The 144,179-nt window shown below is 47.1% G+C and overlaps 1 long non-coding RNA gene across 2 annotated transcripts; it reads right to left on the reverse strand.

The window, feature by feature from the left end:
- Nucleotides 1-379: 379 nt before the first annotated feature.
- LOC119951136 lies at nucleotides 380-62,420 on the reverse strand. 2 transcript variants are annotated; one of them, XR_005457509.1, is made up of 4 exons: nucleotides 62,234-62,420; nucleotides 11,821-12,023; nucleotides 11,024-11,678; nucleotides 380-905 (listed from the first exon to the last, which is right to left on the reverse strand). It is a non-coding gene; the product is annotated as an uncharacterized LOC119951136 (long non-coding RNA). The 2 variants fall into 2 exon arrangements; XR_005457508.1 differs by having other exon boundaries at nucleotides 62,216-62,420.
- Nucleotides 62,421-144,179: the final 81,759 nt, after the last annotated feature.

The raw sequence follows: 144,179 nt of genomic DNA on the forward strand, positions 1-144,179 counted from the left end.
TTGCTGCTTTAAGGTGACATATAATTTTGGAGATTAGGAAGCAAAATGTCAAAGATAATTCAGGAAAGTTGTTCACTATGATACAAGATCCCTGAACCTTGGGATCAAAGTTAGATATTGGGATGAGAGGAGCAAGAAGGAAAATTGGATGGATTGGAGGGTGGCACAGTGCTTAGCACTGCTATCTCACAGCGGCAGGGACCTGGGTTCAATTCCAGCCTTAGGTGACTGTCTTTGTTGGAGTTTTCACTTTCTCCCCGTGTCTGTGTGGGTTTCCCCTGGGTTTTCCAGTTTCCTTCCATAGCCCAAAGATGTGCAGGTTAGGTGGATTGGCCATGATAAAATTGGCCCTTTGTGTCCAGTGATCTGCAGGTTAGGTGGGATTGTGGATATAGGGAGGGGGAGTGGGCCCAGGGAGGGTGCTCTTTCAGAGGGTCAGTTCAGATTCAATGGACCTAATAGCCTCCTTCTGCACTGTAGGAATTTTATGGATTCTTTTATCCAAAGTATAACAGAGTTGTGGAATAAGCAATCAGCATAATTGAATTCTAAATGCATGTCTGTTTATTTCTTTAAAGAGAAGGAATTGAGGTAAGAATTGAGATGGGATTAAGATCCAAAATCAACAGTCTTGTTTGGCCTAATGGTCTTTTTCTGTTGCTAATTATTATTTAATTGTACAATAGAGCGAATGAAAGATTGGTGATCCGATGGCTGCACAGTTGTTACTTGAAAGTCGAATGAATCTGGCTGCTAGTTTCTTTGCTATAAATATAATTTGCCGAGATGGAAAAGCACTCATTGCTTCACCACTCAGGTGTTATTTAACCAGGCACTCATTGTTAAGATGATTATTCTGTCTCACTGCTGGCCACAACTAGCTTGCCATTTTGAACTGGATTGTCCTGTGAATTCCAAGAACAAAACATTTTAGAACTTCACATCAAAGTAGGGTGGTTTCAAAGAAAAGTAAATATTGAAATGTCTCAGCAGAAGCACACAGCATAACACATCTCGCAGAAAACTTGAGTAGAAAACAATGACAAGATACAAGGCTGCCATGACAACTCATAAATCTCCACAAGACCCTTACTTGAAAAGAATCTATATTACCGCGATAACAGGTAAAAGGCTTCAAGCTGCAATGAAAAAGCAGCTCATTCCGTGTGACAACATGGGTGAAAATGGAAACAGCAGCAATAGATTAATTCTGACACTGTAATCATGCCAGTTGCGCCCATGATCAAATGCAAATGTCACCACAGTACCAGAGGGCCATAGGTTGCTCTCCTCTTTGAGAGTTGACTGGTGGTGATTTAACACCTCAGACGAGGGGCGGAATTCTCCGCAGGGGGCTGAATTTGTGGAGGCCATCGTGAACTCGGCCGAGGTTCACGACGGCCTCGGAGCCCGCTCCCCGCACCTAATTCACCCCCACCCGGGGGGCTAGGAGCGGGCCTCCGTCTTTCTCGGCAGCGACCTCGTCACGCCAAGAATGTGAAGTCATCCGCGCATGTGCGGGTTGCCGGTTCCAACCCGCGCATGCGCGGATGACTTCATTGCGCAGACGGCACGAACCTGAGCATGCGCGGTGGCCATCTTTCTCCTCAGCCGCCCGGCAAGACGTGGCGGCTTGACCTTGCCGGGCGGCGGAGGGGAAAGAGTGCGTCCGTTTTGGATGCTGGCCCGACGATCGGTGGGTACCGATCGCGGGCCTGTCCTCTCCCGAGCACAGTCGTGGTGCTCCCGTCCCAATCGGGCCCCTAGCTGCCCCAAACCGGCATCTGGCGCCCGTTTCACGAATGCAACAACCAGGTACGGTTGCTGCCGTGGTGAAACAGGCGTGAAGGGCCGGCCGCTCGGCCCATCGGGCTCGGAGAATCGCCGTTCGCCGTGAAAAACGGTGAGCGCCGATTTTTCCGGGGGGGGGGGGGGGAGAAGAATCGCTGGGGGCGCCGGGGGGCGTAAAAAATGTCGGGAGGCCCTCCCACAATTCTCCCACGCCATGTGGGGAGCGGAGAATTCCGCCCAATATCTTCATGGATATCCTCAGCTGGTACGGGGATTGGACCCGTGCTGTTGCCATCACTCCGCTTCGTTAACCAGTTGTCCAGTCAATTGAGCTAACCGACCGCCCCCTCCTGTCCTCCTACCCCCCTCCCCAATAAAGATGATGCACTGTGCAATGCATGCATTTTTTGGAGTAGCAAAACAGCTGTTGTACTGTGAGCATGCACTGTAACAGCTGATTTACTGCCCCAAGGGTTATGACTGGGAAATAGTGACCATTCTGCTCCCCGCGTCTCCTTACTTCCAATCCCAGCTTCAGTTCTGATTTAATATTCTTAATCTGATCCAGAGATAGACATTGTGGCACATACTGTGAGTCGGAGTGCCTGATCTAGTTTTGTAGGAAATAAATTCTCATCAGCCATCTGGGACATGGGCTATAGGTTTCACTAGACTGAAGCAGCATTGTCAAATAGAAATTGAAGCATCAATCAAGGAGAACAATTGCATATTAATTACTGAGCCAGGAGAGTAATTCTATCAACAGAGACGGGGTTTGAATCAATGTGAAACAACTGTGGGTATTGTTATGGCACCTTGGGCTACTGCATGGTCAATTCTAGCCCCGTTTGACCCAGAGTCAAGTATCACCTATATCCCTGAAAATAGTTCTGGGGGGTTTGGCTACCACAGTTGATGAAAATGGGGTGATCTTCCCCTTTGACAAAAACCCTACCTCATTCATCACACCTGGCTCCCTCAACAGTGTTTACCTCAGGTCTCCTAATTGCAGTTAAAGCTACAGTCTGGCCTGTCGTATTCTCCACTTATGAACTCCAACCAGTCCCATGGCCTTTCCTTGCAATTTCCAACATGCTGAATGAATATGACCCAGCTGGTTACAATGGTAACCTAGGCTTCTGAGACTCACCTCTATCTTCAGTACCTTCCTTCCGGGTCTGAGGAGGAGATCTCGGGGCTTTCTAACTACCTTTATCTTGGCTACCTGCCTTCCTTTCATTCTTCCACTTCCTATCCTTTTCAAAATTATGGGGGTAAAGGATCTAAGCTTTAGATTTATGGATTAGCTCATAACCGTCAGCCATAATTGCTGTTTGTCTAGCAGTCTTGACTCTCTGGTCTTCAACATGGGTTCTTATTATATAAGGTCAGTGATGAGCCATCAATTGCACGAGAGACGAGTTGCTATACAAAAGTTAGCCTTTAATAAGCTGGAACTTAGCCCTGCGGTTGACTACAATAAAATGGACGACCGCCGGGCGTTCCAACTATTTATACCTCGGTATGGAGGCATGGTTAACTCAGCCTCTCGACCAATCGGAGAGCTGTCACATGACTGGTCTCAACCAATCGGTCAAGAGGCACATGACCGACCAGGGCCAATGGTAAGCCGGTATTCTGCACCAATGGCAGACAGCTATGCAAATCATATCACCTCATTCACCCCTTGCGGAGAAAGAAGCCGGGGGGGGGGGGGGGGGGTATCAACTAGAGCCTGGGGGGGGAGGGGGAGAGAACTGGTGATATGAGTAGCAGCCGGGAGAACAAAAATTTTCTCTCCTTTTCTTTTATTACATTTTTGGCTTCCCACTGGCCCAGACAATTAGCAATATTACACAAAGTCCCAACAAAGTCCATGGGGCTGTTGAAATTTAGATCGATTCGATCAGTCTTTTCATGGCCCGTGACGTTCTGGCAGACCGCCGCAGTGGAATACGTGACGTCGGTTCCGCCGATGGTGGTGGTTCCACTGACGTCCTGGAGTCCGGGAGCGATGGTCCTTGAATAGTCTCCGTCACCCGAGCTGGCTGTGGAGACGCCATGGATGGGGAAGGGGTGACCTGAGTGGGGCGCTGGGGGGAATAAAACAGGGGGGTGTCTGTGGTGAAGGGGGGGAAGGTCGCACACCGGCGGGTGCCAGGTCCCGGAGGGAGATCGTGTCCTGCCGACCGTTGGGGTACTCCACGTACGCATACAGCGGGTTAGCGTGGAGTAACTGGACTTGTTCTACCAACGGGTCGGACTTGTGCACCCGCACATGCTTCCGGAGCAAGATTGGTCCGGGGGTGGCCAGCCACGTCGAGAGAGGGGATCCGGAGGACGACTTCCTTGGGAAGACAAGAAGACGTTCATGAGGTGTCTGATTTGTTGCGGTACAGAGGAGTGAGCGGATAGAATGTAGGGCATCGGGGATAACCTCTTGCCATCGGGAAATAGTGAGATCTCTGGACCGGAGGGCCAGTAGTATGGTCTTCCAGATGGTACCATTCTCCCGCTCGACCTGTCCGTTACCCCGGGGGTTATAGCTGGTCGTCCTGCCAGAGGCAATGCCCCTGTTGAGCAGGAATTGATGCAGCTCATCGCTCATAAAGGAGGACCCCCGATCGCTGTGTATGTACGTGGGGTAGCCGAACAGGGAGAAGATGGAGAGGAGGGCCTTAATGACGGTCGATGTGGTCATGTCGGGGCAGGGAATGGCGAAGGGGAAGCGGGAGAATTTGTCGATTATTGGCAGGAAGTAAATGTTGCGGTTGTTAGAGGGAAGGGGCCCCTTGAAGTCAATGCTGAGACGTTCGAAGGGGCGGGATGCTTTGATCAGGTGTGCGCGCTCGGGGCGGTAGAAGTGCGGTTTGCACTCTGCGCAGATGGGGCAGTCACAGGTTACTGAACTGACTTCCGCAATGGAGAAAGGCAGGTTGCGGGCCTTAATGAAGTGGTAGAGACGGGTCACCCCTGGATGGCAGAGGTCCACGTAGAGGGAGCGGAGGCGGTCTATCTGCGCGCTGGCGCAGGTACCGCAGGACAGGGCATCAGGAGGCTCATTGAGCTTCCCAGGATGATACAAGATATCGTAGTTGTACGTGGACAACTTGATCCGCCACCGTAAGATTTTGTCGTTCTTAATCTTGCCCCTTTGTGCATTATCAAACATGAAGGCTACTGACCGTTGGTCTGTGAGGAGGGTAAACCTCCTGCCGGCCAAATAGTGCCTCCAATATCGCACGGCTTCGACTATGGCCTGGGCTTCCTTTTCCACAGAGAGGTGGCGGAGTTCGGAAGCCTGGAGAGTTCTGGAGAAGAAGGCCACAGGCCTGCCCGCTTGGTTCAGGGTGGCTGCCAGAGCAACTTCTGATGCGTCGCTCTCGACCTGGAGGGGGAGGGACTCGTCGATGGCACGCATCGTGGCCTTTGCGATGTCCGCTTTGATGCGGCTAAAGGCCTGGCAGGCCTCTGTCGACGGTGGGAAGGTCGCGGTTTGAATGAGTGGACGGGCCTTGTCAGCGTAGTTGGGAACCCATTGGGCGTAGTATGCGAAGATACCCAGGCAGCGTTTGAGGGATTTGAGGGTATTGGGGAGAGGGAGTTCCATCAGGGGGCGCATGCGTTCGGAGTCGGGGCCTATCACTCCTTTACGCACTACGTAGCCGAGGATGGCTAGACGGTCGGTGCTAAACACGCACTTATCCTTATTGTATGTGAGGTTAAGGAGTTTTGCGCTTTGGAGGAATTTCTGGAGGTTGGCGTCATGGTCCTGCTGATCGTGGCCGCAGATGGTGACATTATCAAGATACGGGAAGGTAGCCCGTAATCCGTACTTGTCGACCATTCGGTCCATCTCCTGTTGGAAGACCGAGACCCGATTTGTGACACCAAATGGAACCCTAAGGAAGTGGTAGAGGCGCCCACCTGCCTCAAACGCGGTGTATTTGCGGTCACTCGAGCGGAGGGGGAGCTGGTGGTAAGCGGACTTAAGGTCCACAGTGGAGAAGACCTTGTATTTCGCGATATCGTTTACCATGGCGGAAATATGGGGGAGAGGATACGCGTCCAGTTGCATAAACCGGTTGATGGTCTGGCTATAGTCGATGACCATCCGGTTTTTCTCCCCAGTCCGGACCACCAGCACTTGGGCTCGTCAGGGACTGTTGCTGCCCTCAATGACCCCTTCCGTCAGCAGCCTCTGGTCCTCGGACCTGATGAAGGACCGGTCCTGGGCGCTGTACCGTCTGCTCCGTGTCGCAACGGGTTTGCAATCGGGGGTGAGATTAGCAAACAAGGAGGGGGGGTCCACTTTGAGGGAGGCGAGGCTGCAGACAGTGAGGGGGGTATAGGGCCGCCGAATTGGAAGGTCAAGCTCTGCAGGTTGCACTGGAAGTCCAGTCCTAGGACTGCCGGTGCGCAAAGGTCAGGGAGGACAAGGAGTTTATAATTTTTAAAAACCTTCCCTTGGACCGTGACGTCAGCGATGCAGCACCCGGTGATGCGGATGAAGTGCGATTTTGTGTTTTACATGATGGACAGGGAGCGCGCAGCGTCTTACCGTGGCAGGGTGAACGAAGCTTTCCGTGCTCCCGGAGTCCAGCAGGCAGCCCGTGGCCGTTGAGGTAGATGAGCGTCGTCGTTTTGGCGAGCGTGCGTGGACGTGACTGGTCGAGCTGAATGGCCGCGAGCCGTGGAAAAAATCCGTATTCGTCGTCGTCGTCCGAGTAGATGCTGGAAGAACCTTGCGTGCCAGTCCCGGAAGGTGGTGCCCAGGATCCGCACGTGGAGTCGGGATCTCAAGATGGCGGCGTCCAGGACCCGCACGTGGATTCGGGGCCCCAAGATGGCGGCACCCAGGACCCGCACGTGGGGTCGGCGCCCCAAGATGGCGGCGCCCAGGACCCGCACGTGGGGTCGGCGCTCCAAGATGGCGGCGCCAAGTGCCCGCACGTGGAGTCAGCGCCCCAAGATGGCGGTGCCCGTGGGGCCCTCGTGGTTGCTGGGTGCGGGGTTAGCGGTGCCAGCGGGCCGATCGGAGCGGCTGGGAGCGGGGGCAGAGAGGCGCGCAGGCCAGGCGCAGGGGCCCGGGGGCGTGGGGGAGAGAGTTGCGCGGCGTCTAGGAGGGGACCAGGAGGGCCCGGAGGAGAGAGAGAGGCGCGCAGGCCAGGCGCGGGGCCCGGGGGCCCGGGGGCGGGGGGGGGGGGAGAGAGTTGCACGGCGTCTAGGAGGGGACCAGGAGGGCCCGGAGGAGAGAGAGAGGCGCGCAGGTCGGGCGCAGGGGCCCGGGGTCGGGGGGGGGGGGGGAAGAGTGTTGCGCGGCGTCCAGGAGGGGCCAGCAGGGGCCCGGAGGTGGGATCCCTGGTCGCTGCGCGGAACCGCAGCAACCGTTTTGGCCTGGCAGACGGAGAAGTGGCCCTTCTTCCCGCAGCTCTTACAGAGGGCGGAGCGGGCTGGGCAGCGTGGGCGAGGGTGTTTCGCGAACCCGCAAAAGTAGCAGCGGGGCCCCGTGGACTTGTCGGGGCGTCCCGCGGCACCGGCCTGAGGGAGGTCAGGAGAGGCGGATGGCGGTGGGGAAGCGTGCCAGGAGGCCCAGGATGTTGCGGCTGGGGACATAGGCGTGGGCGTTCAGATCAGCGACCTCCAGGGAGGTGGAGAGAGTCCGTGCCTCAGTTAAGCTGAGGTCGTCTCTCTCCAGCATCCGCTGGGGGATAGCGGGGGACTGCATCCCAGCCAGGTAAGCATCTCTGATCAGCAGTTCCATGTGTTCCGTAGCTGAAACTGCGAGGCAGGAGCAGTTCCTCCCCAGGACGGCGAGGGCCTGGTAAAATTGGTCTAATGACTCACCGGGGAGCTGTTGTCTGGTGGCCAGCAGATGTCGGGCGAATACTCTGTTGACTGGTTTAAGGAATTGTCCATTCAGCTTTAGCATGGCTGCATCGTAATCTTTCTCCCCCTTGATTATCGCGTAGGCTGCTATACCCACGCTGGGGTGGAGGACGTGAAGCTTCTGTGCCATGGTGGGGGGGGGGGCTGGTTGCAGATTCCAGGTATCCTTCGAGACATGCCAGCCAATGTTGAAAAAGTTCTGCAGAGTTCGGAGTTTGCGGGCTGATGCGGAGGCATTCGGGCTTGATCCGGAACTCCATCGTCAAAAATCTAGCTTATTAAATTAATGAGCCATTAATTGCACGAGAGACAAGTTGCTATACAAAAGTTAGGCTTTAATAAGCTAGAACTTAGCCCTGCGGTGGACTACAATAAAATGGACGACCGCCGGGCGTTCCGACAATTTATACCTTGGTATGGAGTCGTGGTTAACTCAGCCTCTCGACCAATTGGAGAGCTGTCACATGACTGGTCTCAACCAATCGGTCGAGAGGCACATGACCGACCAGGGCCAATGGTAAGCTGGTGTTCTGCCCCAATGGCAGACAGCTATGCAAATCATATCACCACAGTCAGGAATTCTTAAATTTCTCTAAGTGAAGTACCTCTCTCAGCGCCTCATAGGTTGCTGGAACTCCCAATGTCTGTTAGCATCTATTAAAATTGTTCAGGATTAACCCTTTTGAATTTGGCAAATGTTAATCATGGCTGTCTCCTTAAATTATGAAACTTTTTCTGGAGTGCTTCGGGAACCAATTCATATGCACCTATTTTACCTCATCATAATTCTTAGACACCTACTCTGACAGGGAAACATCAGCTTTCTGTGCCAGCCCCATCATTTATTTTGCGTGGATAATGTCCACTTTTCTCTTGACCACTCCATTTGGGTTGGTATATTCTATCTCCTTCTCTTTGAGTTTCGGAAGGGCCTGTATAAATCAAACATATCGCCATTGAGTTCCATTTTCAGAATAATCTCCCCTCTAGTTCCTGGCAGCTCCCCTCTCATATCCTCTCAGTGCCTTAAGCTGGAACTCTCTTCTCTTTTTCTTTTTCTTCTCGCTCTAATTCCAACCTCCTCATTTCCATCTCCATTTCTCTTTGCTGCATCTTCCTTTTTCTTTTTCTTTTTGCTTCATCTCCATTTTATTTTTGCTTTACCTCCATTTATTTTTGTTGCATCTGTATTTCTTTTTTTATTTTTTAAATTCCCGTTCCTGCTCAAACTGCAACCGAATTCTCTCCAGCTCAATTTCCCCAACAGAAATTGGCCTTGATACTAAACTATCTCATGGGCTCTCCTGTGTTTTTAGCATCTCTTTTAAATTTGGATGCTGAGCAATCACATCAATCATCTTCCCCTTCCTAACTCTAGTTGGTACTTCTATTTCTAATTTTCTAATTTTCCTGTCAATTCGACTAGCTTGTCTCTTTGGAGCTCTTTTAAATAAACAAGAGACAAGTCATCCACCTTCCAGAGGAAATCTTCCAGAGCCACCTTGTCATATCACTACAAACCTGGTTTCCCTTTTTAAAACATTTATACGGTAACCCAGTTCGCTGTCTATCATTCCAAACATCCCGGGCCCCAGCCTCCAAATTATGTTACGTCACCCTGGGCTAGTGTGCGGCCACTTCCTGTCCCACTTGTCCCAGAGTCACAACACAAATTAAATTAACCAATAATTCTTAGAAAAATACCCAAAGTCTTTGGCCCTTGGCTGCACAATAAGTACAGTCACCAGGTTTGTAAATGTAAACACAATTACTGTTTACTTAAAACAAAAACTATCATGAAATAGGCAGCAAATACAACTGGTTCCTATCTAATTCCTAATTCCCCACTTTAAGTTACCCAACACCCTCTGCAGACACATACAAGTCAAACAAACATAGAGAGAAAGAAAGGGGGGAAAACATAAGTAAAAGTGAAAAAGAATATGTTTCAAATTGGTGTGCCCAGTACTTTACTCATCTTTAGACATTGCTTTCAGTTTAAGATTTTTCAGGAATACGGCACTCACAGCCTTTCTGGCGAGAGGGAGAGAGAGAGTCCTGGGACGGGATTCTCCGACCCCCCCACCGGGTCGGAGAATCCCCTGGGGGCGGCGTGAATCCCATCCCGCCACTGCAATTCCGGCTGCCATATTCCCCGGCACCGGGTTTCGGACAGGGGCGGGATTTACACCGCGCTGGTCGGGGGCCATTGGCAGCAGGCCCCCCCCCCCGGCATTTGTCCAAGCGTCGATGGGCCGAGTGGCCGTCGTTTCCTGGCCAGTCCCGCCGGCGTGAAATTGACATGGTCCATCAAGGCGGGACCTGGCTTGTAGGCTGGCTAGATAAGTTATCGGGGAGGTGTGGGGGATCCAGCTCCAAGGGGGAGCCCCCACGGTGGCCTGGCCCGTGATCGTGGCCCACTGATCTGCGCGTGGGCCTGTGTCATGGGGGCACTCTTTCCTTCCGCGCTGGCCTCTGTAGAGCTCAGCCGGTGATTCTGTGCATGTGCCAACTCGTGCTAGCCCTTTGGTGCCATTTGGCACAACGCCAACCCCTCCGGCGCCGGCATAGCCTCCAGAAGTGCGGTGGATTCCACACCTTCTGGTTGGCCCGACGTTGGAGTGGTTCGCGCCGTTCTTGGCACCGGCGCCGGGCCATTCCGCCAATTGCTGGAGAATCCCGTCCCTGGTCTTTTGGTTGCAGTCTGCAATGGTTTTCTTGTAGATTCTTTAATTGAGGTTATCTGCAGCTTCAGGATTACAGCACTCACAGCCTTTCTGTAGGAAACGCAGAGGGAGAGACAGAGAGTCTCTTGGGACTCTGAAAACCATTCCACTGGGATAGGATCCAATCCCCACCTGTTGCCAGGCAGAGTACGGCCTTTTGGCCAATTCAATGGCCACTAGTCAATCAATCAAACCGAGTCCCATCCCATCTCTCTTTCTGGTGCCAAAAAGTTTGTAGCTGCTGTTCTAACAAGCAGAAGCTAGCAGACTGTTGTCTCCTGTAACTTTTGAATTTCTGATTCTCTCTGCTGCTTGAATTAAAGATACATGCCCATTAATCACACTTGGATCAAAAATGGTAAAGGCAAAATAAAATAATGGGGAAACAAGGGAATAAACAGGAAGGACCCTTACAGTACAGTTATGAAAGTACTGTCCAACATTTAACACAGCAGTTAAATTGAACTGGAATACCCAGTCATATCAGTTCTTACATTTTAAAGTAGGTTCCTAGCATTAACAGCTACACGTATATTTCAGTACAGGTAGAAACAAGGAGTAAAAGTTACATCCTTGAAGACTACAGGGTTGGAGTATTGTGAAATCGTGGCACTTACTTTGTACATTAGAGCAAGGCAGATGGAGAGCAGGAAAATCATGAAAATGAAAGGAGCGACTGCAAGGCAGAACGCAGAGAAGGGCAACAAGGAGAGTTTGAAGAGAGTGCTGGAAATGCAAAACAATGTCCTTTCAGAGCTCTGGATCTCGGAAGGGGAATGGGGCAAGGATCTGAGAGTTCCAAGGACCGAAACCTCTGACTGCAGGAAAGGTGCAGAGAAGCCTGGAGAAGAATGAAACTTCCTGCCTGGAGCTTCGAATGCCGAGCAATGTATTTTACAGAAAAGGAGAGAGCTGAAAAGAGACTAAAGAAGTCAATGTGAACAGCACTTCAGCTCCCCAAAAAATACTTGCGGAACCAAGCAGGAAAAATAATTTATAAAGGGTTTGTGAACTGACAGGGGTGGGAGAGGAATCATGTCTTCGTGAACTTGAAGCAGAGGTGAAAATGCCTCTAGAAGCGTGTTGAGGGTGATGGGATGCTGCATTGAAGATTGCCGCTTCCAACAATGAGCAATGAATATAGGACAATGAGTAGGCCATTCGGCCCTCGAACCTGTTTCACCATCCAGTGCAATCATCATGGTTGATCTGTGTTCTCGTTCCATCCACCTGATTTGCTCCATATCCTTTAATATCCTCGGCTAGCATATGCTGGAAAAGAAGAAATGCAATGGGAAGTGAATCAAACAGAGGACTAAATAGGGGGGTGAAATTACTGAAGCTATAATTTTCACACACAAATTTTGGGAGTAATTACATTTGCATGCAATCTGCCAATATTCAATTTACTCACAGATTATGTGGGTGAATTAAGCTAATTAGAGAGGCACCACAAAGTTTTAACACTGCCAATTCTTTGGTAAGAAAAATTATATCCAGTCTTTAAGGTCCTGAAATATTACTTGGCCACGACCTTCCACCATCTTCTTTGTCCCCTCAATCCTAAAGGGATGATGCTCATACATTCTCTCCTCCAAATCCTTTTCCACAGGTCTACTGCAATAATGAGGGCAGAAGGAGAACATGATCAGATAGGGAAGAAAGTAATGAGAAATCAAACTGCTGCACGATACTGTCATCTCTCCAGGCTATCTGGTAACACAAGGAAACTTGAGGAGACATTGTTTAAATTCATGCAAGTTTCAGAAATGGTCTTCAGATGTGCATCGACATGAAAATAGCATCTATGTCATTCCATCGCAGTGTGAAGATGCAGTGGAAAACACAAAGAATAAATTCTTTGAATTCTAATGAATTTAAAGAATTCCCTGAATTCTTGATAGATTTAATGAAGTTTGAATGCTCTGGGACTGACATGAATGAGTGACATTGGTACTTGATCTGTTGATGCTAATAATGGTCCTGTGGGTTTCCTGATTCTGACTTTGACTCTGTAGGTTGGTGTTTCTGAAAGAAGTGTTCTTGGATGCATGGGTGTTGATGTTTACTCTTTGTTTTGCTGGTTTGTTGGGTGGGTAGAGCATCATATTGCATCCCTATGCTGGTGACTCTAATGGTGGCTCTTTTGATTGCTGGCACAGACACTGGCTCATTATGCTAGTGGCTCTGATTTTTGTTTGGCTTTTTATATGTTGAGAACTACAGTCATTGTTAGAAATTCACACAAGACTGGATACGCTGCACTTAAATGTTTGCATTTCAGTTCATGACTTGACTTCTTTTCCTTCTTAGTTTTGCTGGCATCTGCTGTTGCATTCAAATATCTGGGGAGTTTGATGTGATTATTTAACATTCAAAGTCATGAGAGCTCTCATTTACAGAATGAACAGGGCCTGTCTTTGATGATGTGCATTGCTCAATCACAGTACTTACACAAGAGACATTCATTTCCCTCACTGCCTTTTTTTGTTGCCATGGTGCTCTCTTGTGGGCGTGAGATTCTGTATTATATGTTTTCAAGAGAGAATCTAACTCGCACATTATTCGCACTGTTGCTAGGGTTTCGGACAGTTCTCTCGTCATCTCTGAGTGGCAGAAGTTCAGCCCAATGACATCTGAACAAAAGCAACCTCACAATATTGTATTAAAAGGAGTCATATTATTTGGCTGAACTGACTCCTGTTCAGATGTAGTTTTCCTGCTGTTCAGTGAAACCCTCGGTTGTGACCTGATGGGGGAGGCAAACTGAAACAAATTAGTTGCAATTGTAATGTAAAGCAATAAATCCACACTTCTTATTGTAGTCATATCTGGCACAGAGGAAAAAGGTTTGTGGCTGTTGAAGATCAATCATCTCAGTCCCAGGACATCACTGCAGGTGTTTCTCAGGATTGAACCATCATCGCTGCTTCATCAATGACCTTCCCTCCACCATAAGGTCGTTTGCGGGTTGTTCGCAGATGACTGCACAATGTTCAGCACCATTCGCGGCTCCTAAGGCACAGAAGCAGTCTCTGTGCTTATGCAACAAGACCAGGACAATTTTCAGGCTTGGGCTGATAAGTGCCACCAAGTCACATTCTCTCCACACAAGTGGCAGACAATGACCATCTCGAACAACAGAGAATTTAACCATCAGTCCTTGAAATTCAACATCCTGGGGGTTATCATTGACCAGATATTGAACTGGACCAGCCATATAAATACTATGGCTAGAAGAGCAAGTAAGATGCTGGAAGTTTTGCAGAGAGTAACTCACCTCATGACTCCCCAAAACCTGTCCACCATCTATAATGCACGAGTCAGGAATTTTAAAGTGGAATACTCTCCACTTGCCTGAATGATTGTAACTCCAACAGCATAGCATCCACGACAAAGCAGCCGCTTGATTGATACCCCAACATCCACCTTAAGCATTCACTTCCTCCACCACCACCACTGACACACAATGGCAGCAGGATACGATGCACTGCAGCAACATTCCAAGGCTCCTTTGATAGCACCTCCCAAATTTGCAACTTTTACCACCAAGAATGAAAAAGGCAGCAGATGCATGGGAACACCACCACCTGCAAGATTCCCTGCAAGTCGCACACCATCCTGACTTGGAAGTACATGCTGTTCTTTCGCTTGGTGAAAATCCTGAAACTCCCTCCCTAACAGCACTGTGGGTGTACCTACTACTCATATGCTGCAGCAGTACAAGAAAGAAGCTCACCACCAACTTCTCAAGAGCAATTAGGAATGGGCAATGAATGCTGGCCCAGCCAGTGATGCCCAAATCCCATGAATGAATTAAAAAAAGACTTCACAGTAAACCTGCAACATTTTATTGCTTTTGATGAAAGATGAAGTCAATGCCTTACCATATCTAAGTCAGTGTTGCATTTTGTGTTGGTGTAAATCAGTGTTCCAATTTTCTGTGCCACCACATTGTCCATCATGATTTGTAATGCATATTCATTCCAAAATTTCCAAAGTGGTGGGAAGGTTGGAATATATAATTACGCAGTTGAAGGGGTGGCAGGGTGGCACAGTGGTTAGCACTGCTGCCCAGGGACCTGGGTTCGATTCCGGCCTTGGGTGACTGCCTGTGTCGAATTTGCACTTTCTCCCCGTGGCCGTGTGGGTTTCTTCCGGGTGCTCCGGTTTCCTCCCACAGTCCAAAGATGTGCAGGTTAGGTGGATTGGCCATGCAAAATTGCCCCATAGTGTTCAAAAGGTTAGGTGGGGTTACTGGGTTACAGGGATAGGGTGGAGGCATGGTCTTAAATTGGGTGCTTTTTCCAATGCAGATACTCTACGATATAGATACTGATTGAAAGGCTGATGCCATTCATCTCTAGTGCTGCCCCATCTATCTGGCCCCCATTAGCTTTTTCAACCAATTCAGGATGCACAGAAGAATTGGAAGCCACATTGGGTAATTAATTATTCCCTGTCTGAACAGGGGAGCAGTTCTACAGCAAATGAATGAAAGGCAGGTGCTGCAGACAATAACTAAGAAAGATGCAAAATGAGAGAAAGATAAGGGCATGGATTGCCCATCTCACCGCACCCAACTCTGAGATGGATGAATCGTGGGCGAGCCCCAAATTGGATTCTGCGCCAGGCGTGAAACCTCACGTAATTCACCTGACTCGCAGTGCCCTGCACCACCTGTATAATGCCCTTGCTCGGCGTAATCCAGATAATGATAGGTAATGAGCTATTCGGCTCTTTTAAATATCCCAATGTAATATTTACCTGCTGTCCAGGAGTTAACGTCCTCACCTGCAAGGCCTCAATCAGGCACCGTTCAGCACTGTTTTCCACAATCGTGGATCAGACGTGATGGAACCTCAGGGGTTTTTGCAGACCATTTGAGCCACCCTGTGGTCATGGACAGGGCAGGGTGGTACCCTGGCAGTCCCCTGGCACCACAGCACATTGACACTGCCAGCCTGGCACCCTGACAGTGCCATACAGGCACCATGAAGTGCAACTTGGCATTGCCAGGGTGTCAGGGGCACTTCCAGGGTGCCAGGCTGGTTGTACCAAGGTTCCTGGGTGCCAGGTTGGCATTGCCAAGGGTCAGGGCCTGTGGCTCCATGTCTATCAAATTGTGGATGGGTAGGGGCGGGGGGTTGGGGTGGCTGAAGAAAGATTGGGGTGTGAAGGGGAGGGGTCCTGAAAGTGTGGGGTCCTAAAAGGGGAGTGAGGGGTGTAGAGATCGGGGCAACTTTTCAAAATGGCATTCCAATCTATGAGGAGCCGGTCCTGCTTACAAGCTCAGCCCCCCATGCAGGAAAACATTCTAAGCGTGCCCTCGATAGGGAGAACCTGCTTGAGGCCCAAAATCAATGGCTAAGTGCTGTTGAACAGTGGTGTCAATCTCAGCACTACAGCTGCCGTGAAACACCCCGCAAAGCGTGCCTGAAACCGGACTTGGGCATTCTTCCGGTGAATCGCGCCCAAGAATTCTGAAAATCTTTGAAATGTCTGTGTTTGGTTCATTTACGAATTCCATCCTCTTCCCAATGCTGAGCAGCACTGTGGGCTGGGTCCTCCAGCCGCATCCGCCCCGGCAACCGGAGAATCCCACCCGAGGTCAATCGAGTTCTCCATTGTACGTGGTTTACCTGTGGTGTTCTTACGATGGGCGGGGCGGCAGAATCCAGCCCTGTGTAAACGCAAGTGTTAATGACTTAACATAAATGAGATGTTAAAAATGTTGATACAAAAATTGGCTGTGTGGTGATAATTAGGAAGAAAGCTGGAGACTGCTGGAAGATATCAATGGACTAGTAAGGTGGGTAGAATAGTGGCAAATAGAATTCTATTCCAAGAAGTAACAGGGAGCAACAAGAATTAAGGGAGGATAAATAAGGAGAATACACATAAATGGTCGGACACTGAGAGGTTCAGAGGAAGAAAAATCTCAGAGTATATGTCCACAGCTGGCTGAATGTAGCTGGCCAGCTGGATAAGGTGGTTAAGAAAGCATTTGCAATATTTTTCTTTATTAGGCGAAGCATAGACTTTAAGAACAGGAAAGTTAACTGGATAAAACACCATCTGATTCACAGCTAAAGCACAGCATAAAATTCTAATCATAACATTGGGAAAATGGTGGCGTAGCGGTATTGTCTTTGGACTTGTAATCCAGAGACCCAGGCTGTTGCGCTGGGTTCTAATCCCAACATGGCAGATAGTGAAATTTGAATTCAATAAATGTCTGGAATTTAAAAAGTCTAATGATGACATGAAACCAGTGATTGTCATACAAACACATCTGGTTCATTAATTTTCCTTCAGGGAAGGAAATCTGCCGTCCTTGCCAGTTCTGGCCTACATGTGGCTCCAGACCCGCAAAGTTTTGCTGTTGACCCATAGTTCATAAGTTCAGAAAGATCAGTTCATAAAATATAGGCGCATAATTAGGCTATTTGGCCCATCAATTCTGCTCTGCCATTTTATCAAGGCTGATATGTTCCTCATCTGCTACCTACAATGTTACAGGCCAAGAGCTGGATAGCGAAATCAGCCAGAGCATCTCCTCCCGAGAACACATGACCCAGGAGGGTAGGCAATATAGCCTCCCGAGCTGAACACCCTCAATGTGATCTTGGCTGATCCCATCCTGGCCTCAACTCCACCTTCCTGCCCATCCTCCGTAACCCTTCAACCCATTACCAATTAAAAATCTGTCTAATTCCTCCTTAAGTTTACTCATTGGCCCTGCATCCACTGCACTCTGGGGTAGCCAATTCCACAGAGTCACAATCCTTTGGAAGTTCGGTGCCCACCGATCATCGGGCCGGCGTCTCAACGGGACGCACTATTTCCCCCCTGCCGCCCCACAAGGTCAAGCCGCCACGTCTTGCGGGGCAGCTGAGGGGAAGACGGCCACCGCGCATGCGCGGGTTGGAGCCGGCCAACCTGCGCATGTGCGGCTGACGTCACATAAGCGCCGCCATCGCATCATTCTCGGCGCGCCACCTTGACGCAAGCGTCAAGGCCCAGCAGCCGAGAATAATGGAGCGCCGCTCCTAGCCCCCCGGGTTGGGGTGAATTCGGTGAGAGGAGCGGGCTCCGAGGCCGTCGTGAAACTCAGCCGACTTCACGACGGCCTTCACGATTTTTCCTGGGAGCGAAGAATCGCGCCCCTCATCTCTAGAGTCAATCTGGTGAATCTCCTCTGAACTGCCTCCAATTCCACTACATCTTTCTTCAAATAAGGGGACTAAAACGGTTCACAATTCTCCAGGTGCAGTCTTACCAATGCCTTGTACAGTTGCAACAACACTTCCTTACATTTATGCTCAATTTCTTTTTCTGTAAATGCCAACATTAGATTTGCTTTCCTTATTATCTGCTGCACCTGCATGCTCGTTTTCTGTGACCCATGAACAAAGTCCCCCAGATCCCTTTGCATCGGAGCACCTCAAAGTCTCTCCTCACACTTGTCTACGTTAAACTCTTAACTGCCCCCACTGAAATGACCGAGCAAGCCACTCAGTTCAAGGGCAATTAGGGATGGACAACAAATGCTGGCCCAGCCTAACGATGCCCACATCCCATGAATGAATATTAAAAAATTATATGAAGGATGGGATTGGACAAGAGAAGTGACAGAGGAGATTTATTTGAATGTTGCCAGGGTTTTAAGTTTTAGCTATGAGAAAGACTGGATATACTAGACTTATTTGGAACCGAAATGGCTGAAGGGATGTTTAATTAAAGTGTATAAAATTATTGCATAAATACAGTAGGTGGAAAGATCTATTTCCATTACCAGAGAGGCTAATAACCAGGAGGAATAGCTATTAAAGTAAGTGGTAGAAGGATTAGCAGGGAGTTAAGGAGAATGATTTTTCACCCAGAGGTGGTGTGGATCTGGAACTCATTGTCTTAAACGGTGGTGAGGCAGAAACACGCATTACATTGAAAAAGAACTTGGTTATGCACTTGAAGTGCTGTAATCTAAAGAGCTACAGACCGAGAGCTGAAATGTGGGATTAGGCTGAATAGCTCTGCTTCAGCTAGCAGAGTTACAATGAGCCAAATGGTCTCCTGTGCTGTAAAGGTTCATGATTTAATTATCTTAATGACAAAAATAGCTGAACACCAGAGTGAAGTGAGAATGAGTGCCCCTGATATCAAGGCAGCATTTTACAGAGAATAGCATCAAGGAGCCCTAACAAAACTGGAGTCAATGGGAATAAGCAGAAAACTCTCTACTTGCTGTAGTCATACCTGGCACAAAGGAAGATGGTTGTGGTTGTTGGAGGTCATTCATCTCAGTCTCAAAATATAATTGCGGGACTTCCTGAGGCCCAACCATCTTCAGCTGCTTCATCAATGATCTTCCTTCTATCATAAAGTCAGAAGTGGGGATGTTCACTGATGATTGCACAATCTTCAGCACCATTTTCAACTCCTCAGATGCTGAAGCAGTCCGTGTGCAAATGCAGCAAGACCTAGACAATATCTAGACTTTGGCTGACAAGTGGTAAGTATCATTCGTGCCACACAGATGGTAGGCAATGACTCTCCCACTAGAGAAAATCTAAACATTGTCCCCTCACATTCAGTGGCATTCCCATCGATGAGTACCCCACTATAAACATCCTGGGAGTTACCATAGACCAGAAACTTAATGGAACTAATCATATAAATACAAGATCATGTCAGAGGCTAGGAATCCTGTGGTGAGTAATACACCTTCTGACTCCCCAAAGCCTGTCCACCATCCATAAGACACAAGTGTAATGGGATAGTCTCACCTTTCCTGGATGAATGCAGCTCTGAAAACACCCAAGAAGCTCAACACCATACAGGACAAAGCAGCCCACTTGATTGGCACCCCATCCACAAACATTCACTCCCTCCACCACTGACCCATCGTGGCAACAATGGGCCTACCATCTACAAGATGCACTGCAGGAACTCACCAAGACTCTTGAGACAGCACCTTCCAAAATCACAACCATGACCAACTGGAAGGACAAAGGGAGCAGACACATGGGAAAATCATCAACTGGAAGTTTCCCTTCCAACCGTTTACCATCCTGACTTGGAAATATATCGCTGTTTCGTCGCTGTAGCTGGGTCAAAATCCTGAGGCACCCTCCCTAGCAGCACTGTGTGTGTACTTATACCTCAGGGACTGCAGCAATTCAAGAAGGCAGATCACCACCACTTTCTCAAGGGCAATTGGAGATGGGCAATAAATGCTGGCCTAACCAGTGATGCCCACATCTTATAAATTCGTTTTTGAAAATGTGTATCTAATTCATACATTTTTGCTCAAATAGGGTACCTTATTCATTACAAAGAAGTGTAAAATTGAGTTCAACTTGGGTGTGGATCCTACATATGAAGAAGGAAGAAGAGAAAACTTTAGGCATGATTTGTTTACCTGGTTGGTTATTCCAATATTTATCAACATCGCATTAAGGATTGTTTTTTTTCCAATATCTGAATCTGAAGTCAGTCTTTTTCTAATTTAAATGTGAGATTGTTTACCCTCTTGGCTTGATTTACAGTTTGAAATGCCATACCTAAAGAGGCAGGAAGAGTAAAAGTAGTCGTTCAGTAATACAGAATTTGAGTATTGCTGAAAAAAAGATACATGTTGTCAAAGCTTTTCATCTTGCATGCATCAGGACAATTCACAAGAATACCAAATGTAATAGGAACAACAATTTACACTTCATGAAGAGTACTTATATCACTACATGTGGCTTTGTTATTTACACATACATACACACCTCCTGTTTTAACTAAACACATAGGTGACAGCCATTCTCTGGCTCATTCCCCAGCACTTTGCTTTGGCCAGCCGCAGTCAACCTACCTGGTTTGAGTTTAAACAGAGCTTGGCAGTTAACTGTCAGCCATCGGTAAACTGGTGCATTCTCCATGGCAACACTTCTGCCAATCAGAGCCCACTTTTCAGTGGGGGGGGGGGCGTTTGTCTATTTAGGGAGCCTCTGTGGGGCATTTCTCTATCTAGCGAGTCTTTATGGGGAGTCCCCTTTTTAGGGAGTCTTTGTGGCGGGGAAATGGGTCGGGTAACCCCTGTACTTGGGGGAAGAGGGGGACCGAAAAAATTTGGTAGAACATAGTACAGTACAGCACAGTACAGGCCCTTTGGCCCACGATGTTGTGCCGACCATTTGTCCTAATCCAAGATAAACCTAACCTACACCCCTTCAATTTACTGCTGTCCATGTGCCTGTCCAAGAGTCGCTTAAATGTCACTACTGACTCTGACTCCACTACCTCCGTTGGCAGTGCATTCCACCCACCCACCACTCTCTGTGTAAAGAACCTACCTCTGAAATCTCCCCATGCCTTCTTCCAATCACCTTAAAATGATGTCCCCTCATGACAGCCATTTCATGCTATGTGGGGAGGGATGTGGAGGACTGATTTGTGATACAGGGGGTTGGCCAGCAGCGGGACCTCGCAACGGGCTCATTCCCCACAACAATGCCTTGTCCAATAAAAATCAGCTGCCTGGTTTGAAATTAAACACTGCTTGGCAGTTAACTGTCAGCCATCAGTTAACGAGTGCATTCTTCATGGCAACACCTCTACCAATCAGAGTCAACAAGCCAGCAGAATCCTCTCTCTCAAAGTATAAATTGTTGCTTCCTTTACATTTGGTATTTTTGCAAATTGTTCTGATGTTGAAAAGCTTTGATATCCCTTTTTCGCAAGAGTAAAAGTGTTAGTGACGTGTCATCCTAGAAACCAGTTGCCAACTGATCTTTCTCAAAGCACTGGCATAGAGTTGATAAGGTCCCTCATGGCAGGCTGGTGCAAAAGATTAAATCACATGGGGTCAGGGGTGAACCACCTGGATGGATTCAGAACTGGCTTGGCCATAGAAGTCAGAGGGTAGCAGTGGAAGGGTGTTTTTCCGAATGGAGGTCTTTAACTAGTGGTGTTCCACGGGGATCAGTACTGGGACCTCTGCTGTTTGTGATATATAAGTAACTTGGAAGAAAATGTAACAGGTCTTAATAACAAGTTTGCGGATGACACTAAGATTGAAGGAGTTGCGGATAGTGAGGATGATTGTCAGAGAATACAATAAGATATAGATAGGCTGCAAAATTGGGTGGAGAAATGACAGATGGAATTTAACCCGGACAAATGTGAGGTGATGCATTTTGGTAGATCCAATTCAGATGGGAGCTATAAAATAAATGGCAGAACCATCAGGAACATAGAGACACAGAGATATGGGTGTGCAGGTCTACAGATCCTTAAAAGTGGCAGCACAGGTAGAAATGTTGGTAAAGAAAGCATATGACATGCTTGCCTTCATAGGATGGGGTATAGAGTACAAAAGCTTGAAAATTATGTTACAGTTTCATCGAACGTTGGTTAGGCCACATTTGGATACTGTATCCAATTCTGGTCACCACATTACCAGGAGGACGTGGAGGCTTTGGAGAGAGCACAGAAAAGGTTTACCAGAATGTTGTCTGGTAAGGAGGGTATTAGCTATGAGGAGAGATTGAATAAACTGGGATTGTTCTCCCTGGACAGAGACGGAGGCTGAGGGGGCGACCTGATAGAGTTTAGAAAATTATTAGGGTCTAGAAAGGGTGAACATTTGAAGACTTTTTCCCAGGGCGGAATTGAAAATTACAAGGGGCATGAGTTCAAAGTGAGGGGGATAGGTTCAGCGGAGATGTGCGGGGAAAGTTTTTTGCACAGATGGTGGTGTTGGCCTGGAATACACTGCCGAGTGAGGTGGTTGAGACAGATACGTTAGCGACCTTTAATACTTATCTAGATAGACACATGAACAGACGGTGTATAGGATATAGGTGATTGGTCTAGATAGGACACATGATTGGCGCAGGCTTGGAGGGCCGAAGGTCATGTTCCTGTGCTGTATTGTTCTTTGTTCTTTGTTCTATGCAAGGTTTTGTACCAGTGATTGTTTAACTGATCAGGATGGGGGCAGCACGGTGGCGCAGTGGGTTAGCCCTGTTGCCTCACGGCGCCGAGGTCCCAGGTTCGATCCCGGCTCTGGGTCACTGTCTGTGTGGAGTTTGCACATTCTCCCCGTGTTTGCGTGGGTTTCGCCCCCACAACCCAAAGATGTGCAGAGTAGGTGGATTGGCCATGCTAAATTGCCCCTTAATTGGAAAAAATTAATTGGGTACTCTAAATTTATAAAAAAAAAGAAAAAAAAAAAACTGATCAGGATGGAATATGAAGGAAAGATAAGTGCCCAAACCTTAAGTAGGGTTCAGACCTTCATTTATCCAGCTTCTCGTCCCCATCCAGGACTCTTTGAAAGGCATCAGAAAATGAAAGGTCCTCGACCTCCCCCAATAGCCATCCTCTCCCTCTTATCGTTACTTTTTCTTACAAAAGAAGAAACATTCTTCCAGTAGATGGCACGGAAATTCCCAAAATTAATATGTAACATGCACAGGAATGGTAGGATAGGAAACAACATGTTATGATCATAATAGTTGCTATAGTACATAAATGTAATTTAAGTTTGTAGTCTGTTAACTTGCTCCTCCTGGTCAGCTCATTGAATTTCTTCCAACTATACATGCACATTCTCTGCATATTTACATTGGCATTTAGAAGCTTGCCACCTCCTGCAAAGCTTCTTGTTACCCCACTCTTTAACTGACGTGACACTCATCTCAGAGTCTATCAGAGTGGCAACATGGGTCATAGTAATATCTAACATGGCACCTATCTTGGAATGGATTGTGGAAACAGAATGGTCACAAGACTAATTAATAGACATTAATTGAAATACTTTGGCTCAAACCTTACACTTGAGAGATGAATGCAGGTTGTTTACAATGCCATTTACCTTGGAGCTCTCTCCCCTATTAAATAATTTCATTTATAAACAGTTCTGAGTTTACTGTGTGACATTTCTAGTCAGGAATGTGTGCAGTGTGCCGGCTACAAAGGGTTAATGACCTAGATTAGTATGCCTCTACACAGGACAGACAAAAGGGCTGTGAATCTGCAGCTGAAAGGCCTGGGTCTGATTTATTATAGGAGTAAATGGAATGAGTGCTATGCAACAAAGCTCATAAGTCCTTGGGGAATGGCAGCACTGAGGAGAGAGTCTGATTGCTGGATCTGTTATTGCTTTTATCGCCATAAATAATACAGATGAATAAAAATGATAATCAGCCCTTTGGTGAACCCTTAACATTTTTATAAATGTTTGACCTTTAGTGAAGTTTGAAAGTCACTCTGAGTTTCTCCAAGGACGACTGACCAAGACTTGATTAATGGTGCCTGGTTTAGGAAGATATAGAGCATTCTCGTTTATCACTTACTTTTGCCTGAGACATAGGGACTATGGGAGACTGGATTCACGAGGCCCTGCATTGCACATCTGTATGCTTGACACAATTCCCAGCTGTGATTCAAGCTCTGGTTTTGGTGCACTCGTACTCAAGCAATAAATTTTCCTGAGCTGTCACACTTGTCAGGAAAAACAGTGATGACATGAAAATATCAGGGAAACCCAATAAATTGAAATGTTTTCTGCTAGTTATATATTTCTTTAAAAAACTATTGGAAAATGTCAGCTGCTTAATGCAAGGGGCAGTTTGGCTATTCTAATGGCACTAGGGCTTTTGAGATGTTGATGGGTCCAGCAACACTGTAACAGATGCTTACATAAGACAAGCTGATAACAATGGGGAACAGAACATAAAGGGTTTTGAATAAGGGGTAGGGGTTCAAAGAAGGAGACAAGGTTTAAACTTTACATTTTGTTATTGAAAATATGGAGAGATGTGTCATTTGAAACATGGAAGTCTGGCAATATCTGGTCTGAGAGAAACATCAGAGGATACAGGGAAAGATCCCATGAAGGGTTAATAGCAGCTGCAAAGAGCAGGATTATAAAATGCAGATTCTTTCTCTCAAGCAGGCTTAGCAAACACACAGGATTTTTGTATGAAGCCAAAAACAATGGCTCACACCTTCATTGAAAGTAACAATCTTAGTAAGCAGCTGGAAAGGGAAGGATGAGGCTCAGTTAAATTTGGTGACAATTCTAGGTGTGAAATTCTGCTAACACCAAGCAAATTAAAAGAAAACTGGAGACTATCAGTCTACAAGAAACATAATTTAAAGCCAAGTTCAAAGTCAAAATTATGAGCTGAGGACACAATTAGAAAATAAAACTATAGAAATGACAGGAACCAAACCAAAATTCACACCTCTATTGAAACCAAAGCATTTTTGAATATCACAAAGGAACTTTGAACATCACAAAGGAAACAATGTAATCAGAGACCTGAGAGGTGAGTTCATGTCAAAATGAATACTTAGTCGTATTAGAATTTTTAGATCAAAGATACTTTTTACAATCACAATGAAATAATAGTTACTTTACAATAAGGTCATAAAAACTTAATAACTGTTAGAAAGAGAATATAAACCCAGAGCAGGAACTACCAGAACCAGAACTCAGAGAGAAGGAGAGAAGGAACAAGAGAAGCAGAGTCAGCTTACAGCCAGCTTGGTCATGGGAAAGATAAGACATAGCAGCCAAGCTAAAACAGCTAATACATCTAAGGAAGACTAGAATTTAAAGAGGAGGCAGAGTCAGCTCAGAGATAGCCAGCAGAGCCAGCTCTCATAGCTCAGTACATGGGATCGACAAGACATAGCAACCGAGCTCACCAGCGAATACATCTAAAGAAGGCCAGATTTTTAAAAGAAGATTGATTGTCAAGTTGGGCCTGAAGATTCCTTCAACCAACCAGAAGGATCCAGAAGCAAGATCTTTTTACCTTTCTGTAAAGAAAGTGATTGCATCTTTTAAAAGAAAAAAATATAATAATAAAATAACTTAATTTAACCTGAAACAGTGGTTATTCCTAAGTCTACTTTACTTACTTAGCAATGCGGGACCCAGGATCGATGCTACTAAGTGGTAAGTAGATGAAATCTTCGACGAAGGTATGTGTTATACCGGGGGATAACTTGAAAATATAGTTTGACCTGAATAGCACCCACCAAAGCCTGCATCGGAGTCAGGGAGTGAGAATCCCTGTTCACCATTTAGAATATCGGCCCTTTTTGGTATAGGGGGAATTCTAAGAATAGTGGTGAGTTTTTAAACAACAATTTACACTCTATAAGGTTTACTCACAAAATGAAGGCAATTAAGTTTGACTTCTAAAGAAGTTTCAGATAAGATCAAAAGGGAAGAAAAACTGTATATTAGGAGCTGAATAAACCTATGCAAGAATAGTTGCTTCAGACCTCAACCACATCAGGAATAGTTGTTTAACTTCCAGCAAGCCATGTCTGTGAAGAAAGCCTTTCTTGAGAAGCCAGTTGAAGCAAACTCCAAAGAAATATGACTGCCCAGTATGGTAACTGCTATTGGATTTTTAAAAATAGTTTTTAGAAGTTTTTGTTAATAGTCTTGGTATTGAAATCTCACATAAGGTTCTAGTGCTTAACCAGTGGTTGCCCATTAAATGCAGCAGAAAATGTAAGGTCTAGTACATTCACGTGTAAATACATGTAGACCCATCAACAGCATTGCCTTCATCAACCCTCCCTGTGATTTCTTCAAAACAATCCAGCAAATTAGTTAAACATCGATTTTCCATAAGAGGTCCCACATGATGATTAACTTTGCCTCAAATTGAGGTGGCACGGTGGCGCAGTGGTTAGCAGAGCTGCTTTGCAGCGCCAAGGACCAAGGTTCGATCGCGCCCTGGGTCACTGTCCGTGTGGAGTTTGCACATTCTCCCCATGTCTGCTTGGGTCTCATCCCCACAACCCAAATGTCTGCTGGTAGGTGGATTGGCCATGCTAAATTGCCTCTTAATTGGAAAAAAACCCAAAAAAATCTCTGGGCTGCATTCTGTTTCAGCGGCTAAGTGTGAGCGTTTTACGACCCCAAAATCAGCACCGAACCCTCACCAATTCCGGGATCGGTGAAGGGCTAACCGTGTCGGCGGGTGAAACTCCTGACTTCCACGCCAAAAACAGCCGGAGAATGGACATGTCCCTGGCCACACCTGTGCACGGCGACAACCTACAGCGGGAGCGCCATACAACATGGCACAGGCCGTGTGCTGACCCAACCCGCCAAATGCAACTTCACAGGCCACCTCCTGACCACCCCTCACGAGTACCCCAAGGCCTCGCAGGAGCCACCCTGGCCAGTGGCTTGGATCCTAGTCGGATGTGGCGGCACTGGACACAGTCCGCAGCCGCCATGCCGGGTTCCCGACCACTCAGGCCACACGTCAACCGCACGGCCGGCAACTTCCGCGGGAGGACCTTCCGATGATGCAGCAACGGCATTTCAATGCCGGGCGGCGCGCGCCAATGCCAATTTGGAGAGGGCGGAGACTTAAAAACTGGCGTCAAACTACCGCCGACCCTGATTTGGCTGTCGGAAAGGATTCTCTGCATGATTGCCGATTATGATATCGGCATCGGGCAACAGAAAATCCCGCCTTGTGTCTCAAATTATTGTTTCTAGAAGTTTCCCCACCACCAAAGTTAAACTGACTGGCCTGTAGTGGCTAGGCTTAATGTTATACACTTTTCTTTACAAATGTTTAACATTTGCAATTTTCTAGCCCTCTGGCGCCACTCCTGAGTCGAAGGAAGACTAAAAATTATGCCTCGTGCCTCCATTTTGTTTACGCTCACTTCTTACCGTATTCTTGGGTGCATCTTGGGTATATCTTGTCCCGGTGTCTTATAAACTTTAGGTACAGATAACCTGTCCAATACTCCTCCTTTTCAATTTTAAACCATTCTAGTGTCTGAATTACTTCCTCTTTTACCATGGTCTGTGTACCATCTTCTTCCTTGTTAAAGACAGATGCAAAGTTTTCATTTCATAACTCAGCTATGCTCTCTGCCTCCATGTGTAAATTTCCTTTTTTGTTCTTCATCATCTCTAGTCCTCCTTTTACCACCCATTTACTATAAAGATTTTGGGATTCCCTTTCATGTTAGCTACCAGTCTCTTTTCCTACTTCTTTTATTTGGTTCTTCATCTCTCCTGTGAATCTCCTGTTTTCGGGCTTTCCTGTTTTAATACAATTAAAATTGTATTTTAATTGTATTTAACCTGACACCTATCATACAAACACCTTTCCTTGATCATCCAGTAAGCTCTGGATTTATTTGCCTTATCTTTCTCTTTTGACGGTATACACCTTGACTGCACCTGAATTAACCTCTTCTTTGAAGGTAGTCCATTGTTTCCCCACTGACACTTTATCCACTTGGCTTACTTTATTCCCAAGAACCCAATCTAGCAGTGTTTCCTTCCTCACTGGACTGGAGGGATACTGATGGAGAAAATATTCCTGAACATAGGAACTCTTGACACTCTCTGCCCTTTGCACTAATATTATCAGAGTCAAAATTTGCATACTTTAAGTTCCCATTTCTTCCTGCTTCTGTTTGTCCCGGGCAAATATTTGGGTAGTCAGGTGGTAGTGGCCATGCTCCAGATATGGAGGAAATGTCGGCAGCATTTTAAGTTAGGGGCGGAGTTGTGGCTGATGCTAATATGATGCATGTTGTTTGAGACATCGAGATTAGATGCTAGATTTCAGGGATGGGAGGAGCGGGGGTGGTGGTGATGAAGGATTTATTATTGGAAGGGCGGTTCGCAAGCTTGAAGGAGTTGATAGGGAAGTTTGAGATCCCAAAGAGGGCGGCCTTTAGCTATATGCAGGTGCGGGATTTTGCAAGGAAGGTTTTCCCAATGTTTCCAGTGACAGTGCCCTCCTTGTTATAGGAGGGGGTGCAGTCAGTGATGGGGTTTGAGGGAGGGAGGGGTTGGAGGAGGTTACCGCATTGTTGGAAGCGGGTAAGGCCAAGTGGGAAGTGAGTTGGAGGTATCGCTGGAGGAGGGGCTGTGGTGTGAGGTTTTGTGGAGGGTGAATATGTGAGACTGAGGTTAATACAGTTAAAGGTGGTACACAGGGCACACTTGACGAGGTCAAGGATGAGCTGGTTGTTCGAGAGATGAAGGAGATGGGAGAGGTCCAGCAATGCGTCCATATTTTCTGGTCCTGCCCGACGTTATTCTTCCAGCTACATGAATGTTGGTGGTAGGAGGGTACCTTTATTATTATTTTCATTGTGGTTATGAATAAAATGTTCAAAACCGAATAAATATTCTCAAAGAAAAAGAAGGCGCATCTCTGATCTCTGAAAATTTGTCCCAGTTGTATTTGTTGGACCCTCTATCCCTCACCCCTCACACACCACAACTTACTCCCTCCATGCCAACTGAATTCCCCTATGCCCTTCTCATGGCCTCTGTATGCCCCATACCCATTCACCCATAGAGGAGAAAAAAGGCAGAATGACAAATCTTGAAACGCACTAAAAAACACCCATTCAAACCCGACAGAAGTGTCATCAGAGATGTTATTGTATCAATATGTTGTGATCTCTATGGTGAATGGTAACTGTTTCAAGAGAAAATTAAACCTTCAGTCATTCGCTAAAAGAATGACACACCAAGACTTCACATTTTAAAATAACTTTTACTGTCTCAATGACTAAAGATAAAACACAATTAACGAAACAGTACTTTCTTTCATCGGTGACTTATGCTTTAAACTGCTGAATAGAATTTCTACATTTACTGTCAATTGAAAAGCCAAGTTTGATTTTACATTACTTGGTCTCTTAAGTAGATATCTATGTTTTCTGGGGCTAATCCAAAGTTTATTTTGCAGCAAGTGTTTTGCTTCCACTCTTTACCTTTCCTAATACTATGATCCACAGTGAAAGTTTTCCTGAGGGTTATCCCTTTAACTCCAGCCAGGCAAACTTTGTAGCCTTGTTTTAACTAAGTTTTCAAATTGAATATAAGCTCCCATTCACATTATGTATGATGAATGATAGAATCAGCATTTTCTCTGTATTAATTGCTGGCCTCACAGTTGGTTGCAGACCAGACAAGGCCAAAAACTGCAACTGTCCTCTCTTTTGTGATCTTTCTGGGTTTATAGGGAACCCTCTATCTCTCTCCCCTTCTCCATGGCAATGAGAAATACTTTAGCCTTGTATGTGAGTAGATATGGTAATCTGCCATCTCTGATCATGGATTGGCCATTCTAAATTGTCCCTTAGTGTCCAAATGTTTAGGTGGGGTTATGGGGTTACAGGGATAGGACAGGGTTGGGCCTAAGTAGGGTGCCCTTTCAGAGGTTCAGTAGGCCAAATGGCCTCCTTCTGTACTGTAGGAATTCTACGGATTCTATGATCTTAGAAATAAAGTTTCAAGTATAACTGTTTACAACCTGATATCAAAAATGTTCTGGGTCTTAGGAGACTTAGGGCGAGATTCTCCGCACTCCCGACGGTGCGGAGAATAGTGGGCACCGATCGCGGGCAGCGGGCCCGCTGCCCGCGCACTATTTCTCCTTCCGCCGCCCCGCAGTATCCATTCGCGGGGCGGCTGAGGGGCATCCCGGCCCGCGCATGCGCGGGTTTCGCGCAAATACGCGATGACGTCATCCGCGCATGCGTAGGTTGGAGTCTTCCAATCCGCGCATGCGCGGCTGACGTCATATGACGCGTCAGCCGGCGCAAACTCAGGCAAGCGGGCTTAACGAAATTCGTTAAGCCCGTGATGCCGGAGCTTACGGCGTCGGGCTGCTAGCCCCGACCGGGGACCAGAATCGGTTCCCGGTCGGGAAGGGGGGGGGGGCTGGCGTCAAACCCGCCCGGGTTTGACGCCAGCCTTACGATTTCTCCCGTTTTGGGAGAATCGCGCCCTGAGGGTCTCCTCATTGAAGACTTAGAAACAGTGGTCATTGTCCCCATTGTGTAAATATCTGGCACCACCCTCTCAATAATACAATGAGTCCCTTTGATCTCTCAATTAAACCACCAGGTTTACTTCCAGAAAGATTCCAGCATAGGCCACATGACGCCTTTCATTTAACCTACATTTAAATTAAAGTCACAAACTATAACACTCTTATAAACTTTACACTTGGTAAGTGAGTTCAGACAAGCATTTATAATGAGGCTATCTGTGAACTATACCAACAGAAACAGAATGCCAAACATATGTTTCTCCAGGTGGTCTTATCATGAATGCATCGTGAAATTTGCCAGCATCGGGAAACTACAGTGGAAATCCTGGAATCAGTTCCCAGCCGCCATTATTAAAGGCCTTTGAAGCTGGCCTGACTCCACGTTAACTCAGTGTATAATCTTAGCTGACACTATAATACAGTAATAAGGAAAGGTTGTACTCTTACTGCTTTCATGCTAAACTGAGGTCTGGTCTGTTCTCTCAGGATCAATATAAATGATTCCAGGGCACTATTCAAAGAAGGGCAGAAGAGTTATCCCTATGGACTGGGTTTTTTGAAGATGAAGCGGGTCTCACTCACTTCCTGGAGAGCCAGCAGGGTGCCTATAGAACAGTACAGCACAGAACAGGCCCTTCGGCCCTCAATGTTGTGCTGAGCAATGATCACCCTACTCAAACCCACGTATCCACCCGATATCCGTAACCAAACAACCCCCCCCCCCCTTAACCTTACTTTTTAGGACACTACGGGCAATTTAGCATGGTCAATCCACCTAACCCGCACATCTTTGGACTGTGGGAGGAAACCGGAGCACCCAGAGGAAACCCACGCACACACGGGGAGGACGTGCAGACTCCACACAGACAGTGACCCAGCCGGGAATCGAACCTGGGACCCTGGAGCTGTGAAGCATTTATGCTAACCACCATGCTACCGTGCTGTATTACCTCTTTTAGGGAAAGTCCGCAAATTAAGTGCCATTCAGACACTAAACTGGACAGTAGTGGGAGAGTCCCTGAATCAAGGACCCCGATGGACAAAAATTCTTAGATTGGCTGAGCGTTGCCAGCCAATCAGAGGGCAGCAGTTCTATTCAATGACAGCACCAGTGGGCAGCTGGTATGACATCCAGCCAAGACCAAGAATTGTTGCTGAATCCCAGGCCACAGGTGCATGTTCGCATGAGGGACACTGCAGGGGTGGAGTAGCAGGTGAGGGGAGATGGGGGATCTGCAGAAAAGGCAGTGCGGTAGCTCTTTGTGGGCCTCCCCTTCCCAATGCCAGCCCCTTCAATCATGACTTTGTTCTGCTCCACTCACGAAGTGCTCCCCACTCACTTCTGGGTTAATACCAGCAGTGGTGAAATTATGTCCTTAAGTGGGCATTAAGTGCCCTACTTAAAGACCTCAGTTGGCAGAAGGGCAGGTCTTCCCTTCACTAACTAAATTGTGGAGGAGGAGAGAAGGTGGTAGAGTCCGTCCCCACCATCCTCATTAAATGCAGTTCTTGCTACCAAAGTCGCCATGTGGGATGATATTAAATTTTGTCCGTTGTCTTGGTAACTAATTTCTCCTCAAGCGATAACACAACTGATTAATTGATCATGTATTTTATTGCTATTGGTGGTGTCTTGTGTTTGCCTACATTAAAAAGTAACACCCATCAAACGTACTTATTGTGTTTGAAGCACTTTGGAGCATCCTGAGGTCATGAATGCAGCTATAAAATTACAACTTATTTCTTTCTATTGTTGCCCTGCTGGGTCACTGTCTGTGCCAAGTCTACACATTCTCGCCGTGTCTGCGTGGGTTTCCTCCGGGTGCTCCGGTCTCCTCCCACAGTCCAAAGATGTGCAGGTTAGGTGGATTGGCCATGATAAATTGCCCTTACTGTCCAAAAAGGTTAGGAGGGGATAGGGTAGGTTACGGGGATTGGGTGGAAGTGGAGCTTAAGTGGGTTGGTGCAGACTCGATGGGCCGAATGGCCTCCTTCTGCACTGTATGTTCTATGTAAGATCTATGTAAGACCTGTGCTGAAGTTGCTTGAGTAATGATGATGGTGTTATTTTGCGAACTTTGAAGTGTTAGCTCAGCATGGGGAAAAGAATATGAATGTATGTCCATGTGAGGATGGTACAGACTTTGGCAGAGGGGACACTGGGCCAAGCTAGCCATTCTAGAAATAACTGCCCTTTTTGTCAGTCATGGTTCAGCGATAACACTGTACCTTTGAATCAAAAGGGAGTGGGTTCAAGCCCTGTTCAGGGAGTATTCTTGAGTATTACATCTAGGCTGACACTTCAGTGCAGTACTGAAAGGGTGATGCCCTCTTTTGCATGAGGTCTTAAACTGAAGCCCTCGGCTGCCCCCCTCAGAATAAAATATTTTGTGGTACTATTTGAAAAGGGGTGGGAGAATTCTCCCCAGTATCCTGAGCATCCCTCTCCCAACACCATTAAATCAACTTATCTGGTCATTATCACAGTGGTGTTTAATGGCCTTACCACATACAAATTGGTGGCCTTATTTCCTATGTTACAGCAGTGACTTGACTTCAAAAGTGTACAACGTAACTTATAAAGTACTTTGGGATGTTCTAATGGATCAATTTCACTATAAAAATGCAATCTCTATCTTTTTCTTTTAGAACCTAGGGCGCGATTCTCCGCTGCCCACGATGGGTCGGAGAATAGCGGGAGGACCTTCCCGACAATTTTCACGCCCTCCCGCTATTCTCCCCCCCACTGCCGCCCCAAGACACGAATCGCTGCACGCCGTTTTTTACGGCGAACAGCGATTCTCCCCAGGCCGATAGGCCGAGTTCCCAGGCCTTTACGGCCGTTTTCACGAACGCGATCGCACCTGCTCTCACCGTTTGTGAAAACGCCTGCAAAGTGCCGGACAACCATGGCACCGATTGGCACGGCCGCACCACGGCCGTGCCAAGGGTGGCATGGGCCTGCGATCGGTGGGCACCGATCGCGGGCAGCGGGTCCGATACCCGCGCACTATTTGCTCCTCTGCCGCCCCGCAGGATCAGTCCGCGGGGCGGCTGAGGGGCATGACGGCCCACGCATGCGCGGGTTTGACGCGTCTGCGTGATGATGTCATCCGCGCATACGCGGGTTAGAGCCGTCCATCCCGCGCATGCGCGGCTGACGTCATCGTGCGCGTCAGCCGTCGTGACGCTTGGCGCGCGGACTTAGCGACGGTCGCTAAGGCCGCGATGCCGTGCTTCACGGGGCCCCGCTGCTAGCCCCGCCCGGGGGGGAGAATCAGGTCCCAGGAGGGAGCGCGGAGGCTGCCATGAAACACGGCCAGTTTCACGGCAGCTTTTACGGCTCGCCGCATTTGCGGAGAATCGCGCCCCTAGTTCTTCATCTTTATCCTACATGACCATGGTTGAAGGTTATAACATCTGAGGACAACTGAGCTGCTTCCTCATAGGGACATAGGGACGGAGGAGCAGAAGATATAAGAGTAGGAATGGGCCACTTGTCCCTTTGAATTTTCTCCAGCTGATCTGGATATGAGGATACCACTTTTCTGTATCCCCCCTTGGCTCCCCTGTCTATCAAATATCTATCTAATTCATCCTCGAATAAATTCAATAACCCAGCCTCCACTGCTTTCATAGATCATAGGATTTACAGTGCAAAAACAGGCCATTCGGCCCATCGAGTTTACACCGGCCCTTGAAAGAGCACCCTAATTACCTACTTACCTACTTACCTTCACACGAGGAAACATCCATCCGATCTCACATGTTTCCATAAAATCACCTCTCATTATTTTAAATTCCAATGGGTAAAGGCCCAAACTGTTCAATTTTCCTTCATAAAATAAGCCCTTGTTCCCAGGAATGAGATAATTGAACCTTCTCTGAACTGCTCCTAATGCATTCATAGCCTTTTTCAAATAAGGATACCAAAACTGTACACAGTACTTCAGATGTGATCTCACCAAAGCCGTGTGCAGCTGCACTGAAACTTCCTTACTTTTAAATTCCATTATCGTAGTACTTATTTAGTAATTAATTGATTAGCTCTTTACACTTCCTTCCAATGAAAACAGTCTGAATTCAAGTCAGTCATTTAGCAACAACGAGATAAACTTCGGACTTCATGGGTCGGAGAATAGCCCGGGACCGGCGAAAATCCCGCCCCCGCCGTGGCTGGAATTCTCCGTCACCCGGGAATTGGCGGGGTCGTGAATCACGCCCCGCCGATTGGCGTGCCCTCCGCGCCGATCGGCGGTCCCCCTGCAGCGATTCTCCGGCCTGCGATGGGCCGAAGTCCCGCCGCTGAGATGCCTGTCCCGCCGCCGTGGTTTCAACCACCTCTGGTGGCGGCGGGATCAGCGGCGGGAGTGGGCCCCCGGGGTCCTAGGGGGGGCGCGGAGCGATCGGACCCCAGGGGGTGCCCCCACGGTGGCCAGGCCCGCGATCGAGGCCCGCCGATCAGCGGGCGGGCCAGTGCCGTGGGGGCACTCTTTTTCTTCCGCCGCCGCCACAACCTCCACCATGGCGGAGGTGGAAAAGAATCCCCCTACCATGCATGCGCCGGTGGTGGCGTCAGCGCCAGCGAACGCCTTTCGGCCAGCCCCGACGCCGGGGGGCAGGCGTCAAAGGCCGTTTGGCGCGCCTATGGGGAGGCCCGGTTCCGGAGTGGTTGGCGCCACTCCGCTACGCCGGGACCTCCCGCCCCACCGGGTAGGGGAGAATCCCGGCCCATATTTGTGCCAGCTGTTGCCGCCTCTGTCGTGTTAGACCTGTCTCAGATCATCTGCTTCTGAAATCTTCATTTGGTGTGGCCTCCCACATTCTATCCTCCATACACTTAAGTTCATCCAAAACTCTGCTTCCCATACCTTAGCATGTACCATGTCCTGTTCCCTATTGCCATAATTCTCACTGATCTGTGAAACACCCCAGTGGGAATGCCAGGTCACTACCCTGCCCAGAGCCCGACCACATGGGGGCCTCAGATATGCTGGGAGACTCCCCCAGGTGCCGTCACACCTGGTACACATTTGTGCGGATCAGTGCTAAACAGTGCCATGGTGAAGTCTCCCAGGCCTTACGGCTCATTTAAATATGTTAATCTGAATTTCAGCCAGTGAGGGTGAGATCCAGATTGCGACGTCTCACGAGATCTCGTTCGATCTTGCGAGGAGTTCCAGGCATCCCAAATCTCACAGGCGGCCTCTCGCGAGATTTAAAGGCTTGTTGCATCAGTGACTCGAGCACGATGAGGCAGTTCAATAGTGTCCCACATCTGACCTAATATCGCCATACGTGGCTCAGTGTCATAGCTTGTTTTATAATGCACCTGCAAAAAGCTTTGGGCTGTTTAACTATGTTAAAGGTGCGATGTAAATATACAAGTAAGTTCTAGTTGTTGCATTGTTCAGTAATACCCAAAAAACCAAGTCCTGCCCTGATCTCATTATCAGTGGACTTGGGAATGAAGCACATTGTCAGTGAACAGCTCCACCTGGTGATGAGCATTAATGAAGCAGCTAGAACCAGGACTCTTAATCAGCAGGAGGTTTCCTCAATTGACATCAAGCAATGGGACTTTCAAACGATCTGGAATCAATTTGGAGCACTCCCAGGGTCAATCTTACCCAACTGTATACTACTGTGCCCTCATTGCTGGTGTGTCTAATGACACAGCTAGAAATGGTGATGGAGGAGTCTGCAATGTGTTGGCTGTTACATTTTGTGTTATAACCTCCAGGAGACCCATGGGGATGACACAATTAATCTCCTCATGATCCTCGTGAAGTATGAGCTCCACCGCTGAGGGGCAGAGGACCATCAATGAACTAGTTGATTCAGTACCATGAAAGCCGGCCCAGGTAGGAGCCGAGCTGCACAGTAGTCCTGACTGGGACTGGGTCTGTAACTTATCAGTAGTTCCCACTTGGAACTAGCAAGCAGGGTCAGCAATGCTGCCTGGGAAATACTGGCAGCTGCTGGCAGTGCGGGCAACACGACCAGGAGGACCGCCATCCAATGTCGGATGACGACCAACGACCTCCCAACGAGCTACAAGGGTAAGTTACCATCTTTCTCCTGGCATCAGTCCCATTGCAACCCTTCGAATTCCCAAACCCACCCTCCTCCTGTAGCCATCTGAGATGGCCACCTGCAAAGGACCATGGGAATTATAGCCAACCCAGGACTCAGACAGATACAGAGCTTCTGTGTATTGAAACACAGGTAGCTAGACCTAATCGAAACCCCTGCTCGTTTGCATTTTAGTGGCCCGCTGCCAGAGAATATGACTGGTCGGCTACTCCCTTTACTCAGAGAGCGCAACTGCCAAGGTCAATGACCGCTAAGGACCCACCCAGCCATAAAGGCACCCGCCCCTTTATTGGCCAAAATCAAAGGCAGTGATCGAAGTCTGTCGAACTATTGGGTTCAAGATCAAGGACCGCCCCAAAGAGCGTGAAATCCCAGAGAGATAAAAGGGGACACAGCCATGTGTTCTGCCTCTTTTGGACCCAGCCTGTGCCCGCCTCCTTTGAATCCGGCTTGTGCCAGCCCAACTGCAGCAAAATGGTCAGACAGCCAAGTTCAAGACCAACGATTGCTACCTGACGGATGAGCCCAGCAGAGACAGAGACACTTCTTCAAACCAGCCACTGAAATCAAGATAAAGGCCTTATCCATCTGCACAGAGCCGTTGGCCCCGAAGTTAAGTATAGGTTATTGTAGCTGATAGGTGTAGTTTAACTTGTACCATAGACCATAGAACATACAGTGCAGAAGGAGGCCATTCAGCCCATCGAGTCTGCACCTACCCACTTGAGCCCTCACTTCCACCCTATCCCTGTAACCCAATAACCCCTAACCTTTTGCTCACTGAGGGCAATTTAGCGTGGCCAATCCACCTAACCTGCACGTCTTTGGACTGTGGGAGGAAACCGGAGCACCCGGAGAAAACCCACGCAGACACAGGGAGAACATACAGACTCCGCACAGGCAGTGACCCAGCGGGGAATCGAACCTGGGACACTGGTGCCGTGAAGCCACAATGCTATCCACTTGTGCTACCGTGCTGCCCTATACGGCAGTATATTGTGCTTGCATGTCGAAGTAACCCTTGTGTGTAAATAAACCATATTTGAACTTGAACGGACTAACTGGTTGTGTGGTCATTTGACCGATATACGGGAAAGCCTTGCTGTTCAGTAAGAGAAATAGAAACACCCATAGTATTGGCGACATTGTTGGGACATAACATCATATCATAAATAGAGCCTCATACCATAAACAGCAATGTTATTGGTGATGATGGTGCAATAGTATTCCATTAAATTGGCAACACTCCCCTCCGCAGTTGACTGGCTGACACGTTGCACCCTCCCAATATCTGATCTTCGAGCTGATTCCTCAAAATGCCCTGGCACCAACCAGCACAACCCCTTCAAGTCTAGGTGCGGTGCCCACACATGCCACCTTCTATATGCACCCTTGACCCATGAAACGTGTAGCTCACATTGTCCCCCCTTTATCCCCGAAGGAGAAGATAGGCCATAACAAGTGGGAAAGGGCGGAGACGGGGGAGTGGGGGGAGGGGGGGGGGCGGAAGAGACCCATAGATCTGAGTCCTCACCCACTATGTGGAACGGGCTCTGGTGATTGCAGGTTGCTCAAGGGGAGAGCAGTGACCAACAACGAAAACGGCCTGGGACAGAGAGATGGGGATCCACTGCCTCTTCACCCAGAAAACCTGTCTCAAGTGAGTTGCTGAAAACCCACCAAATTAATCTTTCCCATTCACTGTCCTCATGTCCATTGTCTTGCAAGATCACCATCTGATGAGGCCGGGCCACCTGGAGTCGTAAGCACGCCCCCCCCATCCAAGAGAACACTCGGGGGAGAGTTCTAAGGAGAACACCGACAATGTGTCATAGCTATAGCCCGCACCCCAGTGGGCGACATTAGTGGACAGGCTTCAGGGGCACAATCTGGTGAGCACCACACAGAGGCTGATGCAGATCAGGTGGAGGCAGAAACCTCTAAGGGAGACAGCAGTTGGATATCTGCTGGATACTCGGATGCAGCAGCGTCCCAGCTACATGTTGAGCCTCTGGAATATGTTCTTCCTGAGCTGATGCAGATAGTAGGCCAGAGCCGTGAGATTCAGGAGGGTATGTCAGCGGCATTCCGGTGACTGCAATGCCGATTGGAGGAGTCCAAAAGCCTTCAGATGCTGGCAATGGGTGGCACCCTGGTCAACACTGCTGGGGTGGCGGCTGCAGTGGTAAACCTTGAGCACAAAGTCCGAACCTGGATGGTGGTGTCCAAGTCATGGCTCAATCTGTTATTCCCATGGCTGAGGGCCTCAACATCATATCCCAGTCGATGAGGGACCTGTCTCAGAATGAGGTAGACATTGCCGAAAAACCCGTGAGCGTGGTCGAATCACTGAGGACCATCGCTGAGGGCTTCAACACCATGGTGCGAGCAATGGCGATGCCCCAGGACTGGCAGAGCCAGATGACTTATGGAGCTCGCTCCAGCTACCCCACTGTCCCATAGAGTCACCCAGGGTCCTACAGGAACACTCAGGGAGGAGGAAGTGCTGGAGCCGAACCCGGAGTTTGCCACCAAGTAGACCTCTACCGTCTCCAGTTCTTCTGAATCCCCCCCTCCCTCCTGACACTAGTGCATCTCAAGGGCCGTGGGCAGAACACGGTGGCATGGTAACACTCATAACACTGGCAAATCGACTGGGACTTCCGGTCCAGGATCTCCAGACGACATCCGCCAAGTGCATCAAAGGGCACAGGGCGCGGAAAGCAGCAGGCTGCCTCCACCTTTGACATGTATCCTGGGGATGCAGCTAGACGTAACACTAGACCACTGAAGATCAAGAAGAGTGAGGAGCACTGAGTGCGCACTGTTGAGCTGATGGACACATCCTTGTCCTGGGAAATCTGAAGACCATGAGGGCTCCCCTGGCACATTGGGTCCTCCCTGCTGCCGTGGCAGAATGGGTGGCAACGTGGACCTCATTGTATCGGTCCTCTGCGGCAGCATACCCCTTGTGTCCCAAGAGCCAATATGTCATCCTGGTGTGGTCCTTGAAGACATCGTGGATCCCCGCGTGCCACAGGATGTAGCTGTCATGCACACTCCCTGGGTAGCTGGCACAAACGTGCAGGATTTGGAGACACTGATCACACACAATCTGAACATAACCATTCCTGTTAATATAGGCCATTCCCTCATCCACCCCCCTCCGGTGCTCACAGGGTGACATGCATGGCATTGATTACACCCTGGATCTGGGGCATCCCAGATATGGCGGTGAGACCTGCTGCCCAAGCTTCTTGGTGGGCCTGGTCCAATTGAAGGTAATATCACCTGATGGCTGGGCATACAGAGCATCCATCAACTGCGAATGCATCTGTGGGCAGGTGACTGGTCCCCGCTCGAGCCCTGGAATGACCCAATGACAGAGAGGTTTAGGGGCCGTAATGACCTCCATGGGGTGCCATGTCTGCAAGAATGTAGCACAGGTGATGCACTGTATCCGTGTTGCGATGCAGTCTTCTGTGGCATATTCTGTCCATCAGCTCATGGAAGGGTGGCTGTGTCTTCAGGGTGTGAGGCAGTCCCCTGCACATGCGGTGCTGCCTCCAGCCTGTGTTGTCGTTGGTGTTTTCTATGGTGTCTGCCCGGCTCAACTACCACCAGCACAGTGAGGGCAGCCTCGGTGGGATTCACACCAGCAAACATTTTTTACCTGGAAGGAATTGGAAAAAGAGAAGAGACCGACAATCAGTTTGGGGTCTAATCTGGCATCCTCAAATCCCCGAAGCCTCCCTGGCCCTCAACCTAACTGTCCCGCCTTCTCTCTGAGTGTCATCCAGCGAGCCAGTTGTGCTAGCAACCTTTGCTCTGCACACTTACCAGACCACATCAGAAGCAGCTAGACTCCAGACCCCTGCCGACAACATTAGAGAGGCTGTGCTCAGCTGCCCCCACTTATCCTGACACTTACTCTTTGGCCGCAAGAGGATCCTCAGTGCTGAATCCCTGCTCTATGGTGTTTGATTGTTGGCAGCTGCCTCTATGGTGTTGATGTTCCTATAGTACAGGTACACTGTTCAGGCATTAAAGGTTGATGGATATGCAGTACATTAATCATCATTTTGGACATGGCACCTTTACCTTCAAGGAGGCACTTGAGAGTTCAGGAGCGTAAAGTGCTCTCACAACTAATAAGTCTACTCCCTCATTTGAAATAGCCTTCAGTTGTGAAGCTAGAGGCTGCTCACAGTCAAAGGGGGTGAAGTTGAATTTCTGGAGAGAAGCTGCAGCCGGGCTCTGTGCTGGGAGGGTTTGGTGGGACAGGCTACAGCTGTGGTTGCCCATGTTATGGGTCTCCACCATATTTAAAGATGGCTTGAAGGCCTCACAGATGCAAAGTCCCTCACCTCTTCAGCCCAGAGGCGATCCACGAACTGGACCCATCCAGCCCCCAAACAACCCAACCCCCCTGAAGACCACTCTCCCTTCACTCCTCTCAAGCATTGGAGAAGCTGCAGTGTCCATAAGCTGCATGCTGGAAAATGGAAAGGGCTTCTCCACTCCCCACTTCCCCTCAGCATCTATTGACCAACATCACGTACTAAACGATGCCCGCATGACTTCCCACTGAGGAGTCGGGTTCTTCCCAGGAGCCTGCTGAATTCGACATCAAACTGGTCAATGAGATTGAAATGAACACAAATTAGCGTTAATGATATTCCCGCCATTTTTGTATGAGATCCGGAACTTGCTGTCGGAAGCGGGCCAGGTGGATCGCAAAATGGCTCGTGCTCAGCTCGAATCTTGATTTTGCCCTCTTCCGCTATTCGGCTGGTGAGTCTAGATCCGCACAGGGTGCAGCGTAGTCACTGAATCAAGCCCAAGATTAAATACATTTAAAACATGCGGAGTATTTCACAATGAGGTATAGAAAACGCTTAATCATTTACATATGAATCCAACTGTCATTAACTTCAAATGGTAAAAGCAGCATAAATATTTACGAGGGAATGCACGGCGCTCACAGTCAATGTTACCTCATTCCACTTGTCCATGCTTTACGTGCCTATCACTTCAGTCATACTGGTAAGACAAAATCGACAAGGACGGGAATCGGCAAGTGTGGGCAAGTCAACAAAATGTCTCCTGATTCACACTCAGATCCCAGATGGGCCATGTGTGGCCCCTAGGCCACAGGTTGCCCACCACTCTGCTAGAGTCATGTATAGGTATGTATAGATATGCTTCTTTCCGTGCAGAATTATCTGGTAGCTTCCATAGTTCCTTTTCTGGAATCAATTTGACCAGATTTATTGCCGTGGCAGAATTCAAATTCTTAATCGCTATTCTGGTATAGTTTGAAGGCTAGACATTGATGCCAATATTTCCATTTACTGACTTTCATTTAACTTTACAAATAATTTTTTTAAGATACTGTGACATTTTCCTTTGACGATACACTACTCTCTTCTTTTTTGTACAGCTCTTTCAGATATCATTCACAGTTCTTATCTGAGCTCCAGTAATGTAAAAGTGGTTAAGGGGTGAAATGCTTTCCAGGTGAAAGCCTATTGGTGTCTCTTGTCAGGGCAGCAGTGCAATAGACCTGAATGAAAATTGTGATTGAGACTTGCGAGGCTATCCAACCCAGCAGCATCTGTAGTTGAAAATAAATACAGAAAGCTATGCTGTACGCATGGCGTTAACTGCTGCAGATAGTTTTATCCATTGCTAATTACAAAGGCAGTGGTCTATAACCCTGAAGGCTAAGGGATGTTCAGCAAGAAGCATAAGAAGTCATAAAATTAATTGAAACCAATAAAGAAACATATTTAAAGGCTACGCTTCTCTTCGCTGTCAAGTCAGAACTCTGGAGAAGCTTTACATACAAAAAAACACCTGCACACAACAGGCAGAATCTTGTGCAGGCAATAGGAGTTTTTGCTGCAGATCTAGCAAAAGCCCAGTGTTGCCTCTTTGAAGGAAGGTCCATTACATTTTGTACCACTTAAGCACTTGACAAGCCAGCTTGAGTCTTTTCCCGGGATCAATCAAGGACCATGGAGGTGGAGTTGTAGAAACCTGCCTGCCGAGAGTTTCCGACCTCTGATTGGCCAGCAGGTCTTTTGTAAGCAGCAGCGCCACCAAAGAAGTGGTGGTTGCTGCCAGTACTACATCCACCCAAGGCCTGAGATCAAGGAGGTAAAGTAACCAGGCACAGGTGAACGATGGTGGAAAGGCAGTCACGGCGTAGAGGGTCTCAGCAGCAAGAGCAGGGTGGTATTTGCGCAGCCTCCCTAACCTTTCCCAATGCTGGGGCCCTCCTTCAGGCAATGAGTGCCTTAAAATAAGGGACACCTCCAGGTGGCCCACAAGCAAACACATCAGGGTTTGTTTGTCATGTTCCCTACATGACGATTCCCCCATCCATCACTGGGTTAATACTGATGGTGACAGGATGAGGCCCTTTGTGGGTATTAAGTGCCCACTGAAGGACCTCAATTGGGAAGGCCATTTATGAGTTTCCCATCCCGGACTTAATTGGGGTGAAGATGAGAATTACGTCACCCCCACCAGCAATCTCCCCATGAAGAAGGCACAAAATTTCATCAATCATGTCTGGGATTCAAAGATAAGGGATTGATATTTGAAAATGCAAATTCACTTGGTCTAAGTGGTCTTGAGTGTTTGCATCTTTTGTTTGATTTGAAAAGGGGAATGGTTGCATTTTGAAATGTAATGATTCTGGTTGACACATCTGACTCTCTGTAGTCATGTGACTCTGCCATGAGGCCGCTCCTGAAGGCAGGCATCTTGAGACCAGTTCAATAAAAAGGCACTAATGACGGTTGCTATCCTTACACTTGAAACATGGGGCGGGATTCTCCGACCCCCTGGGGGTCGGCGTGAATCCCGTTCCCGCCATCCTCCGAACTCTCCGACCCCCCAAAAGTCGGCGAGGCGTGAATTGCACCACCCGCCTCGGAGAATGGTGGGGACCGGCGCGACGCTATGGACCCCGGGGCTGCCAGAATTCTACCGGCCGGATGGGCCGAAGTTTCGCCGTCGTGACCACAGGTCATGCCGGCGTAAATTAAACCACCTTATAGAACGATGTCAACCAGATGATGCCGGACAGCGTGGAGCTAGGTCATGGCGTGGGGTGGCCGCAGGAGAAGTGACGGCGTGGCCGCAGTCTGTGTGTGTGTGGGGGGGGGGCTGTGTGGGGGGGGGTGAGAGGGGGGGGTGAGGGGGGTGGTGGAGGGGGGAGAGGGCGAGGGCCATGGAGGGGGGAGATGGTGAGTGCCGGGTAGGGGAGGGGGGGGCGTGTGCCAGGGAGGGGGGAGAGGACGAGTGCCGCTGAGGGAGGAAACGGCGCCGGGGAGGGGGCGTGAGTGCCGGGGAGGGTGGAGAGGGCGAGTGCCGAGGAGGGGGCGTGAGTGCCGGGGAGGGCGGAGAGGGCGAGTCCCGGGGAGGGGGCGTGAGTGCAGGGGAGGGGGGAGAGGGCGAGTGCCGGGGAGGGAGGGTGAGTGCCGGGGAGGGGGGAGAGGGCGAGTGCTGGGGAGGGGGGGAAAGGGCCGACCACCCTCACCCCCCCACCCACCCACCACCAACACCCTCACTCCCCCACCCACCCACCACCAACACCCTCACCCCCCGGCCCACCCACTACCAACACCCTCACCAACCCCACCCACCCACCACCAACACCCTCACCACCCCCACCACCCACCCACCACCAACACCCTCACCCCCCCGACCCACCGACTACCAACACCCTCACCACCCCCACCACCCACCCACCACCAACACCCTCACCCCCCCGGCCCACCCACCACCAACACCCTCACCACCCCCACCACCCACCCACCACCAACACCCTCACCCCCCCGACCCACCCACCACCAACACCCTCACCCCCCGACCCACCCACCACCAACACCCTCACCCCCCCCGACCCACCCACCACCAACACCCTCACCACCCCCACCACCCACCCACCACCAACACCCTCACCACCCCCACCACCTACCCACCACCAACACCCTCACCACCCCCACGACCCACCCACCACCAACACCCTCACCCCCCCGACCCACCCACTACCAACACCCTCACCCCCCCCGACCCACCCACCACCAACACCCTCACCACCCCCACCACCCACCCACCACCAACACCCTCACCCCCCCGACCCACCCACTACCAACACCCTCACCCCCCCGACCCACCCACCACCAACACCCTCACCACCCCCACCACCCACCCACCACCAACACCCTCACCCCCCCGACCCACCCACTACCAACACCCTCACTCCCCGCCACCCACCTACCACCAACGACCCCCACCCCACCTGCATGCACACCACCCCTCCATTGCAGATCCACCTGCGGCACGACGGGCCGGGCTCACACGGTCGCCGGTGGAAGCGTGTCTATTGCAGGCCATGAAGGATGATGACGATCCGCTCTGCGATGAGCTCCTGGCTCCACATCGTTGGACCATGGCTGACCCATAGCCACAGTACCACCATCCACCCGGACCATCCCTGCATGCGGCCGTGACACTGCAGCGCACGGTCCAATCCTCTGCCCGGGGGGGATGGAGAGGGTGGCCCAGGTGGTGGGGGGGGCACACTCACCTGGGGCCAACGTAATACCACACCTCACACACACACTGGCGCTCACCTCACACCACACCCCTGAACACTTCGGACAGAGCACAATGGCAGATTAGTATGTGTGAAAGTGATTTTAATGACAAACAGTCCATACACGTGTCCTAGCCCCTATAACTCGTCTGTGCCCTCCACCCGCGCCAACTTACTCAGTGTCTAATTGTTTGGCCTTACGGCCCTTTGACTACGTCTTGGTGGTTCCCCAGATGGTACAGCAGAACTGGAGGTGGACTCGTGTGATTCCTGCCCTCTGACTCGGGTTCCCTTTGGCGGCCGTTTTCTGGGGAGGCCCGGCCTAGATGGGCCAGGCTGCGGCTCAGGCGACTGGGATGGCAAGCTGCTAGCCTGTCCTGCCCATTGCCCACCAGATGCACCTGGGACAGAAGGTGAGGGGGCATCCGAGGTGCCGCGGTGTTCCGGGACCTCCCCTACAGGGAGACCCGGGATGGGCCCCAGCACCTCCTCCTCCCTCCGGGGTACAGGGCCTCCCTCCTCTGCTCTACTGCATCCAGGAGCGCCTCGATGTCGCGCTCCTGGAACCTCGGGGCTGCGCGGCGGGTGACCATCTTGTCGGATCTCCGGGGGGGGGGGGGCGTCGCGAATGGCGTGACGCCGCTACTAGCCCATTCCGGGCCGGAGAATTTGCTCCGTTTGGGGGGGGGGCCCAACGCCGGAGTGATCCGCACTGTTTTTGGCACCGGGTCCTGGCCATCGCGCCGATTATCCGAGAATCCCGCCCATGGTATGAACCCGGGAAATGATGCACAAAAGACACTGAAAATCCAGGAACACAGGTTCAAATCTGGAAAAATGCTGCAGAAAATAGGGCAGAAAGAAAAGCTGTAAATTAGATAAGAGAAGTTATTATTTTTTATATTTTGGGGATATAGTGTGTTATTCTGTGAAGCAGGCTTGTGTGTATGCGCGTGTGAATGCAATTTAATTAAACTGATGACAGATTGTCTGCAAGGTTTGGGACATCAAAGGAGTATCGATGTTAAAGGCATGCATTTGAAGTAGTATAACCAAGTGAATTCTCTGTAAGTAAACAGGCAATGGGCAGCAATTTTCATCAGGAGATAAGTAAAGGTTTGGATTTCTAGCTGTTAAATTTAAAAGGGGATTAAAAGGGTTATATAACTTGAAAAACGTCATAAAAAGGTGATTTTTTTTGATACATAAGTGGGGAGAAGGGAGAGCATGAAATATTTTAATGTTTTGGGAAGGTAAGTTTCAAAGTAGGGCTCAGAATAATGGAATAGAAAATAAAGAGGAGAAGGGTATTTCAGAAGAGATGTTAAGTGTTTTGGGGTTTGGCTATATGAGCCCACCTGGGGTTGACTGTGTGAGAGAGACCATCGATCAGCAACTCTGTGCTGGAAGAGGAGCAGTTTAAAGAAGCTACCCAGTTAATTCAGAAAAGTCATGAGGTTACAGCCTGATGCCGGAAGATTTTTAATTTCCACAACAGAGTAAGTGAGAAGTCTGGTGATATATCTTTATTTCAGCAACAGTGGATTTGCTTGTAGTAATATTATTGGAATGTTGTAGTTAAAACCCCATAAGGAACTGTTGCCTAGAGTGGCTTTAGCTGTGAATCTGACCAAGTGGGGAATTGGGGGGGGAAATGTCTTGTCAGACTAATTTTAACTGTGTAACTGTAATGTTGTGTACTTACGTTTTCTTTTCATAGTTAAAGTTTTAATATTTAATGTTTAAAATCCCAAATATGTTACATAAATTTGTGGCTTCTGAATTCAGTAAACTTTTTCTTGTCAGAGTATAAATCAAAAGGGTTGGAATATGTGGGTCAAGTTTCCCTTTGGCTTTTGGTTTCGATGGGAGGGTAAAAAAAGTAAGTCGCAGTAGTCCCAGACGACCATAGGCTGCTTTCCCCTTTGACGGATACAGCTGGTGGTGATTTAACCTGAGCATCACCATACCTCATGTGAGGGGCAAGGTTGAGAAGGCAGGACCTTCATGAATAGCCTCATGCAGTAAGGGAATTGAACCCATGCTGCTGGCCTTGCTCTGCATCTCAACCCAGCTGTCTAGCCAAGTGAGCTAAACTGGCCCCCAAAGTAAAATGGCTACATTTTCTACTCCCATCTCCAGTTGAATTGAAAGGAATGAAATGAAAATCGCTTATTGTCACGAGTAGGCTTCAATGAAGTTACTGTGAAAAGCCCCTAGTCGCCACATTCCTGAATTGAAAAGAGATGCAGTTTTTACACTTACAATGGCAACAACTATGAGATAATAACATACCTCATTAGCAAGCCTGAACCAATACGAATAGCCACATCATTAACAGTGCTGGAGAGGGATTGCTGCAATGTGTATACCATTCAAAATTTAACAGATGAGCAAAGAAAACAGATGGCAGAAATTTTGAATGCCTGGAACGTGCATTTTGAACTCCAAGCAAATGTTACACATGTACATTAAGTATTCAACAATAGAGTTCAGAGTGAAAAGGAATCCATCAAATGATGCAGTAATGGCAGTAATGCAGCGAGCATAATCAAATGAATTCTGACAGCTGAAAGATTATCTGATTAAAGATGGATTAGTCTCAGGCATTTGAGACACCTTGATAAAAGCATGTCGACTAAAAGATGAGAAATTAATGCGAAAGAAAGCGATAGATGTGAATCGAAATGCAGAAGTTGTGAAATGTCAGCTAGAGCATACATATGACAAAGCAAACCACCATATACATTATGCTAAGAAACAGTTCAGGTCAAAAGACTGGAGAATTGACAGATAAAGGGCAGAATGCAAATACTATGGATGACAGTGTGCACGGGAAAGAAAAGGATTGCCCAGCATGGGGAAAGCAGTTTTTAACTCCAAGAAGCAGTATCATTTTGCACACAATGCTTAATTAGAAGGAAGCAAAACAAGTCGATACAGAGGGCCATGGGAGAGATATCAGCAGATGAATTTGATGACAAAAATATGCACAGTGCACAGGTTGGTTCAGTCAGGTCAATAAAGTACAAATGGTTTGTGACTGTTACAATGATCACCGCAGAGGGAGAGTATCAAGTCAACAAGAAGTGTCAGACAGATACTGACGCAACATAATGACCTTCACAGATCTGTGTGTCGTGGCTCAACATGATCCAAAAATACTCAAAAGTAAGATTAAAGCTGCATGATGGCATGATATTCATAGGAGAAGCCAAATTATTCTGACAACCCAATCAATGGCAAGAAGGAAGATCTCAAGCTGCAGATCATGGGCGGGATTCTCCTACCCCACGCAGGGTCGGAGAATCGGCCGGCAGTGGCGTTAATCCCGCTCCCGCAGGGTTTTTAAATCTCTGACCGGCCAAAAACCGGCGTTGTGCAAATCCCGCCGGCAGCCTCTGAAAACAGCTGGCGCCGGCGGGATTTCATTTTTTTTTTAGATTCCACAAATCTCCGGCCCGGATGGGCCGAAGTCCCGCCGACGTGGCCACGGGTCACGTCGGCGAAAATCACAGTTGCTTTAAAACGGCGTCAACCATTGATGATGGTTGACGCCGTTCAGTGTCGGGGGGTGGGTTGCGGCATCGGGGGGTGGGTTGCGGCATCCGGGGGGTTGCGGCATCGGGGGGGGCCATCGGGGGGGGGGGGGGTTTGGGGGCAGCGGCGTGCAGAGAGGGGGGCGACGGTGCGTTGGCCCCGGGCATCAGTCGCCCCCTCCTCTGCACGCCGCTGCCCCTACCCCAAACCCCTCTTCACCACCCCTACCCCCCTCCAACGCCGCACCCCCCCACCCCCCACTAACGCCGCACCCCCCCCCCACTAACGGAGGAAGGAAGGGGGGAGGAAGGAAGGGGGGGGAGGAAGGAAGGGGGGGAGGAAGGAAGGGGGGGGAACGAAGGAAGGAAGGGGGGAGGAGGAAGAAGGGGGGACGGAGGAAGGAAGGGGGGAGGAGGAAGGAAGGGGGGAGGAGGAGAGGGGGGGAGGAGGAGAGAGAGGGGGGAGGAGGAGAGAGGGGGGGGTGTGGGTACCGGCCTTCAGAGGGAGGGGGACGGGGTGTGGGTACCGGCGTTGAGGGGGGGAGACCCGGCGTTGAGGGGGGGGGACCCGGCGTTGAGGGGGGGGGACCCGGCGTTGAGGGGGGGGGGTTGCGGCGTTGCGGGGGGGGGGGGGTTGCGGCATTGCGAGAGATGGGGGCGGCGTTGGAGGGGGGTAGGTGTGATGGGGAGGGAGGTAGGGGTGGTGGGGAGGGGGGTAGGAGTGGTGGGGAGGGAGGTAGGGGTGGTGAGGGGGGGGGTTGGGGTAGGGGGCAGCGGCATACAGAGGGGGGGGGCGATGGTGCGTTGGCCCCGGGCATCCGTCGCCCCCCCTCTCTGCACGCCGCTGCCCGCAACCCCCCCCGATGCCGCAACCCCCCCCATGCCGCAACCCCCCCATGCCGCAACCCCCCCCCCCATGCCGCAACCCCCCCCATGCCGCAACCCCCCCCATGCCGCAACCCCCCCCATGCCGCAACCCCCCCCCCCGATGCCGCAACCCCCCCCCGATGCTGGAACCCCCCCCCCCATGCCGGAACCCCCCCCCCCCAAATGCCGGAACCCCCCCCAAATGCCGGAACCCCCCCCCCAATGCTGGAACCCCCCCCCCAAATGCCGGAACACCCCCCCCCAAATGCCGGAACCCCCCCCCCCCCCAAATGCCGGGTCTGTCTCTCTCCTCCTCCTCCTCCAAAAAACGCCGGGTCTCACCACTTCCACAGCTGGTGAAACTGACGCGTATCGCATCAGTCAGCTGCTGGCCCCTCCGGGAACGGAGAATAGCGGCCTAAAAGAAGGCCCCGACGCCGGAGTCATGTACACCGATTTTTCTCGCCGGAAATCGGCGTTACGACAGTCTGCGGAGAATCCCGCCCCATAAATTGGACACATTGGCCACTCATCCCAGCTGGAACATGTCTATAGTTTGTTCTGGTCACCCTGAACATTCCAACAGAGAAAGGGCAGAAGAAGAACCCAGAGAAAAGGAAACAAAACACCTCAGCGAGAGGGAGACAAACCACCAGATAGTTGCAAACCACATCTGTGCAATGAAATGCTTGAGCTGATGGTAAATTACTCAATTCTGCAGGAAAAGGTTCATGTCAGAGCTGAACGGGAAGATTTGAAGGGTAAGATTCCAGTTGAGTTTATACTGGTGAAAATGCAAGACAAACTGAAGTTCTTCAATGAACCAAGCTCTGCAAAACCTGATCAAACACATTTCAGAGACAAAACAAAGTTACCAGTAGGAAATAATGACCACAATTCCACAGTTGGTAACTCAAAGTGGGAGTTGTAAAAAATCAACTTGATATACAAGTACCACCATGGGCATTTACATTCAACTCCAAAGCTGCACCTTTATCGTAACCGGCAGGTCAAGGGGTTTCATCAGCTATACTGAGTACAAAGCTGTGATGATATGCATAAAGCAGTTATGTACATAATGTTGTGCACGACTTCCGATCACTGGGTGGCAGTGTTAACCCGTCACGTGACTCTAGTTCTGGGAGTTGGAAGTAGGTCATGCTAGGAGTCAGACGTATTTTGCAGTAGCCCGACAATAGTTAGTTAGTGTTGGTAGTTCATTATTTTATTCATCTTTTTAAAAAAATACTTTTTATTCGCCTCCTTTTTCACATTTTCTCCCAAATTTACACCCACCAACAATAAACAATAATCAGTAAGAAATATGTCAATCCCCATATCAATAACAACGATCCCATCCTCCCACCAAACCCCAAACATCAGCCCACATATTCACATAATCAAATAACAAAAAGGAATCAGGAATCACCCATAGTCACCATTAACACACACCGCCCCCTCCCCACAACCCTCTCATCCACCCCCCCAACTAATATTCAATGTTATCCAGTTCTTGAAAGTGCATAATGAATAATGCCCATAATTTGTAGAACCCCTCCATCCTTCCCCTCAGTTCAAACTTAACCTTCTCAAGAGTCAAGAATTCCAACAGGTCCCCCCCGCCACGCCGGGGCACAGGGTGGAGAGGTTGCTCTCCAACCCATCAGGATCCACCTTCGGGCGATCAATGAGGCGAAGGCTACATCATCTGCCTCCGCACCCTATTTTATTCATTTTAATCACATAGCTGTTCAATAATAAACTATTCAAATTAGATGTTTTGTAGTTATTTACTTCGACCAGTCTACAGAACATGGCAAAAACTACTATCAATCCCAGAGGTCCGTAAGTCCTGTAATGGAACAGCAATAGTCACCAAGGCAACAAGTACCAAGGACACCAACCTCTCCAGATAAGGAACATCACCAAGGTACACAGCCAATGTCAATATGTACTTGGACCATTAAGAAACCTGCATGATTCAAAGGCTATATGCAATGCAGGTTCTGTAACAGACTAGCAGCACAACCAGTTGTTAAAACGTATGAACAGCAGGTGTATATTGGGTAATGGGTCACTAACAGCCATACAGGATCACGCATGCAAGAATGTATCTTGTTCATTAGGCAAAGGGTGGTTGTATCTTTTGTTCACTATGATAAGGGGGATTTTGGTATAGTTGGCACATCTTATTTCCATAGTCATGTGACTATACCATGAAGCTGCCACTGAGGGCTGACATCATAAGACCTGTTCAATAAAGACTCTCACTGGGACACTAATGAAGCTCTGCTTTATGTCCATTAAGCCTACTGTCCATATACAAGAAACATTAAGGTTGGAGTTCTCCTGCCGTTCACACCGGCGGGATTCTCTGATCCCTGGGTTTCCCAGCGGTGTGGGTGGCTTCAATGGGAATTCCCATTGACAGCAACGGGACCAGACAACCCCGGCACTGGTGAACAATGCTCTTCCTCCCACCATCGACAGACATGTGGCTAGGAAGACATAGAATCCCGCCCTTAGTGTCTTGAATGCTGCAAGAGAATTATTGACAATATCTGCGTTTGAAATGCAGAAAAATGAGCAGACATGCTTAGTTTGTATGCTTAATCAGATGTACCTTGCCTTTAGTTCTCCAACAAAGATATTGCAAGAAGTCAGAAACTTAGGGCAGGATTTTCTGGTTGTTCATGCTGATGGGATCTTCTGGTCCTGCCAACAGAGACCTCCCTGCCCTGGATTCCCATGGGGCTAAGGGTGAAAACAACAGGAAACCTCATTGACAGCGATGGGACCGGAATATCCTGTCGCTGACCAATGACAGGCTTCCTTCGCCATCGCAAAACACGGTGCGTGGGGCTGTGCGAGGGGGGAGAGGGGAAACCATAGACTTGGATTGTTCTATTGTCTCATGGCCATTAACTAAGAGTGTGTTTTCAGGAAAGAAGGACTGATAAAGATCTTTCCGCAGCCACAAGGAATGGCGATTTCCAAGTGTGTCTAATATCATGGTTTTAACAAAGAGGACACCTGATTGGAAGATTGTAGCTTGACTCTGATATGATAATACTATCTGGTCAATGAAGCCCTCGGCTACCATGGAAAGAAGAATACAAATCATTGCAAGGTGATTTAGCGCTGAGCCAAAGTAGCTAGGTGAGCTGCTAGAAAGAACAATTGGCAGTGAGATGATTGTTCCCTGTTGTAATTTCATGTAACGTATTTATGACCAATGGGTGCATTATTAATGGTATATTATAAAGGGTGAATTGTATTGTTAACTAATATCCCGACCAAACATTAGTGTTGAATTAAAAAATTTGAATGGTGTCTCTTTATTTCTCATAATTCTTGCGTTCGAACTGTAGAATAACTTGCCAAAAGTAAAAGTTTACTTCTTAGAGCAGAAACAGGTGAGCATGTGATTGGAATGCAAAGAGTTGTTTCAGTGTCCCGCTGTGATTGGTAAACAAGTAAGTGGAGGAGGAATGGGCCTTTTTGGAATGATACGGTGAGGGGTTAAAGTTCTGTGGTTAGGTTGAATGTGAAGAAATAGAGATAGAAAGACATAGGGCGGGATTCTCCATTGGCTGACGGAGGAATCGTGGAACGCGATTGGGCGGAGAATCTGTTCTGATGCCAAAATTGTGGCGGGTGCCGATTCTATTCCAAATTGCAATTCTCTGTCACCTTGACGGTGGCGTCAATGCGTACCAGAATACATGTAAACACTGTTTGAGTATCATTAGTGGGCCCAACCCAGTATTCTCTGGGTCCTGCGCTATTCTCCTCCTCCGATGGGCCGAGTTCCTGACGGCACGGATCACTTGTGCTTTTAAAAATCGTGAAACCGGCGCCTTGGCTGCTGAGGGAGAGAGGAGGGTACGGAGCGTGTCCAACATCGCTATGGTGCGCTGACAGTTGTACCGCTGGCCGGTGGGCTTCTGCCAGGGCCAGGGGGAGTAATGGGGGTTGGCCAGGGATAGGCTGTGGGGTCGGAGTGGATGGACACGGCATTGCCGCAGCCGGAAAGGCTGCCATGGAGTTGCACAAGCCGCTGACAGACCACTGTGAACTTAGGGCCACGGTCCTAAAGGTGAGCCCCAGGCCATGCCCCTAGGTGCCCTCTGGCCCCAACTGATCTATCATCTGTGTGGGTGCACTCCAGCACAACCAGTGCCACCTTGTTGCCTGGGATGAGTGTGTGGGGGGTTTGTAATGTGTATATGCGGTTGCAGCTTGTCAGTCTCCCGAGTGTCAATCACGGACCTGGTGAATCCCGAACCGTTTTTCATTGGAATTGATTGAGTTCCACACGGCACCGGTGCTAGCCCCTCCACAGTTGCTGAATCGATCTAGGTTTGGCGCCAGATTTTCTGCATTGGCATCAATACTTAATCTCAGAAATGGAAAATCCTGCCCGCTATCTCTCCTCGTTCTTCCTACCAAACTGAATCATTTCACGCATTTCTGCATTAAGTTTGATCAGCCATTGCCCACCAACCTGTCTATGACCTTTTAGAGTTCATCATTATTGTTGAATTGCAAAGTAATCGGCGAAGCTGTGTTCAAACACAACAGAATTTATTTAACTAAAAGGAACGATATACACAGGAGAGCACAGGTCTTGTTTCCTCGGCTGTTGTCAATTCCTCGCAATCCAACATTGGCAACGAGAATAAACCACGACAGTCAAAGGAAATTTGTTGGAAATTGGAAATGGGGGAAGAGTGGCCTCTTGGGGTCCTGAAAGGGTGAAAGATCGTCAGCAGTCGAAAAGCGATCCGCTTGATCCGAAGTCGAAAGTTGGTGCCAATATGTCGAAAGGCACCAACTTTTCGCTGCATTTCGGATGCATTTCGCTGCCAATGAAATCACAGAGAAGAGAAACAATAAGTAATATTATTTACAGTTTGGGCCCACAACCATATAATGTTGTGCAAAGCCTAAGATCTTTGGCAGCTCCGGACAGGAAAGGTTAGTAATGTTTGCAGACAAGTAATAGAACAGAGTATGGAAATTGGCAGGAATATAACTTCAGGCAGAGCAGATAAGGATACAACTATGAGAAGGGGGCCGGTTAATGTAGGAATGAGGGTGCTGTACCTAAATGCACGCAGTATAAGAAACAAAGTAAATAAGTTTCTAGCGCACATTGAAATTGGCGGGTGTGTTGTTGTGGACATCACAGAGACGTGGCAGCAAGGGGATCAGGGCTGAGATCTAAATACCCAAGAATATGTGTCCTATCGAAAAGACAGACAAATGGGCAGAGGGGGTGGGTTGCCTTGTTAGTAACAAATGAAATTAGCAAGAAGTGATGTAGGGTCATGAGGCATAGAATCTGTATGGGTAGAGTTGAGAAATCTCAAAGGAAAAAAGACCCTGAGGGGAGTTAATAGAGGCTCCCCAGCAGTGGGGGAAGTGGAGCAGAAAATAAATCAGGAGTTAGAAAAGGCATATAAGAAAGGCAATATTACAGCAATCATGGGGGACTTCAATATGCAGGTGGACTGGGAAAATCAGGTTGGTAGCGGATCCCAAGAAAAGGAATTTGTGGAATAGCTACAAGATGGTTTTGTCAAGCAGCTTGTGACAGAGCCCATTAGGGAACAGGCAATTCTGGATTTGGTGATGTGTAATGAGGCGGACATAATTAAGGAACTTAAGGTGAAAGAACCCTTAGGGAGCAATGACCACAATATAATAGAATTCACCCTGCAGTTTGAGAGGGAGAAGCTGGAATCAGATGTAACGGTATTACAATTGAGTAAATGTAACCAAAATGACATGAAGGAGGATTTTTTCCAGGGTTGATTGGAAGGTGAGCCTAGCAGGGAAGATGGTGGAACAGAAATGGCAGGGGTTTTTGGGGGTTATTCGGGAGGCACAACTGAAATTTATCCCAAGGAGGAGGAAACATGCCAAGGGGAGAACATCCATGGCGGACGAGGCAAGTCAAGGATGCATAAAAGCAAAGGAAAAGCATACAATGTAGCGAGGTTTAGGGGGAAGCCAGAGGATTGGAAAGTTTTTAAAGCAAGCAGAGGGTAACTCAAAAAATAATAAGAGGAGAGAGATGAAATATGAGCGTCAGCTAGCTAGTAATATAAAAGAGAGCAAGAGATAAGAGAGAGACAAGAATAGGCATTGGACCACTGGAAAATGAGGCTAAAGAAGGAGTAATGGGGAACAAAACAATGGAGAAGGAACTGAATAGGTACTTTGCATCAGTCTTCATGGTAGAAGACACCCGTGGTAACCAGAACATCAAGAGAGTCAAAGGGGCAGAGGTGAGTGTAGTGGCCATCACAAAGGAGAAGGTGCTGGTGAAGCTGAAAGGTCTGCAGGTGGATAAATCCCCTGGACCTGATGGACTATACCCCAGGATTCTGAAAGAAATAACTGAGGAGATTGTGGAGATATTGGTGGTGATCTTTCAGGAACCAGTGGAGTCAGGGAGGGTCTGAGAGGTCCAAAAATGGCTAATGTAAAACCCCTGTTTAAGAAGGGAAGGAAGCAGAAGACCTGTTCACCTGACTTCAGTCGTTGGTAAGATTTTACAGTCCATTATTAAGGATAAGATTGTGGAGTGTTTGGAAGTGCATGGTAAAATAGGGCTGAGTCAGCACGGCTTTGTCAAAGGGAGGTCATGCTTGAAAAATCTGTTAAAATTCTTTGAGGAGGTAACAAGGAAGTTCGGCAAAGGAGTGGCAGTGGCATGATCTATTTGATTTCCGGATCGCCTTTAACAAGGTACCGTGCAGGAGGTTGCTAAATATGATAAGAACCCATGGCGTTGAGGACAAGGTACTGGCAGGGAACATTGGAAGAAGAGTAGGCCATTTAATCCCTCCCTCCAGCCTGTCCTACCATTCAATGACATCATGGCTGATCTGTGACCCAAGTCCATGACCGGGATTTTCCAAGCCTCCGTGCCGCAATCGTACCCGACACGGGGGACGGAGAATGGGGCATCGGACCCGCAACACCTTCCGCGATTCTCCGGCAAATGGAGAATTGCCGGCAGTAGCGCGCACACGGTCGACGCGGCGCTGGTCGGGGGCCATTGAAAGAACCCCCGCAGCGATTCTCCGCGGACGACCGGCCGGGTTCCCACCGACGTGGTTCACGTTTTGTTTGTTAGTTCATTGTCACGTGTACCAAGATACAGTGAAAAGTATATTTCTGCGAGCAGCTCAACAGATCATTAAGTGCATGAAAAGAAAAGGAAATAAAAGAAAATACATATTAGGGCAACACAAGGTACACAATGTAACTAGATAACACCGGCATCGGGTAAAGCATACAGTGGTGTAGTGTTAATCAGGTCAGTCCATAAGAGGGTCATTTAGGAGTCTGTTTTTGAGTCTGTTTGTGCCTGTTTTCAGACGTTTGTATCTCCTGCCCGATGGAAGAAGTTGTAAGAATGGGTAGGCCGGGTGGGAGGGGTCTTTGATTATGCTGCCCACTTTCCTCAGGCAGCGGGAGGTGTAGATGGAGTCAATGGATGGGAGGCAGGTTTGTGTTCACAACTCTCTGAAGTTTCTTGCAGTCTTGGACCGAGCAGTTGCCATACCAGGCTGTGATGCAGCCAGATAGGATGCTTCCTATCTTGGTATGTTTCCACCCGGCAGAAGCTCGGAGCCACGGCTGCAGTGGCCGTCCTGTTGGGGGGACGAGGGGATCCATCACGGGGGGGCCTCCATGACGGACAGGCCCGTGATGGCCATCGATGAGCGGGCGCGCACGATCTGAGGTGTGGCCTACTTCTTCGGCGCCGGCCCGTTATGTGGGTCCGCCGTCGGGCGGGGCCGGCGCTCAGGTGACCTCCACGACATGCGCGGAACTGCGGCCGGAAGTGCAGGGTCCCATATTGGCAGCCGGAGCTGTGTGGAGCACTCCAGGGCCCTGCAAGCCCCCTTAAAAATGGAGAATCACCCTGGATTTTCTAGAAACATGTCCGGAGTGATTCGCTCCCGCTTTCTTGCGGGCGTGGGGACATAGCCCCATTATTGGAGAATCCCGCCCCATATACCTGTCTTTGGCCCATAATCCCTTCATATGTTCTTTAACAAAAATCTATCTATCTCAGATTTAAAATTAACAACTGTTCTAGCTTTAGCTGCTGTTTGTGGGAGAGAGTTCCATATCTCTACCACCCTATGAGTGGAGAAGTTCCTCCTAATATCTCTCCTGAAAGGACAATGCCCCCTAGTTTTAGAATCTTTAACCAATGGAAATAGTTTATCTTTATCTACCCTATCTTTCTCTGTTAATATCTTGAATACTTTGATCAGACCACCCCTTCATCTTCGAAATTCTAGCGAAAACAGGTCTAATTTGTGTAATCCCTCCTCGTGATTCAAACCCTGTAATCATTTTTGTAAACCTATGTTGTACTCCCTCCCAGGCCAAAATATCCTTCCTAAGATGTGGTGCCCACCATACTCCGTGGGGTCTCTCCAGGGTTTTTTTTTATAGCTGCAGCATAATCCTGGTGTCTTTATATTCCAATCCTCAAGATATAAAGGACCTATGAACCTGAACCCCCAAGTCTCTTTGAACATCCACTTACCTAACCTCTTTCCATTTAGAAATTACTCTGTCTGTCCTTTTTTGGTCCAAAATGGATTACCTCACACTTGCTTACATTAAATTATATCTGCCACAAATTTGCCCATTCACCTAGTCTGTCAATATCTCCTTGCAATTTTATGCTATCATCTAAGCTGTCTACAATGCCATCTAACTTTGTATCATCAGCAAATTTGGATATATAACTTTCTGTGTCATCATCCAAGTTATTAATGAATATTAGCACTGCTGCCTCACGGCGTCAAGGTCCCAGGTTCGATTCCGGCTTTGGGTCACTGTCCATGTGGAGTTTGCATATTCTCCCCGTGTTTGCGTGGGTTTCGCCCCCACAATCCAAAGAAGTGCAGGGTGGGTGGATTGGCCACGCTAAATTGCCCCTTAATTGGAAAAAATTAATTGGGTACGCTAAATTTATTTTTAAAAAGTAATTAATGAATAGGATGAATAATTGAAGCCACACCACCACCTGTGGTACACCACTAGTCGCCTCCTGCCAACTACCCAATCTCCTCACTCTCTGTCACCTGCCACTCAACCAGTTTCCTAACCGTATCAATAATTTGCCGTCAACTCCGTGGGTTTCCACCTTAGTTAACAGTCTCTTGTGTGGGACTTTATCAAATGTCTTCTGGAAGTCCATATAAATGACGTCCATTGACATTCCCCTGTCCATTACCTTAGTCACCTCTTTATAAAATGTAATAAGATAAGTCAAGTATGACCTTCCCATCACAAATCCATGCTGGCTCTGCACAATCAACCAAAAATGTTCAACTTGTTTAGTTGCCCCATCCCTGATTGTAGACTCCAGCCATTTACCCACCACAGGTGTTAGGCTAACTGGTCTGTAATTCTCTGATTTCCTCCTTTCACCATTCTTAAAAAGTGGAACGACATGTACAATTTTCCAATCCATAGAACATAGAACATTACAGCGCAGTACAGGCCCTTTGGCCCTCGATGTTGCGCCGTCCTGTGAAACCCCTCTAAAGTCCCTCTACACTATTCCCTTATCGTCCATATGCCTATCCAATGACCATTTGAATGTGTTTAGTGTTGGCGAGTCCACTACTGTTGCAGGCAGGACATTCCACGCCCTTACTACTCTCTGAGTAAAGAACCTACCTCTGACATCTGTCCTATATCTATCTCCCCTCAATTTAAAGCTATGTCCCCTCGTGCTGGACATCACCATCCGAGGAAAAAGGCTCTCGATGTCCACCCTATTTAATCCTCTGATCATCTTGTATGCCTCAATTAAGTCACCTCTTAACCTTCTTCTCTCTAACGAAAACAGCCTCAAGTCCTTCAGCCTTTCATCATATGACCTTCCCTCCATACCAGGCAACATTCTTATAAATCTCCTCTGTACCCTTTCCAATGCTTCCACATCCTTCCTATAATGTGGCGACCAGAACTGCACACAATACTCCAAATGCGGCCGCACCAGAGTTTTGTACAACTGCAACATGACCTCATGGCTCCGAAACTCAATTCCTCTACCAATAAAAGCTAACACACCGTTCGCCTTCTTAACAACCCTCTCAACCTGGGTGGCAACTTTCAGGGATCTATGGACATGGACACGGAGATCTCTCTGCTCTTCCACACTACCAAGAATCTTACCATTAGCCCAGTACTCTGCCTTTCTGTTCCAGAGGGACTACTCCCAGAGGATTGGCTGACTGGCAGAAGGCAGAGAGTGTGTGTAGGCCTGTGGCATCCACTCGGAACCCCAAATACATGACTTCTGTATCCTGGAAGATAAGAGCCCATGGGCAAGGTACTGGCATGGAGAGAGGTTTAGCTGACTAACAGAAGGCAGAGAGTGGGGATAAAGGGGTCTTTTTCAGGATAGTAGCCAGTAACTAGTGGTGTTCCACAGGGGTCAGTGTTGGGCCCCCAACTATTCACAATACACATTAACAATCGGGAAGAAGGAACTCAAGGCATTGTTGCTAAGTTTGCAGATGATAAAAACATATGAAGATGGACAGATAGTATTGAGGAAGCAGGGAGGCTGTAGAAGGACTTGGACAGGCCAAGGGAGTGGACAAAGAAGTGGCACATGGAATAAAAGTGGAAAAGTGTGAGATTATGCACTTTGGGAGGAAGAATAGAGGCACAGACTATTTTCTACATAAGGACAGGCTTCAGAAATCTGAAGCACAAAGGGACTAAGATTCCTAGTTCAGGATTCTCTTAAGGGTAACATGCAAGTTCAGTTGGCAGTTAGGAAGACAAATACAATGTTTACATTCATTTCAAGAGGGCTAGAATACAAGAGCAGGGAAGTACTGGTGAGGTTGTATAAGGCTCTGGTCAGACCCCATTTGGAATATTGTGAGCAGTTTTGGGCCCCTTATCTAAGGGAGGATGTGCAGGCCTTGGAGTGGGTCCAGAGGAGGTTCACAAGAATGATCCCTGGAATAAAGGGCTTGTCATATGAGGAGCGGCTGTAGACTCTGGGTCTGTACTCGATGGAATTTAGAAAGGGCCTAGATAGAGTGAACATGGAGAAGATGTTTCCACTGTTAGGAGAGACTAGAACCTGATGTATTAAATGAGTCGGTTTAACATTGACTGCAACTGGATGCAGTGAGACTAGAAACAGGCTTCCAACACAGGAGATGATCCAACACTGTTTTATTGAACCTGCTGATTGCTGTACATAATCTGCTGTGGGTTGACACTCTATTAATCTAAACTGATAACCTCTGACTGGCTTGACCAGACTAGCTCTCTGTCACATGGAGACAGTGCTTACTGCCTTGTGCACTCTAACTATCTCTGTAGCTGTATCCTGTGAGAAGAGGGAAGAGTCTAGATGTTTTGTGTGTTTTGCAGTGGTAGTGTCCTGTCTGGTGATTGGTTGTTCTGTGTCGTGTGTGTTCATTGGTTATCCTGTGTGTCAGTCACTGCCTGTCAGCATCTCATTATATACATGAGTGGATATTATGACAGAACCCAAAGGCACAACCTCAGATTGAAGGGACGATCCTTTAAAACTGAGATGAGAAAGAATTTCATCAGCCAGAGAATGGTGAATCTGTGGAACTCATTACCACAGAAGGCTGTGGAGGCCAAGTCACCGAGTGTCTTTAAGACAGAGGCAGATAGGTTCTTGATTGATAAGGGCATCAGGGGTTCTTGATTGATAAGGGGATCAGGGGTTACGGGGAGAAGGCAGCATATGGGGATCAGAAACATATCAACCATTATCGAATGGCAGAGCAGACTCGATGGGCCAATTAGTCTAATTCTGCTCCTATATCTTATGGTTTTATGGTCTTCAAATGTTAGTGCATGGGGTGCCATCATGGTAGACAGGTTGGGTAAACACAGTCCCTTGCTCAATTGCAGTTTTGTCTGTCAATCTTTGATTTCAATTTACCTGAGTTAAATCCACTCTTACTCCATTGATGTTGGCCCTCCCCTGCATTACTCCTTATCCTTTCCATAACCAACATAAATCATATATAATATTCACTGTACACTAAATGTTCTCTTACTGACACTTGATCCACTTGACCTATCTCATTTCCCAGCATCAGATCCAGTATTGCCTCCTTCCTCGTCAGACCGGAAACATATTGATGTGGAAAATATTGCTGTACACACTCTAGAAGATCTTACTCTCTTTCCTTTACACTGATATTATCCCAGTCCAGGTTAGGATAATTGATTCCCACACCTCTGCTAATTTAGTTTAAACCCTCCCCAGTCGCACTTGTAAATAACATCACTAGGAGCAATTGTAGGCCGCTCGGCCCCTCGAGACTGCTCTGCCCACGATAAGATCATAAGATATAACCTCAACTCTACATTCCAGCCTACTCCCGGTAACTGTTCACCCCCTTTCATATCATGTATTTATCTACCAGTCTTAAAAATTAAAGATTCCAATTCCAATACCTTTTGAGGAAGAAAGTTCCAAAGAGCTAAGGCGCTCTGAGAGAAACAAATTATCCTAATCTCTATCTTAAATAGGCAACTCTTATTTTTAAATAGTGACTCCTAAATCAAAATTCTCCCACAAGGGGAAACATCCTTTCCATATTTACCCTGTCAAGACCCCTCAGGAGCTTATATGTTTCAATCAAGTAATTATATGCTTTTGTATATGATCTAACTGATCTTGGTTGTATGCTAATTAATCAACCTAGTTTTAATTTAAAGTTAATAAAATTAAATAAAATCATAACAAAATAAAAATTCAAGGCTTATAATTTTACTCACTCTATATGGCTACTTCACCTGTAAATGTCCATTTGCGATACATGTTTGCCTCTTGCTGCTTCGTTGTCTCATGTGCTTTCCTGCTCTGCCATTGCCAATGTTTCCAGCACTATTTTAAAGGCTTCTTACTCCTGATGTGCTTTCCTGCTCTGTTGTTGCCAGTGTTTTCCATGCTGATGCTAAAGGATCCTCTCGACCATTATACTTCCCTGCCCTCTAACGCTGTCAGCGTTTCCAGCATTGTTTGTAAAGGCTGCTCTCTCCTGATGCACTTTGCTGCTCTGCTGCTGTCAGTGGCTCCAGTATTGTTCAAGGCTCCTCTCTCCCACTGTGTTTTGCTGCTCAGCAGGCCTAACCAAAGGTCACAGGCCTGAAACGTTAGCTCAGTTTTGCCCTCCACAAATGTTGCGTGACCTGTCGAGCATCGCCAACATTTTCCATTTTTATTATCATGATTAATTGTTCCAATAAATTGGCCAGAGTAAATTTCATGATATTAGCACAATTCATTTTTGGCTAGATTTTCACCGGTTCTTAACCATTCAGGATTAAAATCTTTCAAAATGCAAAAATCTACCCCTCTAGCATTTATTGATGTGCATGGTCATAATTAGAGCTCGACAACATGAGAATCTTGCCATAGCTAATGTAATTGTGAGGCAGTCAATGTGTCATTGACTGATGAGTATGATTCAAAATTACTGGTTTAGGAGGTGACCGTATACTTTTATTAATGGTGTCTCCTTAGAAAGTTGTTTTCCCCAATCCCATCAGTTATTGATCAGGATTTACTGAAGTCAGTGAATAACTCATAAATGCTTAGACGGTATCATTATAGATTGTTTTAATTTCCTTTTCCTCATCATTGCTGTGCTCAAACCACACTTCCTTGTTAGGGAAACAAAAGCTATTACAAAAAAAGATATACTTACGGAACTCATTTGGGTCACCTTCCTCTCTGGTTAGTGGAAAGTTGCCAAATGAATTGCATAAAGAGAATGCTATTTTAAAATCTAATAGTATAATTCATGTCCTTATAGTTTCCAGCAGGAGTGTCTGCGAGGAGATGGACAGAAACAATCTGCAGAGGTGACCTTCATGCTTATCACCGGTTCTAGTTCAGGTGGGAAACACAAATGCATCTCATCTTATGCCCATTGATAAAATAATTGCTGACACTAAATTTGTTGTACCGATGCTTCCAGTCAGACTGATGTCTCTGCGCTGATGATGGTTCAGTGTTGCTGTAGGGTTCATCTATTCATTCGTGCTCTGTTCTGGTCTCCCTGAATATTGTGATGGATGGAGCTTGTAGAAGACATACTTCATCACCCAGCTGGGCTGGCAGGTATTAGCAAAGAACCATATCTGCGTGATTCAATCTCCCAACACCCACAGAGCCACCTCAATCTGTGCTGCAGACAAATAAAATTGGCAGTTAATAGAGACTTTCAGGGAGTCAATCAAGGGCTGAATTAGGAACAAGTAATTTATTCAGATAAATGTCAAGCTTATTTCTCCCCTACTATCTACATTTCATTTAGCTATTACAGTGCCTTTCATCATTGCTAGTGGTGCTTTGTGCAGAAATAGTAGACATTACTTTGAGGAGAAACGTTTTTACCCAGGAGATGGTGACGGTCAGGAATGCACTGTCTGGGAGGGTGGTAGAGGCGGGTTGCCTCACATCCTTCAGAAAGTACCTGGATGAGTCCTCGGCATGCTATAACATTCAAGGCTATGAGCTAAGTGCTAACAAATGTGAATAGGTAGGCAGGTCAGGTGTCATTTATAAGTCGGTGTAAACTCGATGGGCCGAAGGACCTCTTCTGCATTGTATTATTCTGTGATTCGGTGATTACCAGAAATGTACTCAAAAATCTGTCTGCAACAGCAATTTATAATCCCCTTTTAAGTAACAAAACATCCTAAGGCACTTCACAAGAGCACTATTAAAACAAAATGTGACATCAAGCCAAGATATCGGGGTCAATCTAACAGAAAAGTTTCTAAATATCATTTGTGGTGGATTTTTCTGGGTGTTTCTCCCACAGCTCTGTTGGTGAGTTCCCCACCACTATCTAACCACACATCGTAACTTTTTTGGGTTCTGGGGAGTTACTCCCAGGTCAAGCCCACTCTTGGAATTATTTTCATCACTGGCGAGCTGAACACACTGGCCAAACCGTCTTCTCAGAGATCGGAACACCATTTTGAAAGAGTGCTCCGATCCCTAAGTGGGCTTATGGGTCCCCCACATCCCCACCCATGGGCAATATCACCCCCCCCCCAACACATGGGCATTACCCCCCCCCCCCAAGTGATGACACCACAATGGTGTCGCTGTGCCCCCCCTTTTCAAGCCTTTCTGCCCCCCCTTTCGGGAGCCGTCCCCTTCCAGGCACCATCCCCCCTTCACCCCTGCAACCTTCTGGAGGCTCCTTCATATCTACCCTGCAACCCCTCATCCTTCATATCACCTCCATCATCCTTTCATGGATATTACCCCCTCAGGCCCTGACCCTTGGCAGGGCCATCCTTCTTGGCCTGTGTGGGTGGCCACCTCCAGCCACCCTCTGGGAAGACCTCTCACCTCTCTCTCACAGTCTCCAGCATCCCACCAGGTCTGCACATGAAAAGCAAAACAAATTTTCTCTGATCCTTCTCGGTCCAGTCACAGCAGAGAAGCAATAGCTACAGTAATGGCTGCTGTGGTGAGTTTAAATCGAGCCCGCACTTGAGTTGTCCCGTCTCCGTTTTCTGCTCACAAACCCCCAACAATTAAGAGTTTCTCCTGTGAAACTAGCAGCTTCTTGTATGAACTGATTCCCTCTGGAAGACTTTGGTTGAAAATTGACATTTTATTTTTTTTAATTCTAGTGTTTCTTTGTGGAATTGATCCATGGTGTTTCTCTGTCCTTTACTCCTGTTATATTTTGAGATATTTTTCTTGGTTTACCTAGAGGGTTAATTTGATTCAAGGTGTAACATGCTTTTGATGTAAACTCTGCCTTAGGAAATTTTGGATTGATTCCCGGAGAGTCAGCATACGTTTCTGGCTTGAAAGGAAAAAGCCTGGAGCTACTACTGTGAGAAAGAGTCGTTCGGAATTTCGATGAACTCTCTCAAAGCAAATGTATCAGCAATTAAAATGTATCCATCTCAGTTGTGACAAACCAGGATTGTTAGCACATTCCAATAACATGGATAAGAGTAATCAGCACCTGCACTTTAGTGTTGGTTTCATTCATGGATTGCAGAAAGCAACTTATCTGGGCAGACAAGCTGGATGTCATGACAAGGAGGTTCCTTGATTCAATCAGTTAGCAGTTTTGATTAATGATTATTGACTCGGAGCTAGACAATAGATTAAAGACGTGAATCTGCTTTTCTCTCTGTGCAAACTGAGCAGAGCAGTGTGACATTATAGAAATGATGTGGAGATGCCGGCGTTGGACTGGGGTGAGCACATCACCTGAAGAAGGAGCCGTGCTCCGAAAGCTCGTGTTTGAAACAAACCTGTTGGACTTTAACCTGGTGTTGTAAGACTTCTTACTGTACATTATAGAAAGGTACAGCATGTGAAGAGTTAATGTCATGTTGCAATTAGCCACTTGATGGAGCTAGGGACAGTACTGTAAAGGGCACTGACTCTTAGGCTTCTGGGAGAGAGTGGAATAAAGGAGAGGAGATTGGAGTAAAGTGCATAGTAAAACTAGAGAGGATAGAATATAGTTACAGTTAGAGTGTAGAGATAGTGTACTTTAATATAATCTATTTGTTTACTGTAGGAATAAGTGTCGAACTTTAATTTAAGTAGTGTAAATAAATTTAGCTTTGTTGATGTTCCTAGCTTCAAGCGTCTTAGTGAACACTATGCTTTCCATACTGAAGACAACCACACAAAGATCACCACAAGCAGTTTGGGTGAAAAAGGGGAGTAAAGGTTTGTGCATTTCTCTCCATTCAGAAAAAGGTTGTAAGAGATTAAGACGTGAATTCATGCAGTCTTTGCTGACTGGCTGATAGCTTCACTACAAATCTGCCTACAAATCTGCCGAGATTTTGTTTGATAATAAAAACAGAAAATGCTGGAGGTGCATATGTGAAAAATAGTTTTGTTGGCCCGTAATTTCCGATTATCGTCGGAAGCCACAGGCCACATAAACTGCGTATTTACCTGCCCTCAGAAAGCTCAATGAACCATCCTGCTCTAGCGGCAGCCTTTGACCTCTCGTGTGACTATCTATGCAGGTTCCAGCGTGGCGCAGTTTTGATGTAGTCCCCTTGTGATGCAGCAGCTATGGGAACGCCCATTGAGGGCAGGTACTTAAACTGCAGATTTATATTGAAGACAACAGGCAACATGTTCAACAAGTGTTTAAAGGTTGGTAGACTTTTTTTTAACAGATTTAAAGTAATTTTAAATTTTATTTTATGATTAAAGATGATTATTCATAAGTGAACAGAGGTTTTGTTATTTGTTTTAAATCTGTGATACTATTTAAATCTGCACTGTATGATTATATAACTTTACATGTGGCATACGTAAAATCATTCATTTGTTTGAATTTAGATTATGATTTTGAAATTTAAAAGCGTCCCAGGGGATTTTACTGTCACTGTCCAGAAAAATCTGGGGCAGGATTCTCCAACCCTCCGCCGGGTCGGGGAATCCCCAGGGGGAGGCGCGAATCTCGTCCCGCCGCCCAGACGCCGGCTGCCGTATTCTCCGGCGCCATTTTTCGGGCGGGGTTCACTCCACGCTGGTCGGGGGCCATTGGCAGAAGCCCCCCTGGCAATTCTCCGGGTCCCGATGGGCCGAGCGACCGTCCGTCTTTGGCCAGTCACATCGGCATGGGACATGGCAGGTAAGTCGAAGGGGGCGGTCCTCGGGGTGGGGATCCGTCCCCAGGAGGTGGGGGTGGGGGGGCCCACGGTGGCCTGGCCCGCAATTGGGGCCTACCGATTACGGGCGGGCCTGTGCCATGGGGGCACTCCTTCCTTCCGCGCTGGCCCCTGTAGGGCTCTGCCATGGCCGGCACGGAGAAGAGAGCCCCCCGCGTATGTGCCAAAATATGCCGGCGGTTCCACACATGCGCAAGATCATGCCGGCCCGTCGCCGCATGCGCGAGCTTGTGCAGTCCCTTTGCCGCCGGTTGGAGCAGCGCCAACCCTCCGGCGTCTACCTGTTGACACCGGAGTGGTTGGCGCCGGTTCTCCCGCCGGCGTGGGGACTTGTCCCCCAGAAGGGAGAATCCCGCTGCTTATGTTATTTGTTTTAAGCCTACAGTTCACTTGCTCTCTCTGCCTCACTGTGAATTAAAGGTATATCAAAGGTGTTCTCCTGGAAGGCAGGAGCGGGTGCCGCAAGGGATGGGCCAGTGCCATTGGCTGGAGGAACTGCGGAAGAATGGACATGTGGTCAGTGGGAGGGATGGGTCAGTCAATATGGCAATAACAACTCACAGGTTGTCATTGACCTGGCAGGTCAACTGACAGGTCCTCCGGGTGGGGTTCGGTAGATCCCCATCTCTGCGGCATCCATCAGCCTCCGCATTGGTGACTACTCTGTCCTTGACTACCCTCGTCACCTCCAGGGCCCATGCCTCGAAGGTGGTGAGGAAGTCCGGCCTCCACCACTCTGGGTCCTTTCCCGGCCATTGTGCTAGAGCTTCTCCTGCGGGGACACAGAGAGAGCATCATAAACCACACGCGTGGTTCTCAGTGGTGGAAGGGGGGGTGTAAAGGAAGGGTTGGAGTATTTGAAAGGAGAGGCAGGGTGCAGGGAAGGTAGGGAGACACATGGAGGTATGGGGGCTGGATGCTCGCGTGGGGCGGAAACCGTTCAGGGGGGTGTGGGGGGGGGTCACTGGTGTTAACTTACCCGTGCTGCCCGGTGTCGGTCATTAATCTTCTTATGGCACTGCAGGCCAGCCCTCCTGGTCACACTCGCCGAGGCTTACAGCCACTGCCACCTCGTTCCAGACGTCACTGGCTGCCCTGTGGTTCACTCTCCGGACCCTCTGGTAACAAGGCATCCCTCCTGACCCCAACCACATCTAGGAACCTCGCCAAGTCCGCATCGCTGAATCTTGGGACTGGTCTTCTGCAAGCTGACTGTTATTGGCTCTGCAAGGGCTGTTGAAGTGCTACTCGACCTTTTTGACAGGTGGCTGGCAAGCACTGTCCCTGCGAATCAGCTGGCAAGCCTTCATTTCTGGCAAGAAGCCCGTGGGCCTTCACTAAATGGACCAATTCATGTTGAATAGTGCTGCTGGCCTCGCTGGGCTGAGCGCCGGGAATCTTGCGGTAGCTCCCGCTCACTACCACACGGAGAAATCATTCCGGTGAATCGCACCCTTAGTGTCCAGGGATGTACCAATTAGGTTCAGGGGTTGGAATGCGGCTCGGTAGGGTGCTCTTTTAGAGGTCAGTGCAGACTTGATGGGCTGAATTACGCCTTTGAACTGTCGGAATTCTGTGGTTGTAGGAAACACATTCAGAACAGGAGATTGTGAAAACACCACAGAGTCACCCAAGGTCTGAATTGAATGCATGTCCCTGGTGTTGTGAGGCAGCAGTATTAACCAATGTGCCACCGTGTTGCTATGTTTGTTTTAATTATCTTATTCATTTATAATTATCTCATAATTAACTATTGTGTTTTGATGGTTCAATAAGGCATTTGTAGAAGCTTGTGAAGTTTAATGGAAGACATTTATTTACAAAAACTATTTTATAAATAACAAACGTTGAAACCAGTTAACATTTAACTTCATGTTTAATTTTATCAGCTGACATTTTGTGTAATAACCTCAACTTTTACAAATTTCTTACTGAAGCACAAAAGTTAATAAAACATGTTTTCCACATAAACACAATGGTTCCATCTATTTTTAAAGGGGAGGGAAGAGGGGGTAAGGGGAGAGATGGGGAAGGGGAGAGAGGGGGTAAGGGGAGAGAGAGGGGAAGGGGAGAAAGGGAGGATACATAGCCTCTGACATCGTTTCAGGACGTTGTTTTCCTGCACAGTAGTACAGTGGCTAGCACTGTTGTTTCCCAGCGCCAGGATCCCAGGTTCAATTCCCGGCTTGGGTCACTGTCTATGCGGAGTCTGTCTGCACTTTCTTCCTGTATCTGCGTGGGCTTCCTTCAGGTACTCCGGTTTCCTCCCACAAGTCCCAAAAGACGTGCTGTTCGGTGAATTGGACATTCTGAATTCTTCCTCTATGTACCCGAACAGGCGCCAGAATGAGGCGACTAGGGACTTTTCACAGTAACTCCATTGCAGTGTTAATGAAAGCCTACTTGTGACAATAAAGATTATTATATATAAACTCTTAGGGGTGAATAATTGATTTTCTTCCTTGCCAAGCAAAGATGTAGCCTGTCTCTTCTCCCTGCACCATCAAAAGAATTTCAAGGATATTAAGAAGCCAAGCTATCAGCGTGATGCCCCATTGGAGTGAAGCATGATTACAGATTTTGAATCTGCACTAGATTGTGCAATACATGTCAGAGAGATATGTCACATTAGTTGACAAGAGGCTTGCATACGTCAACTGACGCATTATACTTTGTTAAAGAATTTGAAGGAATCACTGAGGCTTGTAAGGATGAAGAGTACAGCAGGGGACTCTTAAACAACATAGCGTAAAATACATTGCAACATCCAAATGTACTTTAGCTCTGAATCAGCTGGAAGAACAGGTGTGCTAATGATAGTGTCCTTGAAGGAGTCAATAGCATCACTACCAAGATCATGATCATCCAAAACCAATTCCACTGGGTCACCCATATGCTCAGGAGTCCCAGCTCAAGGAAGGACCCCAAACAAGAGGAGGACAAAGGAAGTTCTTCAAAGACACCTTGAAAGCTTACTTCAAGAAATGGAACATAGACGTCAACGCCTGGGGTCCCTAGCTCAGAAGTGGCGTACTTGGAGGGACCTCCTGATTGAATGGACACAATTCTTCAAGAACACCCGACGTCAGAGTAGGCTCAGAAAAGGAGACCCAGAAAGGAATATCCGCGATCTAGAATCCAAGGTCCAATCCCACCTTTTGGAAACTCCTGCCAAATGAGTGATTGAAGATGTGACTCTTGGGTCAGGCTCATCAGCCACGCAAGGACCCACAGAACCCATGACCAGTAACACGGAGCATTTTAGGTGGACAATCATACTCGTTAGAGAGTGATCACCGAAGATTGCGTGCACTCCAAACCCATTCTATCCATTATAGTTCTTTTAAAGGAATTAACACTTCACGACAAACCAAAGTTAAAAAAAAATCTTTCTTTCACTTTCTGTGACTCCAACTCAGTTTATACATTAAAGTACTTTTTAATGGAATAAACAGCCTCATGACACACCAAAGTTTAAAAAAATATTTATTTTCCGTTCACTTTATTTGCATTTTAAATATATTTATAAACGCAAAACACAATAATATAAAACATTAACCTAACAAAAACTGGCTCCTGATGTCTCCTGCTCGATGATTCTGGACCAAGAAGAAAAGCGTAAATAAATGTTTAAAAACTTACCTAGCATCGAGGAACATTGACCAAGTCAAGCCGGTAAAAAAAACGGGTAAGGAGTTTGAACGGCATATGTTTTCATGCGCATGTCCATGCTTCCGCACTTTTGGGTTGCCATGCCTCACATGTGCGGTGGACCATCAGCTTAAATCCAGGATCGGACAGGAAGTTACGAGCCAACGTTTCAGGATAACTGATTTCCAGCATCCAGAGTACTTGGCTTTTGAGATTTTGTTAGCCCTGGATCACCCAGCTGTGAACACCAATTCAATAGTACAGATTCTGAAAATCGTCAATAAAAACAGAAAATGCTATAAATACTCAGCAGGTTTGGCAGCATCTATGAGAGGGAAACAGAGCTAACATGCGGACCTTTGACTTGCCAAGGTCAGCATGCGGCTGTGTGAGTGACAGGATAAAAGATGAGAAAATGCTAGAACCTGCCACCTTTGGCATTTCACTGGATCTGTTCGTTGGCGCAGAAGAAACCTCTGTGGGGCAGGCATTAGTGCAAAGAGAATTAGCTGCAGCTTTAGCCCTGGATTCTGTTTTTAACTGTCAGCGCACAGATTTCCAGGGCTTCTTGAAACTGGCCAGGTAAAACAAAGCAGGCAGACAATGATAATGGACAGGGATGAGCACTTGACAAGCTACTGAAATGTGACAGATGCTTCTTTGCCTAATTGAAAGGCTTTTGCTCACAGCACTCGTTCACTCATGGCTTTGGAGGTGATTTTCAAGACTTTAGAAGTCAATTCTGCTGCTTTGGAGTTCTTTGCCTTTAATCTGCAATTCTTAGCAGCATTGAAACAGTTTATTCAACTTGAGCCTCAAAAGCGGAACAAATGGAGTATCATCAACCATATCACCAGCAGCAGTATTCTCCTCAACCTCTACAAGATGGACAGGATGAACACAGGCCTCCACCTGACAGGCGGCAGTACCCCCAGTGTAGGTTAGGATTAGCTTTCTGAATGGGTCTGAGCATCTGTGCCCCAGGAGGCTCAAACTCACATTATTGCTGACATTTGCAGTCTCCTGGAAGAAGACTTCATGTCAAGTAGGCCAGTGGGCTTGAACTGTCAGTGATGATCAAAGTTAACATTACCCTGAATTTGTTCATCACCAGCTCCTTCTATAGATCTGCTGGTGATACCTGTAGCATCTCACTATCTGCTGCACACAAGTGTATCTCCCAATTGGCAGATGTTATGTTATGCCAGGCTCACAACTTATATCAATTGTTCTGCTGATAAGCCCAGTTAAAATGAGAGTGCCCTAGATATTCCTGCTCTGACTGGATTTCCACGGTTTCGGGGAGTCACAGCCTAAGGCAGGGGTGGGCAAACTATGGCCTGCCAAAGGTCTTTATGCGGCCCACCAAGATCAAGTCTTAAAAAAAAAATTTTTTTTTTTTTAAATTAAATTTTTTTTTTATATAAGGTTAATGGGGGGGGGGGGGGGGGGGGGCTGTTGGGTTACTGGTATAGGGTGGATACGTTGACTTGAGTAGGGTGATCATTGCTCGGCACAACATCGAGGGCCGAAGAGCCTGTTCTGTGCTGTACTGTTCTATGTTCTATATGAGGCGCCCAGAATCATAACCGGGTGAAGCGCCATTTTTGAAAAGTAGAGAAAAAGAGGGCTAAAGGCAGGATGCCGCCGGGGAAACGCTGAGGTATATGCCGCATGCTAATTGGTTACAACCGGGACTATTAATTAATATACTATGCGGCCCTTTAAAATTGTGAATTTCTGAATGTGGCCCTTGCACGGAAAAGTTTGCCCACCACTGGCCTAAGGCAATCGAGGCATCTTCAGAGCAACCAGCAATATTAAGCAATCAAAAAATAATTAATTCCATTAATGTTCAGCTGGTCAGCAACCATCCAAAGATCATCATGCGTGTCAGTGAAAGGTACACAAAAAGTTGCCATGATACTATAATCCTGTTCCAGTCAGGTCTCCCACAGACATTCACACCTCCAAGCAGAGTCAGCAAATAAGCACTTGAAAACAAGGATATGGCTGATGATGTGAGGAGCCCGATCACTGATAGCCAGGAAAGATACAGCTAAAGCTACTTGAGCAGCAGAGTGGTCTTTGAGTAAGCTATTGGGATGTTGAGGATATGGGCAGGGATTCTCCGTTGCGCGGCCACCCTGCTGCTAGCGAGGATGGAGAATTTGGCATGTCATTCACTAACGCTGGGATTCTTTACTCCCGCTGCTTGTCAATGTAATTTCCCATTGAAACCACCCCATGCTGTGGGGAAACCCACGCGTGCGGGTGCGCTACCAGCGGAACCAGGGAATTCATCCGCCAGCGAATGGCCAGAGAATTCCATCCGTGAGTCAGGTTCCCAGATTGATCAAGGGTACGGTTGAAGTATGCACCAGTAAGGGTGTTCCAAATGATCATGGATTGTTGGTCTTATATAGAGTAACAAAGAGGACTGGAGTAACAGGAAGCGGAGAAAGAGGGGCTATGCCGATGACACCTTCAGCGGCTAAACTAGCTGCCAGGGATGCCCCAGCGATGCTACTCTTAAGGCAATGTAGCCATTTACCAATCCTAAGTCCACGTACCTCCTCCAAGCATCCAGCACAAATAAATCCCACAGTCAACAATCTATCTCTCTCACTGAAATCCATTACTTGTCTCCTACTCAATCATACCATTTCCCTCAGGGTTGATGGCTGTTCATCAATCGGCAGGTAACAACAGGGAGGACAGAACAATGGAGCTTTGAAATAACATTTATGGTTCATAAGCCTTGAAGAGAAAAGTGACAATTTAACACAGTGAAACAGCCAAGTGATTTTCCGTGAGCAACTACAAATTATTCCTGTTTGTTTTCTTCTTACTCCTGCATGATGGTTCCCTGTGGCTTTAGCAGAGCTAGAAGCAAACTGCCTTTCCCCTGCTTTGCCTGCTCAGATGCCCATTGCTAAAGTCTTTTGGTTCACCCAGTCTGTGTTTGATCTTCTCAGTGTAAAGGAGACCAAGTCATGAACATGGATTACAGTATACTCAAAGGAAAGAAGTACAAACAAATCCCTTTTTCACCTGAATTGTCTATATCTGAGCTGACAATTGAGTAAATATTTAAGATTTTAATTTACAGCCTGTCCTGGCAACAATGTGAACATTAACGGAACATAAAAGAACCAGCAATTAAAAAGCACCTTTCACATCAAAAACTTAAGTCTTGCTCACCAAAGTTGCCACCCTGAAATGGGCTGTTGGTGAAGTACTACCAGGAGAAGTTAACAATGTCATGCTGTGTGCAGTATTCCCTTGTGATGGACACCTCCCTGTCTGCATTTGATACCGTCCCACAGCTTTGAGTTACTTGAACTTGATAAAGGTATTGATTGCTTTGCAAGCAAAAGGCACTTGACAAAGGTGGGATTCAGGCTGAACTGCTCAAGCACAGAAAATCTCATCTAATAATAATAATAATCATCTTTATTCGTGTCACAAGTAGGCTTACATTATACACTGCAATGAAGTTACTGTGAAAAGCTCCTAGTCGCCACACTCCAGCGCCTGAGGGAGAATTCAGAATGTCCAATTCACCTAACAAACACGGCTTTCAGGACTTGTGGGAGGAAACCGGAGCACCTGGAGGAAACCCACGTAGTCACAGGAGAACATGCAGACTCCGCACAGACAGTGAACCAAGCTGGGAATCGAACCCAGGTCCCTGGTGCTGTGAAGCAACAGTGCTAGCCACTGTGCTACCATGCCGCACAATCATGACTTCTTCCTTCGTTGTTGGAAGATAGGATCCATTTCTCAGGACATGCATGACACAAAACTTATCATGTTATCCAAAACAAAGGTGATAGAGGAGAGTGCAAAAACTACAGTGACATCTCATTCCTTAGTGTCACTAGGAAATCCTTCGCTATGGTCACACTTAAAAGGCTCTATATTTGCAGAATGTGTATATCCCAAATCACAGCACGGTGCTGGCAGATCTACGGTGGATATGACCTTCTCCATACACCAGCTAAAAGGGAAGTATCGGGAACACCATCAACAGGGCAGGACAGGCTTTAGAGAAAATTGGCTGTCCACCAAACCTTTTCAGCTTCATCCCTTCCTCTCATGGCAACATACACGGTGCTGTACAGTTTGACGGCACCACTAACAAGAGTTTCAGAATGAAGAATGGACTGAAATAGCGCTGCGTTCAAACCCCCAATGTATTTGCTATTTTCATCTCCATGTTGCTGAAAAGGATAAAAAAATAGACCATATCTTCATCAGAGCACGCTTCAACACTAATGATGGCACACTAGTCACTCAAACCAAAACTCAGCTACAGAGACACAAGGATTGTTTCTCCCATGCCTATAACCTGCTTTCTGTTTCTACAAGTTTCAAGAAATGTAGTTGTTATGCCGCATCTCCACCCTTGATAACTCTAAACATCCACTGGAAGTGGTTCGTAAATTTTGCAACCTTGTGCCCAAACACAGTGATAGACAAATTTTCTCTTGATGCACATTATGATAGAATATTATCTGAATGGCTATAGATTGAGAGAAGGGAATGTGCAGTGATACCTTGGTGTCTTCATGCACCAGTTGCTGAAGGTAAACATGTAGGTGCAGCAGGCGGTAAAGAAGGCAAAAGGTATGTTGGCCTCCATAGCGAGAGAACTTGAGTACAGGAGCAGGGATGTCTTGCTGCAGTTATACAGGGGCTTGGTGAGACCACAGCTGGAATATTGTGTATAGGTTTGGTCTCCTTATCTAAGGAAGGATGTTCCTGCCATGGAGGGAGTGCAGCAAAGGTTTCCTAGACTAATTCCTGGGTTGATGTGTGAGGCGATATTAGGGTGGATTCTCCATCACCCGCTGCTGGTAGCAGGGTCCCAAATATAGTGGTCAATCGAGTGTTGGGCTGCGCTGATCCCATTCTGATACTCCAGTCTCCCGCTGGCAGCGGCAGCAAGCCCCATGCCTCTTGCCAGCAGGAGGATGCACATGGGTCATCTGTACCCATTTACATCTGATTAATAGGTTGGAAACCTGGTTCTCCATGCCTCCATGATGTTTTGGCTCACTCAGCTGGGATTCACCTGAGTTTCGGTTGGTGTATGTATTTTCAAGCATGGTCCAATTGGTGAAGCTAACCACAGCAATTTTTGAAAGCTAGCTACGATTGACAGCTCCTGATCACATCAAAAGAAGGTAGTGCTTGCTGATGAAAAAAAGAGGAAGTGAAAGCACTCCCCTAGATGTACATGAACACTGTGGTTTGCTTCAAAGCAGGGCACCTGAGATGCAATCAAGCATGAAGGGATAGAAAAATAAAGAATCCAGACACCTGGCTGTCTAGAAGGTTTTATTCTGTCAATTACAGCCTACTAAAAGCTATTTTTCTTTGAAAGCTAATAGAAGCCTCGCAGCTCAAAGGATCTGAGGGGTTTTAAAGTCTTCTGATGCGTTGTGGCTTTCTAAGAAGCCTAGTGCACCTGTAACAGCTGCTGCTTTCAAAACATTTGTGTGAGACGGTAGGTATAAGGGACTGGTAAGTGAAAAAGTTGTGATTTGTCACTGTTTTTGCCTGGACTGCTCTTTAACTTCCAGGCAGGTCTGACTGCTGGATTTATCTCCAATGGGGGGGATTCCTATTGGGCGTATTGCTGATAGGGGGTTGTCTCTGATATGGGGGTTACTGATGGGGATATCTCTGATTATGGGATCTCTGATATGGAGGTCGGTGATGAGCGGGTCTCTGATTGGGGGGGTCTCTGATTGGGGGGGGTCTCTGATTTGGGGGACTCTGATGCAAGGATGTCAGATATGGGGAGTCTCTGATATGGGGAGTCTCTGACGGGGATCTCTGCTAGGCATCTAATGGGAGTCTTATGGGGGTATCTGATAGGGGTCTGATGGGGGAGGTCGGGCTTCCCTCATGCATGTGTTTTGTGGGGGGGGGGTGGTGACCTGTAATTCCCATGGTGGCAGGAGGGAGGATGCTCCAACCTGCCAGCCAGGGGGAAGGATTTGCATTGTGGGCAGAGGGGGCTCACCACCAGACCTCAAAACGGCGGCCCAACACTGGGATTCCAATGGAATGCCATGAGCTCTCCGCCATACATAAATTTGCATGGCAAGAGAGAGAGCAATCTCTCCTGGGCACCGCTACTTGTGCCAGTGCAGGCAAGGAGCAATTCTACTCCGGCAGGAGAACTTGGTCTCCCAAATGGACAATCCTGTCCATTGAGTCATTTAAGATTATATTCGCTGGAGTTTAGTAGAACTAAGGGGGCATTTCACAAAACCTATAAAATTCTAACAGGACTAGACTGGGTAGATTCAGGAAGGATGTTCCTGATGGCTGGTTGTCTAGAGCCAAGGGTGACAGTCTAAGTATACTATTTAGGACTGAGATGAGGAGACATTTCTTCACTTAGGGAGTGGTGAACCTGTGGAATTAACTACCACAGAAAGCAGTTGAGGTCAAATTTTTCGAAAGGATGTTAGATATAGCTCTTGGGGCGAAATGATATGGAGAGAAAGTGGACACAGGTTACTGTGGATGATCACAATGAATGGCAGAGCAGGCTCAAAGGGCCAAATGACCTACTCCTGCTCACATTTTCAATGTTTCTAACTGGAGACACACATAGGACACCTGTGGCCAATTCATGACATGTGCAAGGAATAACATCAAGCTGATTCTTAGGACTAAGATGCTAGTTTATGAGGTTTGAGTCCTCAGCAACTTATTGTTTTGCTTTGAAAAATATTGCCTAAAGCTATTAAACAAGGAAGTTCTTCAACTTCATTTTCACTTTTGCAGTACATTCTGGCATCTTACGTAAGGACAAAAGCATCCTTTCAAAGACAAATCCCCCAAGCAGGTTGACATCAAGGATAGTTGACTTTGCTAGCTTGGACAGGTTCGCAGGATTGAAGACAAACGTATACCCAAGGATATTCTACATGGCTAGTTCGGTGGAAATCTCCAGCCTGATTATCCATCACTATTTTAATACCTCTTGCCCACCAATACCAAAAGTAGTTTATGCAATTGGAGATAGGACTGTCACCCTGTATAGGTCTCCTGTTTAGGGGCGGCAATATTTTAAAAAAAATTTAGAGTGTCCAATTAATTTTTTCCAATTAAGGGGCAATTTAACATGGCCAATCCACCTACCCTGCACATCTTTGGGCTATGAGGGCGAAACCCACGCAAATACGGGGAGAATGTGCAAATTCCACACGGACAGTGACCCAGAGCCGGGTCGAACCAGGACCTCGACGCCGTGAGGCTGCTGTGCTAACCACTACGCCACCCTACTGCCCTACAAGGGGCGGCAATATGGCATTGCAGTTAGCGCTATTGCTTCAATTTCAGCCTTAGCTGATTGTCTGTGTGGAGTTTGCACCTTCTCCCTTTGTCTGCGTGAGTCCCGGGTGCTCCAGTTTCCTCCCACAGTCCAAAGATGTGCAGGTTGGTGGTTTGGCCATGATGAAATTTCCCTTTCATGTCCATGGGTTTGCAGGTCACAGGGATAGGGTGGGGGAGTGGGCTTGGGTAGGGTGCTCTTTCAGAGCGTCGGTGCAGACTCGGGACGGTTAGGTTGGATCGGGATTTGGAGAGGCCAGGTCAGGCCTTGGCAGAGAAAAGGTCGGATCAGGTTGGGTATGGTCTGGGCAGGGTAGTGAAAGTCGGGAATCAGGCCTTGGTGGGGGCAGTCCAAATTGGGAGGGAGAAATCCCATGTGGGGGGTTCCTGTGGGCCAGTGAATCCCATGGCGGTATATCCCATTGGGGTGGGTGTCTTCCTGCGGGTGAGAACTCCGTCTTGAGACAGTAGTTGGGGGGAGTAGGTGTTAGTTGGGGTTGCAAGGTGAGACCCTTTGGGGTTTGGTGGCGTGGGGGGATTCCCATGGGAAGGTTATTGTGGGTCTGTACAATAGCTACCTAGAAGTTAGAAGTGGTTCTATTCCTTCTCATTTTTCTGGGTAACGTTTGAGAGAAGACAGTCGGAACTATCAGAAATGTACAATTTAAATTTCATTTTTGGATGGTTCCCAGTGTAGGGCAATTGCCCAAGGGATGTATTCACTTCCCTGGCAATTGCTGTGCATAACTTACCTGTGACCCTCCGGGGAGTGGGGGTGGTTTACCCAGCACGTCTTTAGGGCATCCCCCCCCCCCCCCCCCCCCCCCAGTTATACTGCCCTGGAGTTCAGAGCCAGCCCCATTCATCACTAAATTCAATGTCTTGATTCTTTCAGATTTACTGTTTAACCTTATCTTAATGGTTAACCTGGTTCAACAGAATTTGTAGTTTGTCAGAGAAAAATGCCAAAGCTTATTGCAGTCTACCTGTACGCTTATCATGGATATTGCTGGTGATCTTAACAAATTGCTTCAGGCTTGACATTTTCTTGAACTGTTCCACATCTTGCTGGGTCTACACTTAGCTTTTAGTCTGTCTGCTGTTTTCTACCATTCTGGGCAACCTTCGTCCCATAAAGATTCTTCTTCTCTCTCTTCTCTTGCTTCCGCCTATACCAGCACTATGTTGAGTGTAAGGAAACTGTTTTCTTTTACTGGACGGTTAGGGAACATTAGTCCCCTGAGTTCCCCAGTGTTCTCGCTGCAATTTGAATAATTGCTTAGGATAGTTAAGTGAGGATTATTAATTATACTACTTCAATGTGGTTATTATACCACATGTTTAGTTCTACTCCAGAAAACGGTAATAAACAGCACAACAACACTTAAAAACCTGAAGCGACATTTTGTTAACTCCTCAATAGTGCTGTCTGAGGTAGTGATTCATAAACATTGTATAAGCATTTATAAATGTATACCTGTCAATGTTTTATGTCAGTTTGGTGTATTTATGGTAGAGACCTTTCCTTAGCAATCACTGCCTGACAATGTATCAATTAAAGAACAAATTCAAATCAAATTGTTCCAGCCAAATCAATGAAAATAGATTTCTGTTCGCAAGAGCAGAAATGCTATCAAATATAATTATGTTTTAAAATTTTAATGTAGTTATCCCTTTTTCATTTAAACTTCAGTTATTAAGACTAAAGCAAGAATATTACTGTCCATAAAACAAAATTTATTACACCATTGGCAGCAAAACATGTAAGGGTTATTTATGTTCCTCAGGGCATTTAAAAACAGCAGCAATTGTCAGTGATTTCAGTGTTTGGAGTTCAATAGACAGTGACCTGCTGTGATCATTCTACCACAGGCATACCAATCGCATATACCAACTTCTGTCTCTAATTAACCTCATTCTGTGCGCTGCAGCTTCTCACAGGTACAAAAGCACAGCCGTGTCCAATCAATTTAGGGAAGAGAGTTTTAATCAGATCTTTAATAAGCAAATTATGCACTGCTTAGGCATCAGCAGAACTCATGTCAGCTGGGAGCTGGTGTGGGTCCTATTAAGGCTTTAAAAAGGCCTTATATCTTTGTCAGAGGCTTGATTACTTTAATGTCTAGTCCAATTTGCTCCACTGAAAGACAAGCTTCTTTCTAGCACTATGCATGTCCACCAGAGATCTCAAAATACTTTCTAGTCAGTGCTGTGCGGTCCTTGTTGTAGAATTGGAAATGTGGCTACCAATTCATAGAATCTACAGTGCAGAAAGAGGCCATTCAGCCCATCGAGTCTGCACCAGCCCCTACCTAAGCACAAATCTCACCCCATCCCCGTAACCTAGTAACCCGACCTAAGTCCTTTTGGACACTGAGGGCAATTTACCATGGCCAATCCACCTAACCTGCACATCTTTGGACTGTGGGAGGAAACCGGAGCACCCGGAGGAAACCCACGCAGTCACAGAGAAAATGTGCACACTCCACACAGACAGTGATCCAAGCCGGGAATCGAACCTGGAGCTGTGAAGCCACGGTGATCACCACTGTGCTACCATGCCGCTGTGTACAGTTTGCATACCACAAGCTCTCATATTGCGAAGAGAAAATCTGATGAAAAAGAGCTTCTTTCACCTTGCTGAACCTCTCTCCCTTAATAGATGGCATGGAGCTATTCTGATATTGCAGTTGGTTATTTGCAATGGATAACAGAGGTTAATCCTTGTAAGTACCACACCAATCATAACAATGTCTGTGGGATCTGGAACAGGGATCCGACTTGGAGCTAGCTAGGAAAGCTCAAAGTCCGATTCCACCAGACTTGCACCAGCATGATAAAATCTCAATATTTCACCTGAGTCCAAACACATTCAGGGCTTATTTCATAGACACCATTAGCATTGTTTGCGGCTTTGTTCTTAGTTGGAATTTAAGCTATGCTCCAATTCAAAAAGCCCGCATTGACTGAATGGTTTGAATGAGTCCTGCCAGCTAGTGATGAGATAGGCCTGGCAAATATTCCGGAGGAGGGGTGAGGAAGTAAGTAAGTGGGTCTGAGGATTCAGACCAACAGGTCCATAGAAGCAATCGGCAATGGGTCTAATTGGCTGACAAAGTGAGATTCCACAACAGTTACAGCACAAATTGGCCATTAGCCCAACACACCCTTCCCATTGTTGATGCACTACAAAAGCCTCCTTCCACCCTTTGTCTAATTCCATCAATATTGTTTTATTTTTCTCTCATTTGCTTATCTGGCTTCCCCTTAAAATTAATCCATGCTATCCAGAGATCCTCCCTGTGGTAGTTAGTTTCACATTCTAACCATTCCCTGGATAAATAACTTTCTCTTGATTTCTCAGTTGGATCTATCAGTGACTATCATATTTTTATGGACCCTAGTTTTGTTGGTACCTGCAAGTGGAAATCTTTCCAATCAAACCTTTTCACAATCTTGAAGACCTCTGACAGGTCGCCCTTCATTCTTCTTTGTTCAAGGGAAATGCAACCCAGCCTGTTTAATCGTCCCCGATTGCTGTAACCTCTCAGTATCTGGTATCACCTGAGAACATTTTCCACAGTGTCTTTATATTTTTAGATAATATGGAGAAGGGAACTGTTATTTCTGTCAGAAATATTATTTTTATGTTCATAATTTCTTTCTTAAATAGTCTATTGGAATTGAAAAAGGTCTGTAACTGCTTCAGGGTAGAATTGCTATTCACTTGAACTGGTGATGAGTATGTCAACTAAATAACATCGTACTCCATTCAACCCACTTTGAATTTGATTCATAGATCTTTGAAAAAGAGCAGACACAGATGTTATTCCAAAAGGAAGTCTTCTGTAACACACAGGCCTTTAATTTGTGTGCCACAATGGCAAGTAGTTGCTGTGATTCAGCAGCCACATTAATCTGCAGATATGCCTGTGAAAGATCAGTTTTACTTAATTTTTCTCCTCCTGAAAGTCCAGCAAACAAGTCTGAAACAGCGGCAGTAGATAATGATCTACGCACAAAACTGGGTTAATGGTAGTTTTAAAATCTCCACAAATTCTCATTGAGCCATCCCATTTTAATACAGGAACAATTGATGTCACCCAATCACTTGTAGCAATAGCTTCAATGACTCCTGCCCTTATTAACCTTGATAGCGTAATGTATGGTTCTAGCTTTTAGACATTTGGGTGTGCTGTCTGGCTTCAAATGTCTTCTCATATTTCTTCAGAAGTTGTTATAAGTTGCTCTTTGAACTTACTAATTCACTGACTGTTTCCCAGTTAAGCGTAATTGTAGCCAACTATGCTCTGCCAACTAGAACAGGTAGGTTTCCACAGACAATGCAAAGAGGCAACTTTGCCGTCTGCCCCATTTGCTTCTACTTTCCTCAAAATGGTCTGAATTCTTCAGTGTCCGTCCTTGGGATCACATTTGACGGTTTTAAAGGCAAATGCTTCAGCTTTTGCTGATAAATTATCCCAAGTATTAGTGATACTGCTGCACCCATATCCACTTTTGTTTTATTTTCATGATCTTCCAGTTTTGGACATGCCCAAAAATGTTGTTGATCTCCTTGCCTTGACAAGCCACTGTGCCTAAGCTCTTGTAGTAGCTCAGTTTCACTCTCTTTTAATTGATCAGGAAATTCATCCACTAATTTGTAGACATGACTACATTGTTTCTTGGTGTTGAAAACATTTTCTGATCCCAACACGCCTTGGCAGTTGGCCTTTCTTGCCACAGTTCTTGCAAGTATTAGATTTACTCCAGCATTCTCCAACCTGTGTACAACGGTGACATGGTTGCACCTTCGCAGCCTTGTTCCTTGAGATATCCATTTTGTGGATTTTCGCTCCAGACCCTATGTACAAAGGGTGTTCCCGTAACAGCCTCCCCGAACAGGCGCCGGATTGTGGTGACTAGGGGCTTTTCACAGTAACTTCATTTGAAGCCTACTTGTGACAATAAGCGATTTTCATTTCTTTTCATTTCAAAGCTTCTCTCTTTGCAAGCTCCATAAATTTGATAACTTCACAGCAGCTTTCAGAGTTGAATTGTTTAAAGCAAGCAGCTCCTCCGAATTGCTTCACTGTGTAACTTCCAAACCAGCCCTCTCGAAGAGTCTCATCAAGTGTTGTACCAAATTCACAAGATCTAACTCATCTGAGAGTTGAGAAGGAAAAGTGTGACGTTTTCGTCATCCATAAATTACCTTGGCATTATCATCGCTAAAGATGTTTTACGCAAAGAACTGAAGAAAATGTCAGCAATCTTAGAAGCACCACGTCTACAAGATGTGCACAGTTAAGCTTGGTTTTCGGATTAATCAATTACGGGAAATTCATGTTGAATTTAGCAACATGATTGAAGCCTTTACATACTTTTCTATGTGTCAAACAGGCATGGCTTGGGTCAGAAGAATGTGAGAATGCGTACAATGACGTGAAAGAAGCTTTACTGAAGTCAAAGCTGTAGGTTCATAAAAATCCAAAATTGAAGTTACAATTAGCTTGTGATGCCTCACCCTATGGGTTGTGCAGTAATCTCGCACATTATGCCTTCAGGAGAGTGGAACAATCGATAGCATTTGCTTCACGCACTCTTACTTGTGCAGTAATGAATTATGCTCAGCTCGAGAAAGAAGCTTTGAGCATCGTTTTCGGTGTAAGGAGGTTCCACTCGTCCCTTTACGGACGTCAATTTACTTTTTTGATAGATCATTGACCTTTGAGACAATCTTTGGGCCACATAAAGGTATGCCTTCTTTGGCTAGTATATTGCAAAGATGGTCATTAATATTGTCAGCACACACTTACAATGTCTACTATTGCCAGTCTGAACAATATGTAATGCTGATGCTTTTTGCAGTTACAAGTCAAATATCACTCTGAATATCTGTATTTTCGCTGATGGATAACATACCTGTGACTTCATCTAAAGTTCAAAGATATACAAGAACCGATCCAGTGATGGGGAATGTGATGGACTTGGTCCCAAATAAATGTCAGATATTCATAGGATAAATCCAGACTTCAAGCCCTACATGACACGAAGACTTGAGTTGATATTACAGAATGGAGTTCTATTATGTGGAAGCTGCGTGATTATTCCCCGTGCTTACATAATAGAACCCTTTACCAACTGTATAAGGGATATCCTGGTGTGATAAAGATGAAGGAATTGGCATGCAGTTTATTTGGTGGCCAGTTTGGATGCTCAAATTGAAGAGTTGGACAATGCCGATCTTGTGCAAAACTTAGGAATCCCCATCATTATGGCTGACTCGGCCATGGGAGAGAATGCACATCAATTATACTGGTCCACTGGAGCGACACATGTTCTAAGTGATTGTGGACACTCACTCGAAACGGTCAGAAGTCGCGATAATGAAGTCAACAATGACTGAGCAGACCATTGAAAAACTCAATGAAATATTCACAGAATTTTGAACACAAAGTACATAGTTAAGTGATAATTGTACGCATATCAGCTCCATCTCATCCAGCAACAAATGGATTGGCTTGAATGTTTTATCAATTATTCAAGCATTTTATCAAAGCATTGTCAAGAAGAGTAAACAAATTTCTAATATCTTATTGGAACACTGTACATGCACACCAATTTCACTGGCCATGTTGTTTGGAGGGAAACTACGCGCACACTCCACCTGATACTTCAGAGATTGCCAAATGACAAGAACAAATTGCCACGAGGGAGAAAATCTCTGAAGAGTGGAGCTACACCACCAATGGGTACCAGCTATGATCCTAGCAAAGACGGATCCAATATCATACACTGTACAGAAGGACAATGAAAGAGTTTGGCAGCACTATGCTAATCAGTTACTTGTTGCATGAAGTGAGTTTGCAGAAACCTCTCAAGAGGATCTATCTTTTGAAGATCTAGAGAAATGTGCTTTGGAGACCAGAGACAGTGGCCGGGATTCTCCGATCTGGCGCCGGGTTGGAGAATCCCCAGGGGGACGCGAGAATCGCGCCCCGACACCGGCTTCACCATTCTCCGACACCATTTTCGGGTGCCCGCGGGATCACCGCCATGCAGGTTGGAGGCCATTGACAGCGCCCCCCCCCCGGTGATTCTCCGGGCCCTGATGGGCCAAGTGACCAACGAGTTTGGCCGAGTCCCGCCAGCGTGGATTACTCACCTCCCACACTTGCAGCTCATGTGTGACCACCACATGCAGGAGGGGCGGGGGGGGGATCCAACCCCAGTGGAGTGGCCCCCACGGTGGCCTGGCCCGCAATTAGGGCCTACCAATCGACTTGCAGGCTTGTTCTTTAATCTGTGCCGGGCACCTGTAGGGCTCCGCCGTATTGCCTGGGGGCCAGCGCGGAGAAGGGAACCCCCGAGCATGCGCGGAAATACGCCGACCATTCCGCGCATACGCGGACTCACGTGGGATGTTCTGGAGCTGCGGGGACCACCACGGCAGCAACCTAGCCCCCAAGAAAGGTGAGAATTCCTCACTTTCAGGGGCTGTTGACACCGGAGTCGTTGGCGCCGGTTTTCATGCCGGCTTGGGGACATACCCCATTATTAGAGAATCCAGCCCAGTGAGTTCAGATTCTGTTTCTGAGGACTTTTCAATGCCTAAAGTGCCAGAGGTCACAAGCAGCAGAGTTGAAGAATGCTTAATTTTACCAAAAAGGAATAGATGTCCACCACAGAGACTGTCTTACTGAATTGTATATGTTTAGAAATAACATCAAGTGATCTGTTGTATTGTTGCACGAATAAAGTAAAGAGGGAGGAATGTTATGTGTCTGGGAATACATTCTTGCTGGTTCTGCGTCACGTGACGCGCAAAGTGTTTGCACAGGCTTTGAACAGATCACCATCTTGATTGTATTGAACAACACCCTTAAATATCTCATCGTCTTTTAAAGAATCCAGAGAATGGGGACCTCTATGCCTTTTCTCTTTGTAGCAACACAGAAATATAACAGGAGCCAAATATGGCTGTGCTTTTCATTAGGAGTTAAATGTTCTGAAGGATCGTACATTTAGATTAAGTAGATCTATGTGATTATTCCAGATGTTATAAATTTATGATATGGTATAATAAACACTTGAGGTTATTATGGACAATTAGGGCTCATGGAATTGGGGATAACACATTGACATAGATTGAGAATTGGTTAATTGGCAGAAAACAGAATATAGATTTAAATGGGTTATTTTGGCTCTGCACTGTAACTAGTGGGGTACAGCAAAGATCAATGTTTGAGCCTCAGCTGTTCATAATCTGTCAATGATTCAGTTGAAGTAACTGAGTGTAATATGTTTGCTGATAAATCAAAGTTAAATAGGAAAGTTGAGGAGGACACAAATTGGTTGCAAAGGGATATAGGCAGGCTAAGTGAATGGCTAAGAACAAGGCAGATGGAATATAATGTGAAGGAGTGCAAAACAATTCATGTTGGAAAGAAAAATAGAAAAGCAAAGAATGGTCAGTGACTATTGATATTCAGAGGTCCTTGTAGAGGCATCACAGAAAGTTATCATGTAAGTTCAGCAATCAATTAGAAAACAAAAAACATGTTACCCTCCTCCACCAGCACACAGAGGAACCCATGTGTACCAAATCCAAGATGAATTACAGCAACTCACCAAGCCTTTTTTGACAACACCTTTCAAAGCAGAGTCCTCTACCACTTAGAAGAATAAGGATAATAGCGGCATAGGAGTAGGCATCTTTCCACTTTGGGGAAACAGTAGAGAGAGTCCAGGAGCTACGTCACTTCCTTATTGAGATTGTCTGTTTTGCCTGTAGAGATCAATTTGTAAATGGCAGTGCTTTCTGCACAGGTGAATAGTGTGGCCTGGGGTTGACTGATGTTTTTCCTTGCAGTGGTTTATTTTTGTCTGCCATCTGGCCATTTGTCCTCTGCTTTTTAAAAGCCTCAAAACTGACTACTTGTCTCCAGACACTCTGGTGAGCAGCAAGGACTTCCCAGCATCAACTTCAATCCCAGTCAATTTGAAGCTTCGTTTACAGACATCACAAACACGGGCAGCCTGTTGGGCTCATTCCAATAGCAAGCTCGGTATACATCTCGTGTCTTTGGAGATGTGATCAGCATCAATTCTGCTCACATGATCCAGTCAGTGGAGTTGCGCTGGCTCAAGAGGGCGAATGTGCTGGGGTACCTGCATGTTGGTGTACTTTCATATTCAGCACTCTGCTAGGAACTACCCAATATTTATCTAAGGCAGCAGAGGCCAAAGCTGTTCAGCCACTTTTCTTGGCTTGTCTAAGTTGCCCATGCCTCACCAATGTGAAGGAGGGTACTGAGAATGCCTGGTACACATGGAGCTTTATATTTTTTGATTGTTTGCTGTTGGTCCATACTCAGCTTCTCAGCTCTGACATGACAGCTACACCCACAGCAATCCTAGTGCTGATTTTGGCGTGAAGGAATAGTTCCTAGCAATTGTTTTTCCAAGGTTTGTGAAGTTCACAAAATCCAGAGTGAAGTTGTCAATGATGATGGAAAATGGAGTCTCTATGTCCTGGCCCATCACGTTGGTCTTCCTGATGCTGATTGTCTGTCCCTGATCTACGATCTGTTGCAAGTGAACTTCAGTATAGGATGCCAGAACAGCGTCATCAGCCAACGGCAACTAACGGACGAGAGCATTCTGCATTTTAGTCTTGGGTGTAGTCTTGCCAAATTGAACAGCTTGACTTTAGCTTTGACATGCAGGTAGACACCCTCATTTGTATTGACTAAAGTAGCAGAGACAAAACATGCCAAAGGTGTTTGGCGCCAGGGTGCATACCTCACTGCTGATCCTGATCCATGATACTCCATATAACTGAGGAAACTGAACTTCTCCTGAAAAGAAGAAATGACACCCAGGAATCCAGGCAGGCAACCTATTTACTGAGTAGTTCAAATAGTCTATTTCTGATGGCTAGGCCGATGGTCTTCAGGTCTCTGAAGGCAATGTAGAGTAATCTGCTCTGTTTGCAGCACCTCTCCTGGGGGCTGAAGTGAGAAAATCATGTCAACTGAAAATCTGCAGGCTGTGGTGCATATTTAGCACGTTTCCTCATTTATTTTAAATGTGCCTATCTCATTACTCACCTCCCCATTCAGTGTCTTGTCTATCTTTTCTATCTCTTCTACCTCCCTGGTAATTACCAAGTGAATAGATTACTTAATATTCCAGTTATTTCTCTATCATTGCCTTTGGTATTATCCTGCCTACCCCTTAATAATCCCATTTCCATCCCAGCCTTCCTTTTAGTATTCACGTGCCTGTAAAATATTTTGGGCTTGATTCTCTAACCTCATTGAGCAAGAGCGCGATGAGGCCGGTGAATAGCGGGAGAGGCAAAAGAACGAGAAACGGACCAGGCGCCAAACAGTTTGCGATGCCACTGGCCTGCCCCATAGGCAAAATCGGTATCCCACCATAGCATAGCAAGAAGCCAATAATCTTCTCAGCAGGCGGTCGTGCAGGCGCCGATTAGTGCTCCTTTTGAAAAACTTGAACCTGACGGAAGGGCTTTGGCGAGGAGCTGAGGAGGTGAGGAGCCATCTTTGCTCACAGGCAAAGAGCCCAGGAGCACTGGGCTTGCCGCCCCTGTGCTTAAATCGGGGGGGGGGGGGGGGGGGGGGGGGGGCACCCTCAGCTGGGCTAACATGGGATGAGGGGAAACCGCTGGGATGGCAACCGTGCATGGATCCTTCAGGCCAACCCCTGGATCATTCATGGGAAAACCCTTGTCCCTGCCCTTCTGCCCCAATGACTGCTGAGACCTCTGTCCGTGCAGCTGAATGGTATTGCAGAATTGGCAATCATAGTTAACTGAGCACTTCACACATCCCAAGTTGATTCCCAATGGGTGGGCCATATAGCATGTGGGAGTCTTGCCCAGCTTCCCAATCAGACTATGAAGCCTGGACACTATGCCTGAACACTGCAGGAGTCCACATCACAAATGCAGAAGTTGAGATCTGAACATCTCGGGGATGGGCCTCAGCAACCGGGACATGTCCACAGCCGGAGCATGGATGAGTGCAATGGGGAGGGGACCAGTGCCCAGCCTAGGTAACGGTATGCCGCGGCCGGGAGTGCGTGAACAGTGTGTGCCGGGTGTGGGGGGAGGGAAGATCAATGAGGGAATGGAAGATGTTGGGGTGGGAGCCATCGCTGCTTGTCAGTCTAGCATCCTCTCCCAAGTCCTGACAATAATTGATATTGAACGTTGTGGATGATTCTTTTTTGACCCCGCAGATCAGGCCTTAGTGATGCTCCTAGTTGTCTGGGCGGCCAGATGCTGGAGACGGCGGCAGTGGCTGCAGAAGCTCGAGGCTGCAACCCATGTGCCGGACCCTGCCCCACACACTGAGGACCCGGCAGCCCATCAGGCCCGCTTAAGACCCAGAGGGGCAGGCTCATCATGGTACAGGGTATACAGGTATCACTGGTCGTTAGAGCAGATGCCAGACAGTGCGTGCCGCAGGAGGCTCCGCCTCAACAAAGAAACGGTGCAGCACCTGTGTCATGTCCTCACGGACTTGGCACCACGTGGAGGAGGAAGACACCACTCCTGTGGCTGTCAAGGTCACCGCAGCCCTGAATATCGTACACACTGGGATCCTTCCAGGGCTCAAGCGGGAACTAGTGTGGCATCTCGCAGGCCACAGCCCACAGCTGCATCCGACAGCTTACGAATTCCCTGTTTGCCCTGGCGGTAACCTACATCAAGGTTGGCATGGACCAATCCCAACAAGATGCCCGGGCAGCAGATTTCTCTGCCATCTCCAGGATGCCCCAGATCCAGGGGCTGATAGACTGCACCCATTTCACCTTGTGTGCCTCAGGCCAACTGTGAGTGCCCTACATTTACAAGAAGCGGTTTCACTTCTTGAATTTGCAGCTCGTATGTGACCACCACATGCAGATCATGCACGCTTCCCAAGGAGCGTTCATGTCAGCTACATCCTGGGCAGTCAGACATCTCCGGCCTCTTCGAGGATCACCCCAGGATGGCTGGCTGGTCCTTGGGGGATGTGGTACCCGCTGAGGACCTGGCTAATGATTCCAGTATGGAGGCCAGAGATTGAAGCGGAAACCCGATATAATAAGGCCCAGGTGGCCATCCGAGCTGTCAACGAGCAGTGCATTGGACTGCTTAACATGCGCTTGTGAAGCCTTGACCTCTCTGGTGGTGCACTGCAATACACCCACTTTGTGGTGGTCTACTGTGTCCTCCTCAAGCTGGCACAGCTGCGGAATGGAGTTCTGGAGCTGAGGGGTGAGGAATATGTGGCCTCAGAGCAGGAGGAGGAGGACAATGAGAAGGCGGCAGACCAGCAAGGGCTGGACGATGAACCAGGGAACCAGCCGGAGACTACAGGACAGGCGGTAGCAGTAAGGTTTCCGGCAGGACCAGGGAGGCCCTATTGCTCACCCGCTTCACATAGGATGTGGCCTGGTCCATCATCGCTACCTTCTCCACCTACTCCCAGGGTATGTGTTATATCAATCCAGGGTTCTGGGACTGTCAGCACTGACCCCTGCTTGTCTGTTGAGTGCTCTCTCACACCTATCTGCCCATGGCGGGCCAGGGGAGGGAGGAGATGTCTGGAGAGTGGGTCAAGGGTTCGGAGGTCAGCCCACATTGCAGATGAAAGAGGCAGAGGCTGGTTGTGCTGAAGGGATTTTTATGTTTCACAGGTGTCCAACAATGTCCAACTCTGCCAATGGTGTCTTCCCTGCAGCCGAGTGCCCACTGTGATCCTCAACGTGCTTAAACTTCCTTGATCTACCACAAGTCAAGGTGCACGTTGGATGTGGAGGCAAACAGCTGCTTCCCATGTCCTGTGGCCTTTGATGCCTCTGGTGGGCGTCCTTTGGGGCCAGATGGCTCCAACACACTTGACGGCACATACACAGCCCTGTCAACCTGTCCTTTGTGCTGACTGCGAGACAAAGCCTCATCAGAGGTGTGGAACTCAGGGGAGCTGGTGGCCAGCATCCCACTCCATGTGATGGGTCCGGGTTGGCACCCAGTGCCCCCTATCAGTCGGTGCCCACATGACGCTGTAGTTCAGCTCGAGAACGGAGGGACAGTTGGAATGCCCCTGTGTCAACTCTGCCAGCCCAGGCAGATCCCCATTGTCGGCACCATCGTGGCAACGCGCTCGGCAGCCCTTAGCAATACTCCTCAGTGATTTGGGTCATACTCTGCAGCGCATCGGCATTGCCCACCTGCGACTGGGACAAGCTCTGCAGTGCCTCGGTCATTCCCACCTGGGACTGGGACATGTCCCACAGCACCTCATCAAGGTCAGCCTGGTACTGGATCCCAGAGAGTCGAAGATTCTGCCAAGGCTCTCGTCCATGGCCATAATCGACTGTGCCACACCTTGGACACATCCACTAATGCTGCTGATGTCGTGAACCCGGCTCTCCACTGTGGTTTCCACCATAGCAGTGTTGGCCTCAGTGGCATGCATTTCTCCTCCGCCCGTAGCCTCTGGGACTCCTCCAGACAGTTACAGACCTGCGAGTGTTGCTGACATGTCCCTCTGAATGTCCTTGCTGCTCCCTATCGTCTTCATCAGCTCCGGGATAGCCCGGTCCACAGGCTCAGCATCTGTCTGGGACCCAGCTGGGTCCTTGGATCTAGCAGATTTCTGACTGCTGTCTTGCCTGGGCATTACTGCCCCTACCTGATGTGCATCAGCGACTGTGTGGTGCTCACCAGATTGTGCCCCAGAAGCCTGGTCACTATTGTTGTCCATCAAGGTGTTTGTTTCTGTATTGGTGGAGGGTGGGGAATGACAGCTGTAATGTGTCGATTTGTGGCATCCTCGGAGCTCTACTTCCAGGTGGTCTCATGGGAGGCGGGGGGGAGGGGGGGGGGGGGGGGGGGGAGACCCTGGATGGGTTAACGCTGTTGGCTGAGGAACCTGCGGGAGAATGGACATGTGGTCAGTGGGAGGAATGGATCAGGCTGTATGCCAATAACAACTCAAATTTGACAGTTCCTTTGAGTGGGCCCGGTGGATCCTCAAGTTGCACCAATCTCCGCATCAGTGACTTCTCTGTCCTTGGCCACACCCATCAACTACAGAGCAAATTCCTCGAAGGTGGCAAGGACTCTTATGACCGGCACCTCGCTACCACTCTAGACCTTCTCCCGGCATTGTGGGAGAGCTTCTCCTATGGAGAAGCAGAGAGAGCATCCTTAGCCACATGTGTAGTTCAGTAGTGTGGGAGTGGAGTTGAAGGGAGGGTTCAGGTGGATGCTGGCGTGGGGGGCTGAGGGGGATTGGGTGTGCGCACGCATGTGTACCTGTACAGTTCGTGTTGATCTCCTTGTGGCACTGGAGGCCAGTCCTCCTGGTCAAGCTGCCCGAGCTAATGGCTGCTGTCACTTCGTCCTGTGGCTCACCTTCCTGGACTCTCGGGGGGAACAGGTTATCCCTCCTGCTCTCAACCGCATCTAGGAGCCTCCCCAGATCCGCGTCTCCAAACCTTGGGGCCGGGTGTCTCGGTGCCTTGGCTGCCAGCTAAGTGGGGTTGGCTGCGCAAGTGCTGTTTAAGTTGCTCAACCTTGTTAGCGAGGGGTTGGCGAGCGCAGTCCCGGTAAATCGGCTGGTTTAGAACAGTACAGCACAGAACAGGCCCTTCGGCCCTCGATGTTGTGCCGAGCAATGATCACTCCACTCAAACTCACGTATCCACCCTATACCCGTAACCCAACAACTCCCCCTTAACCTTACTTTTTAGGACACTACGGGCAATTTAGCATGGCCAATCCACCTAACCCGCACATCTTTGGACTGTGGGAGGAAACCGGAGCACCTGGAGGAAACCCACGCACACACAGGGAGGACGTGCAGACTCCGCACAGACAGTGACCCAGCCGGGAATCGAACCTGGGACCCTGGAGCTGTGAAGCATTGATGCTAACCACTATGCTACCGTGCTGCCCTCATTTGTGAGCCTTCATTTGTGGTGTGAAGCCCTCAGGGCCAAGTAACGTTGCTTACCTCACAAAGCCAAGCGCCAGGAAGCTCATGGCAGTTCCCACTTTCTATCACACTGAGAAATCTTTCCGGAGAATCACGCTCGTATTGTATTATGTGCCTTGATAATTTAATTTCTTAGTTCCACTTTGCCTTCTCATTGCTTTTTTGATTTTTCTCTTTCCTTATTCTCGATTATTCTGCCCTCCACTGCTGTGTATAAACTTAATGCATATCTCTTTCCTAACTCTCAAATGCTCTTTATGTTTTTATCTGTCCATGGAGACCCACTAGTGTTTGCAATGTTCTTTCCTTTTAGTGAAATTTACTTTTCCTGCACTCTGAACTGCATTATAAACGTTTCCCATTGCTATTACACATCATTGTTTGCCAATATAGTTTATTTTATTTGATCCAAGCTCTATTCTCAGCCCCACAAATTCTCCAATCTAGTAACTTGGTTTTATCATACTTATGTCCCTCTCTATTACCATCTTAAAACACATTACTGTCGCCATTGCCTAGACGTTCCCTGCTTATACTTCTCTTATCTTACGCGAAGATGAGATTGTCCTGGGAAAACTTGGACTTTGTTCCCTGGAATTTGGAGATGAGTGGTGGTCTCATAGAAATATATAAAATTCCTCAGGGTCTTGGCAGGGTAGATGCTGGCAGGTGTTTCCCTGGCTGGAGAGCCTCAAGCTAGGGTGCGGCAGAGTGATAGTCCTTGATAATGGTTGTCCATTCAGGAATGAGATGATGAGACATTTCCTCACTCAGAGGGTTGTATATTTTTGGAATTCTCTCCTCCAGAGCCTGTCGATGCTCAGCTGTTGAATATCTTCAAAGCAGTAATCAATAGACTTTTTGGATACTGGGAAAATTAACCGCTATACTGGGAAAATTAACCCATACGGGGATACCATAGAAAAATGTAACTGTGAGGTGGAATATCAGCCACAAACATATTAAATGATGGCCCAGACTTGAAATCTTAAATGATTTACTCCTTCTCAGATTACGGTAGCACAGTAATAAGCACTGTTGCTTCACAGCGGCAGGGCCCCAGATTCGATACCAAGCCTGGGCCACTGTCTGTGCAGAATCCCCCTGTCTGCGTGGGTTTCCTCCCATAAGTTCTGAAAGACGTGCTGTTAGGTGAATTTGACATTCTGAATTCTCCCTCAGTGTATCCGAACAGGTGCCGGAGTGTGGCAACTAGGGGATTTTCACAGTAACTTCATTGCAGTATTAATGTAAGCCTACTTCTGACACTAATAAAGATTATTATTATCTTATTTTCATCAGCTTTTAATACGGTCAGACATTACTGAATGAATCTCTGATGTGTTTGTCTCAAATTCTGTCTGTCCACATGTCTGAATTCCTTTGGTTCAGTGTTTCGTTCCTGATTTATATTCTCCTCGAGAATCGTAACTTCCAGGCATTTCTGCTGAGTGAATTTTTGGAGGACTGCAAGCTACCACACTTTGTAAGGCAACATTGGGAACATACTGGAGGGAGGCTTTGAACCTAGCTAGGCATCTGAATCTTCCCTTTGGCAAGCATGTCAGTGATCTGTTCAATTTTAATTAAACTGTGGATTTGAGCATCATTGTGCCATTTCTCCAATTTGGACCGAATTTTTTGATCGTTGTGATTCACTTTTCCCGCTCCCGCCAATGGGTTTTGTGGTGGCTGGGGGGATTTCAATGGGAAATTCCATTGACAAACAGTGGGAAGGTAGAATCCCACCATCAGCGAACACCGTCGAGAAACTCGGGGCTGGTTGACCAGAAAATCCCATCATTTGAAATCTTTCTTTTTGTATTGGATAGCCTTTCTCTCCAAGTAGACAGCCAGTTAATGGCCTTGACTTTGAAAGACATTCAGGACAATGTACTATGACAGGATAAATGAATCTTGGCAATTCCTTGAATATCAGCATACAGACCTAAATATTTTGGATGGCAGTGATTCCCTGCTACCTTAGAGTCCCGCCAACTCTGACTGCCCCGCAACCATTTCACGCTCAAATGTGCGTCAATTGGCCGCAGGCGGGACTTCCACCACTCGCACAGGAGCAAGCACTGCCTCAGAAAGCTGCTGGTTAATTTGATTGGCCAGCAGCTCTCTAATCTCTGCAGCAACAGGAGCTGTGGTGGACTGATGAGGAACTGGTTCAACATGCCAAAACCCAAGTCCCGGAACCAGGTGGCAAGGTATGTTTTGGGATGCTGGGGAGGATAGGGAAGGCATGGTGGGGGGGGGGGGGGGGGGGGGGGAGAGGATGGGGAAGGCATGGGGGGGGGGGGGGGGGGGAAAGTGCCCAATTGTGTTGTCAGAGAGGCTGAGGTATGGGGGTGGGAGGTCCAGTGGCCATTGTACCTTAAAGGTCGGAAGGGAGCTACTGATGAAGGCGCTCACCTCCCTACCCAAGGCCTGAGCCTGTTCTTTTTCCTGCTTCCCCTATGCCAGGAAAATGCTCCCACCAGCCTTAAAATTGAGCAGGAGCAGGAAACGGTGAGGTGAGGCAGGTGGGAATCCGGATTGAATCCATTTTCTTCAATTTCATGCTCCACGCCTCACCTAAAAACCCGCCGGCAAGGTAGCATGAAATTCTGGTCATAAAACCCCATTGCCTGTGTAAGAAATGAAGACATTTAAGAAATTCAGATTTTTTTGGGAATTCTAGCTGGCTCAGCATATAATTGGTTTTCTCTGAAAAAAAGCATGAACAATTACATAGAACAGTACAGCACAGAACAGGCCCTTCGGCCCTCGATGTTGTGCCGAGCAATGATCACCCTACTTAAACCCACGTAACCCATATACCCGTAACCCAACAATCCCCCCATTAACCTTACACTACGGGCAATTTAGCATGGCCAATCCACCTAACCCGCACATCTTTGGACTGTGGGAGGAAACCGGAGCACCCGGAGGAAACCCACGCACACACGGGGAGGACGTGCAGACTCCACACAGACAGTGACCCAGCCGGGAATCGAACCTGGGACCCTGGAGCTGTGAAGCATTGATGCTAACCACTATGCTACCGTGCTGCCCTCATTTGTGAGCCTTCATTTGTGGTGTGAAGCCCTCAGGGCCAAGTAACGTTGCTTACCTCACAAAGCCAAGCGCCAGGAAGCTCATGGCAGTTCCCACTTTCTATCACACTGAGAAATCTTTCCGGAGAATCACGCTCGTATTGTATTATGTGCCTTGATAATTTAATTTCTTAGTTCCACTTTGCCTTCTCATTGCTTTTTTGATTTTTCTCTTTCCTTATTCTCGATTATTCTGCCCTCCACTGCTGTGTATAAACTTAATGCATATCTCTTTCCTAACTCTCAAATGCTCTTTATGTTTTTATCTGTCCATGGAGACCCACTAGTGTTTGCAATGTTCTTTCCTTTTAGTGAAATTTACTTTTCCTGCACTCTGAACTGCATTATAAACGTTTCCCATTGCTATTACACATCATTGTTTGCCAATATAGTTTATTTTATTTGATCCAAGCTCTATTCTCAGCCCCACAAATTCTCCAATCTAGTAACTTGGTTTTATCATACTTATGTCCCTCTCTATTACCATCTTAAAACACATTACTGTCGCCATTGCCTAGACGTTCCCTGCTTATACTTCTCTTATCTTACGCGAAGATGAGATTGTCCTGGGAAAACTTGGACTTTGTTCCCTGGAATTTGGAGATGAGTGGTGGTCTCATAGAAATATATAAAATTCCTCAGGGTCTTGGCAGGGTAGATGCTGGCAGGTGTTTCCCTGGCTGGAGAGCCTCAAGCTAGGGTGCGGCAGAGTGATAGTCCTTGATAATGGTTGTCCATTCAGGAATGAGATGATGAGACATTTCCTCACTCAGAGGGTTGTATATTTTTGGAATTCTCTCCTCCAGAGCCTGTCGATGCTCAGCTGTTGAATATCTTCAAAGCAGTAATCAATAGACTTTTTGGATACTGGGAAAATTAACCGCTATACTGGGAAAATTAACCCATACGGGGATACCATAGAAAAATGTAACTGTGAGGTGGAATATCAGCCACAAACATATTAAATGATGGCCCAGACTTGAAATCTTAAATGATTTACTCCTTCTCAGATTACGGTAGCACAGTAATAAGCACTGTTGCTTCACAGCGGCAGGGCCCCAGATTCGATACCAAGCCTGGGCCACTGTCTGTGCAGAATCCCCCTGTCTGCGTGGGTTTCCTCCCATAAGTTCTGAAAGACGTGCTGTTAGGTGAATTTGACATTCTGAATTCTCCCTCAGTGTATCCGAACAGGTGCCGGAGTGTGGCAACTAGGGGATTTTCACAGTAACTTCATTGCAGTATTAATGTAAGCCTACTTCTGACACTAATAAAGATTATTATTATCTTATTTTCATCAGCTTTTAATACGGTCAGACATTACTGAATGAATCTCTGATGTGTTTGTCTCAAATTCTGTCTGTCCACATGTCTGAATTCCTTTGGTTCAGTGTTTCGTTCCTGATTTATATTCTCCTCGAGAATCGTAACTTCCAGGCATTTCTGCTGAGTGAATTTTTGGAGGACTGCAAGCTACCACACTTTGTAAGGCAACATTGGGAACATACTGGAGGGAGGCTTTGAACCTAGCTAGGCATCTGAATCTTCCCTTTGGCAAGCATGTCAGTGATCTGTTCAATTTTAATTAAACTGTGGATTTGAGCATCATTGTGCCATTTCTCCAATTTGGACCGAATTTTTTGATCGTTGTGATTCACTTTTCCCGCTCCCGCCAATGGGTTTTGTGGTGGCTGGGGGGATTTCAATGGGAAATTCCATTGACAAACAGTGGGAAGGTAGAATCCCACCATCAGCGAACACCGTCGAGAAACTCGGGGCTGGTTGACCAGAAAATCCCATCATTTGAAATCTTTCTTTTTGTATTGGATAGCCTTTCTCTCCAAGTAGACAGCCAGTTAATGGCCTTGACTTTGAAAGACATTCAGGACAATGTACTATGACAGGATAAATGAATCTTGGCAATTCCTTGAATATCAGCATACAGACCTAAATATTTTGGATGGCAGTGATTCCCTGCTACCTTAGAGTCCCGCCAACTCTGACTGCCCCGCAACCATTTCACGCTCAAATGTGCGTCAATTGGCTGCAGGCGGGACTTCCACCACTCGCACAGGAGCAAGCACTGCCTCAGAAAGCTGCTGGTTAATTTGATTGGCCAGCAGCTCTCTAATCTCTGCAGCAACAGGAGCTGTGGTGGACTGATGAGGAACTGGTTCAACATGCCAAAACCCAAGTCCCGGAACCAGGTGGCAAGGTATGTTTTGGGATGCTGGGGAGGATAGGGAAGGCATGGTGGGGGGGGGGGGGGGGGGGGGGGGGGGAGAGGATGGGGAAGGCATGGTGGGGGGGGGGGGGTGGAAAGTGCCCAATTGTGTTGTCAGAGAGGCTGAGGTATGGGGGTGGGAGGTCCAGTGGCCATTGTACCTTAAAGGTCGGAAGGGAGCTACTGATGAAGGCGCTCACCTCCCTACCCAAGGCCTGAGCCTGTTCTTTTTCCTGCTTCCCCTATGCCAGGAAAATGCTCCCACCAGCCTTAAAATTGAGCAGGAGCAGGAAACGGTGAGGTGAGGCAGGTGGGAATCCGGATTGAATCCATTTTCTTCAATTTCATGCTCCACGCCTCACCTAAAAACCCGCCGGCAAGGTAGCATGAAATTCTGGTCATAAAACCCCATTGCCTGTGTAAGAAATGAAGACATTTAAGAAATTCAGATTTTTTTGGGAATTCTAGCTGGCTCAGCATATAATTGGTTTTCTCTGAAAAAAAGCATGAACAATTACATAGAACAGTACAGCACAGAACAGGCCCTTCGGCCCTCGATGTTGTGCCGAGCAATGATCACCCTACTTAAACCCACGTAACCCATATACCCGTAACCCAACAATCCCCCCATTAACCTTACACTACGGGCAATTTAGCATGGCCAATCCACCTAACCCGCACATCTTTGGACTGTGGGAGGAAACCGGAGCACCCGGAGGAAACCCACGCACACACGGGGAGGACGTGCAGACTCCACACAGACAGTGACCCAGCCGGGAATCGAACCTGGGACCCTGGAGCTGTGAAGCATTGATGCTAACCACCATGCTACCGTGATGAGTCAGGGACCCAGACAAGGTAGTTTTACAACTGGGGAGGGTGCATGTCAAGATTTGCCCTTGCTTTTCGATCTTAACAGGATTTTTTGAAATTTATAAGGATGAAGATATTAATTCATTGTAGCAAAGAACACGGTCTGACAGACTTTCTTGAATTTAAACACAAAGGGGTTATTTTTTATTGAGCTGAAAACCCACCCAGGTAAAGATATATGGATATCCTGACCTTTGAAAAACAGACACACACACACAAAGCATGCAAAATTACAAGTTATTCAGTGGGAGGTTACATTTTGCCCCACATAAGAATTTGATGATACAAGGCAAAAACAGCTTGCTGTTTATGAGCCATTTGCCGGTGTCCATGAGCCCCCATGAGATTCTCGCCGTCTTCCTTGCCAACTGATTCGCCGGATTCGTACCTCAGCTCCTCGCCGCTAACAAGAGGGACATGTTTTTAAACTTTTGGAACTCGCTCCAGCTGTCCCTCCATCCCATGGATTCCTCCAGCACCTTACGGAGAATGCCCAGAAGGAGGAAGCACTGGAGGCCAACCCAGAGCCTGCAACCAAGAATACGACGGTGGTCTTCAGTTCTTCATGGGCAGGACGGTAGCACAGTGGTTAGCACATTTGCTTCCAGCTCCAGGGACCCAGGTTCGATTCCCAACTTGGGTCACTGTCTGTGCGGAGTCTGCACGTTCTCCCCGTGTCTGCGTGGGTTTCCTCCGGGTGCTCCGATTTCCTCCCACAGTCCAAAGATGTGCAGGTTAGGGATCGGCCATGATAAATTGCCCTTAGTGTCCAAAAACGTTATGTGGTGTTACTGGGGTAGGATAGAGGTGTGGGCTTAAGTAGGGTGCTCTTTCCAAGAGCTGGTGCAGACTCGATAGTCTGTCAGACTGTGTTCTTTGCTATCAGCATGTCGATGGTTAAGCACAGACAATGAATTAATATCTTCATCCTTATAAATTTCAAAATATCCTGTTATGATCAAGAAGCAAGGGCAAATCTTGACAGGCATCCTCTCCGGTTGTAACACTGCCTTGTCTGGCTCCCTGAGTCCTTACAATTGTTCAAGGTTTTTTTCAGAGAAAACCAATTATATGCTGAGCCAGCTAGAATTCCAAAAAAAAACCTGAATTTCTTAAATGGCCTTCTTCTGAACTACTCTATGATTCCCCCCTCCTCCCGCCGGCACCAGCGCATTTCATGGACAGCAGGCAGAACAGGTTGGCAAGCTGACGCCAGTGACACTGGTAAGGTGTCCTGGATCCCCTGCCTCCGGGTCCTCCAGAAGACATCCACCAGGGTCACCAAAGGCCACTGGCTCCACCTCTGATATGTATTCTGGAGACACACCTACACATAACAGCACACCACGAAAGGTCAAGAAGATAAAGATCATTGAGTGGACACTGACGAGGTCACTAACTATAGCTAGGGGGTGTAGCCATCTGGGATGGCCACTGTCATAATACAAAATGGACGCTCACAGAGAATATAGGGAAATGTGGACAATACTAAACAACAAGCAGGCACAGAGCCTGAATGTATATTTGGGAAGCAGTCAGCAGACGGAATCGAAACTCTGGGTTGATTAGCATATTGATGGAATGACACTCAGATAGTTGATACTGTTGCAGACATCCCGGCGCCAGTACCCCAACCGAAAGGCACAAAGAAAGCAAGGCCAACGGCCACCTAGAACAGTCCAGTCATCAGGACACCCCTTTATTGGTTTAGATCAATGGCAATGATCAAGAAGCTGTCCAATTAATTGGTGCCAAGTTTAAGGCCTGCCTAAAAGCACGCAAAGCCCCTCCAAGTATAAGAAGGAACCCCCGACAAAGATTCAGCCTCTTGGATTTGGATCTCAAGCAGAGAGACCCATCCACCAGAAGCAAGTAAGTTCAAGGTCAACGCTCGCTACCAGATGGACAACATTAGCTGTACTCCTGTTATCTCTTCGAACCCAACAGCCTCAGATCCGAACAACGGCCATTGTTCCTCTGGCTGAGTGGGCATCCGAAGTTAAGTATAAGCATTAGCGTTAGAGATAGTTTAGTTTGTAGTACTGTTGTGCATGAGTAGATCTTACTGTGTATGTAAATAAATAGTACTGACTTTGAACTAACTAACTGGTGTATTGGCTCTTTGATCGGTATTCGGTTTGAACCTTGTGACGGTATCGAGAGATACCTGGCAACTCTGAAAGTATGCACATAATTAGGATTAAGAAAGGTGACCCTATTGACTGCTATATTTATAGCAAGTAAACAGAGCAACAGGGGAAGGGGAATCTGTCACAGTAAAATGTTCATTATTAAAACATGTCACACCTCACACATGTGAAGACTCTTCCACATTAATCTTCACAGTGGACCTGCAATCACGTGCCCTGGGCACAGTCGAGCAAGATCAAAAGCCCTTGATGCAGACCACATTCAGAGGATGGTGAGCAAGCTGTCAGCAGAAAGACAGAAGTCAGACTTTTGTAGATACTGAGGAGCACCAGAGCTGTCCTCACAGCAAGCTATCATCACTCTCCTACTGAGTATATTGACCCGCTGACAGTGCAACACTGGCCCACCACCCTAGAGTGATGTTACATTGCCCCCTCCATGACCACTCTGTTCCACCCTGCAAGCGTTTGTGTAATGGGGGGGGGGGGGGGGGGAAGAGAAGGTTGGGATTTGGGGGAATGAGGGAAATGGGCGGGGGGGGGGGGGTGGCATTCAACTAATGGACGCAGCCTTGTCCTATGAAAATCTGGAGACGATGGAGGCCTCCCTGGTCGCCCGGGCATGTCGGATCTTGCCGCTTCGTGTCCTTCATCCTCAGGCTCTCTTCGGGCTCATCCTCCTGCCCCTGCTGGTCTACCTCCTCCTCCTCACACAAGACCATATGTCTTCCCCCTCCTCCTCCAGCATGTCCCTCCACTGCTGAGCCAGGTTGTGGAGGCCACAGCAGACCATAAAGTGGGAGACCTTCTGCAGACTTCTGCTCATGGCACCACTAGGCATCAAAACCACATTTTCAGCTGTGTTGCACCATTCAATAACCACAAAGGTGGTGACATGGGTATCATTACAACGGGTATCCGTCTCGGTCTCGGGCCGCCAAACTGGTGCCATCAGCCATGACCTCAGCGGGTACTCCTTGTCCCCATGAGCCAACATGTCATCCTGGAGTGGTCCTTGACACCAGGGATCTCTGAGTGACCCAGGATGTAACTGTCATGCACGCTCTCTCAGTAGCGGGTACACGCTTGCATGGTACAGAGGCAGTGGTCGCACATGATCTGAACATTCAGGGAGTGCAACCCCTTCCTGTCAATATTGGGCACTCTCTGATGTGCGCAGTGTGACGTGCATGCTATCGATCACCCCTGGACCTTGGGCATCCTGGTGATGGCAGCAAATCCTGCAGCACAGGTATCTTGCTGGGTCTGGTCCAATTGGAAGGTGACATGGTTGGATGCTCGGACATACTGAGCATCCGTCACCTCCCGAATGCACCTGTGGGCTGAATATTGTGAAATGCCACAGAGGTCACTGTGCGAGCCCTGGAATGACTTGTGGCATAAAAGCTGACGGCTGCGGTGACCTTCACGACCACTGGGAGTAGGTGTCCTCCTCCACGGTGTGCCAAGTCCTCAAGGATGTCTCTCTCTGCTGAGATGCACTCTTCTGCGGCAATGGTGTGTCAGTTCATTGAATGACCAATGATACCCATACCTTGACCGCCGCTGGCCTTCGCTTCTGGGTCCCTCCTCAGCCTGATGGGCAGCCGGGTCTTCTGGGTGTGTGGAGGCCTCCTGCACATGGAGTGCCGCCTCCAGTTTACGTCTTTACTGCTGCTTTCTGTGGCATCTGCCCGCCTTCCCTGCCACAAGCTCAGCAAGGGCAGCGCCTGAGGGACCCACACCAGCAAACATCATTAAATCTGAAAGGATTTGGAAAAAGAGAGAGACGGATAAGGAGAGAGATGGACAATCAGGGCTTCCATCCTGGCACCCACAAATCTCCTAAGCCTCCCCCACTCTTGCGTGTCCTGCATTCTCTCAGTGCCATCCAGCTGTGGTGATTGTATATCTGTGTAGATGCAATACAACTGAGCAAGGACTAGAGGGAGCACGGGAGAGGTATAAAGACACACAAACAGGAAGTCAGGACACACTTCACAGGAACGGGAGCTGGTAGCAAGACAGACTAGCAGCACAGATGTAACTTTAAGTTAAGCACTGAAGAGAGAACAAACTCACAATAAAGCATCTACTTCAACTTTAAAACTACGAGCTTTATTAAGACGCAAGGAACAACACATGGTACCAGAGCTTGCTTCAGAACGCTTACTATAAGATTTCACAAGCTGCAGAGACAGAAAGACCAAAATGGCAAGAAAGACGTTGGAAGACTTCGCTAATTTACTGCAATTTGGACCTCCACCGCAGCTGGAAACAATCGGTAATTTAAGTAATAACTGAAAAATGATTTAAACAAATGTTCGAGATATGCATCATAGCAAATGATATGAACGCAGTCTCTGATGCAACTAAAATAGCGCTGCTACTCGCAACAGTGGGACAGAAAGCTGTAAAAATCTATAATTGCTTTAAATACTTGAAAGGCGAAGACAGCACCAAATTAGAAGTAATACTGAAAAAATGTGAAGATTACTGTAACATCAGTAACAATGCTGCTTTAAAACATTCAGTGCCCAGAGACCAAATTGCACAGGGAATGAGTGATGCAAAACTCAAACAATCAAAACCAGAACAGAAAGGATTAACTCTGAAAATCGCGATTGAAAAGTCCAGATTGAAAGGAAAAAGTAAATTGAACTTTTTTACAACGAAAAAACGCTGACATCCACTGTAAAATGGCGTCTGAGCACATTTCACAGTCTCCGGGGAACAAAAGACAAAAATCTGCGTCTACGCATTCGCAGGAAACAGAAGGCGCGCATGCGCAGTTAAAGTCAGCCATTTTGCCTTCTGTGCATGCGCAAGACGTGCATGCGCACTGCAAAGAAAAGATCGCACTATTCAAAGATGGTTCTGCGCATGCGCAAGCCGTGCATGCGCAGTGTACAAAAAATCGCAGAGTAAAGGAAGATTGATTTGCGCATGCGCAATCGATTCCTACGCATGACGTCACGAGCGTCATGACGTCAGAGGACCTGGACCATGCCCACTTAAAAGGGAAATACCCGAAAATTGAAAACAAGAAACTTAAAGCTGTAAAACCCAATTTTATTACCTCAAAAGACAGAATAATGCCTGAATTAACACCAGCAGTTGAAATTAACTTTCACAACACCCTGGAACAAGCAGTCTGCACCACCCAAAGTGAAGAGAACAAAAACGAATCCGAAACAAAAAAAGATGATTTGTTTTTCAAACAATACTACTCAGACATGGCTGAATAGGCTGAGTTATTCGGATATGCTGACCAGAGCATCAGCAACACGGTTGCAAAGCTCAACACGACTCTACTCATGGTAGATGAATCTAATACCATGATGCCATGGCAGATCGTCGAGACATTGGATGACAGCAATACCCAAGAAGAAGATGACGCCACACAAAGAGCACAGAACGACTCGGTTGAGAGAGCACAGATTGACTCCACAGAGAGAACACTGCATGACTTCACAGAGAGAGCGATGAAAGATTCCACAGAGAGAGCGATGAAAGACTCCACAGAGGGAGCGACGCAAGCCTCCTCGGACAGCTCATTGACAGACTCCAAGATGGAAGCAAACAAACACTCCATTGCGAACGCCATGCATGAGCAATACCATGAAGGTCTACCCACCGCATCTGAGCAACCACAAGCAGACTATGAAAGTCTACCAAGCTCACATAATCAAGAAGAAGACAATGTAACTCTACCCATCCACTTAATGCAAAAACAGTGACAATGTGATCACACTCGATATACAGGAAGTGCAGGATCACAGCGAGACTGACAGATCTCAGCTCGTTTGTACAGAAGCACAGAGTAGGGCTACCCAAGAGTCCAGAGAGACCACATCAATTGAAATCTTGAAGATTTTGACTCCAGAAGAGGAGCACCAAGAGTCCAGAGAGACCATGTCAATTGAAATCATGAAGATTTTGACTCCAGAAGAGGAGCACCAAGGAAGCAAAGAAGGGGATTCAAATCCACCACAAATGGCTGATGTCACCAACATCAATGCAACATCAGACCATGCTCTAGACAAAACGCTCAATGTAACAGATACCACAAAGGACACTCGCACCAACAACTGTGACAATTACGCAAATTAGCCACACGGAACACTCATTGAGCGCAACAAGAAAAACAAAAACTGCAAGAAGCACTGCAGAAACAAGAACAACAACAAAAACTACAAGCACAACAACAAAAACTACAAGAACAACAACAAAAATAACAAGAAGCATAACAAAGACAACAGCAAGCATGACAAGAACAACGACGAAAGCAACAAAAACAGAAGCAACAAGAACGACAACAAAAACAACAAAGACAGAAACGACAAAAACAACAACATGAACGACAATGAAAACCAGAAGGACAGAAACAACAGAAACAACAACAATAAAACAACGACCTGTACAAAATGGTACAACTCTGCACATGAAGGACAATGCTACAGCACACTGCAAAACAATGACAAGACTACAAACATGCCATGGCATGACAAACAATCTCACAAATTCACATCTGCTCCAGAACAAGAAAGCACACCAGCTTTCAAGGCAGATGACACACTAAATCGATACCACAAGCACAGAAAGAAAGTCCATGTCAGTCCACATCAGTGGTTCGACCATTCAAACACCTCGGGATGACTTGTTGGTTACTTAAAAACAAGAACACCGACAACATTCACAACGGAGTTGCAATATCAATATCACCACGTCAACAATGAAAAAGAAAAAACTCAATGAACAAATACATCAAGTTTGGACTCATAAATGTTTTTATTGAGATTGGACTCATAAATATTAATTGGCTTTCTAAAATATCCAATATCATAATCACATGTACAGATATACATGTCATAAGTAATCTAACTGTTTTGTACAATTTTCTTTAACACTGTACAGAAAATATGTAAAGAAAAAAGGGGAGATGTGGTGATTGTATATCTGTGTAGATGCAATACAACTGAGCAAGCACTAGAGGGAGCACGGGAGAGGTATAAATACACACAAACAGGAAGTCAGGACATACTTCACAGGAACAGGAGCTGGTAGCAAGACAGACTAGCAGCACAGATGTAACTTTAAGTTAAGCACTGAAGAGAGAACAAACTCACAATAAAACATCTACTTCAACTTTAAGACTATGATCTTTATTAAGACACAAGGAACAACACACAGCAAGCTAATTGTTCTGGCAAACCTTTATCTGCACACTCAGACAGGCCATGTCAGGAGCCCCTAGACCCCAGACCTCTACCTGGAACAGTAGGATGGCTGTGCTCAGGTGCCCTCCCCTGATCCACTCACTTATCCTTTGATGGCGAGAAGATCCAAAGTGATGAATCCATGCTTTTTAGTGTTGGATTGTTGGAAGCTGCCTCTTATGGTGCTGACGCTCCTCGACTTCAGGCACACTGTTCAGGTATTAAAGTTTGCTTGACATGCTATGCACTAATCATCTTCTGAGATATGGCATGTGTGCCATCGAGGAGGCACTTGAGAGTTGAGAAGCATGAATTGCCCTCATAACTAACAAGGCTAATTTCTCATTTGAAATAGCCTTCAGCTGTGAAGCTAGAGGCTGCTCACAGTCAGAGTGAAATTGAATTTCGGGATAGAAGCAACAGCAGGGCTCGGTCCTGGGAGGGTTTGGTGGGACTGACAGGCTGCAGCTGTGGTTTCCCCTGTTATGGGTCTCACAATATTTCCAGATGGCTTGAAGGCCCAACAGAGGCAATGTTGGTCACATGACCTCTCTCTCTCTATAATTTAAGAAGTAATTGATTAACTCATGACCATAGCTATTGTTTTACTTATTTTTTATTTTTTTATTAATTTACAGGATGTGGCTTCACTGATTAGGCCAGCATTTATTGCCCATCCCTAATTGCCCTTCAGTAGGTTGTGGTGAGTTGCCTTCTTGAACCGCTGCAGTCCGCGAGGTGTAGATACACCCACTGTGCTGTTAGGGATGGAGTTCCAGGATGTTGCCCCAGCAGCAATAAAGGAACGGCGATATATTTCCAAGTCAGGGTGGTGCGTGACTTGGAGGAGAACCTCCAGGTGGTGGAGCTCCAGGTATATGCTGCTCTTGTCTTTCTAGATGGTCATGGGCCTGGAAGGTGTTGTCTAAGGAACCTTGGTGAGTTACTGCAGTGGCTGCCACTGCTCGTCGGTGGTGGAGGGTTTGAATGTTTGTGGAAGGAGATGCAATCAAGCGGGCTGCTTTGTCCTGGATGGTGTTGAGCTTCTTGAGTGTTGTTGGAGCTGCACTCATCCAGGCAAGTGAAATGAAATGAAAATGAAAATCGCTTATTGTCACAAGTCGGCTTCAATGAAGTTACTGTGAAAAGCCCCTAGTCACCACATTCCGGCGCCTGTTCAGGGAGCCTGGTACGGGTATTGAACCGTGCTGCTGGCCTGCCTCGGTCTGCTTGAAAAGCCAGCTTTTTAGCCCAGTGTGCTAAAACAGCCCCTGTGGAGAGTATTCCATTAAATTCCTGACTTGTGCCTTGTAGATGATGGACAGGCTTTGGGGAGTCAGGATGTGAGTTACCCCCCATGGGATTCCTAGCCTTTGACCTGCCCTAGTAGCCACAGAATTGATGTGGCTAGTCTACATCAGTCACTCTCACCTCACCTCTGGCATTCAGCTTATTTATCCATGTTTGAACCAAGGCTGTAATGAAGCCAGGAGCTGAGTGGCCCTGGCAGAACCTGAACTGAGCATCCATTAACAGGTTATTGGTGAGTAAGTGCCGCTTGATAGCAGAGTTCATGACTCCTTCCATCACTTTGCTGATAGTGGAGAGTAGACTGATTGGATTTGTCCTGTTTCTTATGTACAGGACACACCTGGGCAATTTTCCACATTGCCGGGTAGATGCTAGTGCGGTAGCAATACTGGAACAGCTTGGCTAGGGATGTGGCAAGTTCTGTAGCACAAGTCTTTAGTACTATTGCCGGGATATTGTCAGGGCCCATAGCCTTTGCAGTATCCAGTGCCTTCAGCCATTTCGTGATATCATGTGGAGTGAATCGTATTGTCTGAAGACTGATGTCTGTGATGCTGGGGACCTCTGAAGGAGGCCGAGATAGATCATCCACTCGGCACCTCTGGCTGAAGATTATTGCAAAGCCTGAGCCTTGTCTTTTGCACATATGTGCTGGGCTCCTCTATCATTGAGGATGGGGATATTTGTGGAACCTACTCCTCCAGTGAGTTGTTTAATGGTCCACTGCCATTCACAGCTGGATGTGGCAAGATTACAGAGCTTAGATCTGACGTGTTCATGGTGGAATTGCTTAGCTCTCAGCTATGGCCTCGGTGGATTTGTTTTTTTGTCATTTCTGAATGCATCATTCTTCCTTATGATGAGCTCGTGGGAACACCATATGGCTGTTGTGCTGGTAGATTTTCCATCTCTGCCTGAAAGGTATCTTTATAGAAACATAGGGGGTGAGAACTAGTACACTTTCAGTTAATCTTGGAAGTAATTACTGACATTAACAGGTGTGCAAATTCATAGGAAGTTCCCACAGTAATTCTTAGTTGTAGTACACATTTGGAAATTTCCAGAAACTGGCTAATTTGTGGCATTAGACCTTTCAGGTGTGCTGTGGCAGCCATCTTAATTTAGTGGGTTGGATTCTCTGATGCGCCGGCAGCCACCCACACCCGCAGGTTTCCCGGCGGCATGAGGTGGCAACAATGGGAAATCTCATTGGCAGGTGGTGGGAAGGGAGAATCCTGCCAGCGACGGTGCACCACCCAGGAAAACACAACTGGTGGATCGGAGATTCCCACCCAGTGTCTTTGCTTGCTTTTTGAAAGTTATTTTAAAGTACTGCAATATATTTATATATATATTTAACCAGCCGATTAAATTTAAGATTAATATTTAACATAACACATCATCAGGAAAGTAGAGACAAAGGTCACAAAGATTGCGCTCTCGACATAGAGGTTACTAGAGTCTACAAACATTCCTGAATCAGTAGTAGAACCCCTTCTGGAACCTGCGTACCCCAGTGATCTCAAAGCCGGGTAATCAACAGCAGGAGGGGGGTGGTGGAATGCCCTATCATATACTCATTGGCCAGAAGGGTTTGAACAGGTGATTGACACTATGTAAGCTACCAGCCCCTAGAAGTAAAGTGTATTAATGAGTTTGAGTGACAGGGGCAGTCCTCATCAGATGTCAGTTCTTGTCAGGCAACTTCTTTCCCCCATTCACAAGAAAGATTGACCAGAATAGTCCAAGAAAGAGAGGGGTAGGCCCCTAATGCTTTGACTAGAGAGCAGAATAGACTGAGAAAGACAGGGGTAGGAGTTCCCCAATGCTTTGAATAGAGCGCAGAATAGATCGAGAAAGACAGGGATAAGCCCCTAATGCTTTGACTAGAGAGCAGAATAGACCGAGAAAGACAGCGGTAGGAGTTCGCCAATGCTTTGACTAGAGAACAGAATGCTGCTATCACTAGCTACTGATATCAGTGCATGCTGTGTGCCAATCATCCGTCTGTCCTCTGGGATCAGAGAAATGTGCTCAACTGTCATGGGTTGTCTACTTATCTTGACTATTTCACTAATGCATCTTATCTAAACTGTTACTTCTTAATAAACGTAATTAGCAACCTTAAAGTTACTTATACTTGCTTGACTGCCTGTCTGAAATATCTGTGGCATTCAAACCTAAAATGTTGCACCTGTGTCACACGCTAACTAGACATTAAAGAGACAAAATCCCTTTTATATACTGCTGTGGTTTACTAGTCGGGGCTTGTGTACCAATGCTAGTGTTATCAATAACTCTAAACACAGAAAGGGCGGCACAGTGGAACAGTGGTTAGCACTACTGCCTCACGGCGCCGAGGTCCCAGTTCAATCCCAACTCTGGGTTACTGTCTGTGTGAAGTTTGCACATTCTCACCGTGTGTGCGTGTGTTTCACCCCCACAACCCAAACGTGTGCTGGGTAGGTGGATTGGCCACGTTAAATTGCCCCTTAACTGGAAAAAATGAATTGGGTACTCTAAATTTATTTTTAAAATCCTCTAAACGCATATAGGAATACTGTGATCCAATGAAAACTAGTGGACTGTTCATTCAATTGTCTTGCTCCTGTGTCAGAGCTGCTGTGGAAAATTACTTACTTGCCTTAAATAATTAACAGCAGGCTGACTACCATTTGAATGAGCCACTGGCCAAGAAATGGAACCCAATAGTGACTTCCTGTGTTATTTAATTGTGAAGGTTTGAAAAGCTCCTGTTTCTTGATGCAGAGCTCTTCCTGGGCTTTTGAGATGAAGCATAGCCGCCTTAAATCCTTACCGTCCATGGGAGAGTCTGGATCTCTTGGTCTTCAGAGGTCTTCAGACTTCTCCTTCTGAAAGACACACGTCACAAAGAGGGAAAGCCCAATCAGGAAACTCGTACTGCTCAATGTTAGGGAAATTTCCCTCCCAAAAACAAGAGACTTCTGAATAGAGATAGAATCCTCAAAAAAAAACAGTCATCGGAATTCTCCATTCCTGTGATAAAAGGTCAATCTGAAGTAAATGAAGAGATGCTATAAAACAGCACAATGAAAAGTGTTCACCAGCCACTGTTATAAGATAATAAAACACTGCTATTCATGTTACAGTTAGATGCGCAGTTCTTAGAAAGAAATTGTAGAATTTAGAATATCATTCTGGCTGAAGCCCATTATTTTCTGAATTATTGTTGGAGTGGGCATATATTATTGCGCCTTTCAAGTCAGGCAAAATTTAGAGCTGAACTTAAGTAATGCGTAAAACTAGTAGATATTTTCCCCTCCCCCAAATTCTCCCTGTAAATCCATCCGGTTTAGGCACTGCCAAATCATTGAAATGTATAAACCGTTCCAGAATAAATTATAATTGACTTCACAGTGTAAATGCAATAGATGTCAATGTTGTAAAATGCACTGTATCAAAGATCAAAATTTGCTGGGACATGGCAGCAACATTCCCTCAAATTGTCATTGCAGTGCAGGGGTTATTTCTTGAAGTGCACAAACGCAGTAAATTATTTTGCACGGCCGCGCGCACGTGCTAACTCAAAGGAGAAGACGTGTACTACCTGCTGGGACTTTCAGTTTCTTGTCAATTCACCCAACCGTGCAGGTATATTTTCAGACATCCCTACAAAATTGTTTCTTTATAAACATCTTACTCCAACAATACATAAATTGCACCTTTTAAATGCCTGAAGGGGCAATTTTTACTCCCTCCGTCTGCCAAAAACCGGGAGATACGGAATTAAAATCCTGCTCTTCTTTCACCCCATGATTTTCTTAAAACCAGATGACTGAGACATTGGTCTGATTCTTCTGGGAATCTCATGAATTTTTCCAAATCAAGATCCTAAAATGTGTGACCGCAAAGTTATTTTTACACCTGTTGGGTGGAAAGAGCACCATTGGCTCTCTGCTCACTTTGGCATCCAAAGCACTCTAAAAGAAGTTGGGCATGTTCCTCCCAACTCCAATAAAATTGGTCAGGTTGTTGCTGCCCCAGGCTCCCCTCCTGTATTCCTGAAATTTTCCAAAGCACAATGATTTTCTTTACTGTTGCTGGGTAGCTCAGAGGCCACCTACTATTGTACTGGGTCAGACTGGTGAGCTGTGTCAAACCTGGTGACCTGTGCCAGGACCCCTGTTTCAGGCAGGCAGTTCATAAATTCCATTAAAAGATTCTAGGCTGTTAAAGGGGTGGGATTCTCCTGTTCCCCAGCCGCATGTTTCTCGGCCGATTACCGTTTGATGGCAGCGGGATGCTGGCGGCGGAATTCTATCTTCCCACTGCTTACCAATGGGATTTCCATTGTAACAACCCCACGCCGCTGGGAAACCCATGGGTGGGGGTGCGCTCCCAACGGGAAAGTGAATCGCAACAACGGGAGAATTCTGGACCAGGCCTCTCATTTTGCCTCCTGCACAGTATATCATACGCTCTGCTGGCCTGCTACCCAGCACTTAAATTCATTCTTTAGTTATTTTTCTTTGCAATGCAACTGGGTGCAGTATAGGCGACAGCCACAGTATGCCATGACAAGTTCACATTCCACTGCTATTGGAACATTCTTTTCATTTAACACACATAAAGCCATTGTTGCACAAAGGCAAATTGAATTGGCGAATGCCTTTACAAAAATGTAATTTCAAGATAAAAATCCTGAAATACGAAGAAATTAAAATGAATTTACTCAGTCACCTTGAAGCTGTGGCCATGGTCATTGGCCATTCATCGGAGTAATTTTCAGTTACATATTTTTTTTTCAGTTGTCAGCTTTTCCAATTTTATAGTTTGGCATTTAAGTAATTCCCAGGCTTAAAATGTCAATGTCAGTTAAAGAGTCCACAGGATAGCGGATATAGAAAATGAAAGCCAGCCTGCTAAATGGGAACGAATAAATTAGCAGTAGAATGCTCCATATTCCACTCTGCTACCATTGTGTGTCAGCTGTGCTTCAGTTTGTAATACTCTTACCCATAATGGGCAAGAATCTAATTTCAAGTCCATGTTTCAGGGCTTGAGCATAAAAATCAAATTTCACACTGCAGGGCAGCCCTGAGGGAGATCAGTGCTCTCAGAGAGATTGTTGTTTGGATGAGATGTTAAACTGAGGCCCCGTCTGCTTGTTCAGCTGGATGTGAACGATCCCCTCCCCTGAGCCTATTTTGAAGATCGGGGGAGTTACCCCTGGTTTCTTTGCCCATATTTATTCCTCCATCAATGCCACAAAAGCAGATTATCTGGTCATTGTCACATTATTGCTTTTGGGGACTTGCTGTACACAAATTGGCTGCCATGTTTCGTGCATAGCAACAGTGCATTTGAGAAGCATTTCATGGCTGTACAGTTATTTGTGATCATGAATGAATGAATCTACCTGTCGTATCTATCAGTTTATTTTTCCCTGCACGCCCTTTGGCCATGTTTTTTAAAAGGCACCTGGCAGAAGGCAGTAGGGGCTTTGTAAGTTCATGCAGATTCAGGTCCTATGATAAAATCACGATTCATGCAAATGCAGGACCTCACCTTGTGCTCAACATGCCACTAAAACCCACTTCAATAGGTGTCTTATTACTGAAGCAGCAATCAGCTGCAAATATTGGATTTCTGTGCTCCTCGGATTGCCTGGAGAGTTTTTGACTTTAAGATCACTTCTCTCTGATAGGTATCTCCAACTTAATGGTGCTATTATTGCCATTTTCATTTAAATGGAAAGAGCAGCAGCCGCTACAGCCTTAGCAATGAAGACCAGTTGAGCTGATTAGAAGCAAATAGGTGAGGGGAGCTGCTCATATACAGCAACATCCAGCACACTCAGAATATAGGCCAAGAATCACTTTCCCATATCTATCCAAAGGTGCAGCACATCAGAAAGTTATGCTGCCAGGCAGGTTTCTGAAGACTTCAGTGCATAGAAAATTAAGGGTGATGTAACTGAAGTGTTTAAGATGATTAAATGAATTGATAAGATGGAAAGCCCTTCTTTACATTAAGGGTACAAGGAATCTAGAACTTTCTCCACCAAAAAGCTAATGTGCCTAATCGGAAGATGAGGTACTGTTCCTCCTGTTTGCATTGGGCTTTACTGGATGTGAGGGCAGGATGGTGAGTTGAAATAGCAAGCGACAGGAAAGTCTGGGTGCTGCTTGTGGATGACCGGACCTGTTCTGCAAAGCGTTCACCCAGTCTGTGTTTAATCTGTCCAATGTAGAATGTGAATTCGGAGCAACGCTCAGCGATATGTTATGCAACCGCCTAGTTTGCAGGATCAACAACCTCGGCATTCAAAAAAAATTCTGGCAGAAACTAAAATCACATTAGACAAAGTTACCTAGATAGCTCAGGTGAAAGAGTGCAAAGCGTCAAAAAGGCACATCTGAGCTCCAAAGCATGCCGGAAGGGAAAGTGAATCAGTTGCCGGGTGGCGAGATCAACAGACACAGTACCAGACATGGTCCACAGGACCGGATTGAAGTCAGAGAACAGGGAACTGGATTGTTTTCAGTGTGAGGAAGATCACCCCAGGAAGCTGGTCATTGTTGTAGGTTTGTGTGTTTTCATTGCAACTAAAGAGGCCATATCCAGGCTTGTTGCTGGGCAAGGCAAAGTGCACCAATGCAATAAAACGAAACAGCAGCAGCAATCCACAACATCACGGAACCAAGTGAAGAAGAGCTCTGAAGGAGAGATGTACCGTCTAAATGTTGCCAAAGTAAATTAGACAGCCCCGATTGAAATAATTCTACAAATGCATCAGAACACTCTCTCGAAAATGAAATTTGATTATGGGGCATCAGTTACGATTGTAGCAGAGCAGACGGTTGATTATATACGAGAAGGGGCTCAGACCCTGCATTTGGGGAAGACAACAGTCAAACTGTCAACCTATATAATAATCTTTATTGTCACAAGTGGGCTTACACTGCAATGAAGTTACTGTGAAAATCCCCTGGTCGCCACATTCTGGTGCCTGTTCAGGTACAGAGAGGGAGAATTCAGAATGTCCAAATTACCTAACAGCACGTCTTTCGGGACTTGTGGGAGGAAACCGGAGCACCCGAAGGAAACCCATGCAGACATGGGGAGAACATGCAGACTCCGCACAGACAGTAGCCCAGCTGGGAATCAATCTGGGGACCGTGCCGCTGTGAAGCCATTAACCATTGTGCTACCCTGCTGCCCATATGAGGGAAACCTGAAAGATTCTTGGACCACCAGTACGCCAGCCAGTAGCTCACAAAGAACATGAAGTGCAACTGCCTTTGATTGTTGTGGAGGGGCATAAACCAAAACCTAATGGGGAAAGGACTGGTTGCAGCAAATTAAGCTAAATTGGCTGAAAATCTTTAAAGTCTCAAACAATGGTTTTCAAGAAATCTTGCGAAGATATTTTTTTTTAAATTTAGAGTACCCAATTATTTTTTCCAATTAAGGGGCAATTTAGCGTGCCCAATCTACCTATCCTGCACGTCTTTTGGGTTGTGGGGGTGAAACCCACGCAGACACGGGGAGAATGTGCAAACTCCTCACGGACAGTGACCCAGGGCTGGGATTCGAACCCGGGTCCTCAGCGCCGTAGGCAGCAATGCTAACCACTGTGCCACCATGCTGCCCTAATCTTGCGAAGATATAAGAACATGTTCCACAATGGGTTAGGTCGGGTGAAGGGCGTGAAGACCAAAATTTAGGTCAATTTAGGTCGATCCAGATTCGACACCTAGGGCCAGACCTAGGGCTGAGACTTTAAAGATTTTCAACCAATTTAGCTTAATTTGCTGCAAGCCCCTGCCTCAACAAGGTCAAAGCTGAGCAGGAGAAATGGGAATCAATATTCAGTGCAATTTGAGTGGCAGCCCTCATAGACCCATGCTGAAACCAGACTGATCAAGTTGAAACTAGACGAGGAGCCCAAAAAGTTTGCCATGATCAATACACATATGGGCCTATTTCAGTACACAAGGCTACCTTGCGGCATTTCCTCAACCTTCTCCATTTCCCAGTGTACCTTCCTTCAGGGTAACCCAAAAGTGATAGCCTACCTTGACGATGTTTTGGTCACTGGATTCACACACGAGGAACACCTGTTAAGTTTAGAGTAGGTATTAAAGAGGTTCAGAGATGCAGGGGTCCACCTTAAATGCCAGAAATGTACTTTCCATAAGATATAGGAGCAGAATTAGGCCATTTGGGCCATAGAGTCTGCTCTGCCATTTGATCATGGCTGAAATGTTTCTCATCCTCCATTCTCCTGCCTTCTCCCCATAATCCCTGCCCTTATTAATTAAGAATCTATTTATCTCTGTCTTAAAGACACTCAGTGAATTGGCCTCCACAGCCTTCTGCGGCAATGAGTTCCACAGATTCACCACCCTCTGGCTGAAGAAATTCCTCCTCACCTTAGTTTTAAAAGACCATCTCTTCAATCTGAGACTGTGCCCTCGGGTTTTAGTTTTTCCTTCTAGTGGAAACATTCTCTCCACTCTATCTAGGCCTCCCAGTATTCTGTAAGTTTCTATAAGATCCCCCCCACCAGTCATCCTTCTGAACTCCAACAAGTACAGACCCAGAGTCCTCAACCGCTCTTCATATGACAAGCCCTTCATTTTGGGAATCATTCTTGTGAACCTCCTCTTGGTCCCCTCCAAGGCCAGCACATCCTTACTTAAATAGGGGGCCCAAAACTCCTCACATTATTCCAAAGGTGGTCCACGAGGACTCGAAGGTCCCCAAACTCTGTAATCAACTCTTTTCCCTTATGTATCTGGAACTTGTACGCAGCACTTGCATAGCTCACTTCTGAAATGGAATGAGAGATTTGAGGGGAGAGGGATGTGATAGTGTGTCGCGTTTAAGGGGTCAGGCTTTGCAGTCCACATGACTGGCTCAGTACCACGCCGAAGCCAGTGAACCCCGACCAAGAGGGATAAAGTGCGGGGCCCTAGGAGCAGGGGCCCAGGTAGTGTGGACCTCGGAGCTGGAGAGTTGAGACCTAATCAGCATTGCTCTGTGCCTGGATATAGTTGCCTTTGCCTTCTGTTAATAAACCCCCTTTTGTTGATACTGGAAATCTCCCATGTATTATTTCGAGCCACCACAAAGATCAATGAGAAAAGTTGATTGGTGACTGGTTGAGGTTTTGTTTTATGTAAATCAATGTTACTTGAAATGTTTCCTCCAGCTTTCTTCCTCAGGTTTGACACTAATGTACCAGTACAGCAATGTTGCAAGATGTTATGTTTCAATTCTTAGTGGACCATTCATGGACCGTGTACACAGAATCAAAGCACAACAGCAGACTTGTCAAATCCATTTCAACTCATTCTATATGCATTGCCTGGATTGTATTGGAACCAAACTCCATTAGAAATATATAGTTGTAACTATGGATCATGTTTTGTGTTTTACGCTTGAAGGAATTGATTATGTGAGTTGGCATGCAAATAGGAATTTAGTATACAAACATCAGATGGCATGATATGGAACAAATTCCAAACAACGACTCAAACCTCAATTGTGAAATAAACAATATTTCACCACTAATCTCCCAAATCCTGCACAGTTATTTCTGCATCACCAACATATCAGCACTGGGTGCCAGCAGTTGAATGAGGGAACAGGAATGACAGAATTACAGATGAGATCATTATTGATTTACACTACAGTCCAGGCACTTATTGTAATAGCTTTGTCTCACACACAAACAAAGGTTGAGGAATGACAGAATCATAGAACAGTACAGCACAGAAGGAAGCAATCTGTCTCATCGAGCACACACTGTCTCTGATGAAGAGAAATCCAGTTGCCTCAACCCCATTCTTCCCCCATATATCCCTGCAATCTCTTCTCCCTCAGTTATATAACTTTCTTAAGGCTACTGCCACCCTCAGGGGAAATGTATTTCAAATCCTAAGCCCTCGCTGCATCATAAAAGGTTTGCCTCATGTTGTCTCGATTTCTTTTCTCAATCAACTTATAAGTGCATCATTTTGTTATCCATCCGTTAGGCATTGAAATGTTTATCTGCATTCACTCTGGGGGGGGGGGGGGGGATGGTCATTCTGGGGGGGGGGGGGGGGGGGTAGTCGGGTTTCAGGGGGTAATCAGGTCTGGGGATGATAGTTGTGTCAGAGTGGTACTTTAATCTGCAGGGGGTAGTCACGAGGAGCTTTTCACAGTAACTTCATACTTGTAAAGATAAAAAATTATTATTATTAGTAGTAGTAGTCAGGTCAAGGGGGTTCTTGGGTCTGGCATGAGGGGTAATCAGATCGAAAGGGGTGGCTCGTGTTAGGAAATCTTTTGAATTAAAGTTTTAAAATTACTTGTGATTCAGACTCTAATGTTTTCCACATGCATGTTTCAAAATTTTAAATTTAAATTCCACCATCTGCTGTTGGATTTGAACCCAGGTCCCCAGAGCATTATCCTGGTGTGGTGAGATAACCACTGTAGTTATGTGTACTGCAGTAGGGGGATGTATGCCTGTACCTGTAATACAGGTTCCTCCGGTCAGCCCCTGCCGGCTAGCTCCGCCCACAGGGAGCTTATGTATAAATGTATGAGAGCTGCTCAGACCCTTAGTCTACTGTTGCAGATGGAGGGACAACATCGTACAGCAATAAAGCCTCTATTGTACTAGTCTCTCGGCTTTGAGTATAATTGTTAGCGCCACACCTGGGTCTCTGGGTTACCAGTCCAGTTACAATACCACTGTGCCACCATCCCTCCTTTTTTATCCACATGCATGTTTATTACTCAGACGTCAATGGTATAGCATCAATATATAAATGTTCCCAATGATAACGTCCCAGACACGAATATCACCATCCCTGTGTATGTCCTCTCCCACCAGCAGGACAGCCTCAGCTGAGGTGGCAGCACAGTGTTCAGGAGGAAGTTGCCCTAGGAGTCTTCAACATTGGCTCTGGACCCCATGAAGTCTCATGGCTTCAGGTCAAACATGGGCAAGAAAACCTCCTGCTGATCGTTACGCACCCTGGGCATGTACGCGGTCAATTCCAGCCCCACTCGTCCCCGAGTTACAACACAAGTGAATTAGCCAATAAGTCTTATAAAGGTTCCCAAAATCTTTGACCCTTGGCTGCCCAATAATTACAGTCACCAGTTTGTACGTTTAAACACGATTACTGTTTATTTATACCAAGAATCAACATGAAATATTCTGTAAACTAGATGATAAGTTAATACCCACTTTATATGTCCCACCCTCTATGCATGCACCCAAGACAGACAAACACAGAGGGTGGGGGTGAAGGGGTGTAAAATAATAAGGATGAAGGTCAAAATATAAGACCTTTGCTTCAAATGGTGTTTCTTTAGCATACTTTCTTCACTGCAAGCTTGCAGAGTAGAGTCTCTGATTTGCAACAAGTACTATTGCTATTACTATTAAGTTACTATTAAGCTATTTTGCTGGTAGGGCCAGCTGGTTTTCAAACAGTCGTGCCAGATTGTCGTCTTTGTAGAGATGTTCATTCATTCCCTGCAGCTTAGAAAAATGCTGTACTCAGAGGTAGCAGGCTTTCCAGAGAGACACTTTATTCCTAATCAAACTGGGCCTTCAGCTCAAGGTTCGCATTCAGGCCTCAATCTTTCTGTGGAAAGAGTTGGTCAGTTCTGCATTTATCTTTTAAGAGAGGAAGCTGGCCGTTTCTGGACTCTGCCTGCATATCGATTCATCCAGGTACTCTGTCAGTTCAGACCAGGTGCTCTGTCAGTTCAGACCAGGTGCTCTGTCAATTCGGAAACACAGACGTTCTGGAGAAAAACAGCAAATAGATGATAGTAAGTCTTTTCTGGGCTTTCAAGATCAAAACTGAAAGCAAACTCAACCCTTAGAGCTCTGAAAAACATTCCAGTGGGATCAGATCCATTCACCACCTGTTGTCAGGCAAGACACAGCTTTTTGGGCTGAGTCATTGGCCACTAGACATATCAATCAATCAAGTCCCACCCAAAACTGGTTCTGCGACAAGTGATGAGCGAAAAACATACTAGACCTCATCCTCACTAAGCTTTGACAAAGAGTCATCAGACTCGAAACGTTAGCTCTTTTCTCTCCCTACAGATGCTGCCAGACTTGCTGAGATTTTCCAGCATTTTCCCTTTCGTCTCATCCTCACTAACCTGCCTGCCACAGATGTATCTGTCCATGATAGTATTAGTAGCAGTGACTATTGGATAGTCCTTGTTGAGACAAAGTTCCATCTTCACTGTGAGGATGACGTCCATCTTGTGTGGCACTGTCATTGTGTTAAATGGTAAGGATTCAGAACAGCTCCAGCAACTCAAGACTGGACATCCATGAGCCTCTGTGGGCCATCAGCAGCAGTAGAATTGTATTCAGCCACAATCGGTAACCTCATGGCCTGGCATATCCCCTACTGTACCATTAGCACCAAGCCAGTGGATCAACCCTGTTTCAGTGAAGTGTGCAAGAGGGCATGCCAGCAGCAGTACCAGATGTATCGAAAAATGAGGTGACAACCTGGTGAAGCTACAACACCGAACTACTTGCATGCCAAACAACATAAGCAGCAAGTGATAGAGCTAAGTGATCCCACAGCCAATGGATCAGATCTAAGTTCTACAGTCCTGCCACATCCAATTGTGAATGGTGGTGGACAGTTTAACAACTCACTGGGGGAGGAGGCTCAACAAATATCTCCAACCTCAAGTGATGGAGGAGCCCAGCAAAAGACAAGGCTGAAGCATTCTCCATAATCTTCAGCCAGAAATGCTGAGTGAATAATTCATCTTGGTCTCCTCCAGAGATCCCAAGCATCACAGATTCCAGTCTTCAGCAAATTGGATTCATCTCACATGATATCAAGATTACTGGATAGTGCAAAGGCTATGTGCCCTGACAATATTCTTGTAATAGTATTGTGCTCCAGAACTTGTCACAGCCCTAGCCAAGCTGTTCCAGTACAGCTACAACAGTAGCATCTAACTGGAAAATTATCCAGACATATCCTGTAAACAAAAAGCAGGACAATTCTCACCCGGTCAATTACCGCCCCATCAGTCTACTCTCAATCATCAATAAAATGATGGAAGGGTCATCAAAAATGCTATCAAGCAGCACTTACGCAGCAATAACCTGCTCTCGGATGCTCAATTTGGGTTCTGCCAGGGTCACTCAGCTCCTGACCTCATTACAGCCTTGATTCAAACACAGACAAAAGAGCTGAACTCCAGAGGTGAGATGAGATTGCATCAAGGCAGCATTTGATCGAGTATGGCATCAAGGCGCCCTAGAAAACTGGAGTCAGTGGGAATCAGGGGAAAAGTGCATCACTGGCTGACCATCTCCAATAAGAAAGAATCAAACCACTGCCCCTTGACATTCAATGGCATTACCATCACTGATTCCCCTACTGTCAACATCCTGGAGGTTACCATTGACCAGAAATTGAACTGGACTAGGCAAATAAATACTGTGGCTACAAGAGCAAGTCAGCGACTAGGAATCCTGTGGCGGGTAACTCACCTCCTGACTCCCCAAAGCCGGACCACCACCTTCAAGGCACAAGTCAGGAGTGTGATGGAATAGGCTCCATTGCCTCAGCTCCAACAACACTCAAGAAGCTCAATGACATGCTAAGACAAAGCAGCCTGCTTGATTGCTACCCCTTCCACAAACATCCACTCCCTCCACTACCAATGTACTGCAGCAGCAGTGTGTACCATCTCCAAGTCACTCATCATCCTGACTTGGAAATATATCACCCCGTTCCTTCCATGTTGCTGGATCAAAATCCTGGAACTCACCCCCCCTGCCAATAGCACAGTGAGTGTACCTACACCTCAGGACTGCAGCGGTTCACGAAGGCAGTTCATTATCACCTCCTCACCAATAATTAGGGATTGGCAACAAATACTGGCCCTGCCAGCGAAGCCCACATCCTGTAAAAATTAACGAGAAAAAAACCTATTACTGCTATACAATAGGTATATACAATTTGGGAAAATGTGCCATAACATTAAACATAAATTTGAAAAAAAAAAAGCAGACATAAAAGAAACAACTTGCTGAGAAAAAAAATTCACAATAATAAAGTGATCATTTAAAAATGCATAATGAATAAAGCCTTCTCCAAGGCGGCCTTCAGGACGCACGACAACGCAGAATCGCAGAACAGGTGGGCAGCACGGTGGCGCAGTGGGTTGGCACTGCGGCCTCACGGCGCCGAGGTCCCAGGTTCGATCCCGGCTCTGGGTCACTGTCCGTGTGGAGTTTGCACATTCTCCCCGTGTTTGCGTGGGTTTCACCCCCACAACCCAGAAATGTGTAGGGTAGGTGGATTGGCCATGCTAAATTGCCCCTTAATTGGAAAAAATAATTGGGTACTCTAAATTTACAAAAAAAAAGAATCGCTGAACAGAAACTTATAGCCAAATTCCACACACATGAGTACGGCCTCAACCAGGACCTTGGATTCATGTCGCATTACATTCACCCCCCACCATCTGGCCTGGGCTTGCGAAATCCTACTAACTGTCCTGGCTTGAGACAATTCTGGGGTTACCCCTCTCTCTGGCTTTGTAAAGACTCAATTGCCTGCAAATGCTCGCATTCAAAGTATCGTCCTGCACCTTTGACTTTATCTATATAAATGTTCCTGGAACCTCCCTCTCCATTCACCTGAGGAAGGAGCAGTGCTCCGAAAGCTAGTGATTTGAAACAAACCTGTTGGACTTTAACCTGGTGTTGTAAGACTTCTTACTATAATAAATAAAGATGACCATTTTAGTGTGTCCAGCCCAATCCAGCCTGAAGGTGTTCACTCACACACTCCCACCGCCCCCCCCCCCCCCCCCCCCCCCCCCCCCCGACCATTCATTGTGAGAGTGCCGCCTGTCAGTGTGTGACGGTTAATGTGAATGAGAATTTGGAGGCTGGGAGTGAGGCAGACACACATTCCTTCTCACCCCCACCTCTTTCACACACACCTTCTATCTCTCACACAATCACCCTCTTTCTCACACTTGCCATCGATCTCTCACACTCACCCTCTGTCTCTCACACACTCACCTTTGCTCTTACACTCACCCTCTGTCTCTCACACACTCACCTTTGCTCTCTCACACTCACCATCTGTCTCACACATTCACCCTCACTCTCAAACTCACTGCCTGTCTCACCATCACTCTCACACACTCACCCTCTTTCTCACACTCGCCCTCTATCTCTCACACGCATCTTCTCCTTCTTACACACTTACCTTCTCTCTCACATACCCACCCGCTGCCTCTTACACACTCACATTCTCTCTTACACGCACTATGGGCTGGATTCTCCGTTCTGCAGCTAAGTCCCGATGCTGGCGTGGGACCTGTGTTCTTTCACGACCGTCAAATTGGCACTAACCCCTCACCAATTCCGGTGCCGGTGAGGACTAGCGCTGGCATCACGTGAAACGGGCGCGGATCGTGCTGAAAATTGCCGGAGAATAGCCGGGCCGTGCATGCGTATGGCTGATGACCTGCAGAGGGCATGCCATAAAACATGGCGCTGGTTGTGAGCATCACCTATCCTGCAAACTGCAACCCCACAGCCCACCCCCTTGCCAACCCCCACCTGTCCCCCCAGCCTTGGTAGACAGCCACCCGGCCATTGGCATGGATCCCGGCCAAGTGTGGCAGTGCTGGATACAGTCCTCAGCCAGCACGGCGGGTTCCCAACCACTGGGACCACGGGTCTCGCGCCATTGGGAATTTTGCCCATCGGGGCCGGAGCATCGTAGGTGGGCCGGTCGATGATGTGCCAATGCCGGTGAGTCAGGGAGTTGTTGAGTCAGGTTGGGTGGTTGGGTTGGGTGAGAAGTCAGGTCAGGGTGTTGGCTAGTCAAGTTAGGTCGGGTAGAGAGTATTTAGTCAGGTCAGGGTGCGTAATCAGGTCAGGTGGGTCGTCCAGTGTACTCAGTTGGCGAGTCAGATAAGGTCAGGTGGGTAGATGGGATGGGTCAGGATAGGTAGCCAGGTCGAGTCGGTAGTCGGGTTGGGTGGGAAGTTGGCTTGGGTAGAAAAAGTAGGGAGATTGGGAAGGATGAAAGAGGTGTCGGTTTTGTCCTCAGTTCAATTATACTGACTAATCACTGAGTTAGAGCAAATATTTCACAACCGAACAATTCCTTAGTAAATATCCAGTTAAGTCCTGCATATGTAGCCCAAGTCTCTAATGTCAGAGACATGGGCAGAGGCTCCAGGGAAGTGCAAATCAGCCTATCAGAAGTTTAAGCTTCCTGGGCAATGTCAGTGTGTGTTTTTGTCTGTGTGTGTATGTGCGTACATGTGTGTGTCTCCGATGTGCGACACAGACCTAAGGTCAGCTTTTGCCGCCGAAGGTATCACAAGATGTCGGACAATGTATTTAGCAAACAGGGAAAAGAAATAGAGATTGAAGGGCAATATTAATAGAAGAGGAATAAAAGCTATGTAGAGAGGGATGATAGAGACAAGGAAAAAGTGCAGAGTCAATATGGTTAGAGTTCAAATTGTGATAAAGAAATTGCAGAATCATAGAATGGTTTCACCATCGAAAGAGGGCATCGGTCACTTGATACCCTGTCAGTTCTTTGAAAAAGCAAGTGTATCCACTGCATGAAATCCCCTGCAGTGCAGAAGGAGGCCATTTGTCCCATTGAGTCTGCCCCCCCCCCCCCCCCCCCCCCCGAAGCAGCACCCCACCGAGACCCATTCCCCTGCCCAATCTCCGTAACGTCGCACATTGATCACGGCCAATCCACCTAATCTGCATAACTTTGGATTCCCCTGCCCTTTTCCTCTAATCCTGGAAATGTCTTTCCTCAGTTGTTTATCCAATTACGTTTTGAAATCCCCGATTGTATTTGTCTCCACCATACCCTCAGGTAGTGGATCCCAGATCCCAATCGTAGAAATATTTTTCTGGTCTCGATGTTTGGTTTTCTTTGCCAATCAGTGACCTGGTTCTTGAGCCTTCACCAATAGAAAGTTTTTCCTATGTACCATATATACTAGTGCAGAAGTTATACGTTTGACACGAATCTTTAGGCCAAAGGTCAGGCGATTGGCTCTTGCAAAGTAGGCACTCTGATTCACCACCTGAATCACCAGTCAGTTTATCCCAGTATCATGGGTGATATTACATCATCACATGGATCTTCCTTGCCTTCATCATCATTGTTTAACTTCAACATTGTTACTCCACAAGTAATTGTCCTCTGTATCAGTGAGTGCATTCAATGTTCCACATTTAGAAATTATTTCTTTGACAATACTAGGATCAAATTCATTTCATGGCTCTACGACCTATTGGCTTTATGTTGCTAGTGAGGGTGCTTGAATATTTCAGCTCTTGGCAAATGTTGTTCCACCTTCCAACATCCAATTGATCCATCTCTTCAATACAGTCTTTGAGGGGAGTATTTATACACACAGCCAAAAGCTGAACAACACACATAAATCCACGCCGATTAACTACCACATGGGTGTTGAATGATATTGCATCATGGCCTACTAGGGTGTCGACAAAGTAGGATTTGAACACGTCCCAGTCCTCCTGTTTACAAATTCCAAGCTTCTTTGATCCATATTTTTGCAACAGCTTTCTAGAATCAGCAGAGGGAAGATCTAAAGGTTCCCGCATGTACCTTTGAATAAACTAATGATAGTAATTGCTGGTAAGCAATTAATAATTACAACATGGTTTGACATCTGAAAAAGGGGGATCGACTTTTTCATGAGGTTTATGAAAAATCTAGAATACCCTATGCATTTCAGAAATTTGGGCAACTTTCTGTGCACCAAACTACAGGCATTTATGTCCCAGGAATCGGCAGCCATTCCCTCTTCTGCTTGAGCTTTGAGGGTTTATTTCACCCTGGGGAAACATTGCTTCCACCCTGGATTTCAGTGCCTTTAAGCCATTCATGAAATGTTCAGAAATGATTTTGTATCAGACGTTATTATGATCCCGGGCCAGACCCCAAGAGTTGCTAGGACACTGGACAGAAACCCCAATATTTTATTTAATTTGTTAGACTATGAGGAAAGGATACTTGGTTCCATGAGTAATTCCTGGAATAGGGATATGGTATATTAAAATAAACTTTATTACTATCACAGTATTACTAACGTCATAAAGAAAATAGCTTACAATTACCACTTAGAAGTCTTACAACACCAGGTTAAAGTCCAACAGGTATGGTTCGAATCACTAGCTTTCGGAGCACCGCTCGTCCCTCAGGTGAATGAAGAGGTGGGTTCCAGAAACACATATATAGACAAAGTCAATGATGCAAGACGGTACATTGAATGCGAGTCTTTGCAGTAATTAAGTCTTTACAGGTCCAGATGGAGCGACTGGAGAGAGGGATAATCACAGGTTAAAGAGGTGTGAATTGACTCTCGCAAGGAAAAATGGTACAATTTCACAAACCCAGGCTGGATGGTGGGGGGCGGGGGTGAATGTAATGCGACATGAATCAAAGGTCCCGGTTGAGGCCGTACTCATGCGTGCGGAACTTGGCTATCAGTTTCTGCTCGGCGATTCTGCGTTGTCGCACGTCCTGAAGGCCGCCTCGGAGAATGCGTACCCGGAGATCAGAGGCTGAATGCCCTTGACTGCTGATGTTGTCCCTGACTGGAAGTGAACATTTCTGCCTGGCGATAGTCATGTGATGTCCGTTCATCTGTTGTCGCAGCGTCTGTATGGTCTCGCCAATGTACCACACCTCAGGACATCCTTTCCTGCAGCGTATGAGGTAGACAACGTTGGCTGAGTCGCACAAGTATGTACCACGTACCTGATGGGTGGTGTTCTCATGTATAATGGTGGAAAACATGTCAATGATCTGGCACGTTTTGCTGAGGTTGCCATGGCAGGGTTCATTGGTGTCGTGGTTACTGTTCTCCTGAAGGATGGGTAGTTTGCTGCAAACAATGGTTTGTTTGAATTTGCGCGGTTGTTTGAAAGCAAGTAGTGGGATATGGAGATGGCCTTGGCAAGATGTTCATCTTCGTCGATGACGTGTTGAAAGCTGTGAAGAAGATGTTGTAATTTCTCCGCTCCAGGGAAGTAGTGGACGACGAAGGGTACTCTGTCGGTTGTCTCTAGCCAGTGATGTCTGCATTCAATGAATAAATATTTTAAAAATGGATGCACCATTTTAACCCTGGTCATGCACCGTCATCACCAAGAAGGGAAACAGTGTGACTGTGCCGTCTTCAGAAGGAGTAATGTATGATAGAAATGTATCATGGTGACCAAGGCACAGCAGAAGATGAACCAGATATAGGGTCTGAGGTGAAGGTGACAAAAAAAGCAATCCAGACCTCCCAAACAGTAGATGTAAAACATACTTCCAGCCATAGTCATCCCTGGAGCGCATCTTCACGCTGGCCAATCAACAGCCAGCTAGCATGAAATGTATATTGTGAAAGTCTGAATGCTGCCTGGAGGAGCACAGGCATTGAGAAAAGGCAGAGTGCGGGTTGGCACTTCCAATGTGCTCCCTCATGGGTACAGCCACTGTGGATCTTTTGTAAGGGTCCTTCCTGTTTATTCCCTTATTTCCCTTTCTTTTATTTTGCCATTATGATTTTTAGAACAAAGAACAAAGAACAAAGAAAAGTACAGCACAGGAACAGGCCCTTCGGCCCTCCAAGCCCGTGTCGACCATGCTGCCCATCTAAACTAAAGTCTTCTACACTTCTGGGGTCCGTATCCCTCTATTCCCATCCTATTCATGTATTTGTCAAGATGTTCCTTAAATGTCACTATTGTCCCTGCTTCCACCACTTCCTCCAGCTGCGAGTTCCAGGCACCCACTACCCTCTGTGAAAAAAAACTTGCCTCGTACATCTCCTCTAAACCTTGCCCCTCACACCTTAAACCTATGCCCATTAGTAATTGACCCCACTACCCTGGGGAAAAGCCTCTGACTATCCACTCTGTCGATGCCCCTCATAATTCTGTACACCTCTATCAGGTCACCCCTCAAGCTCCGTCATTCCAGTGAGAACAAACCGAGTTTATTCAACCGCTCCTCATAGCTAATGCCCTCCATACCAGGTAACATCCTGGTAAATCTCTTCTACACCCTCTCTAAAGCCTCCACATCCTTCTGGTAGAGTGGCGACCAGAATTGAACACTATACTCCAAGTGTGGCCTAGTTAAGTGTCTATACAGAAATTTTTGATCCATGGATGATTAATGGACATGTATCTTTAAGGCAAGCAGCAGAATTCAGAAGTTACTGGAGAGCATACGAGCTTCTATTGGTTTGAGCAGGAGGCTCAGACTTGTCAGCACCAGAGAAAGATATGGGCTGGGAGTCAGTTTGATTGATTGGATGGTGGCCAATGAATGGGCAAAGAGGCTGTACACTGCCTCGTAATGTTTAAACTACATGCATCAAATAGAAAAATCATGAAAATGGCATGGTCTAATAAGGGAGCAATGTCATGATGATAGCAGCATGTGTGTTGGAACCAACAATTCTACGGACACGTGCTTGTAGGATTAGAATAGCGGTTTTAATATACTCACAACAGAGCCAGCCTGTTAGCCATTGAACGTTCGGTGAACTGGCCGGCTGACCATGTGGCACTGATCTTTATACAGCAGCTCTAGGGGGAGGAGTCCTGGGCGGAGCCAAGGGAGAAGCCCAGTACAATTCTCGAGCATTCCCAGAGGTACTCCCCCCGATGGTCAGGTAGTGCAACTGCACTTACAATATTGTAAGTGCAGTTGCACTACCTACAGATTATAATCCGGTGTGAATCACATTCACCACAATGTGTGTGTGTGTGTGTGTGGGGGGAGGGGGGGGGCTTGAATATTAGACACTATATGGTACTCAGATGAGATACATAGTGTAAGGTGCATACTGTGCTGCATATGGGATCACCTGACCTGATGGGATTGAAGAACAGACAGCCTATGTTCAGGAGTTAGCCAGCATGGCAGATTAAATGCTGTTAACCTTCAGCGCAAACATGTTCAAGCGAGCCTGACAGCACATTCGAATATGCAGTCACGAGGCGTAAAAAAGCCGTTAAATCTCGTGAAAGGCTTCTCGCGAGATTTAATGGCCTCATCATGTCCCGAGGCAGGCGCAACAAGGCCAGGAGATCACAGCTTTAGTTATTTCTTTGGGCCTTTGGGATATTGTTAGTACAGTTAAACCTGTGAATTTGAGTGTTGTCTTTTAGCCTGAGGTGTGACAGGTTTGGGTTGTGAAACATATCTCACATTTTAACCCCCACGTTACCGAACGGCCATCTGTTTTTTAAGTTGAAATTCAGCCCATGGTTTGTTGCATTAAGAACTAGTAAGGCAGATAAGAACATGCTACATACATGCACAATGGTTAATGCAGCAGATACTGACATCTGCGCAGCAGAGACATGTTATGGTGCAAAAAATAGATGGATAGCGCAGCACATAGAAACAACAATGACACCAACAACTTAAATTTACATAATGCCTTTAACATAAATATGTTCCCCAACATGCCTCAGAGGTAAGTGTCATAAAAATATATGCCAGGAAAGGAGAATGAAAGCTTAGTCGAAATAATGGGTTTCGAGATGCGTTTTGAAGGTTGTGAGATAAAAAGAATTAACAATGGTTTTCAAAAAGCAGGACAGAGGCACCTGAAGAATCTGTCTCTAAAAATAGGAAATATAATGAGGTCCAAAGTAGATTGATGCAGTGGGATGGAGCATCTGTAAACAGATGTAGAATAAAAGGAGACTATACAAATAGGGTGATGCAACATCATCAAAAAATTATCAAGATAAGGATATGAAATTTAATGCACTCACAGAGGGAGAGCAGGGGTGGAGTGGTGAGTGTGGAGGACTTACTGTAGGACAGAATAAAAGTTGTTCAGTTTTGGATAAATTAGAGTTTATGAAGGGTAAGATGCCTGTTTTCTTTAAACATGGTGGGCTGGATTCTCCGGTCACTGACGGCACAATCACATTCGGCGAACGGCCAGAGAATCCAAATTCCCAATGAAGCCGGGGGGGCAGCGCCGCTTTCGTGATGCTCTGCCCCCTCCAAAGCGGCATACTCTGCGGGTAAACTGCACCACGCATCCACGGCCTGAGGCCTGCCCCTCAATGCTCTGCCCCCAGCCGGCCGAGTTCCCAATGGCGTGGGACACGTGTGGTCTCATCCGTCGGGAACTCGACGTGGTGGCTGCAGACTCAGACCAGCGCCGCCTCAGTTGGGGGATGGCCGATCTGTGGGTGGGGGGGCCACATGTTCGGGGTTGGGGGGTACTGTGGTGGGGCGGTCCAGGGAGTGCGAGCCGGCCGAAGAGGGGGACAATATCACGGGCCGGCGCAGCCGCTGCAGGCCACCGCCGTGTGCATGCGCGGCCACGAACCCAGCAAACACAGTTTACCAGTAACCACTTCTACATTGTTCCCATACTGCTCATGAATACTTCTTTTCTCTATAGCCCAGTAATATAATTTAAAACAAAACTAAATTCAGCCAAACATACTTAGTGTCATAGTACAACTTACCTAAGCGCAAGATAAATCCTAAAACCTCTTGCGATTGTGACAAACGCTGGAAACCGGAAATGCGGTCATTGTAAAGCTGTCCAGAATATAGGTGTAAGAGAGAGAAAGAGGAAGAGGTACAAGTGTAGGAAATGCAGCAAGTGTACTGTTCAACGTTTTGCCATTGACGACCATTGGTCTGTCTCTCCTCTCGACCTGCGTGTTTTTATCCACTTGTTGATGGTTATTTTCTGTTGTTGGAGAACCCCGTCACTATTGAGGCAGAGGTGCATATTTTTGGGATTCTTTTTGAGTTGGGTGCACTAAGATCTGGAAGGCTCCTTGAGGTTGGTTTGATGCACCCAAGTTTTTTGTTTGCCGCTTTGCACCCTGGCCGGAATTCTTCGGCCTCACCCGTGGCTGGGATTCACTGGTCCCATTGCAGTGAATGGCTGAGTGCCAAATTCACCATTCTCACTTGCAGTGGTGGCGGGGTGAACAAGAACATAGAACATAGAACAGTACAGCACAGAACAGGCCCTTCGGCCCTCGATGTTGTGCCGAGCAATGATCACCCCACTTAAACCCACGTAACCCGTAACCCAACAATCCCCCCATTAACCTTACACTACGGGCAATTTAGCATGGCCAATCCACCTAACCCGCACATCTTTGGACTGTGGGAGGAAACCCACGCACACACGGGGAGGACGTGCAGACTCCACACAGACAGTGACCCAGCCGGGAATTGAACCTGGGACCCTGGAGCTGTGAAGCATTGATGCTAACCACCATGCTACCGTGAGGCCCAGATTGGGCCTCTCCAAGATTGGAGAATCCCGGCCCCTGTCTCAGTTTCTTTCTTAACTTTACCCAGGTTTTGTCTCCTTAACCTCCTCAGTTTATCTCTGGGTTCCTGTCCTATCTTTCTCCTCTCGTTACTTCCTTGATGAGCTAAACTGTTATCAACTGACTGACTGACCTTCTTTCTATATTCTCTGCACGCTGACACTGCACAAAGGCAGTGGACATTGCTGCATGGAATTCTCACGTATGGTTTCCAAGGCTTTTTAAAACAACGTGGGTACATCTGAATGTTTTCTTTTGTTATGACTTTAGATGGTAATGACTTCAGAATTGGCAGTGAACTTTCTGAAAGTTTGGGGACGCAACAGAATTGGGGGTCGTCTGGGGTCATACTATTAATGATCAGCTGTGCTTTATTATGATTAATTTGATGCATATTGTTCGTGGACACTTACTTGAATTCAAGTTGCATCCTATTAATAGCGTAGCTCCTCCATCAGGGGAGTGAAGAGGTAGGTTACACAAACACAGCATATGTAGACAAAGCCAATGATGCAAAATGATGCTTTGAATGCCAGTCTTTGCAGGTAATTACGTCTTTACAGGTCCAGATGGTGCGATTGGAGAGGGATAATCACAGGTTAAAGAGGTGTGAATTGTCTCAAGCCAGGACAGTTGGTAGAATTTTGCAAGCCCAGGCCAGATGATGGGGTGTTAAATGTAGTGAGACATGAATCCAAGATCCCAGTTGAGGCCGTACTCATGTGTGCGGAACTTGGCTATCAGTTTCTACTCGGCGACTGCGCTGTCGTGCATCCTGAAGGCTGCCTTGGAGAACGTTTACCCGAAGATCAGAAGCTGAATGCCCTTGACTCTTAAAGTGTTCCCTGACTGGAAGGAAACATTCCTGCCTGGTGATTGCCACGCGATGTCCGTTCATCCATTGCCGCAGTGTCTGCATGGTCTCATTAAAGAACCACGCTTCAGGACATCCTTTCCTGCAGCGTATGAGGTAGACAATGTTGGCCTAGTCACATGAGTATGTATCTACCTCTCTGTTAGGGGTGCTTTAATCTCTATTAAAGACAAGCAATTTGATTAGTTTGCATTAAAGGAACATAGTTTTTGCACTTGACGGGTTTATTACTAATCCAATGTCTTATCAAATTAATGAGGCCACAAAAGTATAGCTTATTGATGTTGCTGACCATTACAAAGTAAAAATAAATCACTCTGGTACTCAAAAGGAGATAAAATCTGCTTTAGTGCCAGCATTGGCTCAGCTAAAAATATTTACCAGCAGATGTTCTGAGAATGGGAGATGATAATGTTGAACATCTTCAGCTACAAATTTGAGTTGAAGAAAGTTGCCTTGGCAGAGAAGGAAAATGAGTTGCAGTTTAATGAAAAAAGTGACTTGAGAGAGAAATAAGCAGTAATGAATAAATTGGCATTAAAAATTGAGATTAGAGCAAGAGAAGGAATCGGTGAGGCAGAAATTAGAGTTTCAAAAGGAGCTCGAAAGTAAGAAACTAGAGGTAAATGAAGCAGTGTGAATGACCGAGCTTGAATTGGATATAGGTGGCCAAATAGCCAATTTTAACGTGAGCAGACATATTTGACTGGTGCCCCCTTTTGAGGGAAAATGAGTGGATAAGTACTTTTTTCACTTTGAAAAAGTGGCAACGAATTTGAAGTGGCCAGTAGGAGTTTGGACTCTTTTATTGAAATGTGTGCTGACTGTTAAAGCTCAGCAAGCTTATTTGACCTTGTCCGCAGAGCAAAGTGTGCGGTACAAAGACATTAAAGCGACTACCATGAGAGCTTACCAGTCTGTTCCTGTTCTATGGACAGCGGTTTAGAAACTATAGCGAGCAGGAGGTTAAATCTGCTGGAGAGAAAGAAGCCCTCTTGGGCAGATGGTGCGACTCTCAGGAAATAGATTCTCACTTTAAAAAACTGAGACAGATGATGCTTGTGGAGGACTTTAAAAGGAATCGCCTTGATAACTTGGTTAATTATTTAAATTAACAAAATGTTCTTGAGGCCACTCAAGCAGCTGTGGTAGCTGATGATCCACAAGAGAAATTCCCTCGAGAAACATATTCATGGATAGAGTGAAGCATGAGACAAAAGGCCCGATTAGAGTTCAGCTCGCCTGGAAAAGGTTAGGTCTTGTTCCAGTTTTATTGAAAAGGGAAAAGGAGTGGAAACATCTGCTGGTGGGAAGAAGGATTTTGGAGCTAAACAGAAACTTCTTTGTTTCTATTGTAAAAAGAAGGGGCATAAACTGCCCGAAGAGTTGGGCTCTGCAGAAGGAAAAACAGTCTTCCAAAGGGGTGGCATTGGTGAAAACGCAGTCACGTGGACAGGATAATTCACTTTGTAAAGAGTTGATTGTTGGAGTTAAGCAGCCAATTTTCAAGCAGTACGAGCCGTTTATTCGGGGCGGTTTCCCTGTCTCAGAACGTGACAATGTTTCCCAACCAGTTACTTTATTGCGGGACATTGGTGCAGCCCAGTCTTTTATTTTGCAAGGGATTTTGCTTATGTCTGAGGAGCCCTCTGCAGGAACCAGTGTCCTTGTTCATGGGTTTGAGATGGGTTTTGTGAATATACCTCTTCACGCCATTGATGTGAGGTTAGAGTTAGTGTTGCGATGTGTTGTAGTTGGGATTTTCCCTAAACTTCCTGTTGCTGGTGTGACCTTTATTTGAGGAAATAATTTGGTTGGTGATGATCCAAGAATGTCAAAACAGTTCTTAACAACCTGAGCATTTAGATGAATTGACAGAAAAATACCGTAAAATGCTTCCTGCTGATGCTGTATGTCTAATTGGCTAGGGGAAAATGCTTCTAGGGAAATGGGGAAATTTGATTTCAGTAAATGTGTTAGCCTGAGAGGACTATTCACTAAAAATCCTGATTCACATGACCCTTTGAAGTCTGTCAGTCCCAAAGGTGAGGACTTGGTGTTAAAAGACAGGTTGGAGACTGACGATGATAAGTCATGTCCAGTACTGCATGGCAAAGGAGCAGTTTATTGACCTGTCTGCTCTCTATGAAAATGCTTTGACTGAGAAACAACAGGGAAAGTTCCTGTTTATTTATTGTCTGATTGTGATGAGGAAATCAATGACCTTTAAGGTTCCTGCTCATGAGGAGTGGAACGTGGATTTTCAGATTGTGGACCTCTCTGTGCATTGTAAGAACATTTTGAGTTTAGCTCATGGTGGTACAATGGTTGGCCATTTGGGATTGACGAAAGCTTATGACTGAATTTTAAAACATTTGTTTTAGCCTAGATTAAAGCATGAGACGGCAGAGTACTGCAGGTCTTGTCATGTCTGTCAAGCTGAATCAAAATATTCCGGTAGCCCCACTGCAGCCAAATTCCTGTCTTTGATGAACATTTTAGTTGGGTTATTGTGGATTGTCTGGGTCCTCTGCCAAGAACTAAGACTGGAAACCAATATACATTAACAGCCATGTGTGCATTCACCCAGCTTCGTGAAGCCATTTCTCTGAGGAACATAACTGCCCCAGTGGTGGGTAAGGCATTAATTAAAGTCTATTCAATCAGAACAAGGTTCTAATATTATGTCTGGGATCTTTAGACAGGTTATGCAGCAGCTTGGTATTAAACAATATCATTCAAGTGCGCACTATCTAGAGTCCCAGGGGGCACTGCAGTGGTTTCATTAGACTCTTATGTTCAGAACTTACTGCTGTGAATTCCAATGAGACAGAAATGAAGGTGTACATCTCATGATGTTTGCTGTAAGAAAGGTAGTCCAGGAATCATTGGGATTTAGTCCATTTGAGTTGGGGTTTTTAACCACTCTGTACGTGGGCCTTTAAAGTATTTGAAAGAAGAGTGGTTGGCAGATGATACTCCTATGGGTGGCACGGCAGCACAGTGGTTAGCCCTATTGCTTCACAGCGCCAGGTTCAATTCCCGGCTTGGGTCACTGTCTGTGCGGAGTCTGAACGTTCTCCCTCTTCCTGTGTGGGTTTCCTCTGAGTGCTCCGGTTTCCTCCCACAACTCCCGAAAGGCATGCTGTTAGATGAATTGGACATTCTGAATTTTCCCTCTGTGTACCTGAACAGGCGCCGGAATGTGATAATTAGGGGCTTTTCACAGTAACTTCTTTGCAGTGTTAAGGTAAGCTTACTTATGATAATAAAGATTATTTTTATTATTACCAATTTGTTACACTATGTGAGTAAGTTTCAGTTTGGCCTTCTTGGGGCATGTGAAGTGGTAAGGTTTAAGTTAGAGTTTTCACAGGAAATAATGAAGTCCTGGTGTGACCATAAAGTGAAAATTCAGTTCAGGAGACCAAGTGTTAGTGTTATTAACTACTCCTGGCTCTCCTTTACAGGAATGTGACAATGGGCCGTATGTTGTGGAGCGCGAAATTTAGTGATGTTGACTATCTTGTTGCCATTCCCGATCGCAGGAAAAGAAGCAGGCTTTGTCATGTCAATATGCGAAGAGCTACTCTAGGAGAGGGGAGGATAATGGGAAGAGTACAGGGTAAAAGTCTGTGACTTTAGAATGTATGGCAGACACATCCCATTTGGAGCAGCCAGATTTTTCCATTGTTCTTCAAGGTGGACCAGAGGATAGATTACGTAACTCTGAGATTTGAAGTGATTTGGAGTTGTCACTGACACATCTTGGTGAAAGGAAATGAACCAAACTGGTTGGGATCCTTTGGTCATAAATTGTTTTATTTTCTGACATTCCAAGTAGAAAGGAGCTTGTGCATCGCGATATTTATGCTGGTGATGCCACGCCCGTTAAGAAACATCTCTATCATGTGAGTCTTGAAAAAAGGAAACATCTACGGGAAGAGATAACACACATGCTTGAACATGGCTTAATTGAATCCTGCCACAGTGATTGGAGCTCACTGTGGGCACTATTCTCTGCAACGGCCGACGCCGGAGTGAAACCCGGAGTGTTTCACTCCGGCGTCGGAGACCGCTCCTCGCCCCCTATTCTCCTCCTCCCCCCCCCCCCCCCCACCCCCGGGGGGCTAGGAGCGGCGTTGTGAGAAACCCGGCTGCCGGGCCGCCTTGATGCTTGCGTCAAAGCGGCACGCCGAGAATGACGTGGCCAGCGGCGCCTAAGTGACGTCAGCCGCGCATGCGCAGGTTGGCCGGCTACAACCCGCGAATGCGCGGCTGCCGTCTTCCCCTCCGCTGCCCCGCAAGACGTGGCGGCTTTATCTTGCAGGGCGGCGGAGGGGAAAGAGTGCGTCTCTTAGAGACGCCGGCCCGATGATTGGTGGGCACCGATTGCGGGCCAGTCCCGTCACGAGCATGCCCGTGGTGTTCGATGCCCTCTCCGCCCCCCACAGCCCCCACACTTACCTGTCGCGCGATGTTCACGCCGGCAGCGACCAGGTGTGGTTGCCACCGGTGTGAACCCGTCGGGGTCGTCAGGCCACTCGGCCCATCCGGGCCGGAGAATCGGCGGTCGACGGGAAAAACGGCGAGCGGGGATTCTCCGAGCGGCGTGTCGCAAAACGCGGCACGCCATTTTGTGGGTGGTGGGAGAATCGCGGGGCGGTGCCAGAGCGGCCCTCCCGCGATTCTCCCACCCGGCGTGGGGAGCGGAGAATCACGCCCTGTGTTTATGGGTGCCTAAACCTGATGGTAGTTATAGATTTTGTACTGATTACCGAAAGGTAAATGCTTTGACCGAGGCAGACTGTTATCCTCTTCCACCAATAGATGATTGTACTGATTGAGTTTGTCCTACTAAGTATGTTAAATTTACTCATTATTGGCAAGTCCTCATTACCAAGTGTGCAAAAGACATATCTGCATTTGTGACTGGCAAGGGGCTGTTTAAGTATACTGCCACTGCCTTTGGTATGAGAAATCCCCCAGCAATCTTTCAGAGATTGAGTAATCGGGTACTGTCTGGATTGCATGGGTTTGAGGGATACTTTGATGATATACAGTACAACTACAGGCAGAGCACATACAGCAGGTCAAATCTCTTTTTGCCCGATTCGTAAAAGCTAACCTCACTGCCAATTTAGCCTAGTGTGAGTTTGGCAAGGCTACTGTAACTTACCTTGGAAAGGTTGTGGGCCAAGGCAAGGTTCATCCGGTGGGGTGGCGAGGGGTTGAAACCTCTCTAAGAAGTTTGATGTACACCAGTGAATCCACACAACCATTGAAAAAGAAAAATATCTGTTAGGTCTTGCCGTACAACAACACTTTGAGGTGAACATAGATGCTGCTATTCATCCCGGGGTGGTTTCTACTGACCACAGTCCACAAGTTTTCTTACACAAGATGAAAAATAAGAACCAGAGATTGATGCGTTGGAATTTATTTCTCGAGAAATATGGGCCGGGATTCTCCCCTGCCCGGCGGGGCGGAGGGTCCCGGCGGGACGGAGTGGCGTGAACCCCTCCAGCGTCAGGCCTCCCCAAAGGTGTGGAATTCTCCTCACCTTTAGGGGCCAAGCCCTCACATTGAGGGGCTAGGCCCGTGGCTCCCACTCCGCCGGCCGGCACGAATGGCCTTTGGTGCCCCGCCAGCTGGGGCCGAAAGGCCTTCGCCGGCCGGGGCCGGCCGGTGGAAGTCCATGCATGTGCCAGTGCAGGGGAGGGGGTCTCTTCCGCCCCTGCCATGGTGAAGACCATAGTGGGGCGGAAGAAAAAGAGTGCCCCCCACGGCACAGGCCCGCCCACCGATCGGTGGGCCCCGATCGTGGGCCAGGCCAACGTGGGGGCACCCCCCAGGGTCAGATCGCCCCGCACCCCCCCCCCCAGGACCTCGGAGCCCACCCGCCAATCCCGCCGGTCAGGTAGGTGTTTTGATTCCCACCGGCGGGAGAGGCCTGTCAGCGGCGGGACTACGGCCCATCGCGGGCCGGAGAATCACTGCGGGGGACCCGCCGACCAGCGCGCGGGGCCCTCTGACCGGCACGGCGCGATTCCTGCCCCCGCCGAATCTCAGGGGGAGGAGAATTCGGGACACGGTGGGGGCGGGATTGACGCCGGCCCCGGGCGATTCTCCGACCCCCGGAGGGTCGGAGAATTCCGCCCATGATCCACAGATCAAGCACATCTATGGTAAAGACAATATTTTAGCGGATGTCCTGCCCAATGTTTTGAGTAGAGAGACTGGAGGTTGCCAGTAAATAGGTTTTTGTGTTTTCCCTTAAGGGGTGGTAAATTATAGTGATTATAAAGCTGTCTGGAGTGTATATGTAAGAGAGCGAAGGAGAAAGAGATACATGTGTAGAAAAAGCAGCAGGTGTGCTGTCCAGCATTTTGTTACTCACTACCGCTGGTGTGTCTCTCCCTTCTCGACCTGCACATTTTCATCCACTTATTCATGTTTATTTTCTGTTGCTGGAGAACCCCGTCACTATTGAGGCAAAGATGCATATTTTTGGGATTCCTTTTGCCTTGTTGTTTTGACTGTGTACCCAAATCCGGCTGCCTCATAGAGGTTGGTTCGATGCACCCAAGTTTTCTAAAATAAATTTGGTGTACCCAATTCGTTTTTTCCAATTAAGGGACAATTTAGCATGGCCAATCCACCTAGCCTGCACATTTTTGGATTGTGGGGGCGAAACCCACGCAAACATGGGGAGAATGTGCAAACTCCCCATGGACAGTGACCTAGAGCCGGGATCGAACCTGGGACCTCGGCGCCGTGAAGCCGCAGTGCTAACCCACTGCGCCACCATGCTGCCGCCGATGCACCCAAGTTTAACCTACTCACATGTCTCTGGGTTCCTGTCCTATCTTTCTCTTCTCTCACACTTTCTTGGTGAACAAAACTGATATCAACTCACAGTGGGCAGCACGGTAGCACACGTGGCTAGCATTGTGGCTTCACAGCGCCAGACTCCCAGGTTCGATTCCCCGCTGGGTCACTGTCTGTGCAGAGTCTGCATGTTCTACCTGTGTCTGCATGGGTTTCCTCCGTGCTCCGGTTTCCTCCCACAGTCCAAAGATGTGCAGGTTAGGTGGACTGGCCATGCTAAATTGCCCTTAGTGTCCAAAAATGTTAGGAGGGGGGTTATTGGGTTATGGGTTGGTAGAAGTGAGGGCTTAAGTGGGTCGATGCAGACTCGATGGGCTGAATGGCCTCCTTCTGCACTGTATGTTCTGTGTGTATCACAGACTTTGATCAGTTAAAGATAACCATTGATGGATATGAAATGTTGCAAAGAACATCACAACCCTTGCTGTACTACTACCCTATTGGAAGGCCTGGAGAAGGAAACAGCCTTTCACTGCTGGATATGCATGGGCACATCCTTGCTCCTGATGGTGTCAATGTGAGATGGACTACAGCATGGAGTTTTCACTGCCACAAGTAAGTACTGCTTTCATTCTTTCAATATTGTCATTAAGGGTATTAAAGTAAAAGAAGACAACTATTTTTTGGCGATAGTGATTTATATTTACAATGCACTTAATTCTGACATAAAGAAAGTGACATGAAGTGAACACATCAGTGATTGAGGCAGCACAGTGCCCTATGTTCGCAAACGTTGTTATGAAATGTGCCACACGTTGTCTCAGAGGAGGTGGAGATAGACCACTCAACAATCATGCTAGATGGCACTGAGGAACTTAGTGGATGGCTTAATCATGCAGAACAAGTACTGGGACAAGTAGAGCTAATGAGGTCTCTGGTGGAGAGGCTGGGGAGTGAGAAGATAATGAAGGTGCTGAATGCTCTCAAAACCTTCAACCTCCTCACTAATATCCACAACCAGAGATTGGTCTTCAGTTGGGTTAAGTGGGGCTGGTTGCTGGAGCACAGCTATCATCCATTCCAGCAACTGCTGGGCCACCAGTTTGAGTGCACTCTAAAAGAAATGCAAGTGGTTTTGCCTTGAGATCTTTACTGAAGCCGCATCTTTTCACTATATATTTTATTGACTTGGATGAAGGATTAGAGGGCAGCATATCCATGCTTTCAGCTAACACTAATTAAGACCTACTGTACATTTTATCGATAAGAGCAGGAACTTGCAAAGTGACATAAACCGATAAACTTTGTGGGCTAAGCTCTGGAAAACGGAGTTCAATTTGAGAAAGAAAAATTGGAAGATCCTCTTAATGATGAGACCAGGAATAAAAGAGTTTAATTGTCTAATTTCATGAATTATTTAGACTTAGATCACCAGAACAAAATTATTCAAAAATATTAGAGGAATGTTGGCTTTTATCTCAAGAGCATTGGAATATAAAGCGAAGAGGTGATACATCAGAGGGGCAAAAACTTTCATCATACCATATCTACAATACTCTTTTCAGCATTGACATTTTCAGGAATCATTATTTTGGCCTTTGACCTGCTGTGGTTGCCACAGTATTTATATGGCTAGTCCAGTTAAGTTTCTGATCAATGTTAACCCTCAGAATATTGATTGTGGAGGATTCAGTGATGGTAATGCCACTGAATTTCAAGGGGCGATGGTTAGATCCTCTCTTGAGATGGTCATTGCCTGGCACTTGTGTGGAATGAATGTTACATGCTGCTTGTCAGCCCAAGCCAGGGTATTGTCCAGGTCTTACTGCATTTTGACATGGATTGCTTTAGTATCTAAGGAGTTGCAAATGATGTGGAATATTGTGAAGTCATCAGCGAACATTCCCACTTCTGACCTTGTAATGGAAGGAAGGTAATTGCTGAAGCAACTGAAGATGATTGGGTCTAGGACATTACGCTGCAGGGGTTGTCCTGGAGCTGAGATGATTGACATCTATTTTCCTCTGTGCTAGGTATGACTCCAACCAGCGGAGAGTTTTCCCCCAATTGCCATTGACTCCAGTTTTGATAAGGCTCCTTCATGCCATACTCAGTCAAATGCTGCCTTGATGTCAAGTGCAGTCACTCTCACCTCACCCCTGGTGTTCAACTCTTTTGTCCATGTTTGAACCAAGGCTGTAATGAGGTTAGAAGGAATGATGACCCTGGAGGAACCCAAACTGATTGCCCGTGAACAGGTTATTGCTGAGTATGTACCATATTATGGTACTTTTGATGACCCCTGCTATCAGTTTACTGATGATCGAGAATAGACAGATGCGGTGGTACTTGGCTGGCATTCATTTGTCCTGTTTCTTGTATGCAGGACATAGCTTGGTGATTTTCCACATTGCCAGGTAGATGCCAGTCTGATAACTGTACTGCAACAGCTTGGCTAGGAGCATGGTAAGTTCAGGAACACAGGTCTTCAGTACTATTGCCGGAAAGTTGTCAAGGCCCATGGCTTTTGCAATACCCAGTGCCTTCAGCCGCTGACCTCTTGTGATGCGCCGACCTCTGGAGGATGCCAAGATGGATCAACCACTCAGCATTTCTGGCTAAAGACTTTTACAAATGCTTCCACTTTATCTTTTGCATTAATGTGCTGGGCTCCTCCATCATTGACGATGGGAATATTTCTGGAGCATCCTCCTCCAGTGAGTTGTTCAATTGTCCACCAACATCCACGGCTGGATGTGGCAGGGCTGCAGAGCTTAGATCCAATCCATTGATTGTGGAATTGCTTAGCTCTGTATATTGCTGCTTATGCTGCATGGTACACAAGTAGTCCTGTGTTCTAGATTCACCAGGTTGACACCTCATTTTTAGACATGCTTCTGGCATGCCCTCCTGCATTCTTCATTGAACCAGGGTTAGTCCCCTGGCTTATTGGAAATGATAGAGTAGGGGATATGCCAGGCCATGAGATTCCAGATTGTGATTGAGTACAATTCTGCTGATGCTGATAGCCCACAGTAACTCACCTCACTCAGTCTTGAGTTGGTAGATCTGTTCGAAGTCTATCCCATTTAGCACAGTGGTAATGCCACAGAACATGATGGAGGGTATCCTCAATGTGAAGATGGGACCTCAACTCCACAAAGGCTATACTGTAGTCACTCCTGCCGATACTGTCATGGACAGATGCATCTGCGGCAGGGAGGTTGGTGAGGATGAGGTCAAGTATGTTTTTCCCACTTGATGGTTCCCTCACCAACTGCCGTAGACCTGGTCGAACAGCTATGTCCTTTAGGACACGGCCAGCTCAGTCTGCGGTGGTACTTCTGAGTCACCCATTGGTAATGGACATTGAAATGCCCAACCCAGACTATGTTCTGTACCCTTGCCGCCCTCAGTACTTCTTCCACGTATGAATTCAACATGGAGGAATACTAATTCATCACTGAGAGGGAAGGTTCATGCTAAACAGCAGGACGTTCCCATGCCCATATTTGAACTGGTGGTGTGAGACTCCATGGGATCCAGAGTCTACTTTGAAGACCCCAAAAGCAACTCCCTTCTGACTGTATACCACTCTCCTGCCACCCTCTGCTGGGTCTGTCTTGCAAGTGGGACAGGACGTACCCAGAATTGGTGATGGTGTTGTCTGGGACGTTATCTTTATGGTATGATTCAACAAGTGTCACTACATTAGGCTGTTGCTTAATCTGTGAGATAGCTGTCCAAATTTTGACACAAGCCCCTATCTGTTAGTGAGAAGGATTATGCAGTGTCTACAGGGCTGTGTTCGCCGTTGTTGGTTCAGGTGCCTTGGTTGATGCTCGGTGGTCTGTCCGGTTTAATTCCTTGAGAAACGATTGATTCTGACTGAGTGGCTTTCTGGGTCATTTAATAATCTAGTACATTTTGTTGTCACAAGTAGGCTTACATTAACACTGCAATGAAGTTACTGTGAAAAGCTCCTAATCGCCACATTCAGGCGCCTGTTCCAGTACACAGAGGGAGAATTTAGAATATCCAATGCACCTGTGGGCAGCACGGTGGCATGGTGGTTAGCACAGTTGCTTCACAGCTCCAGGGCCCCAGGTTCAATTCCCAGTTTGGGTCACTGTCTGTGTGGAGTCTGCATATTCTCCCCATGTGTGCGTGGGTTTCCTCCCACAGTCCAAAGACGTGCAGGTTAGGTGGATTGGCCATGATAAATTGCCCTTGGTGTACAAAAGTGGGATTACGAGGATAGGGTGGAGGTGTGGGCTTGAGTAGGTTGGGGCACTCTTTCCAAGGGCCAGTGCGGATCCAATGGGCCGAATGGCCTTCAGCACTGTTAATTCTATGATTCTAACAGCACGTCTTTCAGGACTTTTTGGAGGAAACCGGAGCACCCTGAGGAAACACACGCAGACATGTGGAGAATGTGCAGTTCTGCACAGACAGCGACCAAAATCGGGAATAGAACCTGGGACCCTGGAGCTGTGAAGCAACAGTGCTACCCACTGTGCTACTGTGCTGCCTCAGAGGACATCTAAGAGTCAACCACAATTATGTGGGTCTGCAGTCACATGTAGGTCAGACCAGGCAAGGTTTCCTTCCCTGAAGGACATTAGTGAATCAATTAGGTTTTTACGGTTTCATGGTCATCATCAGACATTTAATTCCAAATGTTTTATTGAGTTCAGATTCCACCATATGCCATATGGTGGAATTCAAACCCTGTTACCCCGAGCTTGACCCTGGTCTCTGGATTTTTAGTCCTGCAACAATACGACTGCACCACTGCCTCCCCACAATTCATACCAAAAACTAAAGGGTTAAATTATTCAGAGCGGTTTCATAAACTTTGACTTTATTCCCTTGAGTTAAAAGTCAAAGGATGAGTTATTTGAATTGCTTACAATGATAAAGGGATTTGATAGAGTAGATGGATAGAAGCTATTTCCTCTGGTTAAAATCCAAAACAACGGGATCTCAAAATAAAATCAGAGCCTGACCATTTAGGGTGAAATCAAGAGGCACTT

Source organism: Scyliorhinus canicula, chromosome 17 (genome assembly GCF_902713615.1).
Source record: "Scyliorhinus canicula chromosome 17, sScyCan1.1, whole genome shotgun sequence".
NCBI lineage: Eukaryota > Metazoa > Chordata > Chondrichthyes > Carcharhiniformes > Scyliorhinidae > Scyliorhinus > Scyliorhinus canicula.